General features: G+C 37.6%; 4 protein-coding genes and 1 pseudogene across 4 annotated transcripts; 3 read left to right on the top strand and 2 right to left on the bottom strand.

The window, feature by feature from the left end:
• Positions 1–5,565: 5,565 nt before the first annotated feature.
• Positions 5,566–7,762, top strand: LOC111887682 (beta-amyrin 28-monooxygenase). Its single transcript, XM_023883858.2, has 3 exons — positions 5,566–6,651; positions 6,812–6,999; positions 7,463–7,762. The coding sequence occupies exons 1-3, from the start codon at positions 5,709–5,711 to the stop codon at positions 7,760–7,762; spliced, it is 1,431 nt and encodes a 476-aa protein (XP_023739626.1). The 5' UTR covers positions 5,566–5,708.
• A 31,149-nt stretch (positions 7,763–38,911) lies between these two features.
• LOC111887664 (uncharacterized) lies at positions 38,912–42,913 on the top strand. The gene is made up of 7 exons (XM_023883837.3): positions 38,912–39,177; positions 40,157–40,191; positions 40,300–40,441; positions 40,530–40,606; positions 41,062–41,694; positions 41,771–41,983; positions 42,413–42,913. Exons 1-7 carry the CDS (start codon positions 39,105–39,107, stop codon positions 42,650–42,652), a joined length of 1,413 nt encoding a protein of 470 aa, XP_023739605.1. The 5' UTR covers positions 38,912–39,104; the 3' UTR covers positions 42,653–42,913.
• Positions 42,914–43,790: 877 nt separating this feature from the next.
• On the bottom strand, positions 43,791–45,825 carry LOC111887668 (serine/threonine-protein kinase STY13). The gene is made up of 3 exons (XM_023883841.3): positions 45,598–45,825; positions 44,395–45,339; positions 43,791–44,283 (listed from the first exon to the last, which is right to left on the bottom strand). Exons 2-3 carry the CDS (start codon positions 45,309–45,311, stop codon positions 43,947–43,949), a joined length of 1,254 nt encoding a protein of 417 aa, XP_023739609.1. The 5' UTR covers positions 45,312–45,339; positions 45,598–45,825; the 3' UTR covers positions 43,791–43,946.
• LOC111887697 (AAA-ATPase At2g46620-like) lies at positions 45,716–98,956 on the top strand (annotated as a pseudogene).
• Positions 98,957–101,547: 2,591 nt separating this feature from the next.
• On the bottom strand, positions 101,548–105,276 carry LOC111887658 (chloroplast envelope membrane protein). The gene is made up of 7 exons (XM_023883830.3): positions 104,182–105,276; positions 103,968–104,053; positions 103,675–103,848; positions 103,460–103,574; positions 102,786–102,883; positions 102,566–102,701; positions 101,548–101,687 (listed from the first exon to the last, which is right to left on the bottom strand). Exons 1-7 carry the CDS (start codon positions 104,791–104,793, stop codon positions 101,619–101,621), a joined length of 1,290 nt encoding a protein of 429 aa, XP_023739598.1. The 5' UTR covers positions 104,794–105,276; the 3' UTR covers positions 101,548–101,618.
• Positions 105,277–144,179: the final 38,903 nt, after the last annotated feature.

Genomic DNA, 144,179 nt, shown 5'->3' with positions numbered 1-144,179 from the left:
TTATATTTGTAGGATGATAGTTGTCTTTGTTACACTTGTTGATATGCATATATGTGCCTTTTGTCTTTGTGGCTCTTACTGATATGAGTGTATGATTTATGTATGTGGAGTGAAGTAGACCAAAGGGTGAATAGACATGTTCGGTTGAAAAATACCAATTGGGTTGAAATATACTCGGGGGTGAAATAGACCCGTATGGTTCAAAAATATCGATTGAGTTGAAATAGACTAGGGGTGAAATAGACACGGGGGTGAAATAGACCCATACAATTGAAAATGTTGATTGAGTTGAAATGGACCTGGGTGAAGTAGACACGGGGTCAAATAGACCCATTACAACTTCAAGATGATATGTATGTATGGTATGGGGTATTCTGGGAAACTCACTATGTTTTGTGCTTACGGTTTATGTTTAAAATGTTTTCAGGTACTTCTGGTTTCAAAACGAAAGGCTCGTCTTGATCGCACTTCATCCCATGTAAATTTATTTTGCACTGAATGTTTACATATTACTCTGATGTTTTGAGAATACGTTGACTTTAATCGTCTTATGGAACAATGAATAAATGGTTTTGACTTATTTAAAATGAAATTTTTACTTGGGGTTTTTGGGACGTTACAAGTTGTTATCAATACCTTGGTTCGATAGATTTGGGCACACTCTTGGGTTTTTTGAACTCAAACTAAGGATTTGGTAATCTTTTTTAAAAATATATAATTTTTCTAAGAGGGTTTGTATAAAGAAAAAGGGGTATGATGTGTGCAATCAGCCAAACTCAAGTAAGTTTTCCCACAATACCCATACACATGATCTGTTTATTGTTTTGGTATGAGTACATGAGAATTTCATGCTAGATTATGGCTAGGTATCAGCGCAGGATTGCATGATATAGTGCTAGGAGAGATGCTTTTATATGACTATTGATTAGGCTTTTAGAACTGCATGCTAGTATGAATTTCAGATGTTGGATAGAATGGCCTGATTAGGTGATCCACTAGTTTAGATTACTCGATGCTCGAATGCTACTTGCTTTGCGATTTTAGGGACTCCCAATAATATCAGCTAACTATTAAGCGAATACGTTAGGTTACATGTTACATGGATTAGGTGGTTTTAAAATGCTAGGTTTAACTCTATTGCGTAGCACTTGTCTGAGTCTAACCATTGTAGTGTGAGACTTTGCATTTGATGATTTTTAATATATATGGCATGTAATTGTATTCGTGAGGCAATTAGGAGGTTTTAAAGATAGTCCCTTCTGTAGCTGATGGTGGGGGTTGGTGTTAGGGGAACCCTAGGAAAACCTAGGACACGTTTTAGTGCATAGGGCGCTCTGTCGTCTGAGTGAATCATATTGATATTAGTAAGGGTTCTTCAGCAGCTGATGGCAGGGTGAGGTAGGAATCCTAGGAGATGCTTAAGAAGTGCCTTATAGGAATCAGTGTGTTGTTTAACAGAGTGTATCCATTTGAGAGCGGGGATATGTGATTGGATCAGACAGAAGTGGACATGAGTAGTTACATAGAGGATCATGAATGATTCTTTTGGAAAGTATGGGTAGGTGTGGAAGGTAGTATTGGGCTCGTACTACTGAAAGCACATGATCTATATTCGAATCGAGGAGGATTTCATGGATTTTAAGGATCTAGTAGAGGGTAGATTGTATGGTTTGGCACCATGATTCACTATATTGTGTTTCCATCCTTGTCGCTTTATCGCTTATGGTTGTGTAGGCTGAGGATGGGTCTGGTGAATTGTTATGGCCTTAGTGGCTATCTTTGTTTGGGTTTGAATGGTGCAAACCTAGATGAGTTAGTTGATTTTGAGTTCTCGAGTAACTTGCTTGAGGTGTTACCAGTTGAGTTGCAGGACTCAAGAAGGAAGCAATTGTGATGATCGACTCTAGGATTGTAGCTGAAGGCTAAGTGATTTGCAAATGGAATAGGATGTCACTATCTATGATGGTGGTTATCTTCTTTCAATTATTTGTGTTTAGAGGAAAGAAAGAGTAGACATGTGATTTTCAAATTTGGGTTGTAGACCCAGCATGGGACTAGATGGTTGCGGTTTTTGGCGGCAAGTATGGAAGTTTGGGAATTCATAAGAGGATTATTGTAGGCTAGTTGCCTTGAGATGATATCAAGGCTTTGCTTTCTTTGAATATTAATTAGTTTAGGTGCTAGTTGATTGTTTCATGTGATCAGGGAAAGTGAATAGGGAATGACAACTTTGTTGTGTCTTATATATCCTGACAATGAGATTGATGCCTCTTGTATTTATGAAAGATTCTTGCAACGAATTGATGGTTGAGGATTTGTAGGCAAGGTGTATGGTAGTCCATTTGTTTATAAATAGAGAATCGGAACTAGGAATGGACTGTCAAAATTGTTATTTGAACATCTACATGGGATTCTTGAGGTTAGAGGCGGTTGTGATTGGGAAGCTTTCAAGGTCTCCATCTGATATTTGACAATCTCCTGAGTTTTCTTGGCCTTTATTTGGAAGATCATCTTGTGCTCTGTTATAGATTCCAAGCGTCAAGGGTTTCTGAGCTTGGGAGAGTAATGGAGGCAACCCTAGCCATCATGTTCTTTAAATAGGGCCTAAAGCCCAAGAATTAGGGTTTTCTCCAAAAATATTTGCCACATCGTGGCAACCCATGGTCACGTCGCAGTGCTCATTAAAATCTCGTGATCAAAAAGGTATTGCCACGCCGTGGTGAAGCTTCCACCATGTCGTGGCCACCCAAAAATGAAAATCAGAAATTAGAAATTAACTCATACCTGAAATAGCTGTTACAATTTTTTTCTTCCATTTCCCTATACATGCCATCATTTTAATTTTTTTTTCTAAATCATTTTTCTCCAAACACAAAACCAACAAGTCCCAATCTATTACAAATTATCTCAATTATAACAATGCCATCCAATCACATAATAATTTTCACATCGTTTTATATGAGAATATCATGTTAAGGAAAAAAAATTAAAAGTACAATGCTATAACTCAATAGATCTTTTAAACTACAATACCTTAATAAGAAAAAAAAATTGAAAGTATAATGTTGCAGTAGAAAGAAATGAAGTAAGATGTTATAATATACAAATAAATGAAAGTATGTTGCTATCTCTTGCATTCGGCCCGCTATTTTTTCATTTCATTTCCCCAAGTGTACCTTCATTTTCTTAATCATTCTTTAAAACGTCATTTATACAAACAAAACATAATATGAAAGAAAAGAAATTGATTTCAAAGAAAGGAAAGTATGTTTCTATTTCTTGATTACCCGCATTGATCTTCAATGTGTTCTTTAAGTTGTGCCTTTTCATAGTAAAGCTCCAACATTGCTTCCTCGACATCCTCTAATGTGCTCAACTTGTTACGAAAATAACAACATACTTTCAGTGATTTGTTTATTATAACATCCTACTTACGTTTCTTAACTATTAGAATCTAGCCAATTATAATAATTCCATATTTAAATGAAAGGACAATGATGCACTTTGTCTTTCATTGATTCATTATCAAAGCATTCTTCTACTTTGATTTCTTGTTTTTATAGTGTACAATGTTTAATATGAGAAAAACATTTGAAAGTACAATACCTTGATGAGCAAATTTTGAAAGTACAGGGTCGTAATGGAAAGAAATGAAAGTAGCATATTATAATACATAGACAAATGAAAGTATGTTGATATATCTTGCATTTGGCATAGATTTAATGTTATCTTGGATTGATAGTTGCAAAAGGTGAAGAGATAGATGAGGATGTTTGGGAAACAATTTCCTTGTATATCATTAGGGTTAAATGCAAGAAATGGCAATGTACTTCCATTGATTTGCTTCTTACAGCATCATACTTTCATTTTCTTTTTATTACAGTATTGTACTTTGAAAAATCTACTCAATTATAGCAATAACATCCAAATACAAACCACTTTTTACTTAGGTTTTTTTTAGTCCTATGGCCTAATCAGAAAAATAAATAAATAAATAAAATAAAAATAAAAAATAAAAAAATGTAAGTATAATATCGCAAGGAAAGAAATGAAAAGCATAGTCTAATAAGCAAATAAATGAAAGTGCACTACTACTTCTAGCATTTAGCCCAATATTGTATGCTATCTTGGATCAATATTTGGAAAAAGATGAAGAGATTGATAACAATGGCAGGGAAAATAAGTTACCTTTATTTGAAATTTTTTCCAAGCAAAAGATTGAAGAAAGAGGTAGGGAGCTCATAATGTTGAGATTTAGCATCTTCACTCTTCACAGCTATTGGCATTTCTTCTAATGGTGCAACACAACCAATAACTTCAACAACTTTGTGAGAAAAAAAGACAAAAAGTAAGAAATGTTCGTATACGTTTACATAATTGGTCCATCTAATTGGAGCACATTGTGATCCGAACTTTCAACCTTCCAAATGGGCATCTAAATCGTCAACAGCTACTGTGCAATTTTTGTTGAGTTCGGAAATCAGTCTACTCCTTCACTAATCCATACACAACTCATATTGCTTCATAATAAACTCCAATTCAGTGCTTCATATATTGCCTAATTATCCCAAATTTGGGAAAGTGAAACAAATGTAGTAATTATATAAAATTGGTAGAACAATTCCAAGTTAAATGTACATTAGCTTAGATATGATCTTACAATGAACAAAAGCCCTATGGCCTTGGAGTTGTTCTTGAAAGGTGGATTTCAAGCAGTTTCAAACTAAAATAACTGCTCTAACCAATCATTTCAATTATTTATGAAAAATTACAGAAATAGTCCCTCCTGTGTATGGTGATAAAACTATGGAGTAAATTACACGACTGGTCCCTATGGTTTAGGATAATTTGCACGTTTGGTCCCTAACTTATTTTTTTAACTCGGAAGGTCCCTATTGTTTGTTTTCGTTACGCGCTTGGTCCCTGTCTTACCTAAAAAAAGACTATTTTGCCCTTGATTTTTTAATTTATTTAAATAAACACACCCCCAACCCCACCTCCTCACCTTACCTTACATAACCACAATCTTTTCATATTCAAATAATAGTTTTTTAGGTAAGACGGAGACCAAGTGTGTAACAAAAACAAACACTAGGGACCAAACGTGTAACAAAAGCAAACACTAGGGACTTTCCAAGTTAAAAAAATTAGTTAGGGAACAAACGTACAAATTACCCCAAACCATAGGGACCATTCGTGTAATTTACTCAAAACTATGAAAATGGAAAAGCTAAAATATATATTGCCCTAATATTCTCTTTCCAAACCGTGCTCATCTTTTCGGTATATAAAAAATCAATATTTACGATTCTTTGCAACAGAGATAATTTCATCAAGAAACACCAATCATTATGATTCAACAAATTGATCGTGGACATATTCTATGGCTCTCTTTGTAATCTTCGTCTCTTTTGCACTTCACTTCCTATTTTTTTATGTGAATTAAAAGGGTCGGCTAATTAAGAATCATAATGAAAAACAACTTGTTTGATTACCACTAAAACTATAAAGAAATACTACTTGTGAGATTATTATATGCTCTTCTTTGTTTTTTTTCCCTTCATTCGATCACATATAATCCTCCGCAAGCTAGCTAGCATCCCATGTTTGCCTTAATCAATACAAACGTCCAAGGATAATGCGCAAATCACGTAGCTCTACATATAACTCAAATTCATTAGCACACATTTCTTCTTAACTCAATAGATATGGACATCTTCTATGGTTCTCTTCTGTCTCTCTTTGTAATCTTCGTCTCCTTTGCACTTCACTTCCTCTTCCACAAAAAGAATCGGACAACAACCCTCCATCCACCTGGCAGATCAGGGTGGCCATTTCTTGGGGAGACCTTGGAGTTTCTTTCCACTGGTTGGAAAGGTCACCCTGAAAAATTTGTATTTGATCGAATGGCTAAATACTCGTCTAATATCTTCAAAACTTCATTGTTAGGATCCGATGCTGCTGTTTTTTGTAGTCCCGCAGGAAACAAGTTTTTGTTTTCAAACGAATACAAACTTGTACGGATGTGGGTGCCGGATTCTATCAACAAGTTGTTCCCTTCTAAATCAAGTCCAGCAGATGAAGCCATGAAGATGAGGAAAGCTTTTCCAAGTTTCTTAAAACCAGAAGCTTTACAAAGATACATTGGCGTAATGGATGATGTCACTGGAAAACACTTTTCATCTTCATGGGAAAACCAAGACGTTGTCACTGTCTACCCTCTCATCAAACACTTCGCATTTGATATTGCTTCTCGATTGTTTATTAGTGTAGAAAGCCCTGAGCATATTGCAAGATTTGCAGCGCCTTTTGATAGGTTAGTTTCTGGGATTTTTTCTATTCCTATAGATTTTCCAGGAACACAATTTAACAAAGCGATTAAAGCTTCAAAGCATATAAGGAAGGAGCTCGTTGAAATAATCAAGAAAAGAAAGAGTGATTTGGAAGAGGGGAAGGCTTCTCCTAAACAAGATGTATTGTCGCATATGCTTGTGACAAATGGTGATGATGAGGATGCTATGACAGATTCAGATATTGCTAATAAGTTGATAGCTTTGTTGCTTGGTGGACATGATACTATTGCTAGTACATGCACTTCCATTGTTAGATATCTTGCTGAGCTTCCAAAGATTTATGAAGGAGTTTACAAAGGTAATTAATTATTTGCCAATACCCTTTTAAATATGTTAATCTCCAAAAACGTTATTTTATGATGGATATTTAAATCTAATAAAATGTATACAAATGGAAGTTGCAAATCTCATCAGTTTTTTATTCCTATGATTTTTATTTTTGTTATTTTTTTGTTTAGAACAAATGGAAGTTGCAAAGTCAAAAGGCCCAGGTGAACTATTAAACTGGGAAGACATACAGAAGATGAAATATTCATGGAGTGTAGCATGTGAAGTCTTGAGGCTTTCCCCTCCTTTTCAAGGAACTTTCAGAGAAGCACTTACTGATTTCACCTTTAATGGTTTTTCCATTCCAAAGGGCTGGAAGGTATCATCTTCATTTACTATTGTTAGATATGTGGACATCTTGAACTTTTTATTTTTTTCAATGAAAACCCTTATATGGAGAGATGATATACTCGAACATATGTTCAAGCAGATTGAAACATGTCTAATTAACAAATATGGGACACCAACACCTACCATAAGACCGAGACTTGATGAAATTAAACTAGATGTGTTTTGCTCCTAAAAGTGCTAGACCTCGACTTTAATATTTGTTACAAATGTAGAGTCCTTGATTTTGAACGATCCAAAAAAAGTCCAAAGAGAAAAGAAGATACTCATGGCATATGGAACATGTCTAGCTGACATGGGACATCAACAATTTCACTGCCAAAATTATAAATTTGAAATCAAGTTAATTTAGTGCTTTTTATAGATAAACGCATGGTAATGTATAACATTTTATGCAATATTGATCTCTAAGTTTCAACGATGTTACATTTTAGATATACTGGAGCACAAATGGAGTACATAGAAACCCTGAATACTTTTCGGAGCCCCTTAAATTTGATCCCACAAGATTCGAGGGAGATGGACCAGCTCCATACACATACGTGCCATTTGGAGGGGGAGCTAGGATGTGTCCAGGCAAAGAGTTTTCTCGATTGGAAATACTTGTTTTCATGCATCACATCGTGAAGAGGTTTCGATGGAAAAAAATCATTCCTGATGAAAAGATCATCGTCGATCCTATGCCTGTTCCTGCCAAAGGGCTTCCTGTTCGTCTTTACCCACACAAAACCTAGACTGTATCCTCAGGTTACTTGATAAAAAAAATATCATCTCAACATTTTATATATAAATAATTTGAATTGGTTGTTTAAATCGCTTGATTATATTTCAGATCAAATAATCATGAGTAACTGTTGATATGTAGTTAGTTGTTTATATCGCTATAGAAAGACAAATTAGATAACTAGATGAAGCTACTCAAGTCCTTCAATTCCAATGTTAATTCTCCTTGTTTTTTTCGTAAAAGAAATATTATTATAACAACCATGTGATATTATGCATGTTTATTATAAGATAACATGATCCATGTTTATCTTAATCTTTGTGCTTGCATGGCAATTATATGTGAATACATGGGAAGATAGAGGGTACTGTAACATGAAATAAATTGAGATAATTTGTGAATTTGTCTACTCAACTCCAAACACACAAAATTTAGTACAATCATAGGCGGATCTGTTAGTGTCCCAGGGTGGACATGTTAGACTACTCGATTTCGTCTCACAAAGTAAAAATTCTGATATTTTTTATGGTATTACACCGTAACTACTACAAAAATGGTGCAACTAGTATGGATCCAACCAATGTTATCAAAATCACGATTTTGATATCAATCCCGACCTTATATAACCGTTTTTAGGGACGATCGTAATATCAAAGGTAAAGTCGTAAGATCGAAAGCAATTCGATCCCACCTACAAAGACAAAAGAAAAATGGAAAGAATAGGGAGAAATAACATATGCGATCAGATGTTATGTAAAATAGGCGTAGAGTAACATATCTCTATCCTTTGTTGTATGTTGTATACAATATCATATGAGTATCTGGCTTCAGGAAGATGAGTTTAGGGAGTGATACACTACTAGAAAACAAAGAGTTTTGCTGCAGAAAAATAGTTACGGAAAATTTTCGTAGGTAATACCCTACACAATACCTATGGAATCGAATGCCCTAATTTAGTAACGGAATAGCCACAAAAAATAGCTACGTAATAGCTACAGTCGTAAATTCGTAGGTATTCCGTTGTTAATTAGCTACAGAATAGCTACGGAATAGCGACATAACTCAATCCGTATGTATTCTGAAACATCCCAAAAATACAATCCAAAAATTTTATTTTATGTCATTAAGAAAACCATAGTCATCAATCATCATATAAAAATCATAAGTCGTGTGTCTCAAAATATAATAATATCCGTCAAATGTATATTAAAGTATAAACATATCCCATGCTAAAAACATGGTGTGTGTGTGTGTGTTGTGTGTGCACTGCAATCATCCCGAGCTCTTCCCCTTGCTATCAAAAGTACCTGAAACCAAAACTAAAAACTGTAAGCACGAAGTTTAGTGAGTCTCCCTAAGCTACCACATATCATCACATAATCACATATAACATACATTGGGCCTAGCCCTGCTACATTGGGCCCCGCCCGGCATCGAGCAAAGCTCAGGATACATATGAGCATATCTACTATTTCACCTAAACATAATCATAGTCACCTAATCATAGACATATAAACATTCCTCGGACCCTGCCCGACATCGGACCTAGATCCGGAAAGCATACAAACATTCCTCGGGAACCGCCTCGGCATCGGACCGTAGTCCGGAAATATACAGATACAAACATATGTAAGAATCACAAAGACATCAAGAATACAAACATTCATCGGTACCGCCCCGAGATCGGATCAAAACATGGAAACCATATAAACCTACATCGGGCCCCGCCCGGCATCGGACCTTATTCCAGAACATAGTAACATACATAAACGGACCGGTATTGGTGCCTTGGACTCGTTCCTACAGGAGAAAACTCACCTCAAATGTCGGGTGAAATAGTTGTATGTATCTGCTTCATCAACCGGCTCTACTCATGCCCTATACAGAAATAACCCCTTAGATACCATTCCTTTCTCAAAGACCCCTTCACGGGTCAACCTTGGTCAAGGTCAAAGTCAAAGTCAACGCTTGGTCGAAGTCAAAGTCATCACTCCGAGTTGACTCAACTCGTCGAGTCATCCCCCTGACTTACCGATTTCCTTGCTACTCATAGTCGTGATAAAGCGAGTCAACTTCTCGAATCCCTCCTCAAACTCGTCGACTTCACCCTTTGCAGAATCGGGACAAATCGACCCAACTCGTTGAGTTCCTCTATGGACTCGACGAGTTCCTCAGTCTATTGGAGCTATTTTAATAAATTAAGCTCCTATACTTCATATCTAAGCTTCATACTTCCTCTACATGTTGAGAATGTCCTTTTAAGGGTAAAGTTTCCAACTTTACTCGTTAATACCCTCACTTAATGGGTTTAGCTCAAACCCTCACTCTTTAGGAACTAGATTTTGATTCTAAACCCATCAATACTCTAAACCAAGGCATATAAACTGAGATATGGAGCATAGACACTACATGAACATGTAAAGCTTCCACTTTTTCTCTCCATGCATGGTCTTTTGGAGCATAAAAGGCCAAAATGACATCCTAAAGCTTGCATGGGACTTCAATGGCCATAAAGTTTGCACCTTTATGCCATGAAAGCCCTCCATGGTTCTAGATTTAATGGTTAACTAGCTTGGGACATCTATTTCCCAAATATCATACTTCTTGGACCAAAACCCCAATAAAGTGATAAATAAGAGATCTAAGAATTTACTAACCAAGTTTGGGACTTGCTTACCAGAAAATGATGAGAATGCAACACTCTTATATAACTCATAATAATAGCCCAAATAATTATTTTAAGGTCCTAATAATGTTACTATATTAAAACATAAGCTATACTAAAGATAGGGTAGGCATAGCTCACTTACAACGGGTTTTTCGCAAAATCGGGCTTCACTAGAGCAGCGTTCCCGAGCCAAAAGGCTCTTTTCTTGGGTCTTCGGGAGCCTTGGGGCTTCCTTCGGGTGCTAGGGGGTTTACCTAGACTTTAGGTGGGTTAGGAAGGCTTAGAGAGAGATTTTAGAGAGAAAAAGAGAAGTTGGAATGTGTGAGGAATGAAGGGAACCCGGCACCTCTATTTATAGGCTTCCTGGAGCGTCAACACGCCGTGGTGCTTCTCACCACGTCGTGGTGTTGCGTAGGCTCCAAGCATGTGCCTGGTGCTGACACGTGGCGCCGAACACAGGGTGGAAATCAGCCGATTTTTAAAAATTCATAACTCTCGCATACGAGCTCCGTTTTTTACGTTCTTTAGATCCACGCGTATGTAAAACAGGATCCACAACTTTCATTTTAACTTCATCGGCTAATTCTTGACTGATTTTAAATTTAACAATACAAAGCGATTATATTGTTAAATGTACTCGTAAAATTCATAACTCCTTCATACGGACTCCGTTTTCATCTGTGTTTTTACCGTTGAGTTCCTATTAATGAGATCTTCAACTCTCATTTAGGTCGCGTAGACCAAAAACCGCTCGAACTAAAATTCGAGTTTCGGGCCTTGCACTGCTATGTCAAATCTTAGAAAAATTATAACTTCCTCATACGAAGTTAGATTTGGGCGTTCTTTTTATGGACGCTCTCGGTTTAACGTATACTATGACTTTTGTTTAGATCGCTAAGGCTAAAAATTCCTCGATCGTAAATTCACTATTTACTTCTCCCGGTGTCATGTCGGTTTTGTCGAAAAACTTCGACAGGCCATAACTTCTTCGTTATAACTCGGATTGCGGCGTTCTTTATATGTACGGAACCCTTGTAACATATACTACAACTTGGTTAAGATTAATCCTTCTAAATAATCTTCCATTAAAAACTCATTTTTGACGCTCGTTGTCTCTAAATTGACTAGCCCGGATCTGCGAGCGTTACACTATTCGGAACGTCATAGTTCATCGGGTATACATCGACACCAAGAGCTTGGAAAACATCATTTATGAACACTGTTTCCGACGCCTGCCGAGCGAGTGGAATGAAGGACTGAAACCCGCCATAGGCCAACTCATAAGGTTCACGGGGCATAGCCTATGGCCATTAGGTACGATCCACTTACCATTCACACTAGTCAGCCAGGACAAAACTAGGAAACGAACCGCCCTTGTAGATTTTGTAGTTGTACGACACCCGTCGGAACACTATATCATGCTGGGACGACCGGCCCTATTAAGGTTTGGAGTAGTCCCATCAACAATCCATGGGGTGGTTAAGTTTAGCACCAGCCAAGGACCAGGAACGATCTTGGCCACACCCCCGAAGGACCTTAAATGTTACGAGATTATGCAACCAAGAGACATCTCGGCCGAAGCCAAAAGACCAAATCCAGACCCATCAGACGGATAGGAAGTGATCGACAGGGAGCATCCAAACCAGCGAGTGATGGTAGGAGTGGCCCTCCCTGCAAAAACAAGGGAGGCGCTGGTCCAGCTACTACGAAAATACAAGCACGTGTTCGCATGGAGACCCATCGACATCGTAGGGGTCGATAGAGAGATCATAGAGCACAAGTTGATGATAAAGTCGGGGACTAAGGAAATAAAGCAGAAGAAGCGGGTCCAAGGTGGGGATCGAAACAAAGCGATCAATGCGGAGGCAGCGAAACTGACCGGCGTTGGAATCCTTAGAGAAGCGATTTTCCCAACATGGATCGCGAACCCGGTAATGGTGAGGAAACATGACGGTAGTTGGCGAATGTGCATCGACTACTCAGACCTAAATAAGGCATGCCCAAAATATTGTTACCCACTACCCGAAATAGATCAGAAAGTAGAATCCCTACAAGGATTCCGGTGGAAGTGCTTCCTTGACACATACAAAGGATATCACTAGATCCTGACGAACGCAAACGACGAGGAGAAAACAGCCTTTTACATGGACCATGGCACCTTTTGTTACACCAAAATGCCATTCAGATTAAAGAACGATGCAGCAACCTACCAGCGGCTTGTCGACTCCCTATTCGCCAATCAAATCGGACGAAATATTGAGGTTTATGTTGACGATATGGTTATAAAAAGCCCAGACGAGAATATGTTGCTGTGAGACATCGAGGAAACACTACGAACATTGGAAAAGGCTAGGATGAAACTGAACCCCACCAAATGCACTTTCGGGGTCGAAGAAGGTCAGTTTTTGGGGTACTATGTCACGAAGGAAGGCATCCAGCCGAGCCCAACCAAGGTAAACGAGCTCGAAGAAACACCCTCGCCCTGCACGATGAGAGACGCACAGGGTCTAAATGGGAAGCTAACGGCACTTAGTCGATTCATTTCCAAGTCAGCCAAAAAATCCATGTCGATGTTCATCATGCTCAAAGGCTTTATAGAGAAAAACAACTTCATATGGACAACAGAGGCCGAGGAGGTGCTACAAAGAATAAAAAAAAAAGCACTCCATACATTACCAACCCTGGCTAGCCCGATACCCGGGGAGGTGTTGCAGGTGTATTTGTCCACATCAAGAGATGCAATCACGTCAGCACTAGTAGTAGACAGAGAGGGGTGCCAACTACCAGTCTACTTTGTAAAACTAGTACTCGCCCTAGTATACACAGTGCGAAGGCTCCACCAATACTTCCAAGACCACCAAATATAAGTCTTGACCAACTGCCTGATCAAACAAGTACTCCTAAAGCCAGAGACATCGGGACGACTCACGAAATGGGCCATAGATCTAGGAGAACACGATATTACATACCATGTAAGTCCCCAAATTTGCTTTTGTATCAATCAGATCCAATTGATGGTGCAGAATCTCAATCAATTGGATGATGTCAGATCAAAATAGAATAGAAGGAGAAGAAGAGTAACTTGAATCTATTATGTATTCAATGTTGGAATGAAGCTCCTTACACATAGATTCATACACACACACTCTTCTCTCTAGTTTCTCTCACACCTTAGAATACATACACTTAAGCTCCTTGGTTCTTACCCTCACATGCACTCCTCACCCTATATATATATGGACCTAAGGCCAAGCCCAAAATACAAATAATCCAATGCTCGGTCCAAACTACAATTAATCCTATACTATTTTTGGCCCAAAAAATAAAAAAAATAAATGCTTAGAAAAGAAAAGTATAAACCATATTTTTGACCCAATACTCTCCCCCTTGGTTTATAGCTTTCTTTTCTTAATTGACCCAACAAGCTCCCCCTAAAAAGTAGTTGGCTTTTCTTGTCAATCTTCATCGAGAGCTTGGCTTCAGCATTAATCTTCAACTTCTTCACAACTTCAAGATGAACTTGATGAATCTTCAATGAATGACTTCATATTGAGCGGTTGGGCTTTTCTTCAGAATTTGGCTTTGAACACACGTCGGGTGAGGAGGCTTGATGTACTGATTCTTGAAATATAGCACTTTCAGCTTGAGAATCTTCAGAGAGAACAAATCTTCTGTATCACTTCAGCAGGTTCAAGATAGCAGCAGACTGATTGAGGAGGCTTCAATGTAATCCGTCACATAATCTTCAATTGCAGCTTCACCTTGCTTCTGGAGTTGAAGGATTGAATGTCGAAAGAATAATCTTCATTTCTTACTCCTTCGAATGAGAATTCTTCGATGATCACGGATGAAGCCTTGGCTCAGAAATCTTCGACACAAACTTCCATGAGTTTCATCTTCACCTGAATTCACTTTTCAAGACAAAACAAAACTAAAAGAAAAAATTAGCACAAAATATTTTTGGATTTTTCATATTTTCTAAAAAAGAAATAAAACAGAAATAACACTATTTTTTTGGATTTTTAATTTTCTAATTTTTGTTTGGTTTTTTAAAAAAAAAATTAATTCTCCCCTAATGTTTAAATTAGAAGAAACTATAAACAAATTTAACAAAAATAAAATGATATCTAACTTTAAGAGTGATTTGGGATCAAAGTTTTTTTTAGACAGCCTTTATCCGTTTGTCGGTACCTGCTGTCTTCACGTCTTTGTCTGGTCGATCAACGGTATTGTTGTTCACTTAAACATGAAAAATTTTGACAAAATTAGGACATACTATTAGTTATAAGACAAAGTGATCCTAAGTTCCTAGAAAATATTTCTTAAGGACCATTCAGCTGACGACGACCAGGGATATTGTTGTCCACCTAAATTGAGCAACGAGATCTATAGATAATTTGTAAGTGTTCAATTTTTAATTGTACTAGAACATGGTTCTCGCTTCCTGATATGCTCCAGTAATTAAGGACTTCCAGAGTACTCCTTACATCAGATGAGCAGTCAATCATTAAAAGAGAAGATAGATTTAGAATGCATATGCAATGCACCTAGGTCGGATCTCTTCCAATCACGCGGAGGGTGGAACATATGACTAACTGAAGTTTTAGAGGGATTGAGAAAAAGAATGGTGCATATACTGTGTACCAGGTCGGATTGTGAGTCACGCAAAGGAGACAGTATATGGCTAACATATAGAAAGAATTGCATAGATAGAAGATGCAGAGAAATAGAGTTGCATATGTTACAGTCCAGGTCGGATTTTGAGTCACGCATAGGAGGTAACATAAGACTAACAGACAGATAGAGAAAGAAAACAATTTTCTACAGACCTAATTCATCGGAATTTACCAGTTGCCCCATCAATACCAAAATTAACGACAGAATCCACACATCGAGGAAAAGTTAATCCACGGTTCCAGATACGGGTTCATTTAATGTGACGAGTAGATTCTCATATATATCTCCGTGCCCAATCTATCCAAGCGTCGTATTTTCAGGCTAAATAGATCTAATTAGGTCAATATTTTTCAAGTCTATTAATTTCCTAAGTTCAACTCTGCCTAGTCATGTCCATTTAGAATCTTTTGTGTCTACCGACGCATCAAACTCAGAGCATAGACCCTTCAACTTTGGGTACGTTACACAGACTCAGATTGCTTGTTATCACTTGATAATATCACTTCCCAAAACATCTCCCGCAAGCACATTTCATAACTAACATATTTTTTTTGATTTTTTGATTTTCTAATGTTTTTGGATTTTTTTTTAAATTTTAAAATTTTTGTTTTGTTTTTATTTCTCCCCCTAAATTTGTGCATATGAGATAAACAAAAGTAAATGCGCAAATTTAAACTATCCTAAAATAAAAATTAGTCTTTAAAGCGAATCAACTTAAGATAAACTCAGGAGTATAGAGAAGAAAACGCAAACCGTAATTCACCGATTGAATTTGCATCCAGAAGGTCTGAGAACAGCACACACAATCTCAGAACAGATCCGAAAATTCTTCACTTCGTTAAGCACAAACCCCGTGTGTGATCCCTTCCTTTCTTCGTTTCCCGCAAAGGACACATACTCTCAAACAAAATTCCGAGTGTTGTACAGTTGAGAGATGCCTCCTATCATGTGCCTAGAACAGCCACTACCAACAAACTGAAGTCTGATGATATGCCTCCATAGCTGCTCCGACACAGAGCGAGATTAGTTAGTCTTTGTAACCCAGTCCATTTTGAAACTGGGTTGACATTTGTCATCCTTGCATGGTACTCTCTCCCATGACATGTCCTGCTTATCACAAACAGAAGATGTAGAAATATTAGAATCGTTAGAAGATTTGGGAGAGTGAGCCTTTGGAACCCATTTGTAGTTGGGTTTAACCCATTTCTTTTTCAATCTGATGGGTGGCTCAGTACTTTCTTTTGATCTTGATGTCGGCCGTTGAGATGACTTTGATTTTGGCTTCACGGGAGCATCTCTTGAATTTTGCTTCTTGGTCGGCATTCCCTTCTTGCCCTTGGGATTCAGATTCTTGGCCTTGTGGGTTTGATTCTTGGCCTTCTGCGCATTCCAGTACCGTTGTCTGAACGTGACCTTGAGGGATTTCTTTTAGAAAATCTCCCTCTTGGTGCGTTCTGCCAGCCTTGTGCATATTAGGGAACGTATGCTCGATTACGACAATTTCTGGCAATGTGTCCAGGTGTTCCACAGTGAAAACAAGTCTTTTTCTTCACTGTGAAGTTGTTTCTTCCTGCCCCTGGTGGCGTATCCTTGCCTTGTTTCTTATTGCTCCCACATGCACACTTGCAACAAGTCGGCTGTTTCACTTGATTTGGTGGCATGTATTTCTCAACAGCAGGTTGATCAGAAGCAACTGAGTTCGAAGCAACAGATTCAGAGTTCAAGGAGATGTTGGTTTGTTCAATGGTGCTCTCATTGTTCTCATCCTCTGCTACTTTGCTTGCACATGAAGTAGAAGCATTAGTATCGTTCAGCTCAACACCCTCAGTTGCCTGTTCAACAGCTGGTTTACTGTATACCATAAATGGTTCTCGGTCAATCTCTTCCTGAGTCAAAGGTATGGATATATAGTTATGATTGAAAGGGGGAGGAACACTATCATACCCTAGACCCTTGTTTTGATTATCTTTGAATTTTAATTGGTTTTCAAATAAGGACTCGACTGTCTGACTTGACGCAGTGCAATTTTTGAAACTAATATCTGTTTTTCCACACTTAATTTTAAAAGCGTCAAGTTCTTCAGTTACAGCAGCAAGTTTTTTCTTAATGTAATCATAATTTTCACACTTGTTTCTGTAATCTTCTTGGAGTTTTCGGAAATCCTTGATTTTGGTTTCTAATTGAGCTTTCAGGGGTTTCTGTCCTTTCCTGAGTTGATATCCTTCGTATTTTCAGTACTCATTCTCTCTCTTGATTATATCTATTGATTCTCATAAAAATTTAATAGTTTTAACACAAGATGGAGTACATGGAATTTCATTTACCGGAATGGATGATGAACTCATTTTTATAAAAATATGTCCCTTGACTAAAAACTCAAAAGTCAACCTTAAAAGTCAAATTTAAAAAGTCAAACTTAAAAGTCAAACTTGAAAAGTCAAACTTCAAAGTCAAACCGAAAAGCTAAATTTGAAAATTTGAAAGTTAAATGAAAAAGTCAAAGTCTAAAGTCAAAGGTCAAACTTGAAGGTCAAAGGTCAAAAATAAAAGTCAAAGTCAAAATTTTAAGTAAAAAATCAAAAATAAAATATATTAGATATATGAACCATTATAAACTAATATTCATCCATGACTTCAACTTGAATAAGTACCATCACCCTTTTGCCGCTAGTCTCACCAGTAAGGATATGGATTAATTGATCTTCTTTTAATTTGTTTTCTATCATTTTTTAAATGTTTAGCTTCTGAGTATACTGTGATTTTTACAGGCTCTTGTTAAAGAACTAGGGGTGTACTTTGTGATAAAACCCTTCCTGGTTATGGAGAGAGTGATCAAACCCTAAACCAACTATGAAGAGCTTGGCATTTGGTATCAAAGAGCTTGTTGATCATTTGAACATAGGACCAAAGTTCTATGTTGCGAGCTTTAGTGAATGAGACATCTAGGGTGGCGATCGTAAATCTTTTTATTATTTACTAATATTAACTTTTAGTACAATGACAAAAGCGTTATTTTAGTATATTGTAAATCATATAACAAAGCCCTATTTCAAAAATATGGTGATGATCTGACTCAACATAATGTGAATAATCATGAATTGTGGACCCAAACACAATCGCTTAAGATAGTTTGGAAACAAAAGGGTCATATCTATGGGGCAAGAACTTCAGATATTTACTTTCTGATAACGAGTGCATATTCTTCCGGGTCAACTTCATTTCTGCTAACTTTACAAAGTCACAACTAGAGGTACAATTATTTGCATAATATTTTATAGAGAAAAAATTAAGTAAAGAGGTACATTGCTAATATGGATGAAAAAGTATGTTGATATTAGGTAAAGTGCATTCTTGTTATGGGTGCAAATTGAAATATGTTGCTATTATTAATATTAGGTAAAGTGCAATGCTATTATGGTTAAAAATGAAGCTATGTTGCTATTATGAAATTAGGTAAAACAAAATGCTATAATGGGTATGTTGCTATTATTAATATTAGGTAAAGTAAATTGTTGTTATTGATAATAATTTAAGTATATTGATATTATCGATTGGAAATATAAAGTACAATACTATAATGGATGAAAATATAGTATGTTATTATTATGAATATTGAAAGGTAGCAACATTGTTAATATAGTATGTTGCTATTACAGATGAAAATTAAAGTATGTTGCTATTTTGGATATTAAATACAATGTACATTGCTATTATGTGTAGTGTGTTCATATAATGAATTAAAAGTTAAGTACATTGCTATCATGGTTTAAAGTTGAGGTACATTTACTAACGACATGTGTTTGTCTTGCCATTTTTAGGCAAATGAGTTACGACAACAAGTATCAAATATGCAAGAAGCCATGGATCAAAGACAAAGTCAAATGGATTTGCAAATGCAAAAAATGCAAAATGAAATGGAATTCCAAGTGCAACAACAATTGTCGACCTTTATGAAACAAATCAACCCGACTGATAATCCACCAAGTAGTTCTTAGTTTTTGTTTTAAAACATTTAATGAATGTTATGTTATTGACTAGTTCTTAGTTTTTGTCATGATATTGTAATGGTATTTTGAGTATTTGAATGTATAAATGATATGTTATTAACTATTTTAATGTTAATGAATGTAATGGTATTTGACTATTATTATAATTATTTTTTTTTGTTTTTTTTTTTTTTTTGCATTAATTTTGAGTAGAAAATTTGGATATTTTTTAAATTATAAATTCAATATAGCAACAGATTTTTGACATAATTGTATTCAATAAAAACTAGAAAAAAATCATCCAAAATTTGTAGGAAATAAATATTTTGTATGAAATAAAATCCAACAAAGTCAGTATGTATTCTGTAGGAAAAGCAATTGGTAGATATTCTATAGGAAAATAAATTGTAGGTACTTTGTAGGTGTTCTGTAGGAAAATAACATGTAGGTACTCTATATTAAAAATGTTTCGTAGGTATTCCGTGGGTAAATTTCTAACATAATATTATGTAGGAAAGTCGTAGGAAAGTTTGTAGGTAATTTGTAGGAAAAAATTACCCACGAAGGTTTTTCCTACAACCCGTTTTTTGTAGGATTTCCGTAGGTAATGTCTTGATCCTACGGATTTCCTATGAATATTTTTGTAGGTAATTACCTACTTTTCTAGTAGTGATACAATATAAGGCACCTATTGTTAAATAAAGTAAAGTAGTAAAATAGCATGTAGTGTTGGATAAAAAAATGGCAGCTTGTGTTTGTTTAATATTGGAATGTGATGATAGAAAGAAGAAAAATACTTTGCACAATATGGAAAAGAAAAAGTCAACAAAAACTCTACTTTATTCAGATTAGAGAAAGGTTATATATAGCCTTCTATACACCCAGTGATTGCATGAAAATAGTCACGCTATCTACCCTACCTAAAGAACAGGTACAACTAATGGCCCATTCTTCCAACTCCACACAATTCGGTCAAACAATACTACCATATCTAGATAATAAATTATTACTAAAACATAAAATATAAAACCATAAATACTTATTAATTTAAATTTTCCAGCCACCATCAAGATTATACCCAACATTCACCCCATAATCTTGATATTAATCTAATTCCTCAAAGCAGTGCTACTTCATCATCATCTTAGCAGTTTTCTTCTTCCCCTTTTCTTCTTTCTTCAGCCAAAATTCATAGCCATTGGATTCCTCACCAGCATAGCCATCACCTCCGCATGATGCTACAAAAATAACTCAACAGCCTCCTTTATAAAGACTGAAAAACGAACATGAAACACCATATGTTCATATCGGCCCTTTTCTCTTATACAGTACCAACCTACAAAGATCATACAGATCTGAGTTATTTCCAATCTTTTTCCTTTCTTTTGATCTTTTTTTCTCACTTTGACTAGCTTCTCCACAAAGGATAGTTTCACCACACAAGTTGCTTATTTTCTTGGTTCACCTAGACCTCCAATTCAGCACACAACTTTCCTTCAACTCACACAGGTTGATCTCTAAAACTCTATCACACATATAAGGATTTAATCACACAGATTTTCTAGTTTTGAACTCGTTTAACATGCAACCCTTTCTCTCACACAGATTAATCTTAAAAAAACACAATCACACAACATATAGATGCAGTTTTAATCACACGTACTTTTGGTTTTGAGCTCGGATTTGCTTTGTTTAGCTCACACAGAATTTTATGGTTCACATAGGACCTATTCCACAGATTCCACGAGCCTAGGGCTCTAATAGAAAATGTTGGATAAAATAAAACAAAATGACAGCTTGTGTTTGTTTATTACTAGAATGTGATGACAGGAAGAAGAAAAATACTCCGCATAATATGGAAAAGATAAGGCAACAAAAACTCTACTTTATTTATATTATAGAAAGGCTATATATAGCCTTCTATACACCTACGTGATTGCATTAAAATAGCCACACTATCTACTCTACCTAATGAACAGGTACAACTAATGACCCATTCTTCCAACTCCACACAATTCGGTCATACTATACTACCATATCAAGATACTACCATATCAAGATAACAAACTATTACTAAAACATAATGTAACACCTGGTTTCCAGATCAGATCGATTTAGGGCTTCATGGACTTAAAGGCATGGTTTTTGGGTAAAACCATGGCTCACGGTGTGACCATAGAGAGGTTACGACGTCAGTAGTGATCAACTAAGACTTTTAATTAAACTACGCTCATGACGTGAGAAATAGGAGCTCACGACGTGAGATGTGTTGTAGCCCAATCCCACGATCTTTTAGGGTTTCCTTCGATTTAAACCCCATAAACTTCATTTTATAGTTCCAAAACAGCCTCCTTCGTCACAATAAAATAGATGTTATCTAACTAAGATTTTCAGTCTTAACTTAATCAGTATTGGTAAGACGGGTACGTAGACGCACAAGAGAGGTTTGGAAGAGGGGTAGTCTTGTGTTTAAGCATAACATTTCTGGTCGAACCCGCCCAACCCAACTAAGAAGAACCGAATCTGACAAACACATCTTTTTCCTTTGGGGAGGGTACCCCGAGTAGTGGGTACCTCATAGGACCTCGACCCGCCTACTCGGGTCTTGTATGGATATGCAGGAAGGGGTACTTCTAGGTGTGTGTAGGGGTTATGTTTGTTCGTGAGAATGGTAATAGAAAATGTTGGATAAAATAAAACAAAATGACAGCTTGTGTTTGTTTATTACTAGAATGTGATGACGGGAAGAAGAAAATACTCCGCATAATATGGAAAAGATAAGGCAACAAAAACACTACTTTATTCATATTATAGAAAGGTTATATATAGCCTTCTATACACCTACTTGATTGCATGAAAATAGCCAACACTATCTACTCTACCTAATGAACAGGTACAACTAATGACCCATTCTTCCAACTTCACACAATTCGGTCAAACTATACTACTATATCAAGATAATAAACTATCACTAAAACATAATGTAACACCTGGTTTCCAGATCAGGTCGATTTAGGGCTTCATGGAGTCAAAGGCATGGTTTTTGGGTAAAACCATGGCTCACGGCTTGACCATATAGAGGTTACGACATCAATAGTGATCAACTAAAATTTTTAATTAAACTACGATCATCACGTGAGAAATAGGAGCTCACAACGTTAGATGTTTTGCAGCCCAATCCCATGATCTTTTAGGGTTTCCTTCGATTTAAACCCCATAAACTTCATTTTAGGGTTCCAAAACAGCCTCCTTCGTCCCTAAGCTTATTAAAACCTTAACCCTATCCTCTCATTGTGATTCTTGAACTTTTGGTGGAGTTTTGGTGTTTTGAAGAAGAAGAGATCACCATTGAAGCATAGTTTCAGCTTGGAAGTTCCATTTGCAACCTCTAGCTACACACCTGGACCATTATGAGTAACCAAGATCCAAGCTTTATGTTTCCTTGTTGCTAGATCTAAGGTTTTATGCATATTTACCCATAACTTTAAGAGTTAGAGAGTTGAGACTCCATATAACTCCATAAAGTTGGCTACTTTATGGGTCATTAGGGTCCCTTGGTGCTTGTATGTTATGGATCTGAGTTTTGGAGGATGTTTGAGTTCATGCTTGAGAATTTATCTCCTTAAGCTCAAGTATTAGACATACAAGACCTTAAAGCATCGATTTTTATGATCCTAGGAGTGTTAGGAAGCCTCCTATGAAAATATGGATTAGTGGCTTAATGGATTAAGAAGTTTTTGGATCAAAATGGCATTCAGACTGATCTCACGACATGAGAATATGTGTGTCACTTCGTGAGGATTATAAGACCCGATTATTTTGTGTTGTAGTGGCTCACGACGTGAGCCATAGATGGTCACGTCGTGGGGGGTCTATTGACTGTTGACTTTTGTTGACCATTGAATTTTTAACCAAGTTTGACTTTAGGTCAACTTGAGGATTTTGGTCTATTGATTAAGATTCTATCTGGTTCTATTGTTAGTAGATTTGTGGATGTAAGTAGTGCTGAAAATGGATTGTATCGTAGTGTTTCAAAGTTCTTCGATTCAGGTGAACTTTGCCTCATTGTATTGTGGGTCAAAGGCACTAATGTTGTCCCATTAGTTTTGGTTATCATGTAGTAGAGGGATGTCATAGGGACTATATGCAGTCACGTAGGATAGACTAAGGAGTCTTGATCTAGGCTCTCCTGCTTGTTCCTTGTTTGGTTGTGGCTCTAGAGTAAGATCATCTGTTTGAGTGTCTATCTCACCTCTGAGTATATACGGTTATGCACTCCTTGGATTCTTGGTTATGTATCCTAGTATATAAGATGTTTTTATGTTGTAGTGATGTGTTAGATCTGTATCTTGGTATATAGTATGTTGCTATGTTGTAGTGATCTGTTAAACTTGTATCCTGGTATATAGGATGTTGCTATGTTGTAGTGATATGTTAGATCTATATCATGGCATAAAGGATATTTCTATGTTGTAGTGACCTGTTAGATCTATATCGTGGTATATAGGATGTTATTATGATGTAGTGATTTGTTAGATATGTATCCTGGTATATAGGATGGTATGCGATAGTGATCTGTATAATTGTATGACTACCTGTACTTGCTGGTTATCATCTAGTGGAGTGCCCTACCGACTGTATATGGTTATATAGGATAGCCTGAGAACTCTTGATCTAGGCTTTCTTGCATGTTCCTTGTTTGGTTGTGGCTCTAGAGTAGGATCATCTGTTTGGGTGGCTATCTCACCTCTGGTAGCAGGACTATGTACGATGTGAGGATTAGTAGGCGGTACTGAGTTTTCGGACAATAGTACAATAAAACGTGGGTAGACCGATATAGGGGTGTGATAAAAAATCGAAACTGAATAACCGAACTGAATCAAATGTTGTTTGGTTTATTTGTTTAGGGTTATTTGATTATTTTGTTAATTCAGTTTGGTTAACCGAATAATGATACCTTATTTGGTTTGGTTTTGGTTAAATTTTCATCATTTTGGTTAAACCGAAAAAACTAAAGAAGCTATTTAATTAATATATATTTTTATAGTTTACATTTATAAATTAACATTTTATATTTAAATTGATTGATAGTCACTAAAAAATATTTTCATAACACATTATTTAATTATTAACCACTATAAATTTATAATTGTTTATATATTGTATTCAAAAGCAACAACTAATTAGTCAAATATCAATTAACCTTCAATCAAATCTTTCATCTTTATATAACACTGAATTTATATTAACCCACTTCTAAAAATTATATGGCTACAACGATACTTCAAGAAAACATATCATGAAAGACTGAATAAAATATTATATGTATTAGTGTTTTTTCATTTGGTAAAAGTTTAGTAAGTTTTGTTCTTTAGTTTAATATTTATTATTACATGCGAAATTTTATTTGGTTTAACCGGTAAATCGAACTGAATAAACCGTAACCAAATTAACCAAAACCGATAAAACGAATATTATTTGTTTTTGTTATGGTTAGTTTTAAGATTAGAAAAACCAATAAAATAGAAATGTATAAACCGAAAACTGGTCGAATAACACCGTAGACCTATATATGAGACCGACCATACAAATCACTTTTTATCCGGATAAACCCGACGGGGGTTGGGTTCGAAATGCTCCTAATAAAAAAAGGGATAATGACTTAAAAGGGTAATATATTTTTCGATTTGTACACATTTAGTCACTGACTTTTTTTTATCCACATTTACCCCTTCAACTTGTTAAACTATACACATTTAGTCCTTATGACCAGCTACTCTAGGTTTGTTGGTAAAAATGACTTAATAGGTTATATATTTCTCACTTGTACACATTTATTCCTTAATATTTTTGTACATATTTAGTCCTTAACAGTTTTTTTGTTGCAAAAAGTCACTTTTGTTTTTGTATTCATTCAGTACTTATAAATGATTTCTTTAGGTTTTTCTCACGACATCTTATCTGGGATAGCCATATGGTAGTGGGATAAGTTGACGTGGTCCTTGTAACATCCATAAATTCGAGCTAATTTAAAACTTTTTAAATCATTTAAAACCATTCAATTATTACAATTTGTTTTCAAAATAGTTTAAACATTAGAGTTCCCAGAAATCATAATCATCAATCGAGGAAGTGTACGGTCACGCCCTCGCCTTCCCGTGGCCATCCGATGAACCTGAAACAATAAACTAAAACTGTAAGCCCGAACACTTAGTGAGTTACCCCAAAATACCAATTTCATACAGATAACCATATCATATATCATATAATTAACAAAACAGTCATGCATCACGAGTCTACAGTGTGACTGGTCCGCCTGCACCGAGCCTTCAATCCACCTAGTCCACTCTCTGAGTCTATAGTATGACTGAACTGTCCACATCAGGCCTTCAGTCTATCTGGCCACACTCCGAGCCTTGGAATGTCTGGACCGCCCTCCCGGGGCCTTCAGCCCATCCAAACCGCTCACCGGGCCATCAGCCTGACTAGGTGTCCTCCTGGCCCTACAGTCTATCCGGTCCGCCCTGGGTATGTTGGCCAACAGCACAAAGCAAGACCCGCCTCAACCCAAACCCCAATCAAACAACCATGTGCACATATATCAGATAATCACATAACAGTCCATAGACAAACAAACCGATCTAGCAGATCATATAGCATAGCAACATCCTAACCAGGATATCGACCGAACCGGTCACCAATATAGCATCATCCTATATACCAAGATACCGACCTAAACCAGGTCACTAACATAATACCATCCTAACTATCAGGATGAAGATTTAACAGATCAATAAACATATCAAACAAAACCAGGATACAAATCTGATAAAGGGTCGGCCATGGTGCCTTAGACCCCATTGATATAGTTAGGATAACTCACCTCGCAAGTAACTCGGAAGGTAGAACCAAACTCTTCTAAATGTTGCTCCAACTGCAACACCTATATTCACCAATGCCCATTTGCTATCAAAATCCAATTTACCAAAATACCCTCAGAAGTCCAATACTCAACCCTTGGTCAAAGTCAAAGTCAATTGCCAAAGTCAACAGTCCATGTTGACCTCAACTCGTCAAGTACAACTAGCCACTCGCCGAGTTCCTTGCATAACTCGTTGAGTCACAAGAGCGACTCGTCGAGTTCCTAGTGTCAGTGGCCGCAAACCCCTTGGTCAACTCATTGGGTTTCCCTATATAACTCGACGAGTTCACACGTGTCCAAAGGTTGGGAAAACCCTATCCGACTCGCCGAGTAACTAGACTGACTCGCCAAGCCCAAGGCAATCTTCATCAGACTCGGCGAGTCGTTCATCCGACTCGTCGAGTCTACAACTATCTTCATCGGACTCGCCGAGTTGTCCTGATACTCGTCGATTCCCTTCAGTCCTTCATCAAAACAGAGGCTTTTTAAGCCATGCCGAGGCTCCATATTGTAGATCTAGTCCCCCAAGGCATGTTTATCACGTAAAGTTGCAAACTTTACGTGCATGCAAGGTGCTAATGACCTAAATCAAGCTAAAGAAGAGGTTCTAGGCAAAAGAGCTTCACCAACATGCTAAAGACTGAGACTTTATGATAATAAGAGCCAAGATGAGCCTAGATCTGAAGTTGCAAATCACTCGAAATGCAACACCAAATGCCCAAGATGGCCCCAAAACTCAAATATAAAAGGGATCTAGCTAGAAGAAGTTCAAGGTGGTGACTTGATACCTCCAAATGATGATAAACTAAGGTAGACTTTAGAACCCCAATTGTTCCTTGCTCAAAGCTTCTTGATCTTCAAGCCTTTCCTCACCAAGATCCACCTTTCAAGCTCAAACATACAAGTATGGAGAGGAAATGGAGATTTAGGGTTTCTGGACTCACAGGGGCTGCAAAGGAAGCTAAGGGAGGCAAAGGATCCTTTAAATAGGGTGCAAAACCGCGGAATTTAGGGTTTCATCTGCTAGTTCCTGCTCATCGAGTCCCTTCTTGGACTCGGCGAGTAGGTCACTTAAACACGCGGATCAGCCCGCTGCTACTCGGCGAGTCAGGCAACCGACTCGTCGAGTAGACCTTGAAATCATTAGAAATTATCACCACATATTGATACACGGTAATCAGGGCATTACAATTCTCCCCTACTTGAACTAGACTTCGTCCTCGAAGTCTGCTGAGGTGAACAACCTTGGGTAGTGCTCCCGCATCTCTGCCTCCGGCTCCCACGTCCACTCGGACCCTCATTGGGGCTCCCACTGTATCTTTTCCAAAGGTACCTCCTTGTTCCGCAGAACCTTCACCCCTTTCTCTCTAGAATGGCCACAGGCCTCTCAACATAAGAAAGGCGCTCACCGACCTGAATGTCATCCAACGTTACTACCGCCTCCTGATCCATGATGCACTTTCGCAACTGAGAAACATGAAAGATGATCCGAAACCCAACCAAACCTTATAAAAAGGTCTATGCTACAAGCCATTTTTCCAATTGACAAATCTTGATGATCCAATGTATCGGAAACCCAACTTTTCCTCTTCCTAAGGCGAACCCTTTGTGATGACAGGAAAATTGTCCCACAACATCATACAAAAATCAATCCACTAAAACACGAACACTCATGCCTGGCCCAATCAGCCTAGGGCTGGAATACCAGGCATGCCAACGATGGGACCAATCATCCCTAGGATGGAATACCCTCGTATCCCACACATGAATCCCAAGTCATACACCTACTTTAACTCTTCCTGCTACCAGATGATGCTTCTCAAATGAAGTCGAAACCTCTCTGGTCCCACTTGTCTATCCACTACCTGCAACACCGGACTCCTCACCGATTACTGAATCAAAAGACCCACACAAATGGCAGTCACATTCGCCCCCCGAAAAGAAAAATGACTGGCTGGACTTGCTTCCACGCCCTGCTATCAGCCTCTACTAACACAATGAACACTACATGACCCACGACAGCCTCATCTATCACCTGATCTCCAGCGACGCATATCCTCCTCACTTTAGACACACTATGGCTCTTCCACAGATGAAATCAACCCCAAGTCATGCCAAAATAAATTGAACCATCATCAACATACTTACCACTACTGGCCCACCAATATGGCACTCCTATGTATCCCATATAACCCTTCGGGTGGGAAACCGATATGCCAAGTCCAATTGATCATAGGGTCTGTTCATCCTCGGGACGGAAATACCCTAGATTGGAAAACCGACTGATCGAATCAATTCAACCATCATGTTGAAACCCTCAGGGTTTGTTGGCCCACCGCCTCAACCCTACCACTCTTCTTGAGCCTCCATGCCTACGACTTTCAGTCGGCCCGCACTGGGTATCTTGGCCTACTGCGTACAGCAGGACCGCCTCAACCCTACCCGCATGCCATGTATCCTTAGATGATCAGGAGAAATATCTAACTTGGTTCCCAAAACCTGACATGACATTCCAATTCCAAACCTTCCTAAAGCTGATGAATACCCATCCGGATCTACTCCCAGTCCCCAACTGGAGTATTACCCGATCCAAGAAATGGAACCTCGGAGACACTCCGAACTGATGAGCTCACCAAGATTCTCTGTACTCCATGCGATCTCTAATAACAACTCCTGGTCAACCCAAAAATACACCGGAGTCTTCAGTCCACTCCACCAGCATGCTTAATCCCTAGGACAGTCCTACTGATTGCTATAGGACAACAGTCTACTCAATATCCGCACATGGATCTTCAACACAGACAGAGTCTGCAGCATGACTGGATCGCCTCACCAGGCCTTCTGTGACAACCCAAAAATGTCCGTTAGTTTTAACGTCGAAATTAATTACGTCAAAAATTAGCCAAATTTATCCCGAAAATATTTTTGACCGGAATTAAACCCGTTGGAATATTTTAAATAATATTCGGCAAGCGAAACAAAATTAAGGCGGTATAATTTTAAAATTTGCCGTGATTAATAATAGTTGTGAAAAACCCCGTTTGCGGTTGGTGTCAAGTGAACCCCAACCAGGCCATAAGCTCCACCCTATATAAGGGTTGAGTGGGTTTCACTGCCATCTTTTTACCACCTTAGACTCTCTCTCTCTCTCTCTCTACTTTCTCTCTCTACAAACAGGTTTTGGTCAAAAATCGCCCCTCCGAGCCTCAAATCGGTAAGTAAACCTTCCTAGCTTGTTATCTAACTTATCTAGCTTGCAAATTCATGACTTAATCATCCAAGAAACCCAAGAACATGATTTTACGGTCTTGGGAGCATCCCAAAACCGTAAACCCCTTGGATGTGGGTTTTAATGCTCAAAAACCCTTCCAAACACTTCTCATGCTTAGCAATGGCTTTGAGGCTTACCCGAAAGGATTAGAACACCAAAATCGGACCAAATGGGGAGTAAGCATGAGTTTAAGGTCTAAGGATGTTCTTAGACCATAAACCCATCTTCATGGACCATAAACACTTGTTTAAGTGTTAAACTACCCCTCAAACAACTCCAAGGGCTTCCATGAACTTCCTAGAGTGCATAGAACCTTATTTTCCTTCATTATATGCACCAAAGCATACAAATATGTGTCACACTTGAGTTTATAGCCCAAGAAGGTTCTTGGACCATAAACACCCATTCTTAGACCATAAACACCCCCAAAGGGTGTTAAAGTGCCCTTAACACTTTGTATGGCTTGGAATTGGACTTAGAACTTCGTATGCTTAACCTTCAACCACCAAAACATAGGATTTATGGACAAAATGAGTTTACTACCATAAACTCATGTGTTTAAGGTAGTAAACTCACCAAGAACATCTTCTTAGACCATAAACACCTTTCCAAGGTGTTTAAGTGCCCTAAACACCTTCCTATGCTCCTAAAAGTGACTAGAACCTTACATGCATGAGTTAGAACCACCAAACAACAAAAGAAATGGACCAACATGATTTTACTACCGTAAACTCATGTGTTTATGGTCGTAAACTCCTCAATGAGTAGTCATAGGTCATAAACTCCTTAAATGGTCCATTTTGAAGCCTTAAACCCTTCATAAGCCCTAGAATTGAACCTAGCCTAATTCCACAAGTGTTATAAGACCTTAATGCATCAAAGAACACACCATCCATGATTTTACGGCCGTAAACTCATGGGGATAAGGTCTTAGGGCCGTAAACTCTATAAAGAGTTTACTCTTGAAGAGTAAACTCCCTATCTAGGCCATACACACCCTTAGATGTTACTCGGGACACTCCTAACACTTGACCAAAGTGTTTTCCGCACTTTAGGGTGTGTATACGTGTTTAATTAGTATTATATTTACTAATTGTATGTAAACATATGTCATCATATGTTAATAGGTCACTAAGGGTGTTCAAGTCTTTACTTGACACCGAGCACCCAACTGGCACCTCCGCCTGATCCACTTACAACAGGTGAGTTCATACCCCTGAATTAACCTTTTAAATTTTTTTACATGCTTTTATGGGGGAATACAAGTTAAACATGCCAGTTATCATATCAATCACATGTGATTGATAACCCGCATGCACAAGGATTTATTACACTGTCAACTGTTTTACCAAGTATGATACTGTAAATTGTTTTCCAAAACGTCTTTACTTGTTCAAAGCTTTTCTCAAATTGTCTCTCACGCTGTATGTTTTACTTCAAATTCAGTTACAGCAGTATTTTAAACAAAGGATTTCTTTACCTATAATGTTCTATCAAAGTTTCATTCAAAACTTGTTTATGAAAGGTTTTCAAAGGATTTCTAAAGGTTTTCAAACTTATTTTACAAAAGAATACCAAGTCATGATTTTCTTAAGTATAAAGGTTTTCCAAGGTTTTCATCACAATTTTCTTCCATGTTTTTATACTTCTACTTCATTAGATACTACTAATTGTTTATGCCTCTACTTCATTAAATACTCCTACTTAGTTAAATGCTACTACTTCGTTAAACGCTTCTACTTTGTAAACGCTTCTACTTTATTAACACTTATACTTTGAGAAACGCTTCTACTTTATTAATGCTACTACTTCGTAAACGCTCCTACTTTGTTAAGGCTACTACTTCGTAAACGCTTCTACTTTATTAACGCTTATACTTCGAGAAACACTACTACTCCGTAAACACTTCTAATTTATTAACGCTTCTACTTCTTGAAACGCTCCTACTTTGTTAACGATTCTACTTAGTTAAAGGCATGCCTGTACATGTATAGTTATATAAATAATGTTTAAAGGACTTAGGAAGGCTAGCTCGCCCTATTTCCTTTTCCTCGTTTAGATATGGTCTGGTGGGATCGGATATCCGTCCGAAGGTCGTTTAATCATAAATTATATATCATGTATACATGTATAGACATGAAGGGTTTACATCGGTCGGTTTATCTGTGAGTCTCTATCATTAGTCCAGTATTTACAACATAACTCACTATACGAGATGCATCTTCAGGACATGGCCTTCTCCGTTGTCTAGTTGGTAACTAGAGTCTCTTGTAGGGAGAGCGGGCATTGTGTGTATAGATCTATACGGGATTGACACCCCCACACCCTGACTGTTAGCTACAGTCCACGGCCTACCAAGCCAAGGGGTGACAAATGTCACATTCTTTTCGACGCTTGCAGGGCGTCAAGTTCTCTAGTGTATATAAGTATGGTTACGAGTATCTCGGGGTTACCTTATAATTCATGGCCTTAAGGTAACGGGAATTAACATTGTATTCACTGTTTTTAGACGTTTCTAGACGTATCATTCATTTGATACTATCTGGGGTCCGTATTCACTGTTTTTAGACCTTTCTAGACGTATCATTCATTTGATACTGTCTGGGGTCTGTATTCACTGTTTTTAGACATTGCTAGATGCAACATTCATTTGATATTGTCTGGGGTCTGTATTCACTGTTTTTAGGCCTTGCTAGACATATCATTCGTTTGATACTGTCTGGGGTCTGTGTCTCCATTCGTTAGACTGAGCCAGGCGTGTTGTTCATTCGATACTCTCCTGGAGTCTATGATTTCTTTTGCCTTAGTCAGCAGTATTTCTTGCTGAGGCATATGTTATTTTCCCTAATGTTTTTACTTGTGATATCCTTCTACTTTCTTTAAAGTTAAATACCGTATTTTGGTAATCATAACATCTCAGGGAAATTCTCTTTAAAACATAACACTGTCGTCTGTCGGGTCTTGGTAGAAGACTGCTTTTATTTAGAAAATACAGGATTTTCTAGAAAGGACTCTAATACACCGTTGATCCTAAACTACTACTTTTTATAAAGTTATTTGAATAAAATGACACTAAATGCTTATGAACTCACCAGCATTTATAAAAATGCTGATACTCGCTTTCAAAATAACTTGTATTCTCAGGTCAGCAATAGACAGGTACATTCCAGGAGCTTTTAGTGAAGACAGTTTAGTACCAAGCTGCACCTATCTTATTACTTGTATTACTTTGATGTATCTATGTAATGTAAAACTATTACTATTAATGCAATGGTTGTTGTACTTTTATTACTATACTGCATATGTTGTGATACTTGACATGACGTCATCCACCCCATAATGTTTCCGCCGTTCCGGTTTTGGGGTGTGACACCTTCAGCCTATCTGGACCACTCTCAGAACCTTCAGCATGTCTGGACCACCCCTTCGGGCCTTCAGCCTGTCTGGACCGTTCTCCGAGCCTTCGGCCTGACTGGTACGCCCCACCGGTCTTCAGTCTATCCGGACTGCTCTAAACTGCTGAGCATCTCCCTGTACCGCCCTCCTGGTGCTCCTTCCCATGCAGACTGTTCTCACCCACTTGGGGTTCCGAACTCCTGATCCATTTCGTGGACTCTAACCCCGGTCTAACCCTAGGCCTCATGTCGATCTTCCATCCTCTCGGAAATCCATGGTATGTTCCCTGATTCGCGTGTCTACCACTTATGCTAAATAACCCGCATACTCATGCTGATTGTACTGTCGAGCCCTGGCAGCTAACTAAATTCTCAACAACTAATGCTCCATCCGTAAATTCTTAATTCTCCCCTACTTGGGACACCAACCACTATCTACTAGTGGCGAAATCAAAACACTTCTTAACCTTCCTAACCAAGCATTTCCACACTTCACCATAGAACGGTGAATCCTGGAACGAATAATTTCTGCAAAACAACCCTCCTGGCATGCAGCAACCAAACTTCAGAAGGAGCCCGAATCCTGGTGACACTTTTGCATCTCCAATTCACAATTTCTGGCCCTATAATGGTGATCCTATCTCCTAACTTCTGATCACCAACACCCATGGATACTAACCGTCTACAACCCTTGTTACTAAATTCCTCAAACTATCCTATGCCATATGCAAAAGGGATGGAAAATTCACAATATAATTATAAACAATAAGATATAGATAGAAACATACCAGCAGCTGTATCTGGTGTTGTCCTAGCCTCCTCTGATGTAAGCCAGAAGGCACGTCCCTGAGCCCTCAGGGTCTTTGCTCTACCCTGACCCCCGTCAGTGATCCTCAAAGTAGTCGACGCTGGAGCCTGCACCGGCCTAGCAACCAGTTGTGGACAGTTGGTCTTCAGGTGACCAACCTGATGACACTGATAACAAATCCTCGTGTCCTGAACCGGGGCCATCTGGCAATAATCCCTCACATAATGCCCCTCCTTTCTGCATTTGCGGCACACACCACCGGACCTACATACTCCGATATGACCCTTCCCGCACTTCGCACAAGTGCGACTGCTCTGTTCTCCAACCCTAGAATCAGCACTGTTGGACCGCTTCGGCGCCAGCTGAGACTGCACCGGGGCCTGCCTCTGCTCTCACATCTATAACTCAATCTCCAACTCCCGCCGCCTAGCGGCCTCCTGTAAATCCAGTAATGTATCACATCGTTGGGTAGCAACAAACTGTCTAATATCAGTCTTGAGCATGCTTAGATAACGCGTCATCTGAGCTTGCTCGGAAGCAAACTCCGGGCAGAACATCACCCTCTCAGTGAACATATGGGTGATCTCCTTCACCGACTCTACACCCTGTCTCAACTCCAAGAACTCCTGAGCTAGCCGCTCATGCTCGACATATGGAATGTAATGGGAGTAGAACATCTCCCTAAACCGATCCCAAGAAACTGTAGCTCTCTGATCATCTGAATAAGTCCCTGTTATCAACCTCCACCAGTCCTTCGCCCCGGACCTCCACATGTTCAGGGCACACTTGACCTTCTGCTTAGCCGGACAGGAACATGTGAAAAAGCATCCCTCGATGTCCGATAGCCACCTCATGGCTATGATAGGGTTCTGAATCCCATCGAAAGTCGGGGGCTTCGTGTTATCAGAATCCTAATACTGAAAAGGCCGATTGGCTCCTACCTCTGCCGTTGATACAGGTGCAGTAGCTATCGCGGCAGTCGCCTCCGCAAGGGTTGCATAACGCTCGTCAAAGTACTCGACCATGGCGGTTGTGATAGACCCAAACATCTCCGGTAACCGTGCGCGGAACATAACAACAACCTCATCATGCAGGATCCCCCAGATCTTGTCATCCATCTCGTTGGGCCTCATCTGGCCGATAGTCTCGGATGCTGTCGGTGCCTCCTGTTCGTCTTCTCCTGATCCTGACCCGAATCCCGCCACGATTCGTTGTGTAACCTCCATACTGAAAATATACCGAAAAGATATCAGATACTCTTCATAACAACCCAGGAACCAACTCCCAACCAAAACCCTAAGGGTTGTGACTTCCTTGATACACGTATGGGTCATGTGCTTTCAGTAGTACGGGCCCATACTACCTTCCACACCTACCCATATTTGTCCTAAGTATCATCACAACGCCCTAGCAATACACACAATTATAGCAAGCGCTCAATCCTCACTCCTAGAGGAAATGCTAAATATTTCATAACCGGCCTACTGGCCTTGCACAACCCACCCGTCCATGAAACTTCCACCAACCCTGCAGCACTAGTGTATAAGGTCTTAATAATGATGTCAATTTCATATAAAGGAATCCCAATCAAACAAGAACAGAACATAAGGCCAAATCAAACATTCTTAGGCTATAAGGTCTTAATTATGTATAATCGTGATGCATACACTAAGCAACTACAATAATGATGTCAATTTCATATAAAGGAATCCCTATGCTAGCAGGCATCAAGTAATCAGGCAATTCTATCATGCAATTCCTAGCTTGGTACAAGCATGTTGTTCTAATATATCACATAATCAAATAATTGTATGGTATTTTGGGGTCTACTTACTGGCTCTGGCTGATCGTACACTTCACATACTCTTTTACTTATTTTTGAAAACCATTTAAAAATCATTTTGAAAATCTTTCCTTGATTTGAGACTGGATTCACACGAATGTACCTCCAATTCACTCAAACCAAGGCTCTGATACCAACTTGTAACATCCATAAAATTCGAGCTAATTTAAAACTTTTTAAATCATTTAAAACCATTCAATTATTACAATTTGTTTTCAAAATAGTTTAAACATCATAGTTCCCAGAAATCATAATCATCAATCGAGGAAGTGTACGGTCACGCCCTCGCCTTCCCGGGGCCATGCGATGAACCTGAAACAACAAACTAAAACTGTAAGCCCGAAAGCTTAGTGAGTCACCACCAAAATACTAATGCCATACAGATAACCATATCATATAACATATAATTAACAGAATAGCCATGCATCACGAGTCTACAGTGTGACTGGTCCGCCCGCACCAGGCCTTCAATCCACCTAGTCCACTCTCTGAGTCTACAGTATGACTGGACCGCCCATACCGAGCCTTCAGTCAATTTGGCCCACTCTCCGAGCCTCGACACGTCTGGACCGCCCTCTCGGGGCCTTCAGCCTATCCGAACCGCTCACCGGGCCTTCGGCCTGACTAGGTGTCCTCCTGGACCTACAGTCTATCTGGTCCGCCCTGGGTATGTTGGCCTACAGCACAAAGCAAGACCCGCCTCAACCCAAACCCCAATCAAACAACCATGTGCACATATATCAAATAATTACATAACAGTCCATATACAAATAAACCGATCTAGCAGATCATATAGCATAGCAACATCCTAACCAGGATATCGACCTAACAGGTCACCAACATAGCATCATCATATATACCAGGATACCGACCTAAACCAGGTCACTAACATAATACCATCCTAACTACCAGGATGAAGATTTAACAGATCAATAAACATATCAAACAAAACCAGGATACAAATCTGATAAAGGGTCGGCCATGGTGCCTTAGACCCCATTGATATAGTGAGGATAACTCACCTCGCAAGTAACTCGAAAGGTAGCACCAAACTCTTCCAAATGTTGCTCCAACTGCAACACCTATATTCGCCAATGCCCATTTGCTATCAAAATCCAATTTACCAAAATACCCTCAGAAGTCCAATACTCAACCCTTGGTCAAAGTCAAAGTCAACTGCCAAAGTCAACAGTCCATATTGACCTCAACTCATTGAGTACAACTAGCCACTCGCCGAGTTCCTTGCATAACTCGCCAACTCGCCGAGTCGCAAGAGCGAGTCGTCGAGTTCCTAGTGTCAGTGGCCGCAAACCCCTTGGACAACTCGTCGGGTTTCCCTATACAACTCGACGGTTTCACACGTGTCCAAAGGTTAGGAAAATGCTAGCTGACTCGCCGAGTCACTTAACTGACTCGCCGAGCCCAAGGCAATCTTCATCAAACTCGCTGATTCGTTTATCCGACTCGTCGATTCTACAACTATCTTCATCGGACTCGCCGAGTTGTCCTGATACTTGTCGATTCCCTTTAGTCCTTCATCAAAACAGAGGCTTTTTAAGCCATGCCGAGGCTCCATATTGTAGATCCAGTCCCCCAAGACATGTTTATCACGTAAAGTTGCAAACTTTACGTGCATGCAAGGTGCTAATGACCTAAATCAAGCTAAAGTAGAGGTTCTAGGCAAAAGAGATTCACCAACATGCTAAAGACTGAGACTTTATGATAATAAGAGCCAAGATGAGCCTAGATTTGAATTTGCAACTTCAGATCTTGTTTCATCACTCCAAATGCCCAAAATGGCCCCAAAACTCAAATATAAAAGGGATTTAGCTAGAAGAAGCTCAAGGTGGTGACTTGATACCTCCAAATGATGATAAACTAAGGTAGACTTCAAATCCCCAACTGTTCCTTGCTCAAAGCTTTTTGATCTTCAAGCCTTTCCTCACCAAGATCCACTTTTCAAGCTCAAACATACAAGTATGGAGAGGAAACAAATATTTAGGGTTTCTGGACTTACAGGGGCTGCAAGGGAAGCTAAGGGGGGCAAAGGATCCTTTAAATAGGGTGCAAAACCGCGGAATTTAGGGTTTCATCTGCCAGTTCCTACTCATCGAGTCCCTTCTTGGACTCGGCGAGTAGGTCACTTAAACACGTGGATCAGCCCGCTGCTACTCGGTGAGTCAGGTAACCGACTTGCCGAGTAGACCTTGAAATCATGAGAAATTATCACCACAAATTGATACATGGGAATCAGGGCGTTACTGTCTTGCTATATGTTGTAGGCCAAGATACATGGTGCGGGCCGACTATAAGCTATAGGCACGGAGACTCGAGAAGAGCGTTTGGGTTAAGGCGACATGCCAACAAACCCATGGTATTCGAGTCCGATGACTTATTGGGCCAATGTATTCCATTCTGATGAGTATGGGTCCGTTATGCATAATAATACACCTGTTGTATCGGGTATTTTGGGAGAAGCACACTAAACTTTGTGCTTACCCAGTTGTTTATGTTTTCATGTTCTATCGTTGGTCGTGGGAAGGTGAATGCATGACTGTACACACTCATCAATAATATTGAGGATTCCGCATTTCTTATATTACTCTGATTTCCGATAAATGTATTTGGGAATAGACATTTTTTCTTAATAATAGATTTATAATTATGGAGTTTGCCTTATTTAAAAATGAAAATTTTTTGTTGTGCAAATGAGACATTACACATAAACATCAACTGCCCCACACATTTCATCAATAATTGTCCCACGTAAGATATCGTGAGAAAAACCTAAAGAAAACATTTATAAGTACTGAATGTGTACAAAAACAAAAATGACTTATTTTAAAACAAAAAAATATTAAGAACTAAATGTGTAAAAAAGATATTAAAGACTAAATGTGTACAAAATGAGAAATATATTACCATATTAAGTCATTTTTCTTGGCTAACCTGGAGTAACCCGTCATAAAGACTGAATGTGTACAGTTTAACAAATTGAAGAGACAAATATAAACGAAAAAAAAAAAAAAAAACTCAATAACCACATATATAAAAGTCAGAAAAATATTTTATCTTGTTAAGTTCTTATCCCTAAAAAAATCTAAATTTACATTTTGCTATGTAAGTTTTAGGCGTAAAAACATGCCAGACAGTAATATCTTTTTTTACTCCAAAAGCGCTGACGCGTATATTTATCTACCGACGCTAGCCCGATCGCGTGACCGCCACGCTCATCATAAAGAGCACACAAAACCACTTGCGTGTCAGTCACTCGCCATCAAATCAAGTGGAGCTTAAACTGCCAGATTCTACAAAAGCCAAAAGCCCAATGTCCATTCACACGAGATCCTCTGAATTTAAAAGGAAATCCAACCGCCTATATTGATGGTAAAAACTAAATTAAAAAGGTAATAATTAAATCCAGATCACATACGCATCGGTGGATTGTAAAAGCTTCATCAAAACTTGTACATTATTTAGGAATTTCTATTTTAGTTCTGGAAAAAGACGATACCCTTTCTTTCTTGCTTGACTATATCACGCTTTTACCGATGCATGTGTAAATTTGTATGTTATATACATAAATTTTGTATCTATATGTGTATGACCTAAAACCCTTTTTAAAAATTTCTTGCTTTCTTTCTTCTGATTAATTTATTCTCCTAGTGATGATGACGATTTGAGTTCGATGCTTCAATCTTGATTATTTTTTGTTCTCTGGGTTCTTTTACAATAGAAAAACGTTTCTGATTTGATTTAATCTCAACCAATTGGGGAAAATCATGGACGAATCAAGTCAACAGGGACAAGATCGAAGTTCTTCTGCTTCAATTCCAACTCTCCCCTTACATCATGGTATGTTTTTCTTTCTCATTACTGAATTCACGATCTTTTAGTTGTTAGTAATTTGAAATTTGAATTTTTAATGTCAATTTTGACACAGGGATGATAAGTTGATTTGATTTGTTCTTTTTTTCTCACAAATTTAACTTAGTTTATGTCAATTCCTCTTGTTCGTTATTGCGGTTGTAAGATTTGGGAATCTGGTGTTATCACTTACAAATTTAGCATGATTTAAGGTTTTCTTTTTTGTGAATTGGGGTTGAGATTGATCTGGGTTCGCATTTTCAATTGTAGTTAAAATGTGGGTTTTGATTTGATTTTTGTTTTGGATTCGGATCTTATGCTTGTTTTATTGCAAACCCTAGAATTCACCCTAAGTTACATTTATATGTATCTATGTTTTTTTTTCTTTTCTGAAGATGGCTGATTTTAAGTTATAAGTTTCTGTGTAAACCCTGATTTAGAATTTTAAACTTCATTAAGTGATATCATTAATTAGAAATACTGCAATCATGGGGAATGGATGCTTTATGTCTTACTCAAGAATTCAAGATTATAGTGGTGTGTTTTCATGTGAAGTTTCTTAAGTGGTATTTCTTTTTCACTTGGTGATGTGATTAAATATAATTAAATTTATATCCAAACACAAGGGTAAAATGGTCATTTACTCTTTGGTAACAAATAAATAGTGATTTCTAAGTTCAAAATATAACAGTTCTTAAATAAATAGTGCAGTACAATGACATATCTAAACACAAGGGTAAAATGGTCATTTACTTTCATTCAAACTGTTCAAAGAAAGAGTCTTTTGTTTAAGTGTCAAACTCAAAGAGTCTGATAATCCTTGTTCCGCCTTTTTGGATGAGACAAAAAGCTACAGCTTTTTTTTCATTACATCTGTCATAGTCCACAGTACAGTATACCAAACACAGTACAACATGTTCTGTCTGTGAACTGCTAACTCTCAGACAAATTCTGAAACTTGAAACAGGTGATGGTCCTTCGGCTGAGAAACGAATAGAGAAGGTATTTTTTTTTTCAACTTTAAAGCTTTTATTCATGATCTTTTTAATATTTTCTATTTTCTTAGCTTAAATATAACATGTTATATTAATACTTTATTTTTATTTTCAGCCAAACAATGAAACATTTGTTTCTTTGAATCATTCTATTGATGCAGCCAACCAATCAGAAGCCTGGAATGCAAGTCGATCTCATACCCCTATAAACTCATCAAACACTTACATTGCTCCAGTACAAACATACTATTATGGAGGTCAGTCTACAAAAAAATAAAAATAAAAAATCAGGTTGACTTTGGGGATTTTAAAATTTTGACTTAATTATCTTGTAAATTTAATCAGGTTATGATGATGGATTGATTAATTGGGGAGAAGGTTCGAATTATGTTCATACTAACAATTTGCAAATTATGTCCCCGGTAAGAGTCCATTTGTCATTATAAAGCATTTACATTTTTCTTTAGGTTCAATACAAATTTATATAGAAAATGTTTCACATTTTTTTAAAAAAAATTTATGCAACAAAATGATTCTTTAGACAAAATACATCCATGTTTCATTCTAGGATCAAAATATGCAACATTGTAACTGGGACACATTTATGCAACAATGCTTCACTTTTTAACGAATTTACTCAACAATGTTTCACTTTATTTATCGATTTATGCAATACTATTTCATTGTTTTACCAAGTTATGAATGAAATACTGTGTATTTTCGTCCTAAAATATGTAACCACTTTTCACTCCACAAAAACTTATTTATGCTACAATGTTTCTTCTTTTTTTAGTGATTTATGCTATAATGTTTCAATCTTTTACTATTTTATTCAACTTATACTTATTTTCTCCATCTTTTTGTTGACCTAATTCAGGCAATCTACAACGATAATTCCTCTCTTCTATATCATCCTGCTTTCACATACGACACTCAAATCGCATACGCTCAATTCCCACAAATCGCAAGTCAACTATCACCAATAATGATCGATGGTCAACTCTATTCACCACATCAACTCCCAATTTCTCCATCATACTACTCGCAACCAATTTCACCAACCGATTATTATCTACAATACCCCAGAAATAACAACCTTGGATTCTACAAATTCCCTAATGAAATCACCCAATGTGAACCCGTATCAACCCAATCGAACCCGGTTGGCATACTTGGCCCATATCATGGTTCTTATGAAGCGACCCGGGTCGACAAAAATATGGACCGAGTCGACTCGGTTAGCTTGAGCGCGACTACAAGTGATAGGAACCGAGGACCAAGGGCATTGAAACCGAAGGGAACAACAACGGGTGAGCATATGTCAAATGAAGATTTTGTTACAAGTTATGAAAAGGCGAAATTTTTTGTGATTAAATCTTTTAGTGAAGATAATGTTCATAGAAGTATAAAGTATGGTGTTTGGGCAAGTACCCCACTTGGGAATCGAAAGCTAGATGCTGCATTTAAAGAAGCAAAGGAGTACGCTTCTAGGGTTTTTCTCTTTTTTTCGGTGGGTTTTTAGTTTTTGTGTTAATTCTTGGATAATTTGTTTTTGTAAGATTATTTTTTGATTGAAATTGTTGTAGGTGAATGCGAGTGGACAGTTTTGTGGGGTTGCTGAGATGATTGGAGGTGTGGATTTTGAGAAAGATGCGGATTATTGGCAACAGGATAGGTGGAGTGGGCAGTTTCGGGTTAAATGGCATATTATTAAAGATGTCCCTAATAGTCGATTTAGACATATTCTTCTTGAAAATAATGATAATAAGCCTGTCACTCATAGCCGAGACTCACAAGAGGTATTTTGATTTTGATGATAAGGGTATTTATGTCTTTTGCATAAACAAGAGATTGAAAAAGGGGTCATGGCCTTGTTCTCCCATCTTGTTCCAACTTTTTGGATAGGACAAATGATTGCAATTTTTGTCGGTTAGACTATGATGATGATGGATATGAATATGAAGGTGATTGTGAGGAGGGTATTTACGTCTTTTTAGAACAAAGAGACTGTGATCGAGTGTTTGTCGTGCCTTTTGGATGAGAATGACATTTTCGTCTTTTGCGCAAATGAGATCAAGAGCTGAGTCCTTGTCACACTTTTTTGGGGGACAAAATTTACTTTTTTCCCCTGGTCACAGTCCAATGCATGTCAAACACAGTACAAGGCTTTATTACCATCAATGTTTGATCGTGGAGGATTTTAATGTTTCTTTTATCACTTTGTGTAGGTGAAACTTGAAGAGGGGAACACAATGTTGAAAATCTTTAAAGAGCATGATGCGGATACATCAATCTTGGATGATTTTAATTTTTACGATGAACGTGAGAAATCTTTGCAAGAAAAGAGAACTAAGGAACAAGTTTTTTCTACCAAAAACACCATTGATGATGCTTCGATAAATCGCCTTTCGGATAGAGTTGCTAACTCTCTCCAGTTAGAAAACCAAAATGAGGTTACTAAATCTTAAACCAACCCTTTTCACTAGTTTGAAGGCCTTTCCTACTTTTATTTTGACTTTTGTCAAGCTTTTGGTTCTTCACCCCTTTGTTATATTTCTAGCGGTAGGAGGTGGTGGTGGTTGTGATTAGAGGTGGTTGAGGTATTATCCGGCCATGGCTGAAGCCGATTCCATTGTAATTTGAGTAGTTATGACAGGGTGGTTGTTGAGTTGCTACCCAAACAAGTGTAACATTATCAGTTAAAGGAATTGATCAAAATGGTTATCACATAGTTTTCTTTTTTCTGTATAATTTATGATGAGTCAGGCATAAGTTGTTTTCATTAACAAAATGGTATCAAAGTTTTCCAACAACTCATTCAATAAAAATCAATAGAGAAATAAGAACACAAATGTACATAGAAAACTCCAAAACCAAAGAAAAAACCATGGATTTCGTAAGAGAAAGAATTCACTATATATTTGAAACAAAGGCCTTAAGGCTATTTTTAAGCATGTCATTTGGTCAATATATTTTCATTAAGGCTATCTTTGGCTAATTAGTTGAAAATTAGCTGTTACCCGATAAAAAAAATAACTTTTAATAAATTAGTTGAAATATGTAAAATCATATAAAAGGACATATTGAGGTTTTTTTTATAAAGGAAATCTCTGGAAAAATTATAATATTCATCTTAATTTACTAAACAATCCAAAATTAAAATTTGTTTACGAAAAAGTCCTAATTACCGGTAAAAATGATGATTTGACTGTTTTTTCCCTGTTTATTGGTTTCAATACTTATCTGATTTTATTAAATCCTCATTATTTTACCATAACTACATTAAAATTCTATTGTTTTACCATAATTTGGGACTTATTTGTAAATTATGGTAAAATAATGAGATTTTAATTAAACCAGGTAAGTAATGAAATCGGTAAACCGGAAAAATTGAGTCAAATCGTCATTTTACCGGTAATTAAGATTTTTTTCGTAAACAAATTTTAGTTTGAAACTTTTTTGTAAATTAAGGTTTATTGAGACTTTTTTGGAGATTTTATTTTTTTAATTAATAAAAAATATATTTGGAAATTTTTTTAAAAAGTTCCTTAAACACGTTGAAATATTAGTCTGAGTTTTTATTTTTCAAAAATTATAACAAAAAAGTAAACATATTAACATACCACCCACAAAACAGGCAGTTCATACTTCATATCACATTTCCCTTTCTTTTCAACGTATATATAGAAAGAAATCATCCTTTAAATACATATATAAAACCACTTCTATCTTCTTTATCTTTAAACTTTAAAGTCGTACATATCAATCGATTGTCATGGGTACACAACAGCTTCTAAACCGAGCCTTCCTAACCGATGTCACAACCTCAATTTCAGCCTTTTCCAACATTTTAACAACTTCACTGAAATGTGGCCTCACATGTGGGTCCACATCCCAACAACGTGTCATTATTTCACCAAGAATCGGAAGACAATCATCTGGAATAGCCGGACGAATACCTTTATTCACAACAGCAAATGCAGCTTGTACATCTGTAAGGTTGTGATATGGTAGCTTCCCTGTTATAAGTTCCCATAACACAATCCCAAAGCTATACACATCCACTTTCTGGGTATAAGGCCTATGCTGAATCATCTCCCTACATAAAATATTACTAAATTAAATCATTACCATTTATAGAAATTATCATTGCTCAAAAAATACACTTTTTTTTTTATTATTTTAAAATAGAAAGTTTAAGTAAACTTACGGAGCCATCCACCGATACGTCCCCATCTCCGGTGTCATACCTTCGGTCCTCACCTCAATCCTCGCAATACCAAAATCCGCAATCTTAATCGATTGATCTTTTGAAATCAAAAGATTATCCGATTTCAAATCCCGATGAATCACTCCAACTCCATGAACATACTCCATTCCCTTAGCCACATCCGCCGCCTGTTTCACCGCCAATCTGAGCGGCACCGCCCTATTCTGCCGCCTGTTCAAAAACTGCCGAACCGAACCACCCCTCGCATACTCCGTTACTATACACCACACCATCGGTTTATGACACCCTCCGATGAATCTTACAATATTCGGATGGTTTAATCCTGCAAGCATCTTCACTTCTTGCTGAAATTGTTTCTCCATAGCATTTGCCACATCTAAATTCTCTTCTGGTTTTTCCAAAAGCTTTATCGCAACATCTTCACCATTGTAGATCCCTTTATAAAGCTTCCCGAAAGCACCTTGAGCAAAAGCGGGACCCATGTTGAGTTTCTTAAGCTTGATGGTCCATTCTTCGTAGTTTTCTAGCCCTTTTGTTGGGAAACGAGGGTCAAGTAAGGCTTGAGCCAATGCATCAGGGGTTGACCCATGTGGGATGAGTCTTCTGCTGTTAACAACACTATGTCCAACACCATTAGAGTATGGGTTCGAACCATGGTTCAAGTCATGGTTAGGTAACAAGAACATCCTAGTGTTGGAACCATTGGAGGAGTTATTTGACCCCACACTGCTGTTGGTAATAGAGAATGCTATTGAACCTCCATTGTTGGTCATGTTCAAGCTAATGAAGCTTTCCATTGACATGTTTTCATTGAGCTTGAGGTGGAATTCTTGTGTCATGTCTTGGAAATTGTTGTTTAGGCCGATGAAGCCTGTAACTTTTTTATCCTCCTTCATTATCCACTTTCTTTTGGATCAATCAGACCTAAAATCAATCAATTTCGTGTGAAATTTAGTGAAAGGAACAAGTCATCGGTTCAGAAAAGGAGAGGAAAAATATAAAAATCTTGGTTTCACACACCAGTCGTACGGAAAAACAAAACGAAGACTTTTGAACAGATGAAAAATCGATCAAAATCCTCCGTTTTACAGTCAACGTAATGAAAGTTTAGGAAATATACAAGTAAAGGTTTCAAATTGAACGATGATTCATGAAGATACAATCATACGAAGCATGTATTACCAAAAACGCAGGTGAAGGATTGAGGAAGTTCCACGTTATCAGCAAGGCTTTTCTCCTTTCTTCATTCGGAGATTGAAAGATGATCAAAGAGCAGTGAATGGATGATTTTGTAGAATCGATGGAGTTAACGATGTTTGTGAGTGAACTTTTTCTTTTTGGGGACGACGATGACGACGAAAACACGGTGATCCTACAAAGGTCCAAGAAGAAGACGAGGAATGGTTATTAAATCGGATCATATAAATATACGATCTATAAAGCTTTTTTTCGTCTAAAGAATTTTGTTTTAGCTGATTAAATAATAATATAATTAATATCTAATATATGAAATATATGATTAATAAATATTTTTAGTAACTATTTTCTATTTAAAAGGTTACAAGAATTATATAACCACAACCTTACCCTTCTATTCCTTTATAGTCGCAGTGCATAAATACAAGAATTACATAATTACCCTTCAATTAGAAGTACTATAATTGAGCTACTGAAAATCGATAATTTTCCAATCCCGACTAATCAAACAATTACCAACTCAATGTAATATGATAGTAGTCAGGGGCAATATTGTCATTTTCGATATGTGGGACAATATTGATGTGTGTATGTTACTTGAATAGTATGCTACTTCCATTAAACATAAACTTTGTGATCTACTTTCATTTTAAGTCATAACTGCTTTGACCTCACTTGTAGTTTTTAGACTTTGATACATGTCTAAAAGATCTACAACATGGCTAGGCAAGCTTTCTCCAACTCTTCTAGAAAGCTTTGCTATAATTGTGGGAGTTTATTAGATGAAGGGCGTTTTGGGCATATTGAATGTTAGTATAACCCATAAATTTACCATTTTTGTTGGGATAAAAGTGTCGGAGAAAAATGACATTCTTTATCAAATCACAAACTTTGTCACATAAACCCTTGAGACCTTCAACAATATTATATGATACATGCTATGACAATCCAAAATTAAAATTAAGGCTCTCTTTTAATTTAGAATTTATATATCAAATCGGCAACAGGCAACCAACAAATATCATAGTAGGACTTTTGTACCGTTTTGCAATTTCTTTTTATACATTTTGTAATTACTAATTGTGATTCTTGTTTCATGAAACACTTGATCTACAAAAATGGTCCACAATTATGATATACTATAGGTTTGTATAAGTCACTATTTTATATAAGTCAATGTTTATTATTGGTCTACAATTACGATTTATTGTAGTTCTTTAAGATTGTTTTTGCAAAATTAAGAAAATAAATTAACTTATTTTTATGATCTAATCTTTTTATGTATATATCTTTTTTCCAAAACATAATGTAATTGTAGTTATGATATTTATACGGTTTGAACCATTCTACTTTGCATCTTATTAGGTCACCTCCATTGATTCAATACAAAACTATTCTTATTTGTCATGTCAATGTCATAAAAATAGTAAATACCTATGCATTTTCAATATAAAGAATATCACCAATTAGTAATAAAAAATCATAAATAAGGGGCTGTGAAACTTTGTATGTTGGAATATTAATATAAATATAAATTGATTTGTTTCTTTCTTGAGCTTGGGTTTGAACTTGAAATTTAAGGATCAATCGAGTTAAGCTTAACATTGGAATTTAAAGATTGACCAAGTCGAGTTTTAAGCTTCAAATTTTTTTATTCAAGTCGAGCTTGAGCTTTACACTGTAAACGACTCGAATCACTCGATTACTCCCCAATTTTAATACTTTTTTTATTGGAGTCAAGCTTGTATCCAAAGTATAATGTTCTATGTGAAATGATTTATGTTTATTGTTTGGAATTTTTTTGGTGCTTTGTTTTTTTTTTAATTATTCAACAAGTTGATTCAGATATTATATCAAACCGGGACACATTAGCCCAACAAACTATTTCGAATTTACTCATTCAATTCCAAAACATTTTTTAGTATTTTCTGGGGCATACAGTAGATGTCTACCTGCTTTTTTGGTCCTTGCTGCTGCTACCTACCTGCACTACCTGATATAGCAGGTTTCAACCAAATAGTCAAACTTAATAGTCAAAATTAAGATTTCATGTAACACAACCCACTTTAAAGATTCCGACTTCACAAACCTCGTGTCAGGGAATAAACCAAACGACATCCTCCTGTGTCTCAATGACGATCAAACCATTCAATGCACCTTTCTCAGTGCTAGGGTTTCCTGGACAAACAAATTCGACAAAATTGAAGAACAAAACATTCACAAAAAAACCTTTATGCTCAAGTTGAAGAAGAAAGATAAGCGAAGGATTTTGCAATCTTATATTTAACATATTTACAGAGCTTCAAAAGATATTGAGTCGAGATGTAAGGAACTAAAGTTGTACATGAACTCAAAGACGCTATCTGTAACATCCCAAAAATACGGTCCAAAAATTTCGTTTTAAATCATTAATAAAAACCATAATTATCAACCATTTCATTCATAAAAAAATCGTTATATCAAATCAAAGTATCATCTCAAAACATGTTCTTTTTATCATAGTAAACATCTCAGGCTAAAACTTCTTGGTGTGTGTCATGCAGTATTCCCGAGCTCTTCCATCCGCTACTGGAAGTACTTGAAACCAAAACTGAAAATTGTAAGCACGAAGCTTAGTGAGTTCCCCATACTACCACATATAACATACACGTAAACACATATTGCAAACGTTAGGCCTAGCCCGCTACATCGAGCCCCGCCCGACATCGGACGAATCTGACATCAGGCCCCGCCTGACATCGAGCCCCGCTCGGTATACAGATCTGTTTCTACTAGGCCCCGCCTGTCTCCGGGGCCCCGCCCGCTAATAACATATAAGCATGCTAATACATAACAAACAATCGCTATACTATAACTGCTAGTCTCAAGGCCCCGCCTATCTTGGGCCCCGCCCCTACTCTGCTACTAATGAGATATACAGCCCCGACCACACTCAGCTAGTGATGAGATACGGGCCCCCACCCACACTCATCTCTCTATCAGGCACATACAAGTATCACAAAGACAACAAGTATAACTAAACATACACTACTGCCTCGGGTAACACCCGGTATTGAAACGTAGCTCGGAATCATACATATAATCCTTCCTTGGGCCTCGCCCGACATCGGACAGAAATTCGAAACATATAAACTGCATCGGGCTAACCCCGACATCAGATCTAAATCTGGTATACACTAACATACATAAACGGGCCGACATTGGTGCCTTCAACCCGTTCCTACTGGAGAAAACTCACCTCTCAATCTGGCTGCTAAAAACTCGAGCAAGGTAGCTCTGTCCGCTGCTCTAACTACTCCCCGGCTATTATGATCAAATAAACACTTAGTCAAAAACTGAAAATCCTTCTAAGGGTAAAATGACTGTTTTACCCCTTTTGATCTAATTTGGGCCATGACCTAGACCCAATCCTTTCTAGTCCTTTCAAACTCGTTAAAGCCTATTAAAGTCCCTAAATGTACCAATTTTATAAATTGGGTCCAAATCCTCAAATGAGCTTTCCTCTCAAGCCTAAACCAGTCCTTGGGTCCTTGACCGACTCCTGAAGGCCCATCACTGCCCAACCATTTTCGGATTTGTAAAGTGATTCATGGGGTTCTACTTTCAGATCTGAGTCATTGGAGGGGTCTCATGGCATAAAGGTGCCAACTTTATGGCCATGAGAGCCCCATGCACATTGTAGAGCACCTTTTATGGATTTTTGAGCCTAAAACATCATGCATGTGCACCAAGTTTGGAACTTTACGTATAAAATGGACATTAGGAGGCCAGATCTATGGTTTTGATGTGTTAAGACCCATTTAAATCGGCTGTATGGTAATGGTCAAAGATGGAATCGCTGAGTTGTTCTTGAGACTCGGTGAGTCGAGGTGTAATGACCACCAAATTCATTTTGGGAATGGACCAGTTGTTAGGGAGGGAAGTCCCGTAGATGTTTAGACGCAAAAAAGGACCTGAGAATCATGGGACTCGACGAGTGTATGAACAGACTTGGCGTGTCCAAGGAAATCTCCCAACCTTTGAAGATTGACTCGATGATTTGTTCATACAACTCGGCGAGTCATAGACTGGACATGTTCTTAAGAGGGAGATGAACTCGCCGAGTTGAAGGAAGAACTCAGCGAGTCGGATGAAGATAGTCTTGATGGTTTGAATGAAGGAGAACTCTACTAGTTCTTTCTAGACTCGAGGAGTTGAGTCGGGGTTGTATTGGATTAGAGGAGTATGGACTCGGCGAGTTAGCGAGCCAACTCAGCGAGTCGGGTCAACTGGATGTTGACTTTGACTAGTTATGGTATTGACCCTGGTTAGGGTTATATGCTCTGTTTGATGACTTGAGGATTGTCGTGTAGGGATTAAGGAGTCGAGGAGAGCCGACCTTCACGCCGAGGGCAGTTCAGACGCTACACAACATCGAGGTGAGTTACCTTCCAGTAGCGGTGGGTCTATGGCCACAATGTCGGCCCACCAGTAAGAGTTGTATGTTAGATGATTGTCTTGGTGATATCATCTAGGTTTGCTACTACCTGATATGTTATATGTTGGCATGATATGTTATATGTGATAGTAGTAAAGTTCGGTTGTTAGGACTGAAGGGTAGGCTAGGCACCCCAGATATGTCTGACAATATGTGATGATATGTTATATGCTGGCATGATATGTTATGTGTGATAGTGGTAGTAGGAGCGGAATAGTCCCCAAGTTCGGTTGTTAGGACCGAAGGATAGGTCAGGCATCCCAGATATGTCTGATAGTATGCTTATGTTATAATATATGTGATAGTAGCAGTAGGGGTGGAATAGTACCCGAGGTTCAGTTGTTAGGACTGATGGGTAGGTCAGCATCCCAGAACGGCTTGACACAGGTAGGTCAGCACCCTAGAATAGCTTGACACGGGTAGGTCGGCACCCCAGAATGGCCGTACTAGGTAGGTCAGGCACCCCAGAATTGCTCGGCGGTATGTATGCTATGTGATTGTATGGTATGTGTTATGATAGGGAACTCACTAAGCTTTGTGCTTACAGTTTTATTTTTGGTTTCAGGTACCTCTTCGTCCAAAGGGAAGGAGCCGGCGGTGTAGCAGCACATCACACACACATACACTCACATGATTTCCGCATGGAGTTTTCTGGGCTTGTACTCTGATTTTTATTACATTCGTTGATATGGTTTTCAGACACGTTGTTATGGTTTTGTAAATTGATATGACATTGGCAATGTTTGGTAAACTATGTTATGAGTTACTTAATTAAAAATGAAATTTTTGGGCTCGATTTTTGGGATGTTTCAAGATGGTATCAGAGCCCTGGTTTGAGGGATTCGGACACACCCTTGGGGGTGTCTGGACTTAAACTGAGGGACTAAAAGATTTCTTCAAGGAAAACAATTTTTTTTAAAATTTTTTAAGTTAAGGAATTTTGAGAACAGACAAGGTGTGTGATGCGTGCGACCGGCCGAGCTCATGTAAGTTTTCCCCAAGATACCCATACTTGTTATGTTATGTGTATGATTCATGATTCTGAGAACTGCATGTTAGATTAGGGATAAGGGTCTAGAAGGATGCCTTGTATGCCTGATATATGATTCCAAGAACTGCATGCTAGATTAGGGCTAAGGATCTAGAGGATGCCTTGAATGCCGGTTGTAGGAGCTGTATGCTAGGACTGTTTGGTCAGCGGTAGGATAACCTAATTAGGTTATGCCTTATGTGGTTACTCGATGCACGAATGCTGCTTGCTTTGTGATTAAGGGGTCATGGCTAACTTTAACTAACTAGTGAGCGGATATATAACAGTATTCGCAAGCTATTTAGGGGAGGGAAGCAGAGACTCCTAGTGCAGCTGATGACGGAGAGTAGGTCGGAGAGTGCCCTAGGAAAGCCTAGGACGAGATTAATAGGAAAGGGTATCGGTAAAGGGACTTGGTAAAGTTCAAGCAATCCTTGAGGAAAGTACGGATAGATGTGGAAGGTAGTATGGGCACGTACTACTGGAAGCAGAGGATCCGTACTCGAGTCAAGGAGGGCCGAGATGGAACCACGGAACTTGGAGTGTGTGTGAGACCTCTCGAGAGAATGAATGATCCTGATGTTTATGTGTTTATTTGCAGTATGGCAATCAAGCGACAAGGAGCAGGAGGTTCAGGATTAGGCTCGGGTGCAGGATCAGAGCAGGTTGATGACGGGTTATAGGAGTTCATCGCGTCTGAGATCACGAGAGGTATCCTTGAGTCGACCTCGGTTATTTTCGGGTCGATCAAGGAAGGGATTGTTGAGCTCATGGAGGATCGCCTCCGAGCATTCAGGAGTGACCTGGCGTCTAGCCAGACGGGTACGTGCACACTGTCCTTCAAGGACTTCCAAGGGAGTGGTGCGCCGGATTTTCACGGGGTAAAGGACCCCATTGCTGCCAGGAGATGGATCACAGACATTGAGTCTGCGCAATTGACGAGCTTCTGCCCAGAAGGGTCGAAGGTCCGTTTTGCTACGGGATGTATGAGGGATAGAGCCAGAGATTGGTGGGAGTCAGTTGGTGACTCGTTGGGAGCCCCAGCCATCGAGGCTATGACTTGGTCAAATTTTGTGACCAGATTTAGGGCTGAGTTTACACCAGCTGTGGAGCTTCAGCAGCTGGCCAGAGAGTTTTTGGATATGAGACAGACTACGGAGACTGTGGCGGAAATCACCGCCAAGTTCCGAGAGAGAGCATTGTTAGTACCCCAGTATGAGGGGGATGAGGAGATGCGGAAGACCGGCTACCATGATATGTTGAGGGTTGATATCCGGGAGCATGTCAGCTATTCAGCCTGCCCGAACCTGGAGTCCATGATCGCCAGGGCGCGGAAGAGGGAGCTCGATTTGGAGCACGGTAGGAAGAGGAAAGCAAAGACTGAGCAGGTGACAGGGGTTTCGGGGAAGAAACCCAAGGGATCTGACGTTAGGTCGAAGGGCCAGCCGGTTCAGAGCCGTTGCAGGAAATGCGGCAGGCCGCATGAGGGAGCTTGTAGAGCAGGATCATCGGTCTGCTACAAGTGCGGCAAGACGGGGCACTATGGCAGGGATTGTACTGCCCCGCCCCTGCAATGCAGATGTCAGACCTGATTTGCTTCCATTGCAATCAGAGGGGCCACAAGAAGGCCAACTGCCCTAGATTGATAGCAGCGGTGCCAACCCTAGCAGCAACGCGCGTTACGGATGGCCGGAAGGCCAAGGTAGAGGCTCCAGTGGTGCGGAGCCGAGCATTTCAGTTGACAGCCGAGGACGCATGCGCTGCACCCGATGTGGTGACGGGTATGATTTCTTTCTTATGCTTTTATGTTATATCGTTGTGATTTTGATATGTTATGTGTGTGCTTTATTTAGGATCATTCCATGTGAACGATATCCTAGTTTAGGTATTGTTTGATTCGGGTGCTACCTGATCGTTTGTCTCTCTTGCGCTTAGCAAGAAGTTTCCCGAGTCTTCGAGCATGCTGGATTGCCTTTTGGAGGTTGAGATTGCGGACGACCAGTGAGTGCGAGCATCAAAGTTCTACCGAGATTGTGTTTTGAGGCTGTTCGAGGAGCATTACCTGGTAGACTTGGTTCCCATACCTTTGCAGGGGAACAAGGTTATTATTGGTATGGATCGGCTAAGCCCCAATGGGTCAGTGATCGACTGTGCGCAGCAGTTGGTGCGGATCAAGACCCCAAGTGGGGGAAAGCTGGTGATTCAGGGCGAGAGGCCACAGCAAGGACCAACTTTATGTTCAGCATCGAGAGCTAGGAGCTACCTTTAGCAGGGTTGCGCAGGATTTGTCACCTATGTTATGGATATCCGGGAAGTGGGTAAGGTGACGGTGGGCGATGTGCCCGTGTTACGAGAGTTTACGGATGTATTCCCTGAGGAGTTGACTGAGATACCTCCGGAGAGGCAGGTAGAGTTCAGGATCGACCTAGTCCCTGGTGCGGCTCCGATAGCCAAGGCACCGTATCGGTTGGCTCCTCCCAAGATGCAAGAGTTGTCTACGCAGCTGCAGGAGCTGTTAGAAAAGGGATTAATTAGACCGAGCAGTTCACCGTGGGGAGCCCCGATTCTGTTTGTGAAGAAGAAGGATGGGTCGCATCGGAAGTGTAAAGACTACCGGGAGTTGAATAAGGTAACGGTGAAGAACCGTTACCCACTCCTGAGGATTGATGACCTCTTTGACCAGCTGCAAGGAGCATCTTGTTCTCCAAGATTGATCTGCGTTCGGGATATCATCAGATGAGAGTCAGAGAGGAGGATGTGCAGAAAACTGCGTTCCAGACGCGCTATGGACACTATGAGTTCGTGGAGATGCCTTTCAGGCTCACCAATGCTCCTCCCGCGTTCATGGATATCATGAACCGCGTGTGCAGACTGATGTTGGATCGGTCTGTGATAGTTTTCATCGATGACATCTTGGTTTATTCCAAGATACGAGAGCAGCATTAGGAGCACTTTCGGGAGGTTCTTGGTACATTGAGGAGGGAGAACTTGTATGCTAAGTTCTCTTAGTGTGAGTTCTAGTTGCGCGAGGTGCAGATTCTTGGGCACCTTGTCAATCAGAACGAGATTTCGGTTGACCCAGACAAGGTGGAGGCCGTGATAAGGTGGGAGGTTCCGAGGTCTCCATCTGAGATTTGGAGCTTCCTGGGACTGGCAGGCTACTATTGGAGGTTCATTCAGGACTTCTCTAAGATAGCCATGCCCCTGACCGAGTTGACGAGAAAATTCGTGGTCTTTCGTTGGGGGCCTGAGCAATAGGCTGCATTTGAGACGTTAAGACAGAGATTGTGCGAGGTGCCAGTCTTATCCCTGCCAGAGGGCATGGAGGACTTTGTGGTATACTGCGATGCGTCCATATCAGGCTTGGGCGCAGTTTTGATGCAGAGAGGGCATGTTATAGCTTACGCTTCGAGACAGCTGAAGCCTCACAAGGCGAATTACCCGACGCATGATTTGGAGCTGGGGGATGTTGTTTTCGCCCTCAAGATTTGGCGACATTACCTCTATGGGGTTCGTTGTATCATTTGATGGATTTTTAGCATTCTAACACTTCCTAAGTGTACATGCAACCCTAATAACCTTGGATCTGTGTTTGTCTAATTATCATGCAAAGTTGAATTCCAAGGTTATATTCCTATCTAGCATACATGGGGAACAATTTCTAACTTGAATGAAGGATAGAATAACTTACCTTGTTGTTGCTTATGTTCCTTGAAACCTTGTGAGCCTAGCACCACAAGTGTGATGCCTCAAATGCTTCACACAACACCAAATGCTCTTGGAAAGACTTTTGAGAGAATACACACTTCTTGAAATCGGCCTAGCCCTCTTGTTTCTTATGTGTAGCCGATTTTGGTGGAGAATGGGACTCTTATATAGTGTTGACACATCTAGGGTTACACCATGTAAACCCTAATGTGTCATGACTCTTCATTTCCATGACCCATGGGTTTGTAACTCCCATGGAGCATCCATGGAGCATCCTATGGGTAGAACCCAACTTGATAATCCATGGAGCCTCTTAGCCCACTATACAAGATATGAATGATTTACATAATCAACCCATATATTTAATTAGTTATCTTTTGATCACTTAATTAATTCCAAATTAATTCTTTGATCAAACTAATCAAATAATATTATTAATATATTAGAACTTATAATATATTAATAATCTCCAAGTGTTATTCCTTTCATTTAGTCTATCCAATTGCATGGTGCCATGCAACCCAAATGGACCATGCTGGGTCGGGTCAAGTACTAACCAGAAATAGTTATGGACTTAGACACCTTATCCAACAGTCTCCCACTTGGATAAGTCTAATAACTATAACTCCAGTACTTCAGGAACCGATCGGCAATCGTAGCTCTTTCAAGGTCTCTCGGAACTGAGAAGATGTTGATACACCATTTAAGATAAGTGATCATATAATCCTATGTTCTAGATATCAGCCGGACAAATACATGGAACAATGTCTTACTTATTGTCCAGCAGTTTGTTTCCCGATTTCCGATTTGTTTGACAAAGAACTTAATTGAACACATCAACTTAGTTCTGATCGGGCCCGGTACATAGGTCAAAACAAAATCATCGAGGGGCCCAGATATCAGCTTCTAATCCAAGAAGGAACAGATAAACTTCGACTCATATGTTTGTTCTACCACTCATTGAATTATACACAAAAGCACGTTTTATAACATCGAGTTACCAATGCGTTTTCGTACAATCAATGCATAACCAACTTGTAAGTAACAAATCATATCTCTAGGTTTGAAGACTTATATGATATTACCGTCTCACGATCACTCGAGATAGAATTCCATGAAGTGATTCCAGTGAGCGTGGGTTGAGTCCAATGCTCAGAACTTATGAGCACTCATGATTGTTGTAGCCTTGTCCAACACCTTAGACCTCTGCAACCAATCATGACAGTCTTGATTCATACCTACTTCCGACATATGACCGACTGTGGAGGTTTGAATAATATGTTATACCAACAAAATTATTCTGGAAGTCAAAACATGCAAAAGAAATATAGTAAACGATCGACAAGAGATAGCAACACTTTACTCATAAATAAAACACCTTTTGTTCATCATCTAATGTCAATTACACTTTACAAATTTCAAGGTTATCTAACTACTAAATCTAATATCATCCTTCAGCCCTATGCTCCGAGCATGCTGGAGATGCTTAACCCGAGTCAGTCCCTTCGTGAGGGGATCTGCTGGGTTCTCATCCGATGATACCCTCTTTGCCATTAGGAGTCCTTCTTCTATCCGATGTCTGATAAAATAGTATTTTCTGTCGATGTGTCTGGATCTCCCGTGATCCCTTGGTTCCTTGGCTAAGGCAACAACACTTTCACTATCACAGAAAATTTCCATTGGCTCTTTAATAGCTGGTACAACTCCAAGGTCTCCAATGAAGTTCTTCAGCCATATCGCCTCCTTTGCCGCCTCGCTAGCTGCAATATACTCTGATTCACAAGTTGAATCAGCCACTGTCTCTTGCTTGGAACTCTTCCAAGAAATTGCTCCTCTGTTTAGGGTAAAGACCCAGCCTGATGGAGAGCGGAAATTATCCCTATAAGTTTGAAAGCTAGCATCACTATACCCTAAAACCCTCAAGTCATCTCTCCCACCGAGGGTAAGGACCCAGTCCTTAGTCCTCCGTAGGCACTTGAGGATATTCTTTACCGCAGTCCAGTGTGCCTTGCCAGGGTTCGCCTGATACCTGCTAACCATGCTCAGGAAAAAGGCTATATTAGGTCGAGTACACATCATAGCATACATGATCGATCCTACAGCCGAAGCATAAGGTATTCGACTCATTTCTGCTATCTCAGCCTCAGTGCTAGGGCTTTGTGTCTTACTCATTCTGGTGTTACTCTGGATGGGTAACTCTCCTTTCTTGGAGTCCTGCATGCTGAATCTATTCAGCACCTTATCCAAGTAGGTACTCTAACTAAGTCCAATTAGTCTTTTACTCTGATCTCTCAAGATCCTTATCCCTAGAATATAGGTAGCTTCTCCTAGGTCCTTCATAGAGAAACACTTCCCAAGCCAGGACTTAACTTCCTACAGAGTTGGGATGTCATTTCCTATAAGTAGTATGTCATCCACATACAACACCAAAAAGCTAACTATACTCCAACTAGCCTTGACATACACGCAAGACTCATCTTCACTCCTAGAAAAGCCAAATTCCTTGACCTTTTCATCAAAGCAAAGATTCCATCTGTGAGGTGCTTGCTTCAATCCATAAATGGATTTCTCAAGCTTACACACTCTATTAGGGTACTCGTTGCTGACAAAACCCTCTGGCTGACTCATGTAAACATCTTCAGCCAACTTTCCATTAAGGAAAGCGGTTTTGACATCCATTTGCCATATTTCATAGTCATGAAATGCAGCTATGGCTAACAGAACCCTAATAGACTTAATCTTGGCTACTGGAGAAAAGGTCTCATCATAGTCCACTCCAGGAATTTGAGAGAAGCCCTTTGCAACCAGTCTAGCCTTATAAGTGTGTACTTTACCATCCATGTCGGTCTTCTTCTTGAAGACCCATTTGCACCCTACTGTCTTACGACCTGGTACATTCTCAACCAAGTTCCAAACTTGATTGTCATATATGGACTGTATCTCGCTGTCCATTGCCTCTTTCCACTTGGCTGACTCAGGGCCTGCCATGGCTTCCGCGTAACTGCTAGGTTCATCCAAACCTATCAGTGTCTCATCACTGATAAGTGTATCACCTTCTGAAGTAATGTGGAATCCATAGTAATGCTCAGCAGCATTCCTAACCCTTGTGGACCGCCTCAGAGGTACAGCCTTGTCAATTGGCTCAACAGGAGTTTCCTCCTCAAGTTGAGTGCTAGGGTTTGAAGTTCCTTCACCGCTTGACTCTTGAATTTCTTCAAGATCAACTTGCCTCCCACTGTTTCCTTGGCTTATGAACTCTCTCTCTCTCTCTCTCTCAAGAAAGCCCTCCTAGCTACAAAGACCACATTTTCACTAGGTCTGTAGAACAGGTAACCAAAGGATTGCTGTGGGTAGCCGATGAAAATACACCTCTCGCTTCGGGCTTCGAGCTTATCATGAGTCTCGCGTCTCACGAAATCCTCGCAACCCCAAATCTTGATGTGGTCTAGTTTAGGCACTTTACCAGTCCACATCTCGTGAGGAGTTTTGGCAACTTTCTTTGTAGGGACTAGATTAAGGATATGGGCGGCAGTCTCTAAGGCATACCCCCAGAATGAGATTAGTAGCGAAGCTCGAGTCATCATGGAATGAACCATATCCAACAAGGTTCGATTACGCCTCTCAGCCACACCATTCAACTGTGGTGTCCTGGGAGGTGTCAATTGTGAGACTATCCCACATTCCCTTAGATAGTCAAGGAACTCTGAACTAAGATACTCACCACCGCGATCGGATCGAAGCATCTTAATGTTCCTGCCCAATTGATTCTCGACTTCCTGTTTAAATTCCTTAAACCTTTCGAAAGTCTCTGACTTATGCTTGATCAAGTAGACATATCCATATCTACTGTAATCATCAGTAAAAGTCAAATAATAACGATTAGCATCCCTTGTGGCATGTTTGAATGGTCCACACACATCCGTGTGTACAAGGTCCAACAAACCTTCACCCCTCTCACACGAGCCTATGAAGGGTGACTTTGTCATTTTTCCAAGTAAGCATGATTCACAGCTATCATCTAACTTTAGGTCAAATGACTCCAAGACTCCATCCTTTTGGAGTTGGCCTATGCGTTTCTTGCTTATATGTCCAAGACGACAATGTCATAATGATGCTTTATCCAAGTTATTATTATTAACAGAATCAATACACAATACATTATTTCCTAAGTTATCAACCACATATATTGTTTCATACACGCCATCACAAGGTAATGCTTTGAAATAAATATCATTATTAAAGAAAGCATTAATCGAACCAACTTCATTATCAAATGAAAAGGTGAAACCTTGTTTATACAATGCATGAAAGGAAATAATATTTCTTTCCATTTCTGGCAAATAACAACACTTATTCAAATCTAAACTAAACCCACTACTTAGCGATAAAGTATAAACTCCAATATTGGTGACAGGTAAAGCTTTCTTATTCCCCATGATTAAGTTTATTCTTCCTTGCTCCACATTCTCACTTCTTCTTAGTCCCTACAAGTCACAACAAATATGAATACCACAACCGGTATCAAGGACCCAAGATTTAGAATGGGGTGAGTTATTAGAAATGATAGTGTAAATACCTGCATGGTTGGGTTTAACTTTCCCATCCTTCACATCTTGCTGGTATTTTGGGCAGTTCCGCTTCCAATGTGATTTTTCATGGCAATAAAAGCATTCAGCCTCTTTTGGGTCAGTAGAAGGAGTGACGAAACCTTTCTTTGTTCCACTTGAAGAAGAGCCATCAAGGGTCCGAGCCTTGGTACCCTTAGAAGAGCTCTTTTCTCTTCTTCCCTCGACTTTTCCCGATTGCCAAAACCGGAGTAGAATTTGGAGTAGGAGTGTTAACAACCGACTTCCCCTTAAGACCTGTTTCTGTTGTCTTGAGAAGTCCCTGAAGTTTTTTGAGTGTGACCTCTTCCTTATTCATGTGATATGTCATGCGGAATTGATCATATCACGATGGTAAGGAGTGCAAAATGATATCTATTGCAAGCTCCTTAGGGAAGTTCACATTAAGCTTCAGCAATCGATCCACATACCTTTGCTTTTTCTGCATGTGGCTCGTGACGGATTCCCCATCCTTCATCATGGTTGTTATCATGGAGCAGATGATTTCATACCTCTCTTGTCGTGCACTTTGATGGTATCTTTCCATCAAATCTTGGTGCATTTCATAAGGGTAGAAATCCTCATAAGACTTTTGGAGTTCCCCTGTCATCGTGGCCATCATGATGCATGCCACTTTCGTAGCATCCCTTTCATGTGCCTGAAAGTCAGCGATCTCCTGAGGAGTTGTAGTGGTCTCATCAATCTCCTTAAGCTCCTTGTCAAGGACATATTCTTTGTCCTCGTAGCGGGTAATCATCCTGATGTTTCTAATCTACTCATTGAAGTTAGATCCATCAAAAGTGACTTTCCCACACAAGTTCATAAGGGTAAAGGAGCCATTAGGGTTAGAGCCAGAAGCAGCATTGTTTGAAGACATCTGAAGGAAAAGGACAAGATTAGTTTAGATATTTAGAGAGTCCTTAATAAAACACCCAAATGTAATATTAAGGCTAGGATCCAATCACAATATATTATAACTTAGAAGAGGTATACCGTAATCCAAGCTATAACATATTTGAAAGGTAGGTGAATGATGATTCACCAATTTCCACCATGAAAACCGAAATATTAAATATTAGGTTTTTGATTGGTTCTTAGAAATTCCTAGATTCTTTGAGATTCAATGAACTTTTCAAAGGCATGTTTCAATTTCGAGTGTGCCCTCCAAGTTTTGTGACTAGGATACCGAGGATCACAAAACGAGTTGTGAAGTAACCATGCAAATCACTTGGTACCCTTAAAGTTTATCACTCAATTGATGTGCCGGTAAACCACACACGCTCCACCGATACTATAATAAACTTTAAGTCACCCTTTACCTACCTTGTTAAGTCCAAGTTAGTGTGCCGGTTAACCACACACGCTCCACCAACGACTTAAACAAAGTGTAAAGTGTAATTTCATGGATTAGCACCTTATTCACATTTTTCCTAAAGTAACTAAGATTGGGAATTTAATAAAACATTTAGTTACTTTATAATATTCATCATACTTTTAATGAGAATTTATAAGTCCTTGTCTTAACCGTTCGGCTAACGACCCTCCACCGGTCAAGCAAGCGGTGGGTGAGAGTGGACACTCATTAAGTTGCCATTTTATAGGCAACAACCTTATACCCACCTTATAGACCGACTTCGTGAATGAGGCGTACTAGCGGTAAGACGAATTTGTTCTTATACATATATATATATATATATATATATATATATATATATATATATATATACTTATTAAATCATAATAATATAAGTATAAGGGTTGAATTTTAAATTTTAAAATTCTAACGGTTGGAACTAAAGTTTTTAACATGACTTTACTTGTTCCAAAACTTGAGGGCAAGTTTTGTAAACTTTCAAAACTTTTCATTTCTTGTAACTTATGACTTTATTAGAGTAATAAAATGAAGAGTCTTCATTTTTCTAACTCTTGTGTTCTTTTAATGGTTTTAACTCAAGTGACTTTTGGTTTTTCCATAACTTGAGGACAAGTTATGGACTCCATTAAAACACATTATGATCAAGAATTAAACTACCACATAGGTTACAAATAATTCCTATGATCATCTAAACATCATAAGATCAAGAACATGAATATGAACACTTTCATGAATCAAAATTACACTTAAAACTTTGTAATTTTGATAACTAGTTGTTGTAAATGGATTAGCAAAGACATTACACCATCTAAAACAAGTTTTCAAGTACCAAAACAGTTTAGGGTAATGTTTCTAGTCCATCTCCAGCAACTAAAGTCGAAAATCTGCACTCTGTGGCTCCTACTCGCCAAGTGCATGAACCTACTCGGCGAGTAGGTTGAAGATACAAGTGAAATGGCGAGTCTCCCCATGGACTCGGCGAGTTCATCAGGCAGACAGCAAGTTTTTCGACTTTTTTCAACTTTTAAGCACATTTAACAAACAAACAAGCCTAGGCTCTGTTACCACTGATGGGTTTTGAGCATTCTAACACTTCCTAAGTGTACATGCAACCCTAATAACCTTGGATCTATGTTTGCTAATTATCATGCAAAGTTGAATTCTAAGGTTATATTCCTATCTAGCATACATGGGGAACAATTTATAACTTGAATGAAGGATAGAATAATTTACCTTGTTGTTGCTTATGTTCCTTGAAACCTTGTGAGCCTAGCACCCCAAGTGTGATGCCTCAAATGCTTCACACAACACCAAATGCTCTTGGAAAGACTTTTGAGAGAATACACACTTCTTGAAATCGGCCTAGCCCTCTTGTTTCTTATGTGTAGCCAATTTTGGTAGAGAATGGGACTCTTATATAGTGTTGACACATCTAGGGTTACACCATGTAAACCCTAATGTGTCATGACTCTTCATTTCCATGACCCATGGGTTTGTAACTCCCATGGAGCATCCATGGAGCATCCTATGGGTAGAACCCAACTTGATAATCCATGGAGCCTCTTAGCCCACTATACAAGATATGAATGATTTACATAATCAACCCATATATTTAATTAGTTATCTTTTGATCACTTAATTAATTCCAAATTAATTCTTTGATCAAACTAATCAAATAATATTATTAATATATTAGAACTTATAATATATTAATAATCTCCAAGTGTTATTCCTCTCATTTAGTCTATCCAATTGCATGGTGCCATGCAACCCAAATGGACCATGCCGGGTCGGGTCAAGTACTAACCAGAAATAGTTATGGACTTAGACACCTTATCCAACACCATTTACACGGACCACAAGAGCCTGAGGTATCTCACGGACTAGCCAAATCTGAATATGAGGCAGCGACGGTGGCTTGATGCGGTAAAGGATTATGATTGCGAGATCCTCTACCCCCCTCCCCCCGGGGAAGGCCAACGTCGTGGCCGATGCTCTTAGCCACAAGGCGGCACCGATCAGGGATATCTGTTTGAGGATGACAGTTGTGACTCCGTTGTTGGAGCAGATCCGGGAGGCCCAGCAGGAGGCCATGAAGGAGGCACATGGGAAGAGTCACAAAATTGTGGGTCCGGTTTCATTCTTTGAATATGATAGTCGGGGATTGTTGACTCTTCACCGTAGGGTGTGGGTCCCTTATCATGGGGGTGTACGCCAGGTACTGATGGTTGAGGCGCATAAATTCAGGTTCTCCATCCATCCCGGGACGACAAAGATGTATAGGGATCTTCTTCTCGATTATTGGTGGACCTATATGAAGAGGGACATAACTTGGTTTGTGGAGAGGTGCCTGACCTGCAGGAAGGTCAAGGCTGAGCACAAGAGACCTCACGGCAAGGTCTAGTCGTTGTATATCCCGCTGTGGAAGTGGGAGGATATTACTATGGACTTCATTACAAAGCTTCCCAGGACCGCGCGAGGGGTGGATTCGATTTGGGTAAGCGTTGATCGATTGAACAAGAGCGCCCATTTTATTCCGATTCAGGAGAGTATTTCGGCCGAAAACTTGGCCGACATCTACATCCAGGAGGTAGTGGCGCGGCATGGGGTGCCAGATTTGGTGATTTCAGACAAGGACATGCGGTTCACTTCCTGGTTTTGGAAGAAGTTTCATGACGAGCTGGGTACTCGATTGCATTTTAGCACCGCCTTCCACCCGCAGACGGATGATCAGAGCGAGCGGACCATCCAGACTCTAGAGGATATGCTGCGGGCTTGTGTTTTAGACTTCAGAGGTAGTTGGGCTACTTACCTCCCGTTGGCGGAGTTCTCCTATAATAATAGCTATCATGCGAGTATTGACTGTCCTCCTTTCGAGATGCTGTATGGGAGGAAGTGCAGGACCCCGGTACGCTGGGGAGAAGTGGGGCAGAGAGTCATGGGGAGTACCGAAGTGGTACTTAAGACTACGTAGAGGATCAAGTAGGTTCGAAACAGGCTTTAGACTGCTCAGAGTTGGCAGAAAAGTTATGTCGACAACTGTCGGTCAGACCTGGAATTTTAGGTCGGGGATATGGTGCTCCTGAAGGTGTCGCCATGGAAGGGCATCATTCGATTCAGGAAGCGGGGCAAGTTGGGCCCCAAGTATATTGGACCCTTCAGGGTTATAGCCCGGGTAGGTAGGGTAGCATATAGGATGGATCTACCAGCTGAACTTAGTCAGATTCATAGCACCTTTCACGTCTCCCAGTTACGGAAATGTTTGGTGAACGATTCAACAGTGGTGCCTTTAGAGGATATTCAGTTTGATGACAGCCTGAACTACATCAAGCGGCCAGTGGCGATCCTCGATAGGAAGTCAGAGGATCTGGGGAACAAGAAAGTGGAGCTGGTAAAGGTGCAGTGGCAGCACCACAAAGGCTCGGAATAGACCTGGGAGCTGGAGGACGAGATGAGGGAGCATTAACCCGAGCTTTTTCAGGATCGAGCAGCAAACTTTGAGGACGAATTCTAACATAAGTGAGGGAGATTTCTAACACCTGATTCCTGGTATGTCTGCTATTCAAGAAATTTTGATGTTTTCTCTGGGACTCGACGAGTTGGAGGCCCAACTCATCGAGTAGAGTCGAGATCCGCGGACAGTTTAAGTGACCTACTCGACGAGTCGGGAGACTGACTCGACGAGTAGGTGCTGGTTGAGTGAAACCCTAAATATGAGGGTTTGCACCCTATTTAAATGACTTAACTCAACCTCCCTCGTCCCTATCTCTCCCAAGAAGCTGTATATCGAAACCCTAACCGTTTTGTGTGACCTAAGGACATTTTGGTGCTTTTGGTTGGCTTGTGAAGCTTGAAAGGAAGGAGGAAGCTTGGAAATTCGTGTTAGGGCTTGTAGATCCAGTGATCTCATTCCATCTTCAGCTCAAGCAAGGTAAATGCCCCTGTTTTGGTCTTCCATTTGGTTGTTCATCATTAGGGCTTAGATTTTGGGTCCATTTAGGGCTTCCTAAGCCATTTTCGGATTTGTAAAGTGATTCATGGGGTTCTACTTTCAGATCTGAGTCATTGGAGGGGTCTCATGGCATAAAGGTGACAACTTTATGGCCATGAGAGCCCCATGCACATTGTAGAGCACCTTTTATGGATTTTTGAGCCAAAAACCCCATGCATGTGCATCAAGTTTGGAACTTTACATATAAAATGAACATTAGGAGGCCAGATCTATGGTTTTGATGTGTTAAGACCCATTTAAATTGGCTGTATCGTAATGGTCAAGGATGGAATCGCCGAGTTGTTCTTGAGACTCGGTGAGTCGAGGTGTAATGACCACCAAATCCATTCTGGGAATGGACCAGTTGCTAGGGAGGGAAGTCTCGTAGATGTTTAGACACGAAAAAGGTCCTAAGAATCATAGGACTTGACGAGGTTATGAACAGACTCGGCGAGTCCAAGGCAATCTCCCAACCTTTAAAGATTGACTCGACGAGTTGTTCATACAACTCGGCGAGTCATAGACTGGACATGTTCTTATAAGGGAGATGAACTCGCCGAGTTGAAGGAAGAACTTGGCGAGTTCGATGAAGATAGTCCTGATGGTTTGAATGAAGGAGAACTCGACAAGTTCTTGCTAGACTCGAGGAGCGGAGTCGGGATTGTATTAGATTATTGGAGTATGGACTCGGCGAGTTGGTGGGCCAACTCGGCAAGACGGGTCAACTGGATGTTGACTTTGCCTGGTTATGGTATTGACCTTGGTTAGGGTCATATGCTCTGTTTGATGACTTGAGGATTGTCGTGTAGGGATTGAGGAGTCGAGGAGAGCTGACCTTCACGTCGAGTGCAGTTTAGACGCTACATAACATCGAGGTGAGTTACCCTCCAGTAGCGGTGGGTCTATGGCCACAATGCTGGCCCACCAGTGAGAGTTGTATGTTAGATGATTGTCTTGGTGATATCATTTAGGTTTGCTACTACCTAATATGTTTATATGCTGGCATGATATGTTATATGTGATAGTAGTAGAGTTCGGTTGTTAGGACCGAAGGGTAGGTCAGGCACCCCAGATATGTCTGACAGTATGTGATGATATGTTATATGCTGGTATGATATGTTATACGTGATAGTGGTAGTAGGAGGGGAATAGTACCCAAGTTTAGTTGTTAGGACCAAAGGGTAGGTTAGGCACCCTAGATATGTCTGATAGTATGCTTATGTTATGATATATGTGATAGTAGCAGTAGGGGGTGGAATAGTCCCCGAGGTTCGGTTGTTAGTACCGATGGGTAGGTCAGCACCCCAGAACAGCTTGACACGGGTAGGTCAGCACCCCAGAATGGCTTGACACGGGTAGGTCGGCACCCCATAATGGCCGTACCGGGTAGGTCGGGCACCCCAGAATTGACCGACGGTATGTATGCTATGTGATTGTATGGTATGTGGTATAATGCGGGAACTCACTAAGCTTTGTGCTTACATTTTCAGTTTTGGTTTCAGGTACCTCTTCGTCCAAGGGGAAGGAGCCGGCGGTGTAGCAGCGCATCACACACACACATACTCACATGATTTCCGCATGGAGTTTTTTGGTATTGTACTCTGATTTTTATTACGTTCGATGATATGGTTTTCAGACACGTTATGGTTTTGTAAACTGATATGACATTGGCAATGTTTGGTAAACTATGTTATGAATTACTTAATCAAAAATGAAATTTTTGGCCTCGATTTTTGGGATTTTTCACCTGCTCCGGACCTGCTGGATCTGCTCCGTGGTCTTGAGTACTACCTCTGTACTCCCCATCACCCTCTGACCTACCTCACCCCAACTGATTCGGGTCCTACATATCCTCTCGTAAAGCATCTCGAAGGGAGGCTGGTCTATACTGGCGTAATATCTGTCGTTATACAAAAATTCCGCTGACGGAAGATACGTATCCCAACTGCTACCGAAATCCAACACGTATGCTCGAAGTATGTCCTCGAGAATTTGAATCATCCTCTTGCTTTGTCCGTCCGTTTGAGGGTGGAAAGCGGTGCTGAAATGGAGACGAGTACCCAAAATTCACAAGGCCCATCTCTGATGAGTACACTGGGCGTACTCTTATGTACGCTAAGTGTACAAGCTAAATGATGCATACACTGGGCGTATATACATGTACACTCAGGGTACTCCCATGTTAATTCACTTTCCCATTGAGTGCTTCATACTCTAATCCAGAAGCTACAATCACAGATCCAAGTCCTTTTCAATGTCTTAATCCATAAAGTCACTGACTTGGTGACTTTGCATGACCTTAATAATCCCAAACTCCAAAATAGCAATCCATTCTCATAGAAATGATCTTAACTCATGCATGAACCCAATAAGACATTCAAGATGGCAACTTTCTATTAGATTAGGTGTCTAAGTCCATATCTATTTTGGTATGTACTTGACCCGATTACGAGCTTGGTTCTTTTGGGTTGACTTCACCATAGCGACTGATAGGATGAACTAAGGAGAAAGAGGATTAATTATGATTTATTAATATATTATAAGAATAATATATTAAAGAAGAAATCATATTGTTTAATTAATATTAGTCAAGAATTAATTAAGAATTAATTTTGTAACTAAAAGAGATTAATTAAATAAAGGGGACTGATACTGTAAATATAAGACAGCTACAAAGTTGGGCTTAGGATCCATAAAGGAAGGATGGGCGAATTCTATATGGGGGTCCATATATAAATCGTCCAAGGTCCTTCTGGAAGGGTCTTGGGCTGCTTAAGGCCTAAGCAGCTAGATTAGGGTTTCCTAGTTGAAAACCCTAGAAGCCTAAGTATAAAAGGAACCCTTGGCAAGCCAAACGTCCCTAACCTTCCAAGAGAAACCCTAGGACGTTTTTGGAGCCTCCTTCCTATCTCCTTGTTCATCTTGTTGCTTATGGTGTTTGTGACTTCATTATAGGTGCAACATTTGAGGCACTAAGCTTTCAAGAGTCAAGATCAAGGAGATTTGTGATTGTTATTACTACATAAAAATCAAGGTAAGATCTAAACTCTTTTATTAAGATAATATCAATTATTGTATGCTAGATCTAGGGTTTATGAGCTTTGGATGATTATTACATGTTCATTAGACAAATTAGATCCAAAGCTTTAGGGTTTGCATGCACACCATATGATTGATGTTTTGCTCAAAACCCATCACTTTCTGCCTTAGGGGCTCATTTTGAACTGAGAGTGGCAACTCTAAGTCCAGAAATCGGATTTGAACCATAAAGTTCTATACTTGGGACCAAAATGACTTCAAACCACACTACACTAGATCTAAGCATTCTTGAGGAAAGTTGTGAACTTTATACCTCCAAAGAGTCCCAAATGATGATGATATCCCGGATCTATGAGCTTAAGCTACCCCAAGTCCTTCCTTGCCAACTTCTTCTTTCCTCTTCCAAGCTTAATGTCACAACTAGGAATTCTGATGCTTTGTAAATACTTAACAAGGATAACATTGTAACTAAAACTTGAAAGCATGTATGGTGCTTATTCAATGACAACAAAATTTCATCAAACACTTTATACAAACATCCAAATAGTCAACAAAAGGCTGGAAACCCTAAATCCCAGTTTAAGTCCATTTTGGACTAAGGATTTCCTTATTGGGCCTAATGGACCAATAAACTTCCAATTTGACTATTTTGGGCTTAGAACTCTTAAATGGGCCCTAACTGGACCCATTTGCATGAAACTTAACATTTTGAGCCTTATAAGCCTAAAATGAACTAGGTTATCTTTAATGGGCCTTATTGGGCCATAACAAATCTAATTAGCCCTAATGGGCCATAAAACTCATCCCTTGATGTCTATTGCGCCGTGAATTACTCAAAAAGGCCCAATGGACCGAAAAACCATTAATTTGGGCTCCATATTATGGACTCTAGCACAAAAGGCCCAATCCTTTCTTTCCCTTCTCTCTCTCGGCCCAACTACAAAAAAAGGGGAAGAAGAGTTGACTTTTAATGGTGACACCTCATAATTGTACATAGGGTATCCATGCATCCTTCTCATGTTCCTATGCATGTCAACTCATCTCACTCTCTCCTCTCTCCCCTCTTCTTGTTTCGGCCGAGACACACACATACGCATCACCATTGCAAAATTTCTTCAAACTCTCTCTAGAACACCTTCATCCTTCCTCCAAATTTTCAAGAACCATAAGGGCTTCAAGAAGAATCTCATTCAAAAATCACTTCCAACTACATACTAGTGGTAAGATCTTGCAAACATGTTTTCCTTCTACACTTAATCACACTTCTTACAACCTTAAATTCTTGATCATACTCCATAGAACTCTTCAAATTCGAGATCTCTTCAAGGAGCTTGCTAGGACCAAATTTTCTTCATTTCTTTCTTCAAAACCATGAACAAGAAATCAAGGTGAGTTCATACCCCTCTATTTTCGGTTTTCACAAGTTTTATGGGGGAGAAAAGTAAAATGTGTAGATTTATGTATATGTATATGTTATGTGTGATTTCATGTGTTTATGTGGTAAATATATGCCGAAAAGGAAAGAAATCTCGAGATCTATAGCTCAAGGAGCAAAATATACATGATCTAAGATGTATTACATTACACAAGTCAAGAAAAATTACCCTCTAAGGTTACAATAAACATGTTACAACATAATACTCATTTTTGGGCTATATTTGTCAAATAAACAAAGGTTGGGTTAAAGGTTGTCATTCATGGTTTTCATAAGGACCAAAAGGGTCAAAACAGTTAAAATAGAAGTTTTTATAAATATATGCTCTTCAAAGGACTAGAAATGAAATTGTAGCCTATTAGGCCAAATTTTTGGGCTATTAGGCCAAATTTTTGGGCTTTTAGGCCCATAGGCCCAAATTTGCGAAAAAATGTGTTTTAAGGGACTGAAATGGTAAATTTTTTAAAACAGGGGGTAAAAAGGTAAATAAATCTATTTTAGGGTTTAAAATGACCCTTTTTGCTAAAAAGGATCAAAAATGCAAACTTTTTGGATTTTGGGTCAAAATTGTAAAAGTTGCAAAAAGTTTGGACTTTAAATGAAAATCCTTTGCTAAAGGGGCTGAAACTACCAAAAAGTAAATTTTGGGTTAAAAACATTATTTAAATAAGTCTATGGGCCAAAAATGTCAAGAAAATAGTTTAAGGGCCAAAAATGTCATTTTTTTATAAAAAGGGACTAAGATTGTCATTTTTATTAAAGAAGGGTTGAATAGGTCAAACAAATATTTTTGAGTCAATTATTTTATTATTAATATATTTGGGTCAAAAATACCAAATTATAACTTATGAAAATAGAATGAAATATATATATATATATATATATATATATATATATATATATATATATATATATATATATATATATATATATATATTCATATATCGTTATAAACAATCGACAAATTTCATGCCTTTGCGATTTAACAATTGAACAATCAGATCTTCCAATAATTATACTATACCTAAAACAAGTAAATATTTAAATTGTTGGGCTTGAAAGATAATAATATATGTCTATTGGGTTTCCCGCGACCCAATTACATTCTTAAGGGACCCTCAATGGCTTTTACGTGTTATTGGGTCTCGGTGGCCCATTAGCATTGCTAGTAAGGTCCAAATAAATCATATGCGAAATGGGCCAACGCGTCTTTCGTATACTCAACAACCTTAAATAACATACATGATTAGTAGGACCTCGTAATCCTCTTCTCCTCGTCTGTTAGGCTTACCTTCTATTCAAGTAAACAAAATCAGGTCGTTAATCAAGAGTAAACAAATTCGTTTGGATTAAGTGAGTAATAACGGGCGACACCTTTAAGTGTCGGTCGTAGTCTGTAGTTATAATTAAAGTCTCCTGGAGGGAGAGCGAGAGTTTGTGTACAGATCTATACGAGGGTGACTCCCCCACACCTCAACTGTTCGCTACAGTTAGACTCGACCAGTCTAGGGTGACAAGACTTTAAGATCAATTCTGGCGTTCAATAGAATGCCAAGACAGACGAACTAGTCATTATCATGCATGGTTATAATGACTCACATAATAAATCCAATACTATCTAAGTAATCAAGGGAATTCATAATCATTCATTGTGACGGTATAATAATTCGAAACAATCATATTATCTTATCGGAAAACATCGGGTTTTTTGGGAAAATCAATACTATTCACTTGTATTTTCAATAACTATAATGCAAAAACTTCTCGTTTATACATGCTTCGAAATCATTCATGCATAAACCTATGGATCTTCACACTTTTGTATAAACAATGGTCATTTCAAAACATATCGGATTTTCTGGGTTTTATAAACTGCACAAAACATTTTCATATCAACCATGCTTATGAACTCACCAACATTTCATATGTTGACGTTTTCAAAATAACTTGTATTCTCAGGTAACAGATAAGCTGAAGAACATTACCAAGTGTGTTGGGATGTTATGTTTTGAAAACTCTCAAACAATTTGTGCTATGGATATGTAATATTTAGACAATGTACTTGATGTGAACAATTTCAGTTGTAATGTATTAATGCATGGTGAAGTTTATGTTATGTTTCATGTATATTCATTGTGATGATATTCAATTTGAGTCACGCGAGCCCTCGGACGTTTCCGCCGTCTGGTTCGGGGGTGTGACACTTAAAAGAACCAAGATGGGCTTCTTAAGATCAAGATCACACAAGAATGAAGGGATGAGACGTTCTAGGGTTTTTTAGAGGCTGGGGAGGATGATAAAGGGATAAGGTTTGAGTCCTAGTGTTCCTTATATAGTGCTTGACCCTAAAATTAGGGTTTAGAGTCTCTGAGCGTATGTTGGGCGTACATCTCGTACGTTGGGCGTACGTCTCCAACACTCGCGATCACTTAACCCTTCTACGCTGGGCGTACCCCAGCTTATGTTGGGCATACTCTTGTGATGGCCACCTTTCATGCATGGTCAAACAAATCATCTATCCTCGGGAGTGGGTAACGGTTCTTCACCGTTACCTTGTTCAGCTCCCGGTAATCTATGCATATAGGATGCGACCCATCATTCTTCTTCACAAACAGGATCGGGGCTCCCCATGGTGAAGTGCTCGGTCTGATAAAACCCTTGTCTAGTAGCTCTTGCAGCTACGTAGACAACTCCTGCATCTCGGGAGGAGCCAACCGATATGGTGCCTTGGCTATTGGAGTCGCACCAGGGACCAGGTCAATCCTAAACTCAACCTGTCTCTCTGGAGGTATCCCCGGTAAATCCTCTGGGAATACGTCCGGGTACTCTCTCATCACCGGTACATCATTAACCGTCGTCTTACCCTTATCCCGGGTATCGATGACATAAGCGACGTATCCTGCGCAAGCCTGCTGAATGTGGTGCCTCGCCCTTGCTGCTGAACAGAAAATCGGTCCGCGTTGTAGCCTCTCGCCCCCTGGATCACTAACTCTCCCCCACCAGGAAAGTGAACCCTAACCAACTGTTGCTCACAATCTATCACTGCCCCATTGGGGCTCAACCAATCCATGCCCACTATAACCTTATTTCCACACAGAGGAATAGGAACCAAATCCACTGAAAACCGATGATCAAATAACTGAAGCATACATCCTCTGTGAACCCTCGTGACCCTGACGGTCCTATCATCTACTATCTCTACATCCAGTGGACAACCCAGCTCCCCCGGAACTCCTACAAACCGCGTTCTGAGTGCGAGCGGCACAAAAGATCGGGTGACATCGAATCGAACAATACTAAAGCTGATATACTATTCACTAGGAACGATCCTATAACAAAACATGCAAACATAAGTAACAAACAATATCAATAAAGAGATAAGAGAAAGATACATACTCGTCACCACATCAGGAGCTGCTCGTGCCTCCTCTGTAGTAAGCTGAAAATCCCTACTCCACATCGTAGGCACCTCAGCCCAGCCATGACGGCCATCTATAATCTTCAATGTGGTAAGAGAAGGTGTTGCCACCTTCCCTGCTGCTGCTAAACTCGGGCACTGGGACCGCTTGTGTCCCCTCTGATTACACTGAAAACGAATCAGATTTGATGATGTCGTGGTGGTGGTAGTGGATGTGCAATCTCGGCTCACATGACCAGTTCGGCTGCACTTGAAGCAGCTCGAACTCCTCACCTTGCACGTCCCCTCGTGCATCTCGCTGCATTTGCCACAACGACCGTGGCTCTGCTGGCTCCGAAATTTGTGATATGATACCTTGGGCTTCTTGCCCGACCCCCCTGACTGAACCCCCTTTGGTTTCCTCTTCCTCTCCATCTCTAAATCCAACTCCCTCTCTTGAGCCCTATCAATCATGTCCTCCAGCGTCTTGCAGCTGGAGCAGCTCACAAACTGTCTGATGTCACTCCTCAACATCTCATGGTATTTGGCCTTCTTCATCTCCTCGTCCGCAACATATTACGGAACAAGTATCGCCCTCTCTCTAAACTTGACGGTAATCTCGGCCACTGTCTCCATTGTTTGTTGGAGATCCTTGTACTCCCTAGCAAGCTGTTGCACCTCAATAATAAGTGCGAACTCGGCCCTGAACCTAGTCATGAAATCATCCCAGGTCATCGCATCCAACACCGTATCATCACCGATGGCTCTCCCAACCTCCTCCCACCAGTCGCATGCCCTGTCTTTTAGAAGACAGGACGCAAGCCTAACCTTGTCCCCTGTAATGCCCGTAGATCCGGGCTAGTCAAATTAGAGGCAATAAGTGTCGAAAATGACTTTTCGACAAAATATTATTTATAATAAATAATCTTAACCAAATTGTAGTATATGTTACAAGGTTTCCGTACATATAAAGAACGCCAAAATCCGAGTTATAACGAAGAAGTTGTGACTCGTCGATGTTTCGCGACGGAACCAGCACGATACCGGGAAACGTAAATAGTGAATTTACGATAGAGCGATATTTAGCCTTAGCGATCTAAAGTAAAGTCATAGAATACGTTAAACCGAGAGCATCCATAAAAAGAACGCTCAAATCTGACTTCGTATGAGGAAGTTATGATTTTTCGAAGTTTCGGCTTAGCAGTGTACAACCCGAAATTCGAATAATAGATCGAGCGGTTTTTAGCCGACACGATCTAAACAAGAATCGAAGATCTTGTTAAGAGTAGCGTAACGAGAAAAAGATGGGCGAAAACGGACGTCGAGTGAAGAAGTATTGAATTTTTAACGGACCAATCATGTCCCGGCCTATTAATAATATAAATTTTAAAATAAAGTCAAAATTAGCCGACGGAGTCTAAACAAAAGTTGTAGAGTATGTTCCCACCTTCGCGTGGATATAAAGAACGTCGAAAACGGAGCTCGTACGCGAAAGTTACAAATTTTTAAAGTTTATGATCGAATTTGCGAAGGCTGATAAGAACTTGATGACGTGGCGCATTGTGGGCCGTCCTGTTGGATAAGGTGTCTAAGTCCATAACTTATTTGGTATATACTTGACCCGACCAGCATGGTCCATTTGGGTTGCATCTCATCCAAACTATTTATGGATAATTTTATGAGAGTTATACACATATGTTTATTAATATATTATAAGTTATAATATATTAATATGAAGTTATGTTATTTAATTAGTATTAGTCTTAAATTAATTATGAATTAATTTAGAGATTAAAAGGAAGACTAATTAGATTATGGGCTATTGGTTTTATATAGTGTGGGCTAACACTCATTTGTTAAATGGGCTAAGCTTATATGGAAGTCCATGGATGATCCATGGAGCTTTTAACCCATGGATCCTTGGAAAGGAAAAGACATGGGTTATTAGGGTTTCACCCTAATCATGAACACTATATAAGCATGCTTATGGAGCATGAAATGGCCCCGAAAGGGTAACTAGTGAACTAGTGTGTGTGTGTGTGCTTGTGTGTGGCCGAAAATACAAGTGTGTATTCTCTCTCAAAGTTTTCCAAGAGTTTGTGGTGTTTTGTGATTCCATTTGAGGCATTCACACTATTGGTGCTTGGCCCTCAAACTCCTCAAGAACCAAACTTATCTAAAAGGTATGTAATCTCTTCTAACTCTTTTATGTTGAAATGTTCCCCATGCCATGTTAGATAGGTTATAAACCTTGGAAAATTATTATTTTGCATGTATTTAGACAAACATAGATCCAAGGTTTATTAGGGTTGCATGCACACTTAGGAAGTGTTAGATTGCTCAAAACCCAACAGTGGTATCAGAGCCTAGGCTTGCTTGTTTGATACTTGATGCAAAATAGTTGAAAAAGTCGAAAAACTTGTTGTCTGACTGATGAACTCGCCGAGTCCATGGGGGGACTCGCCGATTCCATGTGTATCTTCAACCTACTCGCCGAGTAGGTTCATGCACTCGACGAGTAGGAGCGACAGAGTGCAGATTTTCGACTTTTGCTGCTGGAAATGGACTAGAAACATTACCCTAAACTGTTTTGGTGTTTTAAAACTTGTTTTAGTTGGTGTAATGGTTGTTCTAATCCATTTACAATAGCATATATCAAAATTCCATGATTTTTATGTGTTCATATAATTCTTGAAATTTTGATGATCATGTTCATGTTCTTATGAATTTAGAAGATGATAGGAATTATTTGCTGAATTGTTTAGAATTAATTCTTGATCATTTATGTGTTTTAATGGAGTCCATAATTTGTCCTCAAGTTATGGATATCCAAAGGTCACTTTTATTTAACACACACATTTAAACACATAAGTTACATAAAAATGAAGAGTCTTCATTTTTATGAACCTTTAATTCATAAGTTATGAAATGAAAAGTTTTGGATGGTTACAAAAGATGAAGAGTCTTGTCCTTAAGTTATGGAGGTTCAAGAGTCACTTCATTAATAAATATATAAATAAAGTGTAACCTTAATTAATTCCATAAGTTATAAAATAAAGAAAAGTAATTCTTTTATTAGTTTAAAGTCTTCCATAACTTGTCCTCAAGTTATGGAACTTGAAGAGTTTTTGGATTAAAACTACTTTAAACACATAAATCATGGAATTAATTAGTTTTGAATAGTTTCAAAACTTTCCCTCAAGTTTTGGAATTTGGAAAAGTTTCACACACTTTAATAAACTTTAATTCCAACACTTAGAGTTTTAATAGTTAAAATTCAACTCTTATACTATTTATAACATTAATGGTTAATTATTATATATGTATAAGAATAAGTCGTTTTACCGTTAGTAGGCCTCATTCACGAAGCCGGTCTATAAGGTGGGTATAAGGTTGTTGCCTATAAAATGACGACTTAATGGGTGTCCACTCTCACCCACCCTTGCTTGATCGGTGGAGGGTCGTTAGCCGAACGGGTAGGACAATGACTTTAAATTCTCATTAAAAGTATAATGAATATTATAAAGTAACTAAATATTTTTTATTTAATTCCCAATCTTAGTTACTTTAGGAAAAATGTGAATTTGGTGCTAGCCCTTGGAATTCACACTTTGTACCTTACCAAGTCGTTGGTGGAGCGTGTGTGGTTAACCGGCACACTAACTTGGACTAGTAAGGATCACGAAGGGTGACTTAATGTTTGTCATAGATCAATGGAGCGTGTGTGGTTAACCGGCACATTGATTAGGTGATAATATTAAGGGTACCAAGTGAGTTGGTATGGTTATTCACACCTTGTTTTGTGATCCTCGGCATCCCAGTCACAAAACTTGAGAGGGCACACTCGAGATTGAAACATGCCATTGAAAAGTTCAATGAATCTCAAAAGATCTAGGAATTTCAATCCAATTAAAACCTAATAAATTATTTCGTTTTTTCATGGTGGAAATTGGTGAATCGTCATTCGCCTACCTTCAAATATTTTATAGCTTGGATTACGGCATCCCTCTTCCAAATTATAAAATATTGTGTTGGGTCCTAGCCTTAATATTTCATATTGGGTGTTATATTAAGGACTTTGAATCAACAAACTTGATTTTCTCCCATTATAGATGTCTGGTTCAGACAACTATGATCTTCCCAAATCTCTTGAAGATGGTGTCCCTCAACATCATGCTTCAGTTCCTCCACCTCCTCCAATTATTCTCCCTCACCCATAAGTTCTTGAAAAGTTTAAATTCACTCAATCCCTATTGGCAAGCATAGTCTATGTGTGCTCACATCTTGGAGACAGAGTCACATATTGACAAGCCGGGAGAGTTGGGAGTCAAAGTCCCGTGAAAGTTGGATGTTCAATCACTTTCTTAGTAACATAGTGAGTCTCTTTGGGACTACTATGAGACGGACTATGACATGACCCTTAATGATGTTATTTATTTGCTTGGTGTTGTGGAATCAGCAATGATTTGGAACACCAGTAAAGCAAATTTGATTAAAAGAACAACTTCCCAAGTCTTAAATGGACATTGACAATGGTAGCATTGGATATCTAGAAAAAGATTTCTCTTCCCAATGGAAAGGGATCGGCCATAGTCAACTCGGTTGACCAAATGGTAAAGAGAAAGGCTAAGTCTGAGATAGTCTCATGTTCCATTACCAAAGGGTCCATGTGTTTTGTTGCCAAAGGAAGAGGCATTGGTTGCGAAGCTGCCCTATTCACCTGAAAGGTCATAAGGTTGATCAAGTCAAGAGGTTTGACTCTACTTCGGGTAAAGTCCACTATCTAACTCTATTAAGTTCCTATTTGGAGATTCTTATTACATAATGTGAATAGGTCACATGCTGATGTTTTTAAGAATCAAAGAAAAGATAGGAAGCTTAAAGTAAGTATATGTTGATTCTGATTGCGAAGGTGGGTTTCGATCGCATGGTTCGGCAATCAGAATTTTGAGTTGTTGCTTAAGAGTTATAATATATTGCTTATGAATAGATAACAACAAGGTTTTCATGTGGATTGTAAGGATAAGTTTTTCCGCAAAGTTTTAAAATAAAAGAAAAAAGAGTTTTAATTTTATTTATTTCAAAAAAAAGTATCCTTACAATGGCATTTGTGGAAAATTGTTGCTTATATGTTTCCAGTAATAGCAATATTGGAAAGTGGATTTGATTCTTTCATTTGTGGTAGTGTCTGAATTTACCAAATGAAGAAAGTTTTTCATCACCCAAGTTTCAATTGGATAGAAACTTGGAATCATACAAGTTGTATTGTATGATGAATGAGAATTTTCATCTTTGAAAATTAAGACTAATTCTTTGATCACATGTATATGTGAGTCAATTGAAGGACTAAGGAATTAGGTACACTGGGTGTGCTCTGGTCAAGGTCCACCACAAAGATTGATTTGTCATGATTTACTAAAGATTAGTAAATATGATTATACTTATGAGGTTAAGTATAATTTTGTAACATTGGAAAGGTTACAATGTATGACAAAACAAATGAGAAGAATCAAATTAGGCAGAAAGATAAAAGTTTCTCAAATCTGAAAGGATGGGAGAGTACTTTAGTATCGTATTTCATGATCATCTTAATGATTATGAAACCATATCACAAATTCATACTCTAAGGACGTCTTAGTGCATTGTTATGGCTAAGAAGAGAGGTCATGAATTGTTGGATTTGTTAAAATCAAGAAGATGAGTCATACTTCGTTCCAAAACAATTCTTAGATTGTAACTTTGAGTGACATAAAGGAAGATTTATTAACACTAGTCAAATGTAAGAGTAAAATGTTTTCTGCTCTTGTACATTTGAGATTGGTAAGTTGTGATGTCTTGGATGAGAAAAGACCAACTAAGACCAATTGTGTGAAGTGTTAGTCTTGATAAGAATCCGCACTGTCCCTTGAATATTTGTTTTGTCAAGGAATGGTTCTTGACTGGGGAAGCTTATATGTCAAGGGGACAGTGGGAGCCTTAAAGATCCTGAAAGAGTTTCAAGATTTAATCAAGAGTAAAACCTGTAATTTATCACTAGCACACGACTTAAGGTTTGCAACCTATCGTGTTGACATAATTCTTATTTCTGTACCTACTTCAAATAAGTTGAATTTGCATATGAGTTATCAGAGTTCAACTTGGAAGCATTGGTGGGCCTTGTGCTACCAAGGTGACAAGAAACTAAAATTGAACAAGTTTAATCCATGTAAGGCTAAATTTGTCACTAACCTTATCTTGTGATTATGGTTTTGACAAATTCACATGGATAGGAACTCATACACTATAAAATCTAAGTGTCATAAGGTTTCTCTCCGATTCATGAAAATGATGGTGAGGAAACGCTTTCACTAAGTAGATTTTACGTAGATATCAATTGTGTTATTTGCATTTTCAAAAGTCGTTAGTGGAGTGTGTGTGGTTAACTGGCACACTAACATGGACTTGTGAGAAATGGCAAATGCCTAAGCAATTGAGACTATGATTATGACATCCCTTTTCATAGTTCTGAAAATTGTTTAGACACACATGTGAGCTATCTAAGAAAGGGTGTATGAATCTAAATTTCAGAAGTCCAGCAGATTTCTGGAAATATGTCAGAGCTAGTGGGAGCATAAGTGTTATGCTGATAATCATCATGTTAGTGGGAGCATGATTATTACGTTTGGTGTTGCAAGTTAGCAATGTTAATTATAGAAAACAAAGTTTCAATTCATGAAGTTGCAGGGGTTGAAAAGTTGTTTTGCTATAATTAAGGGAGAGGAAATTATACTTCATTTCAATTCTAAAGCTTAGATTGACATTTTAATCATCTTTAGTCAAAAATATATATATGAATTTTATGTTGGAATGGTTCAACTTAAAGAAATTCTATATATATTGCGTTTTCAAAATTTGATTATGATTACGGCATCCCTCTTCATAGTTAAATTTTGAAAACATGGCAAATAAAAAATATTGTAGCAAAAGACTTGTCTAGTATCATGTCTTTATGTCAAACATCATGAATCGTGTCCCATATGCTTCGGATATAGGATCGATTTCATGTGCTATAATATTCATCATTTCTAAATTTTCCAAATGCTCAGGGCATTTAGAAGGGAAAAGTCTAGAACTGGATATGACTAAAGTGATTAAGCAATTGTCGAGGACAAATCTGAGGTTCGCCAAAGATTGGTTGCTCAGGGACAGTTGGAAGTATGATGTAAGTTGTCGAAAAGGACCATATTGACATATTCTGAAAAGAAGTAACTCTTGTTTGGAAGTGATAGTCAAAATGGGACTATGGAAATGTCTCCATAGGTGGAAGTTATTCAATCTATGTAAGATTAGAAAACCTTAATGCAAGAAGGATGTTCAAAGCAATGTACTTTGAATATGAGACTTTCGTTCCATAAAAGTTGACCTTCTTTGGAATACTCTATAATGACTGGTGACAAGGTTTTGGTGACTTTGTGCATAATCATTACAAGAGAAACATTGCATAAAAGTTTAAAATCTAATAGTTTTTTGGTAAATGATAGGAATCGGGGATTCTCACATTTACAATAAGGATTTGGGATTGTGAAATGAGTATCAATGGAATCATGTTCAATTGATCTACATCACAATGTAAGGATCATAGACAAACATAGTGTGCATACTTGGAGTATGGCATAACTGTTGTTTAGAAAAACAAAGTGTACATGCCAGGAGCATGGGACGACTGTTGTTTTTATTCAAGTCTTAAGTTGATTGTTTGAAACATTATACAATGAATAATGTGTAATCAATATGGTGATGAATAAAAGGTGGTTCTATTTATATTCAAAAGGGTTCTGAGACCATATTGGATTCGATTATTATTGTGTTTCACTTTGCATGTTTTGACTTCCAAAATAGCTAGGTTATTCTTTCCGAATGACTAAGTTATTTAAACACTCCACAGTCGTTCATATGTTGGAAGTAGGTATGAATCAATACTGTCATGAATCGAGTTTGTAGATGGCTAAATGGGTTTAGTCATAGCAATGGTTGCTACAACATTCATGAGTGCTCATAAGTTATGAGTATTGGAATAAACCCACGCTCACTTGTATCACTTCATGGAATTTATCTCGAGTGATCGTGAGATGGTAATATCATATAAATCTTCAAACCTAGAGATATGAGTTGTTACCTATGAGTTGGTTGTGCATTGATTGCACGTAAACGCATCGGTAACTTGATGTTATAACGTGCCTTTGTGTACAATTCAACAAGTAGTAGAACAAGCATATGAGTCGAACTTTATCTGTTCCTTCTAGAAATAGAAGCGATATCTGGGCTCCTCGATGATTTTGTTGTGACCTATGTACCGGCCGGTCAGAACTATAATTGATGTGTTCGATTGAGTTCTTTGTCAAACAAATCGAAATCGGGAAACAAACTGCTAGACAATAAGTACGACGTTGTTCCATGTATTTGTCCGGCTGATATCATGAGAACAGAGGATTATATGATCACTTATCTAAAATGGCGCTTCATAGTCCAACAGAGTTTTCTTCATAGTTCAATGGAGTTTTCGAGAGCTACGATTGCTAGTTAGTTCCTGAAGTTATATAGGCAAATACAGTTATTAGGCTTATCCAAGTGGGAGTCTGTTGGATAAGGTGTCTAAGTCCATAACTTATTTGGTATATACTTGACCCGACCAACATGGTCCATTTGGGTTGCATCTCATCCAAACTATTTATGGATAATTTTATGAGAGTTATACACATATGTTTATTAATATATTATAAGTTATAATATATTAATATGAAGTTATGTTATTTAATTAGTATTAGTCTTAAATTAATTATGAATTAATTTAGAGATTAAAAGGAAGACTAATTAGATTATGGGCTATTGGTTTTATATAGTGTGGGCTAACACTCATTTGTTAAATGGGCTAAGCTTATATGGAAGTCCATGGATGATCCATGGAGCTTTTAACCCATGGATCCTTGGAAAGGAAAAGAAATGGGTTATTAGGGTTTCACCCTAATCATGTACACTATATAAGCATGCTTATGGAGCATGAAATGGCCCCGAAAGGGTAACTAGTGAACTAGTGTGTGTGTGTGTGCTTGTGTGTGGCCGAAAATACAAGTGTGTATTCTCTCTCAAAGTTTTCCAAGAGTTTGTGGTGTTTTGTGATTCCATTTGAGGCATTCACACTATTGGTGCTTGGCCCTCAAACTCCTCAAGAACCAAACTCATCTAAATGGTATGTAATCTCTTCTAACTCTTTTATGTTGAAATGTTCCCCATGCCATGTTAGATAGGTTATAAACCTTGGAAAATTATTATTTTGCATGTATTTAGACAAACATAGATCCAAGGTTTATTAGGGTTGCATGCACACTTAGGAAGTGTTAGATTGCTCAAAACCCAACACGTCCATCGCTGATCAGTGAATGCTTCGGATTCGGACATGCCTCGCTTCGCTACGCCCAACGTCCGAGGTCAAGTACGCGCAGCGTACCTTCGGCGTTATCTCTTCCGATGAATGCGAGACAGCTGGATCCAGATGGCGCCCTTATCCGAGGAACGCCCAGCGTAATCTGAGGCCTCGCTGGGTATAAAAGTGGGGCGAGGGTCTCCAACTTTTTCACACATTTTCTCACAGTCTCTCTAATAACTTTCTCTCTCTAGCCCCTTTTGAGTCCCCTAAAGTCTAGGTGAACCCCTAGCACCCGAGGGAAGCCCCGAGGCTCCCGGAGTCCCAAGAAAAAGGGGTCTTTTGGTTTCAGAAACGCTGCTCCGAGCGAAGCCCGGTTTTCTTTAAAATCCGCTGTAAGTGATCTACGCTTATGCAATTTTTAATATAGCTTTCAAATAATTATAGTAATGTTATTTGGTCCTTAAAATAGTTATTTGGGCTATTATTATTAGTTATATTAAGTGTTATTTAACGCTTATATAATAGTAATAATAGTCAGACTATTAATTTGTCGTGGTTATTGTTAGACTAAACCCTAGTGGTAATGATACTAGGTTTTGTCAAGGAAAATTGTTTTAAGAGTTACGAAGAACTATCCGAGGACCGAGTCACCACCGTATCAGGTGAGTGCATAGTGACTTTCAGCTTACACATAGATATGAAGTATTTTATATAAATTATGTGATATGTGTGCATATTATCTAAATACTTGTTGTCTACGCTGGATGAACGATTTTATACATGTTTTAAATGATTTAAACTGTATATGTATTTTATATCTACGATAATGTTGGGGTAAAACGTGGGTAGATGTAATAGATGGAATATGAGTTGGATGATGAGTTGAGAGGTGTTATAGACCACGAGGTGAGGGTGAGAGGTGAACGATGTCAGAAGCCTTTTCCCAAACGATGTCCCCATCATTCAGCAGAGTATGGATGACAACCACGGGCTACTCTAGACAGTCTAGTGGAACACTAGCATACTCGCAACCTGTAGGTGTTGTGAACGATGTGTTCACCAGGTGTACTCTAAACCTAGGTGATCATGCAGACTTGATGCCTAAACCCTGGTGATCATGCAGACTTGATGCCTAAACCTTGGTGATCATGCAGACTTGATACCTAAACCTTGGTGATCATGCAGACTTGATGCCTAAACATTGGCGACTATGCAGACTTAGTGCCTAAACCCTGGCGACTATGCAGACTTAGTGCCTAAGCCCTGGCGACTATGCAGACTTAGTGTCCGTTGTGTAAATCGTGGCAACGATGGACTTCGTGTCGATTCCTTAGGATGATCCTTAGGAATGAATTAACGAGGAATAGCTGATTCTTAGGGTAGATCCTTCAGACTAAAGAAGATAATGGGGATGGGTAATTGGGTTGATTGTTTATTGTTTAAACATAATAATTATATTATTGTGGGTTGAAAACCCTATGTACTCACCAGGTTTCCTGTCACACCCCCGAACCAGGCGGCGGAAACGTTCGGGGGCTGTCGTGACTCAATTGAATACCATAACATTGAATATATATGAAACGTAACAACATTCGTCACCATGCATTAATACAGTACAACCAGTAGAGTTTACATGAAGTACATTGTTTAAACATTACATTCCCAAAAATAAATTGTTCGATTCGTACATAAATAAACTGCATGCCATCACTGAATATGATTTCCTTTGAATCACTGGTTCCCTGAGAATACAAGTATTTTGAAAAACGTCAACATATGAAATGTTGGTGAGTTCATAAGTAGTATTTGAAGAAAAACAATGTTTCGTATCGTTTGAAAATCACCAGAAAATCCGATATTTTCTGAAAAATAAAGCTTTTGAAAACGTTTGTGAAGATCCATAGGTATGCTTGTTTGTTTCTATACTTGTAAAAATTTGTTCATTTAAGTTGTATGCATTTTGAATCTTTATGTATTGAAAACCCTAGGAAAACCCGATGTTTTCCTAATTCCTTGAATTCCATGAAGTTACATTGAAACCATCGCATAGCGTGTAGTGTCAGTCCCAGGCGACGTTGGATTATTTTTGAGCATGATTAATTGCTACAAACACGCATTACACAAACGACCAGTTTATAGCTATACTAACGATCCCGTAGGCGTCGTCCGTACTAATCACGTTATCCAATCGCCCTGACTAGGTGTAGTCCCACATCCGAAGAGAAAGAGGACACGAAGACCTCGATGACTCCATTGACCGGTTGGAGATAAAAAATGTACGAGGGGTCCCAGACCCGCCTCGCATGAAATGTAGACTTTACTAGCAATACCAAATGACCCTTGGGGACCAGTAGTATACAAGCCATTGAAAGTCCTGTTACGTTGTGTTGGATCGGTAAAACCCAACACTTCGTAAGATAGAGGTCTTCGGGCCTTAAGATCAGGTCATTGGGCTAGCTAGGCTCAACGAACAAGATTTTACACTTTTGGGGCCCAAAGATGGTGCGTAGACGTCTGTGCACACTCGCATGTAGATTGAATTCCCAAACGTTACTTGTATGAATCGTAGTGTCGTAGTGTCGTCGTGTTAGTAGTTTCGGATTTTTATTGGTTCGAGACCGAACCAATTCGTTTCACAACGATTTTTGGTATTGTAGTGTATTGTATTTCGTCGATAGTCGCGGTGCCATTATTTGATCAAATTGCATGTATTGAATTAGCCTTGAAAGTTTTCTGTTTTCAGCCCCTCATTGTTTGTAAAATTTACTTTTTCAACCCTTTAATTAAATACTTTCCGGTTTGGTCCTTAAATCAATTTTCTTGACATTTTAACACCAAAAATTATTGAAATTGATATTTTTCAGCATATTTTTCAATGAAAACAGTTTAAGTCCCTGAAATTTCAGTTTTCTCGGTTATAACCCTTCTTTTCGCAACTTTGACAATTTTGGCCCAAATTGTAAAATTTTTGCAACTTTGGTCCTTTTTAAATTTAAAAAGCATTTTAAACCTTTGAAAAGGACTTGGAACACTTATAGTCCACTGTTTTATAGAAAAACACAGTTTTGGCCCTCCAAAACAGAAAATCTCGCATAATGGGCCTCATTGGGCCGAAAATGTCATTTTTAGCCCATTAAGCTTGAAATTTATGTTTTTAATCCTCCAAATGAGTATATTTCCAGAAATTGTTTTATTGAAACTGTTTTGACACACCTCATCCATCAGAATTCGTGATATGTCAAGTTGGGCCCTTAATTTTGTATTTTTCACATTTTAGGTCCAAAAATTGTGTTTTTAGCCCAAAGAAATTGTTACTAAGCCATTTAGCCATTTTTCTAGAAACACTTTGTATGTAGAAATATATTTGATGCTAAAATCATTTAACATAAGGTATATCTCAGTTTTGAGGGGTTTTATGGCTAGATCCAACATTATAACACACAAAAGCACACATATAAGCATGGAAATCATACAAGGCATACAAAACACATATAGATCTACACTTTCACTTGTATCCCCCCCCCCCACAAAACTCATAAAAACAGAAAATAGGGGGTATGAAGCTCACCTTGGGGTTTGGTTTGGTTTTGGTGAGAAGATGGAAGGAGAATTCGGCATAGCTTGATTTTTGAGAGGAGTTTTTGAATTCAAGATGGATCTAAGAGTCATGATCCACGAAAATGCATGAGTTAAGAGAATATTTTTGAAGTAATCAAGAGGCTAGACCATGGATCTAAGCATAAACTTACCAAGGATGATATTTTGGTGAAGAATCCTCTTAAAAACACCCTAGATCTTCGAAATTTTGAATGGAAGGAAAGGAGGGTGTTCTTGATGGTTGAGAGAGTTTTCTTGAAAGATTTTTGAGAGAATGAGGTGGTGAGAAGATGTGTTGGCCGAAAATAAGAAGAGAGGGGGAGAGAGGATGTGATGGTTACCTAGATGTATGAGATTTGGATATTACCTAATGGTTAATTTGCATTGAAGTCCACCATGCAAATGTGATGTGTCCATTGCTCATTAATTCCCTTCTTTCTTCATTGGGCCGAAATGGAGTAATCATGGAGGAGTTTGGGCCTTATCTTGGTCCTTACTCGAAATTATGAAGCACACAAAAAAAAATTTCGGCCCATTGGGGCAAATGAAATCTTTTATGGCCCAACAAGGCTCATTAGAGATAAGATGGATTATTTTAGGTCCACATGGCCCAAATACTAAAGTTTTATGAATGTGGTCTATTTAGAGCCCACTTAGGGCTTCTAGGCCCAATAGGAGAATTTTAGTTCATAAGAAACTTGGACCGGGATTACTAAGGTTTCCAACCCTTAGTTGAACATATGAGGTGTATTTTGAATGAGGATAGAGTATGGTATTCACTTAGAGTACATGCTCTTACAATGGATGATGTTTATATGAGAATAGAATTTCCTAGCTAAAAATGCTAGTTGTGACATCATCCCCCCGTTAGAGGGAATTTCGTCCCGAAATTCTTTCTAAGGATAGGTTCGTGAATGAGAGAATAGGCACTTCATCTGATATTCACGTTTCCCATGTGAATTTCGGTCCATGCTTAGCATTCCATGGAACCTTCGCATTCATAATGGGGCTTTGTTTTGTATGTTCTACTTCCCTATCCAATACCTTGACTGGTTCTTTGATGAACATGAGATTCTCGCTTACTCCGATTTCTCGTAAAGGAATGATAATGGTCTCATCTGATATGCATCTTTTCAGATTCAAGACACAGAACACAGGGTTCACGTTGCTGAGCTCTACAGGCAGCTACAGTCTATATGTCTTCAATCCAGGCAAGAAGCTCGAACAGTCCGATGTAGCGTGGGTTTAGTTTTCTCGGTTCCTAAAGCGAATCATTCAACTCCCAGGAGATTCCTTTAATAACACGCGGTTCCCCGACTTTCCATCCTAATGGCTTACACCGCTTGTCAGCAGAGCTCTTTTATCGGTCTCACGATGCTTGAGGTCCAGCTTTGATTTGAATTATCTTCTCTGTTGTTTCGTTAGTGGTTTCTGGTCTCATGAGAGTACCACCGAGTGATATGCATTTATGACTATAAAGAGTTTTCGAAAGGAGCATTCTTGATACTCGTGCGATAGTTGTTATTGTATGAGAATTTTGTCAAGGGAAACCGGGTATCCCCTGACTTGTTGAACTCACGCACCTAGACTTGTAGCATGAATTTGAGTGGTCGAATGGTTCGTTCACTTTGGCTATTGGTTTGAAGGTGGTAAGCAACGCTTATGTCTAGTTACGTTCCCATAGCCCTCTAAAGTGACTGCCATAGTCTTGAAGAAAGTCTGTTATCTCTATTCGAGATAGTAGGTACCGATATTTCATGGAGTCTTACGATCTCCTGGATATAGACCCAAGCTAATTCTTCCATCTTGTTTGATTTCTGTATTGGCAGGAAATGAGCAGATTGGGTTAACCTATCGACGATCACCCAGATAACGCCCAACTCAACTCTTATAACAAAAAGCTTCGTCTTTCGACTTCGAGAGTTTTATCCATCCATGTAGTGCTTTCATCGCGACATTCCCAGCCTTGATGCTTTCTAGGCTGGTCGTAGATGATGGTAGTGTTTCGTTCTCGCTTTGTGAGCAGATGAGTATGTTATCGATGAAAATAGTGAAAGGGCTAACTAGGAATGGTTGGGAAACTTGGTTCGTAAGGTTCATGAAAACCATGGGAGCATTCGTTAGACCGAAGGGTTTCACAATGAATTTGAAATGGTCGTGACAAGTTCGAAAGGCAGTTTTTGGAATGTCCTCTTCTCGGGCTTGAAGTTGATGATAACCGGTTCTTAGATCTATTTTTTTAGAGAAGTAACTAGCTCCTTGGAGCTTGCCAAATAGATCGTCAGTCCGAGGAAGTGGGTATCGATTTTCTATAGGGAGCTTATTCAATTTCCTAAAATCGATGTGCCTTTTGAAGGATCCGTCTTCTTGAAGAACGAGACCAGAGCTCTCCAGGGTGAGAAGCTTGGTCCGATGAGTCCTTTGCGCAACAATTCTACTCAGTTGACTGGATAACTTGTGAATTTTCGGCGGGAGTCACCCTATAGGGTGAATTGGTAATTGATGTGGTTCCCGGTATGAGGTCGATTCGAAATTCGACCTATCTCTCTGGGATATTCCCGAAAGTTCCTTGGGAAACACATTTGAAAAAAAATCATATGCTACTGGAGTACCTTGTTTGCTTACTTCTTCCTTGGTCTTGCCCACAACCTGAGCAAGGAAAACATAGTTCGTCTGGTGCAGGCACTTTTGTGCCTTGATGCACGAGATAGGAAGAGGATTTGCGCCAGGTTTATCACCATGGATTATTAGAGTTTTCGTGATTAGGAAGGTGAAGGCAAACGGCCTTCTCGCGACACATAGTATCAGCACGGTGGGGGCTTAACCCAACCATGACGATTATCACATTAAAACTCCTAATATTTACTGGCATAAATTCTATTTGTAATGAATGGTTGTTTAGTGCTAAGGTGTACTCCACATAAGTACCCTAGGTTAAATCAGTTTTTCCCCATTGGCCATGTCCATTGAAAAGGCTTAGCTTAGCTTTGGGAATGTGGTTTTAGTAAGTGTTTGAATATGTTACTAATCGAAATTTCGCTCGGATTTACCATTGAATAAGAGGTAAGCGAAAGAGTTGTCAAGTGGGAACGTATCAGTAACAACCGTTGGGTTTTGGATTACTTCGCCTTGACCAAAGGTCAGGACCATTTCTGATCCTTCTGCTCCTCGATTGTTATCCTTAGGGCAATTGCGCCTAATGTGACCAGTTCCTCCACACCTATAGCAGGTGCGACTGGTCTCATCATTGGTGTTGTTGTTAGGGTTGTTGCGATTGTTGTCGTTTTCATTTGGCTGACGATTCTGGCATGGATAAGTCCTACAGAATTTAGCGATGTGATTCTTTCGGTTGCATTTGTTACAATGCATCTCCCTGCAGGCTCCATTATGATGGAATTTGCACTGGTTGCATTTTGGAAGGTTTCCAGCATATGGTCTCCTGGTTGCTGGTGTAATAGGGGTCGTGGTCGCATGAACAGCAACAACACGTTGCTCCCTTGAGAACCCTTGAGTGTGTTGTCCTTTTCTCTTACCTCCAGACCTCAGCTTCCTGCTCTTAAGCTTGGGGTTTGGAGTTCCTTGACAGGTTGTCACTTGTTGGTTTCCATGTTTGTTCCTTTGGCTGGAGTTGTCAATGCTATTCCTGCCTCCATTAGGGTTGTTTGCATTGATCTGTGCCATAGCAGCGGTTACTGCTGCCATTACAACAGCTTGAAATGTAGCAGAGTCCATCTGCAGGAGCGATGTCTCGCGGGTACGCTTGTTATTCTTGCGGGATGGCATTTTCCTAATGCACGTTGATAACCCAGATCATAAGTAATGATCGTCATTCCTGGTTGTACTCTATAAATTTTGCATCTTGTTGTATAATTCTTACTGCCTCCATCTACATCCCTATGATGTATTTTGTGGTAATAGGTGATCACAGATTTGGAACGATTGTTACGTCTATCCTTAGATTATATGGGTTGTTTTAGTTTCGAGATCCTTAAGTATCTAGTGGTTTCGAGGGTTCGCTTGTGCATATAATTGAGTCTTTGCAGTAATATGAAATCAATATAGCACATAATTATTTCAGGGGTAAGTACCATCTTAGTACACGAAAGAGAGTCATGTCGGATAGTAGGGGAAACTAGAAAAGGCCGATCCTAGTTGTGGCGGGAAGTGTCTGGTGGTGATGCTGATGAAGTGGATGCACCTCGGAGACGAGCTACTTGTTGCTCGGTATCTCGTAGGCGTACCTCCCAAACTAACTGTCTCGCTCGAGAGTCTCCATTCACTTCCCGTGTTTGCCTCTCATCCCTCTTAATAGCAACCCACATTCGTTTCGTTCGATTTGGGGTGTCCTGAGCTTGGTTATCGATACCTCGAGTGTGTCAGACCAAGACTGGGAGGGCCCGGTCAGCTGGTCCTCTGTGGCTAAAATTAAAGAGACCTCAGCTCTTACTGTAGTGTGATCATATTCCCTACTGGTGACTTTATCCCCAAATATCGGGTGCTCGAGGGGGCATGGGGTCACCGGGGCCCACACTATAAGTCGGTGCCCTGGATTTACATGGAGGATTGATGTCATTGGATTCTACATCCGTGTCTTCCTCGTCATTGCCCTACGGCTCTTCCTCTTCGAGGTCCATTATTGACTCAGCGGGTTCACCTGCGAGTTCTACTTCGTGTCCCTCCTGGGGTTCTTCCTCTGGGTCGAGCCACCCGACTATTCCTTGACTAGGGAGATAGGGTTTCCTGGCTAATGATACTCGTCTATAGTGTATTGCACGATGGGCTATGAATACTAGAACAAATAGCATACCAATTACTCCTATAGCTCTACGACTATTGCATAGATTCAGTTGAGGTTCCCTTCTTGGAGATTAAGGGGTATGATTTTAGGTTCCTAGCTATCACGATTTCTTCACGACATGTGATGGTTGTACCTTGGAGGGAATGTAGTTGATCAGGCTACATTCGCTCCTTGATACAACTAAGAACAGTCCTGAATTAACCGAGATACTAGCATTATCTTGTTTGGTTCGGTGTTAGGTTCTCGTTCCTGATGCAAGCAAGTGTGTTTTATTTACTTGTTTTGTTCAGAGTTATGTTAGTCCGTCTTTTTGGTTTATAGTTGCATATCAATGTGTGGCTCGACATGCTAGTTCACTATAAACAAAGCTCTGATACCAACCTGTCACACCCCCGAACCAGGCGGCGGAAACGTTCGGGGGCTGTCGTGACTCAATTGAATACCATAACATTGAATATATATGAAACGTAACAACATTCGTCACCATGCATTAATATAGTACAACCAGTAGAGTTTACATGAAGTACATTGTTTAAACATTACATTCCCAAAAATAAATTGTTCGATTCGTACATAAATAAACTGCATGCCATCACTGAATATGATTTCCTTTGAATCACTGGTTCCCTGAGAATACAAGTATTTTGAAAAACGTCAACATATGAAATATTGGTGAGTTCATAAGTAGTATTTGAAGAAAAACAATGTTTCGTATCGTTTGAAAATCACCAGAAAATCCGATATTTTCTGAAAAATAAAGCTTTTGAAAACGTTTGTGAAGATCCATAGGTATGCTTGTTTGTTTCTATACTTGTAAAAATTTGTTCATTTAAGTTGTATGCATTTTGAATCTTTATGTATTGAAAACCCTAGGAAAACCCGATGTTTTCCTAATTCCTTGAATTCCATGAAGTTACATTGAAACCATCGCATAGCGTGTAGTGTCAGTCCCAGGCGACGTTGGATTATTTTTGAGCATGATTAATTGCTACAAACACGCATTACACAAACGACCAGTTTATAGCTATACTAACGATCCCGTAGGCGTCGTCCGTACTAATCACGTTATCCAATCGCCCTGACTAGGTGTAGTCCCACATCCGAAGAGAAAGAGGACACGAAGACCTCGATGACTCCATTGACCGGTTGGGGATAAAAAATGTACGAGGGGTCCCAGACCCGCCTCGCATGAAATGTAGACTTTACTAGCAATACCAAAGGACCCTTGGGGACCAGTAGTATACAAGCCATTGAAAGTCCTGTTACGTTGTGTTGGATCGGTAAAACCCAACACTTCGTAAGATAGAGGTCTTCGGGCCTTAAGATCAGGTCATTGGGCTAGCTAGGCTCAACGAACAAGATTTTACACTTTTGGGGCCCAAAGATGGTGCGTAGACGTCTGTGCACACTCACATGTATATTGAATTCCCAAACGTTACTTGTATGAATCGTAGTGTCGTAGTGTCGTCGTGTTAGTAGTTTCAGATTTTTATTGGTTCGAGACCGAACCAATTCGTTTCACAACGATTTTTGGTATTGTAGTGTATTGTATTTCGTCGATAGTCACGGTGCCATTATTTGATCAAATTGCATGTATTGAATTAGCCTTGAAAGTTTTCTGTTTTCAGGCCCTCATTGTTTGTAAAATTTACTTTTTCAACCCTTTAATTAAATACTTTCCGGTTTGGTCCTTAAATCAATTTTCTTGACATTTTAACACCAAAAATTATTGAAATTGATATTTTTCAGCATATTTTTCAATGAAAACAGTTTAAGTCCCTGAAATTTCAGTTTTCTCGGTTATAACCCTTCTTTTCGCAACTTTGACAATTTTGGCCCAAATTGTAAAAATTTTGCAACTTTGGTCCTTTTTAAATTTAAAAAGCATTTTAAACCTTTGAAAAGGACTTGGAACACTTATAGTCCACTGTTTTATAGAAAAACACAGTTTTGGCCCTCCAAAACAGAAAATCTCGCATAATGGGCCTCATTGGGCCGAAAATGTCATTTTTAGCCCATTAAGCTTGAAATTTATGTTTTTAATCCTCCAAATGAGTATATTTCCAGAAATTGTTTTATTGAAACTGTTTTGACACACCTCATCCATCAGAATTCGTGATATGTCAAGTTGGGCCCTTAATTTTGTATTTTTCACATTTTAGGTCCAAAAATTGTGTTTTTAGCCCAAAGAAATTGTTACTAAGCCATTTAGCCATTTTTCTAGAAACACTTTGTATGTAGAAATATATTTGATGCTAAAATCATTTAACATAAGGTATATCTCAGTTTTGAGGGGTTTTATGGCTAGATCCAACATTATAACACACAAAAGCACACATATAAGCATGGAAATCATACAAGGCATACAAAACACATATAGATCTACACTTTCACTTGTATCCCCCCCCCCCCCACAAAACTCATAAAAACAGAAAATAGGGGGTATGAAGCTCACCTTGGGGTTTGGTTTGGTTTTGGTGAGAAGATGGAAGGAGAATTCGGCATAGCTTGATTTTTGAGAGGAGTTTTTGAATTCAAGATGGATCTAAGAGTCATGATCCACGAAAATGCATGAGTTAAGAGAATATTTTTGAAGTAATCAAGAGGCTAGACCATGGATCTAAGCATAAACTTACCAAGGATGATATTTTGGTGAAGAATCCTCTTAAAAACACCCTAGATCTTCGAAATTTTGAATGGAAGGAAAGGAGGGTGTTCTTGATGGTTGAGAGAGTTTTCTTGAAAGATTTTTGAGAGAATGAGGTGGTGAGAAGATGTGTTGGCCGAAAATAAGAAGAGAGGGGGAGAGAGGATGTGATGGTTACCTAGATGTATGAGATTTGGATATTACCTAATGGTTAATTTGCATTGAAGTCCACCATGCAAATGTGATGTGTCCATTTCTCATTAATTCCCTTCTTTCTTCATTGGGCCGAAATGGAGTAATCATGGAGGAGTTTGGGCCTTATCTTGGTCCTTACTCGAAATTATGAAGCACACAAAAAAATTTTTGGCCCATTGGGGCAAATGAAACCTTTTATGGCCCAACAAGGCTCATTAGAGATAAGATGGATTATTTTAGGTCCACATGGCCCAAATACTAAAGTTTTATGAATGTGGTCTATTTAGAGCCCACTTAGGGCTTCTAGGCCCAATAGGAGAATTTTAGTTCATAAGAAACTTGGACCGGGATTACTAAGGTTTCCAACCCTTAGTTGAACATATGAGGTGTATTTTGAATGAGGATAGAGTATGGTATTCACTTAGAGTACATGCTCTTACAATGGATGATGTTTATATGAGAATAGAATTTCCTAGCTAAAAATGCTAGTTGTGACATTTCCCAACCTGACCCATTTAGTTTATTTATATCACAAGTGTCGATATGAAGTGACATTACACTGAGAGATTAAGAAGATGTAGATCACTATAGTAAATAAAGGTAAGTTCCGTTTATGCTTATGTTCCTGTATTGACGATGACATCCCAAACATTTTAAAATGAATAAAATACGTTTCTTCGAAAATGTTTTGATAACGTATTTATCGTATTTTTCTGGGAACAAATTCCGCAACATTTTTATGAAAAGAAGTACTCTGATTTTTACAAAGCATAAACAAAATCAGTCTTTTCTGGCCGTGAAAAATGGGGATGTCACATCCCCCTCGGGACATCTTATGGAGCAAAATGCGTTGGCGACATCCGCCAACCATCTGGTACTCGCAATAGGGTCACGAGCCTCGTGATAGTCGGGAGCTCCACAAGCCCTAAACTCCCTGAATGTCAGCGTGCGGGACCCCGTCATGACCGCCACCTCCGTGCGACAAGCACTCAACCTCTCGTCCAGAAGCTCAAGAATGCCCTCCTTGATCGTGCCAAAGATCACAAGAGTCTGATCTAGTATATTATGCGTAATCTCTGACGAGTTTAACTCCCTGGTCTGCTCATCTAGCTGCTCAACTCCAGAGCCTGAGCCCGATCCCTCCCCGACACCTAAACTGCCAACTGTTAGTCTAGGGCGAAAAACCACCATTCTGAAAAACACATCATAACAAACGTCAGAATACTAATCATAACTTGAGGGATCACATACACTACATACAAGTTCCCTGGTCTTATCTCAGCCTTCCTTGATTCGAGTACGGATCCTCTGCTTTCAGTAGTACGAGCCCATACTACCTTCCACATCTATCCGTACTTTCCTCAAGAACTGCCTTGACTCCACCAAGTCCCTTCTATTATTACTGCTCTCTGCTACACTCATCCTAGGCTTGCCCTAAGGTAATTACCATCTCACTCTCTGCCATCAGCTACATAAGAAATCCCATCTTTCTTCCCCTAACTAGCTCGCGTATACTATTACATATTACTCAGACCAGATAATTCTTCGAATGAGAGATCCTACCCTACAACAGTTGGACTCAGACAAGAGCTGCGAGAGCTAGACCTAACCTTCTAAAATTATTTAGTCCTTGCAATATGTAACTTAACATATTCGTTTACTAGTTAGTGAAAAACAACTAGAACTCCTAAAAAGCACAAAGCAAGCAGCATTCGGACATTGAGTACACATAATCAATCATATACTACTCGGCTATCATACTGTCTAATATGTACTAGCATGAAGTTCATAAAGTTGATACACATATAACGTGCATATAAGACATCCTTCCTAGATCCTTAGTCCTAATATAGCATGTTGTTCTCATAAAGCTAAAAAACATATCATAACATAAACTTGTATGGATAATTTGGGAGTACTTACTTGAGCCCGACTGATTGCATGCACCCCACCCTTTTCTCTTTTTCAAAGTTCTTTTCTATTTCCAAAATCCTTTTTGTAAAAAAAAATGATTTTCTTTTGAAAATTTCATACCATTTCCTTAGTTTGAGTTCATACACCCCCGTAAGTGTGCCCAAATCCCTCAAACCAAGACTTTGATACCAACTTGAAACATCCCAAAAATATGGTTTGAAAATTTCGTTTTAAATCATTAATAAAAACCATAATTATCAAACATTTCATTAACCAAGGCTTTGATACCAACTTGAAACATCCCAAAAATATGGTCTGAAAATTTCGTTTTAAATTATTAATAAAAACCATAATTATCAACCATTTCATTCATAAACAAAAATTGTTATATCAAATCTGAGTATCATCTCAAAACATGTTCTTTTTATCAGAGTAAACATCCCAGGCTAAAACTTCTTGGTGTGCGCCATGCAGTCATCCCGAGCTTTTCCCTCTGCTGCCGAAAGTACCTGAAACCAAAATTGAAAACTGTAAGCATGAAGCTTAGTGAGTTCCCCATACTACCACATATAACATACACATAAACACATACTGAAAACGTTGGGCCTAGCCAGCTATAGCAGGCCCCGCCCGGCATCAGGCCCCGTCTAGCATCAAGAACCCTGGCATCGAGCCCTGATCGATATATAGATCTGTTTCTACTAGGCCCCACCTGTCTCCGGGCCCCACCCGCTATACACATGCAAAAAATAACATATAATCATGCTAATACATAACAAACAATCACTATACTACAACTGCTAGTCTCAATGCCCCGCCCCTACTCTGCTACTAATGAGATATGGAACCCTGACCATACTCGGCTAGTGATGAGATATGTAGGGGTGTGCAAAAAAACCGCAAAACCGAAAAACCGAGCCGATCCGGTCAATCCGAAACCGAATTAAACCGAAATAGAAAAAAACTGAAACCGAAAAAACCGTCTATCTACGGGTCGGTTTCGGTTTGTACATTTAGGTATCCGCGGATACCCGAACCGAACCGTTATATATATATATATATATATATATATATATATATATATATATATATATATATATATATATATATATATATATATATATATATATAGCATTATTTCCATTGATCATGAAACATTATTTTCAATACAGAGAGTGAACCATCCCCAAGCAATAAATAAATAAATAATAAAGGTAAATATTATTAATATTGAAATAAAACATAATAAAAATATTTCCTGTTTCCAGTTTGCACTTCACCGTATGTAATCTTTTTGCATGGCTAGATTAGTTGACAATTTTTTTTTTATCAAGAAACATAATACGGCCGACCATGGGAAATTTCCAGTTTGCACTTCTATTTATTTATCATGTTTCTTGTTATTTTCATTATTATAGTTATTATATAGATTATAATTAATGTTATTTGAACGTCATCATCATTTTTGAATCACTTGCTTACTTATTTTCATAAAGAAATTATCGAAATAAAGTTTGTAGTTAAGATTAAATTTGATGTGTATATTTAGCGGGTATCCGTGAACCGAACTGTGGTTACCCGTCTTCATACGGTTCGGTTCGGTTCGGTTTTTTTGCCAATTCGGTTCGGTTTCGGGTAGTGCACATGAGGTACCCGCCCCGTAGTCACGGTTCACAATTTTATTAATATCCGAGCCGAACCGCCCCGCGAACACCCCTAGAGATATGGGCCCCCACCCACACTCATCTCCCTATCAGGCACATACAAGTATCACAAAGACAACAAGTATAACTAAACATACACTACTGCCTCGGGTACACCCAGTATCGAACCGTAGCTTGGAATCATACATATAATCCTTCCTCGGGTCTCGCTCGGCATCGGATCGAAATCCGGAACATATAAACTTCATCGGGCTAACCCCGACGTCGGATCTAAATCCGGTATACACTAATATACATAAACGGGCCGGCATTGGTGCCTTCGACCCATTCCTACTGGAGAAAACTCACCTCTCAATCTGGCTACTGAAAACTCGAGCAAGGTAACTCTGTCCGCTGCTCCAACTACTCCCCCTACTATTATGACCAAATAAACACTTAGCCAAAAACTGAAAATCCTTTTAAGGGTAAAATGACTGTTTTACCCCTTTTGATCTAATTTGGGCCATGACCTAGGCCCAATCCTTTCTAGTCCTTTCAAACTCGTTAAAGCCCATTAAAGTCCCCAAATGGCCTAATTTTCTAAATTAGGCCCAAATCCTCAAATGGGCTTTCCTCTCAAGCCCAAACTAGTCCTTGGGCCCTTGACCGACTCCTGAAGGCCCATCACGTCCCAACTACTGTTATGTCTAAAGCTTGGCCCAAACCGAGGCCCAATAACATAAGGCCCACTGTCTGAGCGTACGCTGAGCGTACCCTTCTGTACGTTGCGCATACTGCTTGAATGGCTTGTACGATGCGTGTACTGGCATGTATGCCCAATGTACTCTTCTGTTAAGCCACCTTCTCCAAAACTGCTTAATCCATTAAGACACTACATCCAAACTACATATCCGAGTCCAATACTTCATCCTAACCCATAAAGTCGATCACTTGGTGGCTTGCAACCCACCAAATGAACCCAACTCTAAAAATTAGCAATAAACTTCCATGGAAATGGCTAGATCTCATGTCTGGCTACATAAAGGCCTCAAAGCTTGAAACTTTACTGCTAAAGGAACACTTTGAGCTTCAAGGGTGGCAACCCTAAGCTCAAAAACCAAGTTACATGAACAAGGTCCATCCTTTGGACCTAAAAAGGTCCAAAGCTTCAAAACCCTAGATCCAAGCTTCTAAGAGGAAAGATGGGAGCTTTATACCTCCTTTGGGTGCCAAAAGATGAACTAGTTCCAGATCCTTGAGCTCATGATACTCAAGTTCTTCTCCTCCAACTTCTCTTTACTTCTTCCAAGCCTTTCTTCACCAAAATGAGCTCAAAAAGGTCAAACACACACAATAATGGAGTATGAGGTGAATTAGGGTTTTCTGAGGGTGAGGGACTGGTGAGGAGGCCAGAGGGGAGGCTATAATGGGGTATTTATATGTCTTAAACCCTAAAAATTAGGGTTTGGCATCTGCCCGCATACGTTGGGCGTACCTCATAGTACGTTGGGCGTACGCGCCCGAGTCCCTTGAATCCATGATCCACTACGCCCCGCGTACGCCAGGTTTACGCCCATCGTACGGCTTATGGGGAGCCCAACTACTTGGCCCATTCTGCTAAGGTCCACTCCAGAAGTCCATTGTCCAATTGGTAGTCCAAACTAATATCAATTTACATAATTTAAATAATACCTCGAGAGACGGATGTTACACTATCAAGGTGGAGGTCTGTTCGATTATCGCATCCCGACTACCCTCGACACAATAGCGATGGATTCAGATATGAAAAAGAAGATAAAATCCGATTTCGAGGATTTTCTCAAATCCAAACAATATTATCACCGATTAGAACGTGTTTTGAAGCGGGTTTATCTCCTCTACAAACCATCTGGTACCGAAAAGTCCAGTTTCATCACTGCTATGGCCAAATTCTTGTCTTATGATGTTTACGATCTCGACCTCTCAAAAGTAGTAGACGGTTTCGTTTTGAAAATTCTTTTATTACAAACTACAAGCAAGTCAATTATCGTGGTTGAAGATCTGGACTGGTTTATTACTTCGACAGAGATCAGATCAATCCCAAAATCTTGAAGATGATCCCCAAAACTTACAAAAATCGAGGCAATGGGGGCAACCATAGTATCTGAGCTTCAATGGAAGAAGATGTGTGTGGGTTTTTTTCTCTACCGGAGAGAGAGAGAGAGAGAGAGAGAGAGAGAGAGAGAGAGAAACAAGGGTTTTTAACTTAAATGCAGAAACAAGTGAACTAAGGATGTTCAGTTGTTTGCTGATGTGGCTTATAAAACCTGCTAAATCAGGTAGCATGGAAAAAAAACAGGTGGACATCTACTTTATGCTCCCATAAAACACCAAAAAAAAATTAAGACTAAATAGACAAATTCGAAATACTTTGTTGGGCTAATGTGTCATTTCCCCAAAGTTAAAATGATAATTTTAATCATTAGCACAACCATTCGTATATCTAAACAAGCAACATGTTTTTATTTAGAACCTTTAAATCATTAAGATAAGAATCATTCAATGTGGGAAAATGACTTAAGAGGGTAACTACCTCTTATCTGTGTTCACATATTGGCAACTTCTTCTTTTTTGTACATAATAAAGCAACTAACTTGTTTTAACTGTTTAAATTACACCAATATTACCGGTTAATACATGTTTTAACCGGTAACTCAAAGGGAAAATGACTTAGGAGGGTAACTACCTCTTATTCGTGTTCACATATTGGCAACTTCTTATTTTTTGTACATAAGAAAGCAACTAACTTGTTTTAACTGTGTAACATCCCAAAAATCATGAACAAATTTTTTTTTTTTTAATTTAATACTAAAACCATAATTGTCAAACCATTAATTTAATACTCCGGCATCGGGCCCCGCCCGACATCAGGCCCCGTCTGGCATCGAGCCCTGCTCGGTATACATATCTGTCTCTCTTAGGCCCCGCCCACTAAACACACGCAATCATATAACATGCTAACACATAAAGAAACATACTCTACCATATCCCTGTCCTAAGAAACATACTCTGATAATAATGAGATACGGAACTTCGTCCGTACTCAACTAGTTCCATCTAGGGATTCAGCAGTGCAAGGTGAGTCTCCTCACTGTGTGAATGGGTCTAAGGCCACAATGTCAGCCCATGTAGTCTATGAGTAGGAAGACCCGGGGGTTAGCCCTAGGCATTGTATGCTAGTATGTTATTCCAGACCAAGGTCTGATTTCGGGAGGGTGCCCGAGGAATGTTTGCATGTTAGATTATACTTGTTGTCTGTGTGATACTTTTATGTGTCTGGTAAGGAGGTGAGTGTGGGCGAGGTCCCATATCTCATCACTAGCTGAGTACGGAAGATGTTCCGTATCTCATTATTAGCAGAGTATGTTTCTTAGGACAGGGATATAGTAGAGTATGTTTCTTTATGTGTTAGCATGTTATATGATTGTATGTGTTTAGCGGGCGGGGCCTAAGAGAGACAGACCTGTATACCGAGCAAGGCTCGATGCCAGGTAGAGCCTGATGCCGGAGTATTAAATTAATGGTTTGACAATTATGGGTTTAGTATTAAATTAAAAACGAAATTTTTGGTCATGATTTTTTGATTGTTACACAGTTAAAACAAGTTAGTTGCTTTCTTATGTACAAAAAATAAGAAGTGGTCAACACGTGAACACGGATAAGCCTCCTAAGTCATTTTCTCTTTAAGTTACCGGTTAAAACAGGTATTAGCCGGTAATATTGGTGTAATTTAAACAGTTAAAACAAGTTAGTTGCTTTATTATGTACAAAAAAGAAGAAGTTGTCAATATGTGAACACGGATAAAAGATAGTTACCCTTCTAAGTCATTTTCCGTTCAAATGTCAACCTCTTTCCTTTCCCTCTTGTATAACAATTCTAGATCCACCCTAAAATATTACACCAAAATTCATTTAATTTATATGGATCACACCCCTTGTGATAATGTTATGCCCCATGTGGTTGTTTTGTTCAAAACTAGGGAGAATAGTCATATTAAACAAAACCAATAAAATATGAAATAGTAAATCTCAAATTCTAAAGATGTTTTCGACATTTGTTGAATAATTGACTTTCGACTGATAAGCTATCAATTTGTAATTTATTTTAATTATATTTTATATAATACAACGTTAGTTTAATTATATATTTTTATTTTGTTTTAGAGTTGTTCCTAGCTTATCAACTAGTTTTTATCAAACACTAAACAATTTTAATTGAAAAGAAAACATTAAAAGAATTAAATAGTATAATTATTTAAGTAATAATTATCAAAATTTGAAATTAATTAAAAAGAAAATTCCATAAAAACCCTTGTGCCTTTTTTTTTTCACTTTAACCATCGTAAAAATATTTTTCAGTCATGAGTAAATGATGCAAAATCAAGTCAAGAAAACCCTACAATATTAAAACACTTTTCAACTCTCATATTCAATTTATTGATATAAACATCATGAATTGTAAACAATATCTGCTTCGACTACATTCAAGATTCAGAAGAATAGCAGATTTTCGAATATTCATTTATTTTACATCCAGATTAAATGATCATAAATAGTTCAAATCAATAAAAAACCAAATGATAAATGAAGATCTCAAATGTGACTTATATGATTCATGTCGTATGTTTTTTTATAAAAAAAAAAAAAAAAAAAGGAAATCAACCATATCTTGATTTCTTGAAGCTCAAATTGCTCCTCATGGAATATTCTCTCTCTAATGCCTCTTCATTTCTTGGAAAATATTGGTAACCTTTGGCGATAATCTTGGAAGAAATTTGAACATCTAAACCACAAACACAAGATGCAAACATAAATATTTTTTGACAATTTTACCCTTCACAAACACCGACTTAATAAAATCAAGACTAAATGAAAAAAATAGCAATGTACTTCTATTTTTTTTTTTAGTATTATAGCATCCAATTCTTTTCTTAATAAGAAATTGTACTTTGAAAAATCCACCTAATGATAGCATTATAATTTTTATTTTGTTATAAAGAAGTCATACTTTGAAAAGTATAACAAATTATAACATTAAAATCATCTTTTCTATATGGATAATGCTCTGCTATAATTGCTAGATTTTTCAAAGTACAATATCGATATTCGGATTCTATAAAAAAACCTTGTATTTTGAACAAAAATTTCCTGATTAAACCTCAAATTTATTTTTTGCATGAAAAAGACCTTGTATTTGTTTCATTTTTTCTGAAAAAACCCTCACTTTTGCATTTTTTTTTCCGAAAAAATATTCTAAATGCTTCCAAATAAACCCTCAACTTTTCTAGTTTTTCCCAAAAAAACCCTCACATTTTACATTTTTTTTGGAAAAAAATAACTAAATACAAGGTCTTTTATGAGATTAACCCTAAGATTTCACAATGAAATATCTAACAACTGTATTATTGTATTTCCATTTTTTTTTCTTGTGACAACTTTACACGTTAAAAAATTCACTCAAAGTTTCAAACTATAGCAATAATTTTTTTTTGTTTGTATATGGAAAACATCGATACAATTAGGTAAAAGATTTTTAAAATTACAAGACTATAATATAAAAAAAAAACAAAACAAAACAAAAACAAAAGTAAGATGCTATAAAAAACAAATAAATAAAAGTACATTGCTATTTTTCAACAAAAATTCAAGTGAAAAACATACCCAAAGCTTCACACATGCATCAAGGATCACAGGAATCAAGCAAACAAATATAACAATAGCTGATTGATCAACATCAAAACCGTAATGTTCCACAATTATTTCTAGTAAAGTCTGCCAACCAGACTCTGAATGATACCTGAAATTTTTCCAAAAAAGAAATTTCATTTTAAGGTTAAAGAAATTAATTTGACTTTCAAAGGTCAAAATGTTGACTTTTTACCCGAGAAAAATATCAGTAATAAGTATAATTAAGAATGCCTTCCCAGTGTCTGAAACATTGTTTATTATCTTATACCCTGTAAATTTCAGCAAAGCTACCTACAAAAAAAAAAAAAAATACTTTTTTTAAGCAAACATTTTAAAAATACACAATCTTAATGTAACACCTTTTCATCTTTTTCCCAATTTCATATGAAATTACAACAATTTATTTTAGGACTAAAAAGGTTCGATATTTTAATATGTTAATTGCATGAATTGGTAGAAAAGTGAAAACATTGTCGCAAAAATTAGCGTTTAACATGTGACATATAATGAGGTTTTTACATTATTGCATATTTTGTACAAAAAATGTAATTTGGTTGCATATTTTGTTCAAAAACTATCATCTGGAAAACACAAAAATGTGAAACATTGTTGCATAAATACGTATTGAACCCTCAAAGTAAACTAAGGATTTAGGATTTTTATGCAGAAACGAGGCCGTATTTGACTTTTGAAAGTCAAAATTCATTGTAAGCAATTGAAATGAAGGTCAATTGTAGAAAATTCAAAATCGATACATATTTTACCAAGTACATTGATATTGTGGGAAAAGGAAAAAAAAACATGATTATATTACAATAATATGATTTCTTTAAAAGGAAAAAAGGAAAAAAGGGAAAGAGTAAACACCTGATTTTGATTGAAATACAAAAGAAGAAATAATGATATTCCAAATACCATATCTGACCATATATTAGCAAATGCACTTCGGTTTATTAATCTCCATTCATCTCTCAATTCTAACCTGTTATAACAACAAACAAACAAACAAACAAACATTATTCTCTTACAATAATATGATATATAAACAAATCAATGGAAAATTGTAGAACCATTTAACTTACGCTTTGTGCCTTAACTCTAAATAAAGCTCTTCTTCAGAAATCGGTGGAGATTTCCCAATTTCTACCTCAAATTTGTATCTCTCTTTTTCAACTTTTAACTCTTTAACCATTTCAAGCTTTTGATGCTTTCTTACATCAAGAATCTCTGCTGCAAGTGGTACTGTTTTCACATACCTGTTTAATGTATCCACTTAGTAATTTTTGTAAGTTTTCACTACTATAATTGATTTTGCTTTTTATTTGTAGAAAATACATAAAATAGGAGGTTATTGTGTAGCAATAGCAATAGTTACCTATCAAGAAAAGGCATAAGAACATAATCATGAACCAAAAAATCCAATGCCCATGGTATAATTATCAACACTGCTAAAAATTTAGCCTGAAAGAAGATCGTTATGTTATGGATTTAGAGGTAAATAGTATATAGAATACAAGTTTTAGAGGGAAATGACAAGATTGTCCCTTTAATGTTATCGCAAATTCACAATTATGGATGAATAAACTTACTGAATTAACAGAAGCGTAGCGAAAAACACGATCTTGATACAATATATCATCATCTTCTCTTCCAAAAACCAAATCCCTAACAGATTCAGCCAAACCTCTTCCAGGGATAATATCGCTTAAATCTTCTTGATCATCTTCGACACGAGGTTCTTGGACCCATGAAGAACCATTACTACCATTATTTGTTCCATCGAGAAGCCAATCTTCCCACCTTTTTTGCTCTTCATTTTGCACACCTTCTTGCGCTTCCCTTAATTCTACTATCGCTTCAGCTCTCCTTTTCCATGCTTCGAATTTCTCACCCTCGGATACCTCTTCATCGTCGCTAGAATCCTTTCCGAATTCCTCTTCGGCTTCGAGCATTTCATCGTCTTTTAAGCCGAACCAATTACCATCTTCATCGAAAAAGAATTTCTGCCACCAACTGCGATTTCGGTTGTGTTTTTTCTTTGCGTTGGGGATTAACCTTCTGATTCTTCTCCTTCCGACACCAATTACGTGAACAGGACTATCAAAATATAATGGTTTAAGACTGGTGGATCTTTGATTGGAAAACAACAAGTTGTTATGACAGAAGACCATTGAAGTGCTCATTAAGGAGATGTATACCATAACCCCACATCTTTCAAACTCATATAATGGCGAAGTAAGCTATTTTCTGACTCTACAGACGAAATTAAGAGAAACCATTCAAAACCCACACACGGAAGTCCTGTTAATGCTCAATTTTGCATCGATTTGTTATTCGCAAACTGAATGGACGATAATTCCTTGAGAAGTTACCACTGCGGATAAACCCTAAATGCCCAGAAGAAATGGTGGGTCAAAAACTGAAATGGGTGAAAGAAATGTGTTGTAGAAGAGAATTCAGAATTGTAATGTGGATTTTGATGTGTGTAGCTTATTGGGGTTATTCGTTTTGTGTTTGGCGTTAAGGGTTTATCGGATTGCTTTCCTCTCCACTTTCTTCAGCTGGAAAATGCCTGTTTGGAAAAGTATAGGACCAGCAGAAGCCAAGACAGAGTGAGGGGGAGAACGGATAACGGATATCATTCGAGAACAAAGAAATGGCCTTTTTGACACGCCATCTTTGAGTTTGTGATATTTTTCTTGTGTAAACGTATGACATTTCTATGCCCATGTAATTATTATTATTTTTTTTTTAAGACAAAACTGCAAATTTGGTATACGGGTATTCAAAAAGTTTTGGATATGATTTAAAAAAATTTCAATTTAGATGGAAGGTCCAAAATCAAAGTTTTTCTTGGTTATTAGATCAAAAAAACTTATGGTTTTTGATCCAAAAAAACTTAAAAAGCCGGTTATGTCATTTTAATTTCTTTTTTCTTTTTTATAAGTATTTTAATGCTATTTTGATTAAAAATTTTAATTTCATCCCCACCCCCACCACACACACACACACTCTCTCTCTCTCTCTCTCTCTCTCTCTCTCTCTCTCTCTCTCTCTTATTTATCGAATCAAGAAAAAAAAACAAAGATTTTTGCTACTTGGCTATCAGATTATACGTACAAGGAGATCCCAAAAAACCAGGTTCTTCAATTTTTTTTGCCCAGCTTTAAAAAAACACATTTTTGTTCTTCAAGATCAAACATACAGTTACACACATACACTCCACCTTTTAATCTCGAGCTTCAATTCAATTTTTTATCCCCATCTCTCTCTCTCTCTCTCTCTCTCTCTCTCTCTCTCTCTCGTACATGTTTCTTCCTAGCCCTAGATAAATTTTCCCTCTTCCCTGATATTGTAATCAGAGGTGAGTGGTGTTCCCTCATTTTCAGTTCCAACTCACTAACACATATTCATCCATATGCACTTCCAAGTGACAATTCAAGAACCACACACCCAAATTGTATGCTCGAAATCGAATAGAAACCCAACAACCAGAAGGCACACCAATCGTATTCCTTTCAAGAGGGTTAATAAGGTTAAACTTCTTCTGATCTATCTTTAATGACTGTAATACCGATTGAAATTTTGATTTCTGGGTGGCTCTCACTTCCCCAAGTTCTCCAACTCAATAGCTTAAACAAACAGAGGATTCACTACAACTTCATCTCTATTAGATGCATATTGATTTGTCATCTAAAAAAATTGGTGTGTGTTGTAGTTTGATGTATGATTTCGGAAATGCAAAGACAAGCCCATGTTTTAGTTGTTGGAAGAACTTGTGATGCTTCTTTAGTCCAATTCATCGGATTCTTGAACTTAGAGATGGAATCTAGTTTGGTTTGTGTGAATTGATTCATTTGTTTTTTCTTTTGAGTTTGTGTTCCTCAACATTCAATTTGTAATTTTGTTCGGGGTGGGGGGTTTAGTTTCAGTTAGGGTTCAATATGCATGTTTATTTGTTGGTCTTTTGTTCTAGTCATTGCCAAATGTTGTTAAATAAGTTCTTGGTCAAAATTGGATTAGAGAAAATAAGATACTAAGAGGAAGACAGTTAGCCAGAGGAAAGGAAATAGAGTGTGGGATGGGTGATCTAAAGAATTGAGAGAGAGAGAGAGAGAGAGAGAGAGAGAGAGAGAGAGTGATATTTTATTTTTTATTATTTATTTTTAATTATTTAAATAACAAAATAAATAAAGAAAATAGAAAAAAAATGGAAAGGATTAAATCGACTTTTCAAGTGTATGAAGGACCAAAAACCAAAAAAAAAAAAAAAACCTTGATTTTGGACATTCCAAGTTGAAATTATTTTAATTTTTTTTTTGAAAAAAAGACAAAAAAAAAAAAAAAAAAAAAAAAAAAAAAAAAAAAAAAACCTAAAAACCGAGTACATATATGTTTAAATTATTTTTTATTTTTTTTTAAGTTAAAAAACAAAAATAAACAAAAATTTTAAAAAAAAAAAAAAAAAACCCAATTAAATTGCGTTCCATGGACGTTCGTTACACGTGATTAAATCATTGAGTCTATATTAATTACCACGGACGTGAGTCGCATGTGAACGCATCACGCTCAAGTATTGAGTTTGACGTTTGTACCATTGATGAAATGGACGGTGAAGAATTATACTCGCAATCCTCACCATTTTTTGAGTCCTTACCGAAACCGGACCCATATTATAGACATTTGTGTTTGATGTTTGAGTTAACTATAAATGAAAATGGAAATAAATAAAATACAAACAAACGGAAAATAAAATCTTTTTATATCATAACATATTAATAAAACATACATGATATTAAAGATTACAAGCACAAAGTACATAGACTCAGAAAGGTTGTAGCCTTTTAAGACATAAATTATTTGGCTACGAATATATCTAAAGAATGAAAGCCTATAATCAACAATTAATTTTGATTTTGACGAATTTCCTATACATCCTTATTTTGTAAAGAAAAACAAAGTACAAAGAATAGAGAAGATGATGAAGTTTTAGTGGCCAAAGTTTGTCAAGAAGGGTTGTATACATATGCATACAGTGGCGGAGAGCATAGTATCGGATGAGATTGTAAGAATATTATGGGTTGAATGCGAAGACGAGAAAGTGGATGAGCCAATCTTGATGAAATGCAATCTAAAGACTTTCCCAATGATACAGTAAAAGGGTCAGTAATGATCATAATGATCATTCTTTCTTATTCTGGTGAGAAACTGACCTTCAATATAATTGTTGTGTCATGTCCTCCTTCAAAGTCTATATCATATGCAACGGTTATGACAAAGAACCTTGAAGTAAACATTCATAAAAACGAAGTTTCAATCAAACCAATTTCAATAAATGTATTCAAGGAAAATTTGAAAATGGTTTTCCTTCCTCTAAACAATAATCACCTGAAAAGAAATCTTTAAATAGGAAATGTAAAAAGAAAATATACATAGATTAAATTGTTGAAGTAGTCCTAGAAAGCAACAAGTTATTTTCAATCCAATAGTCAAAGTTGTAGTCCCGAAAACTACTGCCCCAATAGGTGTGGTTTCCAAGATCGTTGTCTCCAGGACTATGCTCCTCACGCTTATCGATCAAAGTCCATCACTTCTCATACCATTAAGAACAAACCAAAATGGTAAACGTCCTATGGAGTCTAAAGTCTACGAATCCAAGGATACGGATCAAAATCTTGCTGCTTTTAGAGAGACCTCTAAGAGAAACCAATAAAATCCATTGCTAAGAAAACCTATCATAAATGTGACATCATTTTTCAAAAAAAAAAAACTTTTCTTTACACTTTAGAAATATGTTAAACCATTGTCGTACACAATTTAAGTAAATAAAATTTATCACTATTTGATGCACTAATGGGTAATATAGCTCTGCGAGATAATGAACTGTCTGCAAAGTCAGGCTTTTCAAATAAATAAAGAATGGCTTTTATATTTAATAACACACCAAAGTCACTTTGAAGACTTTGGATTGCTCATGCCTGAGTTTGTGGGATATATAAATATACTGGAAGTATCAGGAAAACTTCGTTCATTATACATGAGCGATGCGTATATAAAAGAGAACTTTACGTTCAATGAGTTGTTACAAACATTACAAATAGATATTCAGCGTGCTCGTTATGAGAAAATGATATTTGACTTGGCGTTAGCGTACGAAGGGAAGTAGGGTCGAATCCTCAGGGACACAGCCTAACAATCAATGTCTCTTTGCATAAGGCACATACTAGTCATTTAAAAGAAAATAATAAAAAAGGGATTTTGATTAAAACTAAAACTAAAATTGTAGTGAAATAAACAAGATGAAATCAGTAATAAAAACGAATTCAGTTCTGTTGCGATTTTCCTAGGCATGCAATTAGCCTAAATCTGGTTATTCAAAATGTGTTCTATCTAAGCTGGTATTAAGAAAAACTAACATGCTCTAGTATATCTCTTTTACCTAACTGAATTAACCAAAACAAACTCTTCAGTTAACCATAACTTTTTACTGTCTACTTAAATAAGCTCTTAATTAAGATCAAAAAGTTGCATTAAGTTTTTTGTAAAATTCTGAGCAATACCCAATACTTCTCACAAGCTTAGAAACATAAAGGTATGAAATTTCAGTTTATATCAGAGTTAAATCCCTAACACTGAACAAATCTGATACTTGTTACTTATTATCAGTTGACAAGAACAATTACAAATTCTATTAATTGATTAACTGGAATGATTAAACCCCAGCTAGGTGATCAGATAACAAGAATTAAAAACCAAATATTCAATAAGGTTAAAACTAAAAAAACTAGATAGAAGCACACAATGAAAACCAAATTTGATAACTAATCACATAGAAAGTACTAGTCTAATAGAATTGAAAACTAGGGCATTAGCCAGTCATGACTAAAAATGAATTTAAACTAATAAAAATAGAAACTAACAGATACATCTTGCTAAGCTAAATGTAGGAGATCATTCACAACCTTTAGATCTTCACAAAGTGGTGAAAGTATTAGAAATCACCTTCAGAAGGGTTTTTCGTCGTATAGAATCGTCTAACCTATGAATCTGATCAGGAGGGTCATGTGTGTATGTGTGTGTGTGTGTGTATATATATATATATATATATATATATATGTACGTATGTATGTATTTTGAACTTCAAAGAGAAAATGCAATCATTTCTACGATCGTATTTTTCTATCTATGATTGCATTTTTCAAAATTTCTTCTCAGATAATGTTTTTCGACCTTGCAAATCCTCGATAAACAAATGTGATCGCATATGTCCAAAAATGCAATCACATTTTTGGCTTTTCGGTTGCAATTCTTTAGTTTAAGCATTCCAAGGCGTTCTTCAACATCCTTCTTCATTTCCAACTCCATTTACGCTCCAAATATGCATCCAATTTCTCCCACAGTACCGCTCCACTCTAATTATCTGAAAATGACACAAAAACGCTAGCATTACGTGAATTCTGACAAAATACATGAGTTGAACATTACTTAAACTAATGACATGTAAATGTGTAAAATATGATGCTAAATGCTAATAAAAACTACCCTAAAAGATGCATAAAATGGCATTTATCAAATCTCCCCAAGCTTGAACCTTACTTTGCCCTCAAGTAATAAAAAGGTTAAACATTATAACTGTTTAAACATTATAACTGTTAGGGTCAAAATCCTTCACGATCGTTTAGATTCAAAACGTGTAAAACAAGAACACAATGATGATTTGAATAATACTAAATGATTAAGTCTCACTCCTCAGAAGAACTCGATGAAGAATTGCTACTGTAGAGATGTGATTAGGGTGACAGAATAATATCAGAGTTGACAAAAATACGATGCATGCATGCAACTTAAATACTCTAACCCTAGAATTAAATACAGGAGGACAAGCCCAACCCGTTTACATAACGGACTTAAACAAAAGGCCCAATGACGCAACATATAATTCCCAACAATCTCCTCCTTTGTGTCAATTGAGGCAGGAGCCCATTATCCTTGAATTCGCTTTTGCACTTCATAAATCTTTGGAATAAAGCTCAACAACAACCTGGGAACTCGAATATACCACAAGACCATTTCGGAGTAGCACTTGAGATCCTCCCTACTGTTGCCCTTGAATTTGGTCAACAAGTCCAATATAAACTCAAGAAAGGAGGTAGTGTATAGATTTTTGTTAGGAAGAAAGAAGCAAGACGTGCGAAAGTCAGCTTCAGTTCGTTCCCTAGATTGATACACCACAAACCATCCTTCTTTGTAAATCTTGTCTGGATTTAGCTTTTCAAAATCCTTTGGAGCCTCTTTTGGAAAAACAAAAGCTTTCTTTCATAGTACCATGGCTATCTCAACATCCATCTCACCAATTTCTTGAATGTAAGACTGAAGCATTAATTAGAGATGGGACATGACAGGTTCGTACTTCAGTTTTTCTTTCAGCAACATGTTATAGAGTACAATCCAGTCATAGGGGTTTATACAAGGCAATTATGCGAGTGTGAATTCATAGACCTGACTGGTTAATCCTCTCGCCACTTTGAACTTTGCGTTGGGGAAGCTGTCAGTTTTGATTGGCCCTATGACTTTCATGACAGTGATTTTGCTAGCACACCTTGTTTCATATTGTGGCTTCATGTGTTTCAGATAAAAAGAGAACAACATATGATCAGCTCTGTTGTCCGTGATTGGAGTTTTTGCAACTTTCACAAAAGCACGAAACCTGAAGGCCTTTGGAGTAATTGGTAGATCCAGCTGTGAATCTTGTGTGTTTTGAAGATCAAATGACACAACTGGCTCTAACCAATACTGGCTTGGTAAATCAAGAACATCATGTTGGACTCTCTTTAAGGTCCACTTAGGAATCAAGAGCTTTTTTCTCTAAAGAGTGGCCCGAGCTTCCTTCTCAGCTCTTTCTTTTTCTTCAGCTTCTCGGATGATTCGGTTGTTCTCATCCAACTCATCTTCACGACCCTTTTTCCTTTTAAGCTTGTCTTCATCTAGCTCTTCTTCATCTTCATTGCCATCAATGATAGGTTCTTCACTGAACAATTTTTCCTTGCCCTTAGGTTCTTGCTTGATAACAAGTTTAGTTGGAGCTTTGGGTTCTTCTTTTCTTGACACAACTAAACCACCTTCTCCCCCTTGTTTTGGAACAAAACATTGATCCGAAACACCTTCCAACCTGTGAAGCATTGCGAAGACAGGCTGCAACTTCTCATGTAGATGCTTGCGAATGGAGATGGTGATCATTGAATCCCGGGTCTCAATGATATCTGAGAGTAAACCTATGATATCAGAGATACAACTTTTCGTTACAACTCTCTTAGTGATCATATCATTGACCTGTTTTTCAGCATGTTCAAGCTTAACAGTGAGAGCCTTCACACTTTCAGTTTTAATGGCAATAGATTCCATAATTTTACTCTCCATCGCTAGTTCAGCTTGGATTTTGGTAAGTTGAGAGGAGATGACAATTTGAAATGCTTCATGATCAGATTTCAGCCCCATGTGAATTCCCTTCTTAGTTTAAATAAAGAACCCAGACTCTGAAGAGATTCATTTGCCTTCGTTGTATTGGAGTCAAAGGTAGTTCTGAAATTCTCCATGAATGTAGTAGTCTCAAAAATTTGTTTATCGACTTTTTCGGTCGTAATCTTGCAAACTTCAGCAGAATCAACAACTGCTTTAGTTATCTTCTCAGCATTGGCTGAATGCTCTTTCATGATTCGTTCAAAGAGAGACTCAACTGTTGCTTTAGAGTAAGCCTCGGAAGATGAAGTCTTGGAAGCGAGAAGTAGTTGATCTATCTTTTTCATGCAGTAACTGTAGTTGCACTTTCGTAACAGAAGGCTCGTCCTTACTTTTAGTCCTAATCTGGAAGGGATTGTAGGTGAATCCTTCGAGAGTCTCATCTTCATCATCACCAAATATCATGTCAAGATCATCTTGGCAAAGAGGAGAACTAGGAGGTGAGACATGGGTTGAGAAACCTGATGTTTTAGCCCCCGTATTAGATACGTTGACCGAAACAGGAGGTTCGGTAGAGGTGGCTGGTGGGACAGTAGAATCTGTAAACAACGGGGTAAAAAGAGGAACACTGGTTTGTGGTTGCGAAGAGCCTGGTGGAGAACATGGTGCAATGGCGATTGGTGTTGAAGTAGTTTTAGGTGAAGGAGGAGGAAAAGGGACAAAATCATTAAAAGTTTGAGTTACCTCATTGGGATTCTCTTCTTCGTTGTGAGTGTTCTCACCCTCCTCTGACTAAGCATCAGACTCCGAACTTTCGCTGGAAATGGGAGTAGGGGATTTTTGCTTGCGAGCCGGCTGCTTTCGCCTTTTGGGAGCAGCAGTTGAGGTGCCTGTTGGTGCCTTTCATTTGGTGGGACGTTTTGCAGTTGCAGATGGTCCTTCCTTGTCAGTAGTTTTCTTTTCTCCCTTCTTCGCACCCTTTCCCCCTTTCTTGGGTTTGTCTGCCTCAGCAATTATGACTTGCATTTCTGGGGTTAAAGGATGAAACCTAGAAGGAGTCAATTTCCTATATCCCTCCAACATTTTTCTAGAAGATGGCACATCACGAAACATAGCTTCTGAGATTGAGCCAATGAAGGAGAATTTTGATGTATCATAAATGATAATCCCAGTGGTGTGAAAAGTGGAGATGGAAGCCATCACATCGTCTTGCATCAGGGGAATCTGGAGCTTGTTGATGGACCTGCAAACAATGATTGTCCAAAAACGTACACATGAGATTTCACTATGACATGTGGTAGAGAGGGTACTCTAAATGACTTGAGCCCAAAGAATTGCTCCATAGTCGACATTCAGACTTGTGTAAAGATTGTACATGAGTGCCATGAACATCTTGCTGGCACAATCGGATCTGGTTACCCGTTCAGAAAAGCTCTTGAAAAGAAAAGTGAAGAGCCCATTCCATTGAGGAGGTATATTGGGTTTCTTGAACTTAGAGACGATGGTTAGGGTTTCTTTGTAACCCATCTGATAGAACATCTCCAGAAGCGCAACGTTGGGAATTGTTTCACGTTTTATCATGTCGTCAGTCTGTGGAAGCCCAAGAAGCATGCATAACCGGGTTTTGGTGATGGAAGTAGTATGATTGTGAAGCTCGAACGTGATCTTTTGCTCTTCTTTGACATAGTTGGTAGAAGAGTAAGCTTTGGAGAGAAGCGATATTGGGACATTTTCCATATGGGTAAGAGCAATCGTCAATGGAGAATACTTGAGGCATTCAATGATTGGAAGCATGAATGGATCATATTTACACGGCTCTAGATTGATCAATACGTTTTGATATTGTTTGATAGGCAGTAGAGAAGAATGGACCATCTGATCTTGAACAGAAAGATTTTCGGATGAACCCACCATTGATGATACTTGAGTGAGAGAAGAAGATGAACAGTAGGGATTTTAATCGTTGTAAATCTTTTGAGAGGATTTTGTAAGTGATAATGAGAGAGGAATCATCAAAATACTTATATACCATTCGAGTTATGAGAGAAATCTAGAGAGAAAATGCAACGTTTACTGAAACGTCGCCTGAAAAAGCGCGACTTGACAACTGTAGATGTCAGACCCATACGTCATGCGGCGGTAATGTAGCTGTATGTTCAAAATTCCACACGCCCATTTGAATTCTTATCAACAGGAATTTGCCGCGTCAACATTGATCTTTCGTAGTTAGACATTATTTAACCCATTCACCACGAACATTCATTTTTAACAATAATGGGCTGTACTGTGAACCCAAAAATACAATTGAGAACCACGAAACAGACTTTTTGGAAATCACAAGGATCTTTGTGCAAGATTGCGAAAAATAAAGAAATAGAATAATGCTTATATGTGGGATTTGTGATGTCTACGTAAAGGCACGAAGCAGTGGATCCCGGGCATAGATCTCTTTCTTCGAATTCAAGAGAGACTAAGAAGTGTCTCTATGGTGTCCCGTTGAAATACGATCAAGTTTTTGATAAGAAACATTGAAAGGCATCTTTTAATAGGCTTATAAGGTGGCTTCATCTTTATTCAAACTCCAAAACTTGACATAAGTTCGAAAGTTGAACAAAGTACTTGTGTGACCAGTGTAGTCAGTTGAACGAGTAGGTTTGGAATTATTTTGGTGACAAGATGAAAAATCTGAAATCTCAAAAAAAAAATTGGATCTTATGGGAAGAAGTATCTTGGGATAAGAACACTTCATAAAGATCTCGCAAAAGAAAAAGAGATTTCTTGGTACAAACCATGAAAGTGGCTATCGTTAATTCCATGGTGAAAATCTTGAACATTTAATTGTTCACCGTCAATTCAATTAAGTGTTTTGGATTTTGGGTTTCATTCAGTTCATGGTGGATGAAGCTAAGATCATCAAAACAGATGTTGTGTAACCATAAACCTCAGTGGTATTTCTGAGAGTCTTAAGGGTTACATTCATGAGAGCGAAGGCAATGGAGAAGTGTGAATGTGGTTCCATAAAAGTGAATGTACCACTACTATGAGAAAGTGACTAAGCAGATAACTCTTAACTCAAGGCGAGAAGAGTAAGGTAGCTCATGACTAATGTGAATTTAACAGCCTACTTGGAAAGAAGCGATTGGTAGAATCAGTTCATTAAGGCTTCACATAGAGTCTATTGAGGCTTTGTACAACATGCAACAACATGCTTCTAGGGACACCTAGCTAATACATAGATAAAGAAATTTATACCTACCTCATCACACGAATTGAGATAAGATATGAATCTGTGCCTCCATGATCTTCTTAAGATATTTTTAGTGTTTTTGAGATTTGTGAAAATAAAAGAAATAAAAATAAACAAAAATAAAATATTTTTGTCTTTAGAGATTTTCTGAAAAAGAATTTAAAACAGAAAATATTGGAAAACAAAATAAATATAATAAATAATATACATAAAGTACAAAAGGATATTTGAAAATCTGAACCACGAATGAACAGTGGTCTGCGAAAAACCACGAACGCTCGCACCGATTCACATCGATAAAGTAGACTGTGAATGAACAGTCGACTGTGAATAACTGTGAATGCTCGCACTGATTCGCAATGATAACTTTATGAGTGTGAAAGTGGTTTAGGAACAAATTCAACTTCTATCATTCCTAGGCCTTGAAGAATTCTATTGAAGGTAGTTTCAGGCAAGGCTTTTGTGAATATGTCAGCTAACTGATCAGAGGATCTTATGAAGTGTATTTCAATGTTGCCATCTTCCACATGATCCTTGATGAAGTGATACCTCAGTGCTATGTGTTTTGTTTTTGAGTGTTGCACTAGGTTATGACAAATGCGAATGACACTTTCACAGTCACGGTATAGTGGGATTCGTTTCATGCTTAAGCCATAATCACAAAGGTGGATTTGAATCCAAGTAACCTGAGATGTACATGAGGCAGCAGCTATGTGTTCAACCTCAACTGTTGATAGAGATACACATGTTTTCTTCTTGGATTGCCAACTGACAAGTTTGCCATCGAGAAGTTGACATCATCTTGTTGTGCTCTTTCTATCTAATCCACATCCCCCAAGGCCAGCATCCGAAAATTCTTGTATGAAGAAGCCTGAGTTTGTTGGATACCAAATCCTAAGTGATGAGGTCCGTTTCAAGTACTTGAAGATGCTCTTAATCTGCCTCAATATCTTTGGGCAAAGGCTGTTTCGACTGCTTTTTTTACTCAAAACCGTTCTTTTATTCATCATTATTTCAATATAACCCCTATGAGATCATTAACAAATGAAAGCTTAATGTTAAATTTTTTCATGATTTTGGGTACAGGTGCTTTATAATGAATCTCAAGGATAATCTTTCAAAATTTCAGTCGAAAGCTGATGAAGGAATTTTCCTAGGATACTCGCATAATTTTGTTGCCTATAGAGTGTTGAAAAAACGAACGAGAAAGATCGAAGAAACATACAATCTTACTTTCGATGATTATTATGTCAAGTGAGTTGAACAATCATTCGTACAAAATCCTGTCATTTCTAAAACAAATGATGAGTCTGAAATTATGAATTCTTATGATTTTGATTATGGTTTATTTTTGGCATACCAGATAGGGTGATAGATACTGAAAACCATTTGGATGATAATCATGTTCCTGAAGTATTGAAACATTCAGATGATTCAACTATTACAAGGGAAGAAGATGAAACACATTCTACATCAACTTTAGAGGTGAATGTCGAACGAGTATCGATTTAGACACAAGTGGAGGGGGAGCACTTGAGTTCGACATTACATTATGAAAATCAAGATTCAACTGTTGAGGGGGAGCATGTGTGAACTACATCTCAAGTTGAGGGGAAGTATGTGTATGACCATGTTGATGTCGGGGGGGGGGGGGGGATCTCATTTCGAATCCATTGGTTGAGGGGGAGCCAAGTGGATCAAATCTTGATGATATAATTGAACAAACTAATGAGTTTCATGATGTCATTGATAATCTTTCGAATGTGGGTGAAGGTTCAGAAGTAGATGAAATATTTGAAGATGCACCTTCTGCATGTCCACCAATGGATAAATGGACACGCAATCATCCAAAAGAATAGGTTCTTGGCGATCCACATGTTGGAGTATTGACATGATCATAAATTCGAGCTAAGAATGAAGTGTTTAATGTTCATCAGGAATATTGTATGTTTCACGTGTTTAGTTTAAAACTTGAACCAAAAACAGTAAAGGTTGCATTACAACACTCAGATTGGGTTGTTGCAATGTAATCTGAACTGGCTGAATTTGAACAAAACAAAGTTTGGAGATTAATTCCTAAACCAAAGGCTGTTTCATTAATTGGTTTAAAATGGATTTTCAAAAATAAAACTGATAAAGAAGGCAATGTGATTCGAAATAAGGCTAGATTAGTCGTTAAATGTTACTCTCAACAAGAAGGTATTGATTATGAGGAAACCTTTGCCCCTGTTACAAGACTCGAGGTTGTTTGAAAATTTCATGCTTATGCAGCGTATAAAGATATCGATATGTATCAAATGGAAGTCAAGTGTGCTTTTGTGACAACACGAAACTTCTATTCTTTACAAACCCTTCGATTCAAGTCAGAACAGTTGCTGTTAAGTTTCACACTTTTTGGAATAAGGGTGAGTATTTCAGGATTTACACTTTAGGAGATATCAGGAGAGAGGATGCCCTAGAGTATTTTGTGCATCTTAAAATTTTCAAAACTCCACGAGTTTGGAGTTTACGGCTCAAATGATATTTTTGGACCAAAAACTCAACGGACTATATATAGGGCACTTATCCATTTTTAGTTCATTTCTTCCATTTCATCTAGAGAAAAGCCCAAATTCTCTCCCAAGGATCTTCAATCTTTTGCTCCAGATTGTAAGTACTTCTACCCTAGAGTGTTTTAAAGCTTACTACATGATTAGATATGATAGAAATCACTCAAGAATCACAAGAAGAAGGAGTTTATGGCCCAAGATCTTCTTGGACTGTAAACTCTATTTTGGGTGCCAAAGTACTCCCAAGTCTTCCCTTATGCTTAGAAACTAGTATGGAACCCTTACCTGATGGTTTAGGCACATGAAAAACACCTTAAGACCCCCTTGTATATGTGTTTACGATTTGGGGATATCCCAAAACCATAAACACCCCAAAGTGATTATAAATGGCCCATATTCCTTCCTTATGCCTTGAATCAAGCCTAGACTTTTACCTTGAAGTGTTTAGGACTTGAAAACTTCATAAATCCATGTTCCATAGGAGTTTAGGGCAGCAAAATCATGGAGAAATGGTCCATGGGCCGTAAACTCCATTTAGGGGTGTTTTGATGCCACAAACACTTCCATAGGCTTATACTTCAATGTAGGAATACTTGGAATGACTTAGAAGACTTCAAATCAGAAAATGGTCAAAGAAGTATGAGTTTACGGTCGTAAACTCAAGAGTTTACGACCGTAAACCCGATGAGTTATGGTCTCCAAACCGTAAACTCACAAAGAGGGTTCCCTTGAACCCTAAGCTCAATAGCTTTGTCCTACAACACTTAGATGCAATCCTTAGCACTTATAACACTTATATAAAGTGTTTAACATGTCTTAGGATGTCTTAACTTTGTTATTTAGTTGTTTAAAGGCTAATTGGTTACATATATGTGATATTATATGTTAAATAGGATCATAGAGTGTGTACAAGTCTTCACTTGACACCTAGCATCCTATACAGTCCGTTCATCCCAACCACTTGCTACAGGTGAGTTCATACCCCTTAATCAATGATTTAAATGTTTTTAAATGCTTTTATGGGGGGGGATAAAAGTTGAATCATGCTAGTTATTATATTAATCACATGTGATTAATAAGTAGCATACAAAAGGATTTACTACTCTTTTAGTTGTTTTACCAAACAGTTTACTTCAAATGGCTTTCCAAAACATTTTTACTCAGTTAAAACTCTTTGTTAAACTGTCTTGCATACTGAGTGTATCTTTTCAAACCCTGTTACAGTTGTGATTCAAACCAAATGTTTTCCGTATACTTTACATTGTTCTTATCAAACAAACTGCTTTCAAATCGTTTTATAATTTGACATCAAGTCATCCTTTCTTAGATACTAAAATTTTCAAAGGTTTTACAAAACTTCTTTTATGCTTTTATATTGTCAATTTCATGCCTATATATGTATAGTTACATAAGTAATGTTTAAAGGACTTAGGAAGGTTAGCCCGCTTTATTTCCTTTTCCCCGTTGGGATGTGGTCTGGTAAGGTATCGGGTATCCGTCTGAAGGTCGTTTAAATATTAGCTATAGATCATGTGTACATATATAGTCATAAAGTTTCTTCCAGTCAGTTCAATACCCTTGGGTAGCAAGGGTATACGTCCATGTTCATACGTACCAGTTACATTACTAGTAAGCTACCATAGGGGTAGTTCAAGAAGATACTAGAATTATTACTAGAATGTGAAATCATCAATGAGTCAGTTCATTCATGAGTCAATACTTGCTAGATAGAGAGAGAACACACATTATAGCTAGTACACACGATACATTACTATACTTGCTAGATAAAGAGAGAACACACATTACAGCTAGCACACGCAGAACATTACAGTACATTACTATACATGCTAGACAGAGAGAGAACACACATTACAGCTAGCACACGCAGAACATTTCAGTACATACAGGCTAGACAGAGAAAGAGTACACTTTACATTAGCACATTCATTACATGTATATTCATGCAGTTATGTGAACCATTAAACGAGACATGACACTTCCCGCCATGACCGTTTTTGTATCCCGAATCTCCTTAATTGGAGAGCGTATGAGTTTGCGTATAGATCTATATTGGATTGACTATCCTACACCTTGTTGCTCACTACAGTGGGACTTGCAAGTCTACGGGTGCCAAATGTCATTTCTTACGGCGTCTTACATCGTCGTTTTACTAGAGTCGGTATCAGGATACAGGTCGATCACATGTTACTTTAAATTGCAATAGATTTAAGGTAGTTAGTACGGTTGTAGTTATTTGATACTACACCATAGTACTATTTCATTTTCTCATGACATTCACTTCGTGAACATTCACACGATTCACGGTAATGTAGAAACTATATTTTTGGTTAATGATGGGCAGATTTGGGAAAATACACACTCTTACAAGAGACACACACAGATACTAGATGCCTTGGTAGAAGGCTACTTTCAGTAGGAAGCATAGGGCTTTCTAGGATGTTTAAAACGTTTTTCATACTTGCATTTCATACACGTACAGATACTTACATTTCATACACGTACAAATACTTACATTTCATATACGTACAAATACATTCTTACAAATTAAGACACTAAAATACTTATGATCTCACCAGCTTTAAAAATGATACTCTCTTTCAAAATAACTTGTATCATCAGGTCAACAGTAGACAGGTACCGATGCAAGGTTTAGAGAAGATGGAGCTCATTCAAGACTCATCTTTCATTTTGATTTATACTTTAGTGTCTATTAGACATATCAGAACACTTGTATTAAAATTATATTATTAATGCAATGGATGATGTTGTTGCTTGTTTACTACTATTCATTGTTGTGATACTGTACATGACGTCCTCCACCCCAGAACATTTCCGCCGATCATGGTTTTGGGGTGTGACAACTTTCCTCAATGGAGTTTTTGAGGAAACAGTCTATGTCAAACAACCACCTGGTTTCATCAATGATAAGTATCCTGATTAATATTATGTTTTAGATAAGGCGGTTTATGGGTTGAAACAAGCACCTCGTGCCTGGTACGCAACCTTGACCAATTTTTTTAAAATTGCTAAATTTAAACAAGGATCAGTTGATCCTACATTATTTCGAAAGAAAGTTAGGAATCACTTGATGCTTGTTCAAATTTATGTAAATGATATAATTTTTGGTTTCACAGATCCTTTGTTATCTAAGGAATTTTAGGAGCTTATGAAAAGTAAGTTTGAAATGAGCATGATGGAAAAAAATTAATAATTTTCTAGGTTTACATATTCGTCAAAGCAAGGAAGGCATCTTCATTAATCAGGAAAAATATACACGCAGCCTGCTTTAAAATCTTGGGATGATGAACAATACCAAAGTGAAAAGTACATATGGCAGTTGGAACTCGCTTGAGCCCTTCATTAGACAAGCCAATTGTGGACTTAACAACATATCGAAGCATGATAGGTTCGCTTTTATACTTAACTGCAAGTCGACTTGATCTAAAGTTTACTATGTGTAACTATGTTACGTATCAACCAAGCCCTAGAGAACCCCATCTCAAAGTTATGAGCAACATATTTCGCTACCTCAAAGGGACAATTTTGTTGGGCTTATGGTATCCTTCGAAAACAGGATTCTTTGTGCAAGCATTTTCAGATGTAGATTTAGGTGGTTGTCAACATGATCGCTAGAGCACTATAGGCGGATGTCAATTGTTGGATTTAATCACACTTATTATTGTTACTCTAAATCAAATCCAACCATACTTGTTCTTGACTACACTGGTCATCCAATTAATTTTGATCAATTTAATCACACTTATGTTAAGTTGTGGTATTGAGCAGAATTGATCCTACCTTTTGAAATCAATTGAAGAGAAGCCTTTTAATGCTCATCCATGAGTATTTGATTGTAATTCATAGGAAACCACGCAAGTAGTTTGTCATATCTCTTGATGTCGAATGAAGAGATCTTTTCCCATGATCCAACTGCTTTCGTATCAAATGCTATTTGATCTCACTAATCACAATTTTTTTTAATTTGCTTCTCAATCATTCTTTGGCACACATTTGCATTGGAATCCTTGAAGTTTTTGGTAATACCAACTCGAAACCTAGATTTCGCAAAGTCTGGCATATGATTTCGTTTTCAAATCCCAAAAGTGAATGAGCCTTACCTCATTGCGAAGGAATGATGTTCTATTGGTGTCGAAACAACACGATGTAATAGCACAAAATTCGAAATAAGTGGCGGTTCTTATCAAGTTGGGAATAACGAAAGATCCAGTAGACGTGACGGTTCAGGATTTTCACGGGATTTGAGGAAAACGTGATCATCACTTTTATGAAGTGGCAATTTTTACAGTGACCAGTTAACTACCCAATGCAAGACGTGGCATAATATTATTGGTTAACGGTTCAAATTCAAAAATTATTGTGGATTATAAAAGGAAATTGGGGGTGACATTCTAAGACTTTATGCTCTCAGGATATTTTCTTAAATACTTCTCAATTGTTCATCATCTTCCTCAATTCTTGCAAGTTCATCAATGACGACTCCTAACACAAATGTTAATCCCCACAACTACCACCAATGACAAAGAAATCTCACAACCCTTAATGAAGATTCAGAACACGAATCTTCATTTACTGCCCACTGTTGATCAATATCTAGAACAATTACATATGTTGATTTTCAGTACTGATGACATGGCTGTCTCTTACTGGTTCTAATGTTGTATTCAACAAAACAAACAAAGTTGTTACCTTCCAATTGACGAACAACAAAATACGAAAGCTTACCAAGAAACAATTTCCCCAAATCATGAAGCTACCGATTTCAGGTAATTTTTATGAAGTATTAATGAACAAGTTCTGCATATGTTCAATGAGATGGAACATCAACCGGTTTTGAGTAGCATAAGTCTATTTCGCAAATCGATTCTACCCTGCATATGGAGTTTTCTTTTTGGAATCATATTGTGATGCTTGACTAGTCACAGTTCAGGGTTAGACAAAGCAAAATTGGAAGTTTATACGATGATTGCTGGTAGGTACAAACTATCTTGGCTAGAATTCATGTTGAGAATAAATCTTTCATTCAAAAAAAAGAATGTGCCTTGGATGAACTCTTCGTGAGGCTCCTCCAACTAGTGCTATTAGGGCTACTAATGTGGGAGTAGTATTATGCTGGTAGGCTGGTTATCATCTAGTGGAAGGCCCTAGGGGCTGTATGTAGCCACGTAGGATAGCCTGAGAACTCTTGATCTAGGCTTTCTTGCATGTTCCTTGTTTGGTTGTGGCTCTAGAGTATGATTATATGTTTGGGTGTCTATCTCACATCTAGTTACATATGGGTATCCATTCCATGGAGATTTGCTGGTAGCGGAGCAATGTGTTGAGAGGGTCAAGTAGGCGGTAGTGAATTGTACGACAAGTAGATTGGTAGTTGCATGTACTTATTTGCTTACTTGATTTCTTGTTTGTTTATATGTCAACATATTGTAGCGGGTGAGGTTGAGGCGGTCTTACTGTGTGATGTAGGCCAAGATACCAAGTGTGGGTCGGTTGTAAGTCGTAGGTACAAAACCTCGGGATGAGCGGTTAGGTTGAAGCAGCAGACTAACAAACCTCGGGTAATCCAGTCTGATGAATGTGAACCTAGTATGCATGATGTTATTTTTATGGTATGTGGTGTTTTAGGAGAAACTCACTAAGTTTTGTGCTTACCCAGCTGTTTATGTTTTCAGGTATCATCGGTGATCGTGGGAAGGTGAAGGCATGACTGTACACACTCATTAGAAACATTAAGGATTCTGTGTTATTTATATTAATTTAATTTTTAACAAATGTAATCTGGAACAAATGGTTTTCTTAACATATGTTTTATAATTGTGGGATTTTACCTTATTAAAAATGAAAATTTTTTGTTTTGAAAACGGGACGTTATAGTATAGGTTCTCTCCACTCTACTGTCTCGATTTGAATTCTCACTTTTTGGTTTCTTATAGATGGCAAAATGGATGGATTTGGTTGAGGTCGAGACCAATCATTTGGGGTGCTAAATCAACAATTGCAGCAAACTAACAAAACTCGGGTAATCCAGTCTGATGAATGTGAACCTAGTATGCATGATGTTATTTTTATGGTATGTGGTGTTTTAGGAGAAACTCACTAAGTTTTGTGCTTACCCAACTGTTTATGTTTTCAGGTATCATCGGTGATCGTGGGAAGGTGAAGGCATGACTGTACACACTCATTAGAAACATTAAGGATTCTGCGTTATTTATATTAATTTAATTTTTAACAAATGTAATCTGGAACAAATGGTTTTCTTAACATATGTTTTATAATTGTGGGATTTTACCTTATTAAAAATGAAAATTTTTGGTTTTGAAAATGGGACGTTATAGTATAGGTTCTCTCCAGTCTACTATCTCGATTTGAATTCTCACTTTTTGGTTTCTTATAGATGGCAAAATGGATGGATTTGGTTGAGGTCGAGACCAATCATTTGGGGTGCTAAATCAACAATTGCATGAGCTTACTTCTTTGTTGGATAATTTCAATATTTTTAATGGTGGAGATAGAATCTTGATGGTTCGGATACTTTTATGGTTAAAGGTACTCAACTTTTTATAGACATGATGAGCCTTCTTGATAGTAATATGAAAACGAGATGGTCAAGATTTGTTCTGAAAAAAGTTGTTATTTTATTTTGAAAGGTGTTACTTGATAGGATTCCAACCAGATGGAACTTATATAGGAAATGAATGGAATTAACTTCACTTCTTTGCCCGATTTGTTCTAAAGCTCTTCAAGAATTTAAGCATGTCTTATGGTATTGTGAAGTGGCGTCTTAAGTGTGGGCTATGGTTATTAAATAGACCGATGTTGATCCTGTTGGTTTAGTGTCTAAGTCCGTAACTATATTTGGTAAGCCATTGACCCAGTTGTGCATGGTCCTTTTGGGTTGCCTTCTCCAAAGCAACTTGACAAGGTAATTTAAAGAGAGAGAGAATATTATGGTTTATTAATATATTAAAGGAGAAATCATATTTATTTAATTAGTATTGGTCATAAATTAATTAGGAATTAATTTGATGACTAAAAGAGATTAATTAAATAAAGGGTATAAACTGTCAAATGTGTGATAGTTGAGTTTTGGGTTAAGGAAACCTAATGGACTAAGGGGAGAATGAAATTATGATGGGGATCCATCATATTTTCGTCCAAGGCCATATTCCAGAAGGTTCCTTGGGCTGCTTGGTGGCTAAGATGTCCATTAGGGTTTAGACTGAAACCCTAGTAGCCTGCAAGTATAAATAAGACCCCAGGCTATGGAAATCGGCTACACCTTCTTCTAAGAGAACCGTAGGGCCGATTTCTAGCATCTCTCACCCTCTCTCATATTGCCTTCTTGCTTGTGGGGTTTGTGAACCATTAGAGGAGTTACAATTGTGACTCTAAGCTCAAGATCAAGAAGATTACAAGGATTCAAGCTACTTGAAAGAGGTAAATCACTTAGATCTGTTTTCCTTATGATAATTGCAAATTATATATGATAGATCTAGGTTTGTAAGTCTTGGATTCAAACCATGTACAATAGAGAAACCTAGATCCAAGCATTAGGGTTTGTATGAGCACATAGGATTGTTCTTATGCATAAAACCCATCAGTGGTATCAGAGCCATGATTGGTTTCAATTGTATGTGATGCTTTAACTGTTTGCTTGTTGAAAATCGATTTTTGTGCTTACTGTTTGATGAACTCAACAAGTTTCCATGAGGAACTTGACGAGTTTCCATGAGGAACTCGACGAGTTCCAAAGTGGACTCGACGAGTTTCGACGTTAGACAGAGAGATTTTTGGAATTTCTTGCTGTTTTGCTTGAGGATACTTACCTAAATTGTTTTAGTCTAATAAAATCCGAATTTTATTACCTTTTTATCAATATCCTCATCAAAACAAAAGATAATTACCAATTGTTTAAATAATAATTTCCTTATTTGATAATACTTGATTATTTGAATTAATTGTTAAATTATCTTGCTAGAAATATTGACTAGGTCAAATATAGATAATTATGAAATTAATTGTTTGATTTAAATTATTTGTTATCTGATCCCTTATGTTTTGAAAGAGTTCAAAACTTGCCCTCAAGTTTTGAAATTTAAATTTTATGATTAAAAGTTTAATTTTGAATAATTTAAATTTCAAACCCTAGAATTTTATGAGTTTAAAATTCAACCCTATACTATTATATTATTACAAGCTTAATATATATATATATATATATATATATATATATATATATATATATATATATATATAATTTAAATGCTAGTCTTACCATTAGTAGGCCTCATTCATGAAGCCGGTCTATAAGGTGGGTATAAGGTTGCTGCCTATAAAATGACGCTTAATGGGTGTACACTCACACCCACCGCTTGCTTGACTGGTGGAGGGTCGTTAGCCGAACGGGTAGGATAGGACAATCCTCTCCTCATTAATAAGTATAATGAATCTATATAAAGTAACTAAACTATTTTACAAAATTCCCAATCTTAGTTACTTTAGGCAAAGTGAATTGATGCAATCCCATGAAATTACACTTTGTACCCTTGCTAAGAAGTTAGTGGAGCGTGTGTGGTTAACCAGAACACTAATTGTTTCTAAGCAAAGGTGGCAAAGGGTGACTCATTGTTTGTCATAGTTCGATGGAGCGTGTGTGGTTAACCAACACATCGAATAGGTGACTGTAACAATGAGGGCACCATGTATATTTGCATGGTTATTCACACCCGCTTTGTTATCCTCGGCATCCCAGTCACAAACTAGAGGGGCATATAGAGATTTAAACATGCCATTGAAAATTTCAATGAATCTCAAAGAAATCTAAGAGTTTTTCAATACATTTAAAACTTAATCTCTTTTATGTTTTTCATGGTGAAGAATTAGTGAATCGTCATTCACTTACCATCAAATTATTTGCATGTTAGATTACGGCATCCCTTTTCTAATATGTAAATAATGTTGTTGGATCCTAGCCCTAATTTCTCTTTTTGGGTGTTTAATTAGGGATTCATTTCTAATCAAGCTTTGTTCTTTTCTATGTCAGATGTTGAACTCAAACAATAACAATGCTTCCGGCTCGAACTCCTCCGGATCGTTCTCACTCATGAATTTGTGTGGGAGAGTGATATTCGACAGGTCCAATTTCAATGATTGGATCCGCAACATCCGAATGGTCACTCGTTATGAGGACAAAGAGTATGTCCTCGATAAGGAGCTGAAGGAGGTGAACATCAACACTGCTACTCCCGAAGAGATCGCTACCTTTGAGGCCCATGAGCATGATGCAACGAAAGTCCATTGCATCATGCTAGCGACCATCACTGCTGAACTTCAAAAGTCCTATGAGGACTACTATCCCTATGAGATGCATCAAGACTTGGTGGACCGTTACCATCAAAGTGCGAGGCAAGAGAGGTATGAGATCATCACTTCGATGATTACTTCCAAAATGGGCAGTGGAGAGTCCCTTACCGCTCATCTGCAAAAGATGCAGAGATATGTCGATCTTCTGCTGAAGTTGAATGTTAACTTTGATGAAGACCTGGCAATTGACATTATCCTTCACTCCTTGCCTCCATGCTACAACCAGTTCCACATGACCTGTCACATGAATAAAGAAGAGGTCACCTTGAGCAAGCTCCAAGGATTGCTGAGAACTGATGAGAGCAATCTGAAAGACAAGTCTGTTAATTGCATCAACTCCCACTCCAACCGCTGCTCCTGTTTTGGCCATAGGGCAAGGGAGGGGCAAGAAGAGGAAGGCTCCCTCCAAGAGCAACCACAAGGGTAAATCCCAAGATGGTACCTCTTCTAGTGGAACCAAGGTTGGTTATGCTAAGCCCAACTCTAACCCGAAGGAGGCAGAGTGTCACCACTGCCACAAAATAGGGCATTGGAAAAGAAGCTGCCCGGAATATCTGCAAGCCATCAAGGATGGGAAGATCAAGCCGTCTTTCGCAGATATTTACACAATTAAATATAATGATTCATCACATGCTATTTCTTGGGTTCTTGATACAGGATGTGGTTTTCACATATGTTCTGATTTGCAGGGACTAAGAAGAGATAGGGATGTGGAGCATGGAAGAATAAATCTAATCATGGGGAACAGAAGATCGTCGCCTGTCACCAAGATTGGAGTGTATTCTTTAGCGCTTAGTAATGGATTAGGTTTAGATTTAAATGATTGTTGCTATTCGCCAGATATGGCAAGAAACATCATTTCATTTCATGGTTTGTTTAGACAAGGATTTAGATATTCGTTTGATAATGAGAAAGGTTCAATTTATGCTTATCTAAATGGTGTTTTATATTTTGAAGCATTTCCTTGTAATGGAATTTATGAAACTGTTATGGTTATAGATAACCTAGGAAATGATGTATTGTGTGTGGACTCTTCCAATAGTATGGATAAAGCATGCTTGTGGCATTGTCGTCTTGGACATGTCAACAAGAAACGCATAGCCCAGCTCCAAAAGGATGGAGTGTTGGAGTCATTCGACCTTAGGGACGATGACGTGTGCGAGTCTTGTTTACTTGGAAAGATGACCAAGTCACCCTTCACTGGAACTTGTTCTAGGGGTGAAGGTCTATTGGATCTCATACACACCGATGTGTGTGGGCCCTTTAGATCCACCACAAGGGATGCGAACCGCTTCTATGTGACTTTCACCGATGATTACAGTAGATATGGGTATATCTATTTAATCAAGAACAAGTCAGAAACCTTTGAAAAGTTCAAAGAGTTTAAACAAGAAGTGGAGAATCAATTGGGCAGGAAAATCAAGATGCTTCGATCCAATCGAGGAGGAGAGTACCTAAGTCTTGAATTCCACGAATACCTCAAGGAATGCGGAATAGTTTCGCAATTGACGCCACCTAGGACACCGCAATTGAACGGTGTGGATGAGAGGCGTAATCGAACCTTGTTGGACATGGTTCATTCCATGATGATTCGTGCTTCACTACCTATCTCATTCTGGGGGTATGCCTTAGAGACTGCCGCGCATATCCTTAACTTAGTCCCTACAAAGAAGGTTGCCAAAACACCTCACGAGATGTGGACAGGGAAAGCTCCCTCGTTGGCACATATCAAGGTTTGGGGTTGCGAGGCTTTCGTAAGACAAGAGACTCACGACAGGCTTGAACCTCGTAGTGAGCGGTGTATTTTCATCGGCTACCCGCAGAAATCCTTTGGATATCTCTTCTATAGACTGAGTGACAATGTTGTCTTCGTTGCAAGGAGAGGGGTTTTCCGAGAGCGAGAACTCATAAGCCAAGGGGACAGTGGGAGGCAAATCGATCTTGAAGAGATTCAAGAGTCGAGCGATGAAGGAACCTCTAACGCTGGCGCTCAACCCGAGGAGGAAACTCCGGTTGAATCGATTGACGAGTCCTTACCTCTTAGACGTTCCGAAAGAGTTAGAGTTCAACCCCAGTTATATGGTTTTCATATTACTACAGAAGGGGACACGTATATTAGTGATAGTACACTAATAAATTTAGATGAACCTAACAGCTATAAGGAAGCCATGGCAGGCCCGGAGTCTACAAAATGGAAAGAGGCAATGGACAGTAAGATTCAGTCCATGTACGACAACCAAGTTTAGAATTTGGTTGACCATGTGCCCGGACGTAAGACGATTGGGTGCAAGTGAATCTTCAAGAAGAAGACCAACATGGATGGGAAGGTGCACACATATACAACACAACTGGTTGCGAAGGGATTTACTAAAACTCCCGGAGTTGACTATGATGAAACCTTCTCACCAGTTGCCAAAATTATGTCTATTAGGGTGATGTTGGCCATTGCTGCATTTTCATGATTATGAAATATGGCAAATGGATGTCAAACCGCTTTCCTTAATGGGAAGTTGACTGAGGATGTTTACATGGCTCAGCCAGAGGGTTATGTCAATGCGAAGCATCCCAATCGGGTGTGCAAGCTTGAAAAGTCCATTTCTGGACTTAAGCAAGCGTCTCACAGATGGAATCTTTGCTTCAATGAGAAAGTCAAAGAGTTTGGGTTTGTACGAAGCGAAGATGAATCATGTGTATATGTCAAAGCCAGTGGGAGTATAGTTAGCTTCCTCGTATTGTATGTCGATGACATACTGGTCATAGGAAACGACATCCCGACACTGTAGGAAGTTAAGTCTTGGCTCGGGAAGTGCTTCGTTGTGAAGGACCTCGGAGAGGCTTCCTATATTCTGGGAATAAGGATAGTGAGAGACCGAAGTAAGAGAATAATAGGACTTAGTCAGAATACTTACTTGGAGAAAGTACTAAAACGTTTTAGTATGGAAAACTCAAAGAAGGGAGAGTTACCAATCCAAAGCAATGCCAATTTGAGTAAGACTCAATGCCCGAGTACCAAAGTCGAGATAGCAGAGATGAGCTGAGTACCATACGCTTCTGCAGTTGGCTCGATTATGTATGCTATGACTTGTACTCGCCCTGATGTGGCCTTTGCTTTGAGCATGGTCAGTAGATATCAAGGGAACCCCGACAGAGCACATTGGACCGCAGTCAAGAACATTCTTAAGTACCTTCGGAGGACCAAGGAATGGTTTCTAGTCCTCGGTGGGAGTGATGACTTAAAGGTGCGAGGGTATAGTGACGCCAGCTTTCAGACCGATAGGGACAACTACCGTTCGCAGTCGGGCTGGGTCTTTACCCTTAATGGAGGAGCAGTGACTTGGAAAAGTTCCAAGCAAGAAACCATAGCTGATTCAACATGCGAATCAGATTACATTGCAGCAAGCGAAGCGTCAAAGGAGGAAATATGGTTGAAGAACTTCATTGGAGACCTTGGAGTTGTACTTGCCATAAAGGAGCCTATGGAAATTTTCTGTGATAATGAAGGAGCAGTTGCCTTGACCAAGGAACCGAGGGATCATGGTAGATCTTGACATATCGACAGAAAATATCACTTTATTCGACATCGGGTAGAAGAAGGACACCTCATAGTAAATAGGGTATCGTCAGAGGATAACCCAGCAGATCCGCTTACGAAGGGACTGAGTAGGGTTAAGCACTTGTAGCACGCTCGGAGCATTGGGCTGAAGGATGATATTAGTTTAGATTAGATAGTTTGAAAACATGTAATAGATAAATGTAATTGACATTTGATGATTAAATAAAGGAGTATTATTTATAAGTAAAGCTACTGTCTTATGTTAATTGTTTAACTATTGTTTCACTTTGCATGTTTTGACTTCCTGAATAATCGAGTTATTAAGAATAATCGAATTATTCGAATGGTCCACAGTCGTTCATATGTTGGAAGTAGATATGAATGAAGACTGTCATGAATAGGTATGTAGATTGTCTGAAAGGTATTAGACATAGCAAGGGATTGCTACAACGTTCATGAGTGCTTATGAACAAGTTTTGAGCATTGGAATAAACTCGTGCTTGTTGGAATCACTTCATGGAATTTATCATGAGTGATCGCAAGACGATAATATCATATGGTCTTAAAACCTAGATATATGGTTTATTGTTTTCTGATTGGTTGTGCATTGATAATGCGAAAACGCATCAGTAACTTGATGTTATAAAACACATTATTGTGTATGATTTGATTAGTGAATAGTAAATGCATATAAGTCAAAGTTTATCTGTTCCTTTTATCCTAAGAGGGTAAAAGCGATATCAGGGCCCCTCGATGATTTGACTTATGTGCCGGGCCTGGTCAGGACTAAACTGATGTGTTCAATTAAGCTCTATGTCGAATGAATCTGAGATCGAGAAAAACAAACTGCTGGATAATAAATATGACTATGTTCCATGTGATTTTCCACACGATATCTAGAACAGAGGACTGTACGATCCCTTATCTAAAGGACAGGTTACTGATAAAATCAGATTGCGACAACGTCTTTGAGAGCTACGATTACTAATCGGAATATACTTACATTATAGTTACTAGACTTATCCAAGTGGGAGACTGTTGGATTAGTGTCTAAGCCCGTAACTATATTTGGTAAACCATTGACCCGGTTGTGCATGGTCCTTTTGGGTTACCTTCTCCAAAGCAACTTGACAAGGTAATTTAAAGAGAGAGAGAGAGAGAGAGAATATTATGGTTTATTAATATATTATAAGATTAATATATTAAAGGAGAAATCATATTTATTTAATTAGTATTGGTCATAAATTAATTAGGAATTAATTTGATGACTAAAAGAGATTAATTAAATAAAGGGGTATAAACTGTCAAATGTGTGATAGTTGAGTTTTGGGTTAAGGAAACCTAATGGACTAAGGGGGGAACGAAATTATGATGGGGATCCATCATATTTTCGTCCAAGGCCTTATTCCAAAAGGTTCCTTGGGCTGCTTGGTGGCTAAGCTGTCCATTAGGGTTTAGACTGAAACCCTAGTAGCCTGCAAGTATAAATAAGACCCTAGGCTATGGAAATCGGCTACACCTTCTTCTAAGAGAACCCTAGGGCCGATTTCTAGCATCTCTCACCCTCTCTCATATTGCCTTCTTGCTTGTGGGGTTTGTAAACCATTAGAGGAGTTACAATTATGACTCTAAGCTCAAGATCAAGAAGATTACAAGGATTCAAGCTACTTGAAAGAGGTAAATCACTTAGATCTGTTTTCTTTATGATAATTTCAAATTATATATGATATATCTATGTTTGTAAGTCTTAGATTCAAAGCATGTACAATAGAGAAACCTAGATCCAAGCATTAGGGTTTGTATGAGCACATAGGATTGTTCTTATGCATAAAACCCATCAGATCCCCCATGTAGAAATCCAGTGCTCCATCTCTTTAGTTGGATTGATGATCTTAGGTATATACGTGTCCAAAGAAGAGATCTAGAATCAATTATATTCATTGGCTTGTAGGTGTTATGGAGATTTCGAAATGAGGTTGTGTTTACCGACAAACCTCCCCTTCGTGATGTTATTTTTGATAATATTACTGAGTATTTTTTTTGTGGTTTACTAGTAGACATAAAAAGGCAAAAGCTTTCTGGAGTTATTAGCTCAAGAATCCCGTTTTGTCTTATCTTTGTAATTGTTTTTGCTAGCATCTTGCTAGTCTTTTGAATAAATTTAGTCGTTAAGAAAAACTTTAAGATGAACTGATTATATGAATTGGTCAGCGAGTTGGGGATAATATTTGTTGTCAACTCTCAACCAAATGGAAATCCTAATTGCTTCAATTCATCAGTATACGATTTCATTTTTAGTTCATGTATATTAACCCTTGTTCCTTCTTGCAACTTACATTGCATCATGGCTTTGCCTGTATCAAATCGCTCCTATATGGGTTGCTCTTATAACATTTCCTTGAGCTAATTAGCCATGTTGAGCACCCCAAGGGTCTCCAAGTTCTTTTGGAGCTCCTAGACTATGGTTGCCAACATTGGATATGTCACCTCATTTGATTCATTTAGACGTTTTCCATGTTAGTATTTAATAGCCCTAGTAGCATTAGTTGGAAGGAGCCTCATGAAGAGCTTCATCCAAGGCACATTCTTTTATTTTATTTTTTGTACGAAAGAGTTACTCTCAACATGAATCAAGCCCCCTACCAGCTTATCTCTGAGAGGATTTGTAGTAATGAGAAGTTTGTAGATGAGTTTATGTTTGGATACATCTATCAAAATAAAAGGTTAGTTAGTTTGAATAATCCTTAAAAAATAATTAAACAATTAAAGCTTTTAATTAATGGTAGGACTCATATTTCACTTCTAGCTATGAAGAGGTATGACATGTCATACCAAGAAGCTATTTAGGCCGACAATATTATTTTTTTATTTCGATCTCTATTAAATTCCTAGAGCTTTTAGAATTCATTGACTTTTAGATGACATGTTTATCTCTTTCATGCTCATCTTTGATCATGACATGTATGTGGTGACATGTATGCTCATCTTTGTTCATGACATGCATGTGGTAAATCAACCATATAAAAACCACATAACACTTGACCCAAGACTTTCAAGTTATCACAAGTATCACATCATTTTGGTTAAGGTCTAACCGACGTGTTGGCTATCACACATCCCAACTCAAAAGACTATCCGTTAAATGTGTATTTTTTTTATGGGTAACATTTGATTTATATTTTTTAAATGGGTTTTCGTTTTTATTTTGTTAAAACATTTTAACTTTTCTTTTGTCAAATTATCATTTTTAAACATTATAAAACATTTTATAATTGCCAATATTTTTTTGTAAAATTTGTTCCTTAGCTTTTAACAATTTTCTTATGTGTTTCAATCCTATGTGTTTTTCCTATGAATCAATACGTGAAAAAAACATGGTTATTTCTAAGAATAATTTTTTTTATTAAACACTAATTGAAATAAATTTTGGATTTAAAGCTAGTTATAAGTTCATATTGGCGGTTGTTTTTTTTTCTGAGTTTTTTCTTAAAACTAAAAGTTTGAAACTTTCAAAAACTGCATGACAAACACTTCCTACATCTTTTACAAGTTGAAAAAAAAAATGAAAGAAATAAGTCGAGATTTAAAAAAATAATTGAGCTTCTAAATTTCTATGTTCAAAACTTCACAAAATGGCTTTCAGAAATCTTTCCAATTAGTATTTACAGACTAAACTCATTACAGTTGCTTTAAAAAATAAAGGTTTATAAAAAATATAGCAGTGCTAAAATGCAACCAAGAGGCAAGCCTTTACAGGGCTATGTCCAAAACAATGGGCCCAAAATTCCAAACCAATTCGACCCACTAAACATTTTTTTAACTCCACATTTCAAACTCTTTTTTTTTTTTTTTTTTTTTTTTTTTTTTTTTTTTAAATCTAGTCGGACTTTTTATTTAGTTTACATTTGTGCATGTTGCAAAATGCGTTTTGATGATAATCTATGTTTTATAATAAAATATTCTTATAATTATGATCCTGTTGCATACGTGTATACGCCATTACAATTATATTATAATAATTGTTGTCAATGCCTTTTATGAGTATATTATAATGTTAAAAACATAAAGCTTTTGTCACGTTGCTTATGAGAAATGTATTCTAGTTCGCAAAAAAGATGTTACAAAGGCTATTTATTAAAAGTTTAAACGTTTTTCTTCTAAAGTAAGCTTAGATTAATTGTCTCAAATAATTCATATAAAGAACTATTAACGTGTGATAACTGGCATACAACTGCTTCTAAGATCTCTTCATAAATAACCCAAGAATGGAAAAGATTCTTCAAGCGTCTCATACCCTAAAAGTCTATGATAAATAACGAAAAAGCTCAATACTATAGAGGAAATTAAATGAAATTTTATGAGCTAATAATAGAACTGAAATAGAAATTGAAAGAGTAAATAATCGCCCATGAATACTTTATTTCTTCCAAGATCTCTTCGGACAACTTTTTTTTTTTTACCTTTTTTTTTATAACCTTTGAACAGAGTTTTGAAAAATGGTTATACCTACGACCCAAGACATCTTAGTAAGTTTTGATGACCACTTACTCGGTTGGAAATTTTAGATAACTCCTCAAATAGGAGGGGTTTTTTTAAATCATGTTCAAAAATCATAATTGAGTTTTGTCACACCCCCGAACTAGGACGGCAGAAACGTCCGGGGACAGATAACGTCATTATATTGTATCATCACAATTGAATATAAATGGACATAGTAATCAAACAACATACATTGAGATTACAATCTTCATAAGTTTACCGTTTGTAATTGTTCAAATGTTACACAAAAGTGACAAAAATTATAAATTTTATAATGCAGCAAAATATCCAATCTATAGTTCGAGTATCTGTTTGATGAGTCCCTGAAAATACAAGTCGTTTTGAAAAACGTCAACATAGAATGTTTGTGAGTTCATAAACAGTTTTGTATGAAAATAGTTTGTATCTGCTTTATTTGGCAAAAATGTTGAATATTTCCGGAAAATCCAATATTTTCCATAAAAATGAAATGTTTGTTTGTTTCCAAAAACCATGAATACTTGTATGCACGTTCCTTTGAATCATGTAAATGTAAGTTCCCAGAAAATCTCATATTTTCTGATTTTATGAAACTGTAGTCATAAACCCCAATGCTGGATTAGTGTCAATAAAGTACTGAAATGGCGTGTAGTTTTATAATATATAAAACCAGAGAAGTGTAAGTTTTTCATAAATCAAGATAGTGTTATTAATCCTTATGTGAGTCGTTATAACCATGCTTGATGTGACCGTTATGTATGTCATAACGTTCTTCAGGCATCGGTTGCAGTAAGATATTTGTCATCCTAGACTGGCTCTGTCTAGCTGTAGCGAACAACTCAGGTGTGAGATTGTCAATCCCCGTGTAGATCTATACACAATTATCTAGCTCTCCCTCCAGGAGTCTCTGGTTATAACTACATGACTTAGAGTGTACACTAGGTAGGTACGATGAAGATAGTGTCTTACTAGAGCATTAACGGATTTACGCCGATTTCGAATCTCTTTATTGTATAATGAAATAACTTTACTTGTGTAAATTCATGACTGATGTTTTATGACACGCATTATCCAGATTTTGATAATGTGTTGTTTTATGACACGCGATGTCCAGATTTTATGACATGCAGTATAATACATATGAAATAAGAGTTTTATGACAAACAGTTTATGACATGCAAGATTTTCTGTCACGAAATTGTTTTGTATATGATTTCAGTTATGCTATTTTCCATTATTTTATATCAATAGTATTTAATAAATAGGTCTATTTGTAACATATTTTGCAAAAATAGTATATTATATTGGGTTATAAACCATCCAAAATAATGACAACAAGTTTACGACTATTTTACTAAGATTATTATTTTTAGTAAAATATCAAACTTTATCCTTTTTACCAATTTTGTGAGTTTATACACAAAATATGTTGTTTGAGTTTAGCTCAAGTATGTCACGATTTTTATAACACCAAAAATAATAAACTTGATATTTTACCCAAATATTAGTGTAGTTTCATACAAGGATAATATGTATGTATCCAAAAGTAAACTGACATGAATATTCATACCTAGTATGACTTCAAAAATTTTAAGAGAACAACTCATGTTTACCAAGTTTTATATGACACATATGTTAGTAAGCATGTTCATCACTATTTGTATAAGATAGTGACCTTTTTAAACAACTATTAGTTCCATATTCAACACACAACTAAGAAGCATGTAATTATCCAATGGTTTAACGAAATCTAGCAAACATGAAGCTTGTAAATCACGAGTTTATGATGATTTAGCATGAGATAATTAACATTTCAAGCACAAATCATTACATAAACACATAGGGGCATGCAAATGTCCAATGGTTAACCGGAAATGGACTTGTATCCCCAACCCCTCCCAAAAAGTATGAAAGACACGAAAATAATGGGGTATGAAGCTCACATTGGTTGTTTTTGTGGAGAATTTGAAGTGTTGTGAAGAGTTTGTGAGCTTAAACACTAAGATGCTCTTGATGAACTCCTTGAAGCTTCTAATACCCTAAGAAGGTTACACACGAATTTTTGTGTGTAAAGAGCATGAAATATATATATAATAAGGTGTAAAAACACTAGGAGTTGTTGAAACCACTTACCAAAAATCTTAGGACCACCTAGATGAAGTTTTTTGAAGAGAACTTAGTTTGTTCTGGAAAGGATTTTGAGTACTTGAAGCTGGAATGTACAGAAATGGAAGAAGGAAAGAATGAAAGATATTGGTGACTAAATGAAGAGCTTTTGTGGACATGATTTAAATAGGACGAATAGTCATGGATTATATACTAGGCAATTGAGTGTGGTGCATGGTAGCTTGCCAGTAATAAGGGTGCAAAGCTGAATTTCTCTTCCCAGTAAATATTTAACGTACTAAAAATCCAAAAGAAAACTCCCCTGTAACTACTTTTCATGAATTATTTAATGTGTTTGCGGCCATAGGGTGGGGTTTGCGGTCTAGGTATGACCGTAAACCCTTGGTACTTTTCACATAATGAGGATTTTTGTCAAAAATGGTGTTTATGGCCAGTTATGGCCCATTTAGAGGTGTTTATGGCCAAAGGTAGCCCAAATGAGAGTGTTTCCAGCCAAGGGTGGCCCAAATGAGGGTGTTTTCGGTCTTGAGTGATTCTTATAGATATGTCCACGGTTCTAGTTAATAGGAAACACAAAGGTGACGACCTTAAAGTTCGAGTATTCAAGATTGCAACACAATTACAAGTCCTTGTGTCAACACCATGTGATTCATGTTTGATTTTCATTGATCATTAGGGCTTATTGTAACATGAACTCCAAATATATATTATAACATCATTGAATCATAGTTAAACATTGTATATACACTTATATATAAGATCCCTTAGGCTTGGTTTGACCCGAAATTCTCTAGTTGTCACAAGTTTGGCATGTTCTAAAGAAATAATTTTCAAAATAACCTTATGTCATATTTAGTTTATTGGAATTTTTGTGGATTCGAAAATCAAAATGGGTTCGAAAAACCAAAAAATATATTTTTTGAAAATACTTTATGATTTCGAATAAAATATCCCCTTTTAGAAAATTAGATTTTCGAACCTAGTTCAAATATTCATATTGAACTTTGAAAAACATGATTTTCAAACCAAATTTATTTTAGCAATTAGATTTTGAAAATGACTGATTAATGTTATTTTTGAAATTGATAATTTGTTGTAAGTGATATATCTACTTTACACTTAAACTACTCATAAATCTATCTAGGTCTTTAACAAGACTAGATACGATGAAGATAGTGTCTCACTAGAGCATTAACGGATTTACGCCGATTTCGAATCTCTTTATTGTATAATGAAATAACTTTACTTGTGTAAATTCATGACTGATGTTTTATGACACGCATTTTCCAGATTTTGATAATGTGTTGTTTTATGACACGCGATGTCCAGATTTTATGACATGCAGTATAATACATATGAAATAAGAGTTTTATGACAAACAGTTTATGACATGCAAGATTTTCTGTCACGAAATTGTTTTGTATATGATTTCAGTTACGCTATTTTCCATTATTTTATATCAATAGTATTTAATAAATAGGTCTATTTGTAACATATTTTGCAAAAATAGTATATTATATTGGGTTATAAACCATCCAAAATAATGACAACAAGTTTACGACTATTTTACTAAGATTATTATTTTTAGTAAAATATCAAACTTTATCCTTTTTACCAATTTTGTGAGTTTATACACAAAATATGTTGTTTGAGTTTAGCTCAAGTATGTCACGATTTTTATAACACCAAAAATAATAAACTTGATATTTTACCCAAATATTAGTGTAGTTTCATACAAGGATAATATGTATGTATCCAAAAGTAAACTGACATGAATATTCATACCTAGTATGACTTCAAAAATTTTAAGAGAACAACTCATGCTTACCAAGTTTTATATGACACATATGTTAGTAAGCATGTTCATCACTATTTGTATAAGATAGTGACCTTTTTAAACAACTATTAGTTCCATATTCAACACACAACTAAGAAGCATGTAATTATCCAATGGTTTAACGAAATCTAGCAAACATGAAGCTTGTAAATCACGAGTTTATGATGATTTAGCATGAGATAATTAACATTTCAAGCACAAATCATTACATAAACACATAGGGGCATGCAAATGTCCAATGGTTAACCGGAAATGGACTTGTATCCCCAACCCCTCCCAAAAAGTATGAAAGACACGAAAATAGTGGGGTATGAAGCTCACATTGGTTGTTTTTGTGGAGAATTTGAAGTGTTGTGAAGAGTTTGTGAGCTTAAACACTAAGATGCTCTTGATGAACTCCTTGAAGCTTCTAATACCCTAAGAAGGTTACACACGAATTTTTGTGTGTAAAGAGCATGAAATATATATATAATAAGGTGTAAAAACACTAGGAGTTGTTGAAACCACTTACCAAAAATCTTAGGACCACCTAGATGAAGTTTTTTTGAAGAGAACTTAGTTTGTTCTGGAAAGGATTTTGAGTACTTGAAGCTGGAATGTACAGAAATGGAAGAAGGAAAGAATGAAAGATATTGGTGACTAAATGAAGAGCTTTTGTGGACATGATTTAAATAGGACGAATAGTCATGGATTATATACTAGGCAATTGAGTGTGGTGCATGGTAGCTTGCCAGTAATAAGGGTGCAAAGCTGAATTTCTCTTCCCAGTAAATATTTAACGTACTAAAAATCCAAAAGAAAACTCCCCTGTAACTACTTTTCATGAATTATTTAATGTGTTTGCGGCCATAGGGTGGGGTTTGCGGTCTAGGTATGACCGTAAACCCTTGGTACTTTTCACATAATGAGGATTTTTGTCAAAAATGGTGTTTATGGCCAGTTATGGCCCATTTAGAGGTGTTTATGGCCAAAGGTAGCCCAAATGAGAGTGTTTCCAGCCAAGGGTGGCCCAAATGAGGGTGTTTTCGGTCTTGAGTGATTCTTATAGATATGTCCACGGTTCTAGTTAATAGGAAACACAAAGGTGACGGCCTTAAAGTTCGAGTATTCAAGATTGCAACACAATTACAAGTCCTTGTGTCAACACCATGTGATTCATGTTTGATTTTCATTGATCATTAGGGCTTATTGTAACATGAACTCCAAATATATATTATAACATCATTGTATCATAGTTAAACATTGTATATACACTTATATATAAGATCCCTTAGGCTTGGTTTGACCCGAAATTCTCTAGTTGTCACAAGTTTGGCATGTTCTAAAGAAATAATTTTCAAAATAACCTTATGTCATATTTAGTTTATTGGAATTTTTGTGGATTCGAAAATCAAAATGGGTTCGAAAAACCAAAAAATATATTTTTTGAAAATACTTTATGATTTCGAATAAAATATCCCCTTTTAGAAAATTAGATTTTCGAACCTAGTTCAAATATTCATATTGAACTTTGAAAAACATGATTTTCAAACCAAATTTATTTTAGCAATTAGATTTTGAAAATGACTGATCAATGTTATTTTTGAAATTGATAATTTGTTGTAAGTGATATATCTACTTTACACTTAAACTACTCATAAATCTATCTAGGTCTTTAACAAGACTAGAACTTTCGATCTCAAAAAGAAAAAACAACGTTGGATACCACTTGACTATAAGTCTTTTGGTAAGATTAATAGTTTTATAAAATGGGTTTTAATTATATGGTCAATAGGGTATTCATTGATTTATATATTTTAAAAACAAAACATAAATTAATCTACATAAACAATCATTAATCTATTTGAACATTTTAAAATGTCTAGAATATGCCACTCATTTTAAACCAAACATGCAACCAAACTCGACATTTTCCGATGTCTATCATACATCCACACGTGACACCAAATCTATGTTTCAAGGACAGTACAATGCTGGCCTACTTTTCCATATTCCCACCCCCCCCCCCCCCCCCCCCCCCCTCAATTATTTCGTTCTTTCAAATATTGTCCTCCTTACAAAGAAGAATATAATATTGTGGCATTTATTTGAAAATCCATGGATTAGTTCTTTAAAGTATATTATTGATGGTCAAAACTGAAAAGGATATACAAAAATTAAAAAGAAGAAGAAGTAGCCAAAAGCCATGTAAAAGATACTCAAATATTTATAACGTTTTAAATTAATTTCATGAACAAATATTAGTTTTGATAAAATAATAATAATTATAATAGTTCTTAGGAATACATTGTCATGGTGACGTGAAATTATTAGTCATTGATGGTCTTTTTTTTCACTTTAAAGTATTTACTGTAAATGGATTAAGAGCTAAAAATTTTAAAAAATCTAAAAAATAATGACAAATGGAGAACAATAAGAATTCTTGGACAAAACACAAGTTGGAAAACAAATATTATGACTAAATGCAAACTAAGAAGAAAAATTATGTCAGCCAAAATGACACATCACCATAACATATCCGTAATAATGACTCAAAAATGAAAATTTTCCAAAATATAATCATATATAGGGACCAAAAATATATTAAAATTAAAATAGGATAAGCTCATATTAATAATGGTTTTCGTAACATTAAACCTTATAAAAAAATACCCCACCTATTTATATTCATTGTCCTAAAACAATTTTATTTAGATCACTATACTTTTTTACACCATATTTATTATTAATAGTGATTATATTCTAGTATTTTATTATTAAATATTCAGTTTTTCATTAAATTGATATAGGGTATACTGAAATATTTATTTTTATGCTATTGCATACATATGTTCAGTAACGAAAACAAAATTTAAATTGTCATAAACATATGCACGCAAAATGTATTTAATTTATTGCCTCTTTATACTTCAATAACTAATTCAAATACATCATGATTGAAATATTAAACTCAACCATCTCAAATGAGCATAAAAAATTGTAATTAAACAAGCAAGAGTGAAGAAAAAAACATATATGATGAGAAATGGGAGCAACAAAGTGATCATGCTTAATCATGTTTCCAAGCATGGATATATCCCCATTTTGCCTCAGATCCATTTCTTCTAGATTCCTCTATAATATTTAATCTAATTCTAGTTCAAATGCTATTGCAGAAACCACGAAAATGCTGCAATTTGATGTTTTTTTTATGTCAAACCAAGTTTGCATTCACATTATCATAATTTTCCTACTTGAAGTATAACAATGTCTTAAGATACTTTCTGAATTCAAAATGTAAATCTGGAATACAGACACTGACCAAACAATTTTGTGCCATTGCAAATGATGTTTCTCGCGTCAAATGTTTATATATCAAAATGAAGAACCAACTTATTGTAAAGAGAATAAATCAAAATGTGCTTATAGTATGTGAGGATTTCGCCCAAATTGAAAATGAAATTGACTTACAGAGGCAGATTCGGGGGAGAGAGTGAGAGTCACGAAGGACAAGTTAGAAGTAGTAGCAACTGACGACCCACGACATTGGTAGCAAAATAATCCAAATATGAAAAACATACGAGCGTAACCAACAGAATCTTGCTCCGATAGCCCCAATGATTCGTCGATTGTATACCACTCAGATCGCGATGATGAAGCAGTACTAATAGGGTTTCGGTTTGTGTTCCGATCGTCGCGTATGAAATCGGTACGAGGAGTTATCGGTATGGTTGATTGTCTTCGAACTTGTTTTTTACCAGATCCTTGAAACTCTCGGCTGATATAAAAACCCTAGGTAGTAGAAATTGGATTTGGAGACGATGAATTGGAGATTGGGGAAGGTTTAGGGCTTGCAGATGGTAGAGAAGAACGACGGAGAAACGATCAGAGAGATTGGTTATATGTGCAAATGGTCTACGTGTCTTGTATCTGACACTCGTATTTTAGGGTAAATTACATTTTAACCCTTGTGGTTTGATGAAGTGTATTGATTTGATCTAATTTTTCTATTTATGATATTTTCATCCATATAAGGTTTATCTTTTTTGTCATTAGGATAGACATCGTTTGATTGTATTTTTTCAGTTTAAAGTAACGATATGTTAGTAACTTTTTAGGGTTAGTCGCTATGAATCAAAATTAAGTATTTTTTTTTCCTGTTATAGGTAACTGTTTGACGGTTCAAAAATTTTTGTAAAACTTCAACTAAAATGTCATTATTTTTCATATATATAATGACAACTTTTTTCTAGTCACTAATTAGTCACAATGTGGGTTTAATAAACAAGTTGCATTTAATGACCATTATTTTTGGTCACTAAGTTTTTAATACAGTGACAACTATTTTTGGTCATTGATCTTCAAATCAGTGACCATTTTTTAGTCACTAATAGTATTTATGAAATTAAATACATAACTATCAAAAAAAATTATGGTTAGTGACCGGTGAGTGACGACCATAATAGAATTGGTCACTAAACTTGTAATATTAACAAAAGTCAGTGAGGACTTAATATATAGTCACTAAATGAGCATATTAATGACTAAATTTTTGGTGGTCACTAAAAGGGACTTTTCTTGTAGTGTCTATATATCTCACTAATTGATTGAAATACATGACGAATTTGAAATACATGATAATGAAATATATAAATCAGTTTCCACGATCAGGCACAAACAAACTATAATTTATTTTTATTTATTATGTCTAACTTATTTTAAAGCTTTTTTCTAATTAAACAAAGATACTTGACCTACTTTACCTTACAGTGACTAAATTAGAATAGGAAGTTTATATTGAAGATAGGTATTTCCCCATGAATCCAATAACATTAGCTAAACGCATAAGTACAATACAAGGAGGGCCGCTTGGGCCGATATACAATGGGCTGACTAAATGGATAAAATTGTAACATACA

This window comes from Lactuca sativa, chromosome 7, assembly GCF_002870075.4.
Source record: "Lactuca sativa cultivar Salinas chromosome 7, Lsat_Salinas_v11, whole genome shotgun sequence".
In the NCBI taxonomy this organism is placed as follows: domain Eukaryota; kingdom Viridiplantae; phylum Streptophyta; class Magnoliopsida; order Asterales; family Asteraceae; genus Lactuca; species Lactuca sativa.
This window is presented reverse-complemented; position numbering and strand designations above follow the sequence as displayed.

What these genes read in the sequence shown, in the direction of transcription:
- LOC111887682 (XM_023883858.2), top strand. Translation starts at nt 5,709, where the DNA reads ATGGACATCTTCTATGGTTCTCTTCTGTCTCTCTTTGTAATCTTCGTC. An exon ending in TTATGAAGGAGTTTACAAAG is followed by an intron (nt 6,652 to 6,811) that starts GTAATTAATTAT and finishes TTTTTTGTTTAG; the next exon opens with AACAAATGGAAGTTGCAAAG. An exon ending in CCATTCCAAAGGGCTGGAAG is followed by an intron (nt 7,000 to 7,462) that starts GTATCATCTTCA and finishes GTTACATTTTAG; the next exon opens with ATATACTGGAGCACAAATGG.
- LOC111887664 (XM_023883837.3), top strand. Translation starts at nt 39,105, where the DNA reads ATGGACGAATCAAGTCAACAGGGACAAGATCGAAGTTCTTCTGCTTCA. An exon ending in AACTCTCCCCTTACATCATG is followed by an intron (nt 39,178 to 40,156) that starts GTATGTTTTTCT and finishes AACTTGAAACAG; the next exon opens with GTGATGGTCCTTCGGCTGAG. An exon ending in ATTTGCAAATTATGTCCCCG is followed by an intron (nt 40,607 to 41,061) that starts GTAAGAGTCCAT and finishes GACCTAATTCAG; the next exon opens with GCAATCTACAACGATAATTC.
- LOC111887668 (XM_023883841.3), bottom strand. Translation starts at nt 45,311, where the DNA reads ATGAAGGAGGATAAAAAAGTTACAGGCTTCATCGGCCTAAACAACAAT. An exon ending in ACGTATCGGTGGATGGCTCC is followed by an intron (nt 44,284 to 44,394) that starts GTAAGTTTACTT and finishes TATTTTATGTAG; the next exon opens with GGAGATGATTCAGCATAGGC.
- LOC111887658 (XM_023883830.3), bottom strand. Translation starts at nt 104,793, where the DNA reads ATGGTATACATCTCCTTAATGAGCACTTCAATGGTCTTCTGTCATAAC. An exon ending in TGTATTTCAATCAAAATCAG is followed by an intron (nt 102,884 to 103,459) that starts GTGTTTACTCTT and finishes TTTTTTTTGTAG; the next exon opens with GTAGCTTTGCTGAAATTTAC. An exon ending in ATTACTGATATTTTTCTCGG is followed by an intron (nt 102,702 to 102,785) that starts GTAAAAAGTCAA and finishes GAAAAATTTCAG; the next exon opens with GTATCATTCAGAGTCTGGTT.